This window comes from Haemaphysalis longicornis, unplaced genomic scaffold (assembly GCF_048455015.1).
Source record: "Haemaphysalis longicornis isolate Haplotype H1 unplaced genomic scaffold, Haemaphysalis longicornis Haplotype H1 scaffold_30, whole genome shotgun sequence".
Lineage (NCBI taxonomy): Eukaryota > Metazoa > Arthropoda > Arachnida > Ixodida > Ixodidae > Haemaphysalis > Haemaphysalis longicornis.
Window position 1 is genome coordinate 2,374,591 of NW_027526336.1, and position 144,179 is coordinate 2,518,769.

Below are 144,179 nucleotides of genomic sequence, written 5' to 3' on the forward strand. Positions count from 1 at the left end.
AGCTCCCTGCGGGAGTTATATACAGGAACTCTAAGAGCTATATACAGGAACTCTAAGCTAGACTAGAATTCGCAGGGAGCTAAGAGTTGCGCGACCCTTTTCCACGCACCACCATGATGACGTCACTCCGGTTATCCACGCCGCGCAGAGAAGCCCCCTCTACGGCTGCGCCGCAACCGCCGACGCGAGCGGCACCGTTCCCCGCCCAGGAACAGCAGCAGCAGCAGCGTGAGCGACATCGTAGGAATCCAGCGTAGGGACGCTCTTACCGGCCATCAACAGATCGAGGTCGTGACGCCACAGCCAAAAGTCACGTGATAAAGACATTTTCGTAACTTCCTTGGCCGTGGGCCTTTTTTTGTTGTTTTTACTTTTATCACGAAGGCACTGCGCATCAACGTTACTGCGCTTATATCACCGAGAAGCTATGCACTGCGGTAAGGTGTTTTTTTATCACTATTGCGCAAGTGCGCCCTTCTGTAGCGGTGGGTTCGCTTTGGCGTTTTGTTTGATGCCCGAGTTTCTGTCAACGTAGCCGCTGTGGACAGTGCTTACACCAAGGAGGTTGGGTTCGAACCTCCTCCGAAAGTTTTCCGGGCTGCGCTTAAGCGAGAATTCGTGTTCCCTTGGGCAAAACACCTGCCTTCCGATGGCTCATAACCCCTCCGAAAAGAATTTATGGCTACGGCCCTGGTCTTTGCTGATAATAATATCAATAATACTTCATTAGCATACATATTCTGGGAGACCCAATCCTGCAAGGGCCGCAGAAGGCAGTGTGCCCATACCAATAGGCCTGCGGGCCCAGCCTGGGTCCCAATGTTCATAGCTATTCACCACAGAGTTGTTGACTACACCAGTGCTGCACCACGCAGTCCGTTGGGCAGCCCTCATTATAGTCTTGAGGTCGTCGTCATCGGACGGGAATGTTCCAGTGTGGTCAGATGGGAGCTGGCGCCATAGAGCGCTGCTGCACAGAGCAGCCAAGATGAGCCATGGCGTTGCGTGCGCGTAAGGAGCAGCTGAAGACGGCCTGTTTGTTGGCTCAGGCGCTGACCGTAGGACAATTCTTGGTGGCCTGGGGACATAACGCCACATCAGTCGTACTGTTGAGGCCCGTACTCTTGAGTCAAGGGGTTGCCAGGAGGCATGCCGGAGCAGGTTGGTGGAAGAAATTCCAGCATAGGGGAGTTACTCCCTCTTCGGCGTAGTACGGCGGTAAAAGGTGTACGCCGCGCGACGTTGGACGCTGGCGAGATTTGTTTGAAGTGCCTTGGACTGGGGCAACCATACGGCAGCGCAGTATTCAAGGGTAGGTAGAACGAGCGCTGTGTACAAACTTCAGACGGAAAAGTATGGAAAAGTTCAGCCGACAGTCAAGCTCGACTCTAAGCACAACTGCCGTGTTGGCTCGGCTTATTATATACATGCTGCCCAACCTTTAGAGGAGGTGGTTGCAGAGAAAACGGTGGCCGACTTGAACTAGTGAAGGTAACTGTTGAGCATTTATCTGCATTGATGTCCCAATATCTGAACGTTGGCGACATTAGGGACAGGGTGATTATTTATATATAATTCTGGTTCTGGTATTCTGTGTGCGGTCTTGCGAGTAGTTATCTTGCTGAGCGTAAGTAAACCGGACGTTTCGGGGGCGCACTCCAGTCCTATGGATTGGAGATATCGTTGGGCAGTGTCAATCCGCCTCTTTCACAACCCCACTGCGCATGCGCAATCCCCTAGCGGCCAAGTCCCTAAGCAGTCCAGTAGGGGCAGCAGACGACATTCCCCACAGCTCCCGCACAAGCGGGAAGGGGTCGTGGTTGTATTTACATCGTTTGATTTTTTGTGTGTGCTCGTTGTGCGCGGAACAATGCCCACAACTTGTGCTACGTTCCGCTGTAACTCGAAGTGCCGAAAAGGGAACGGTGTCGGCTTCTATCGCTTCCCGTCGGCCGCACGCGATCGGCTACGGCGGCTTGCGTCGCTCGCGTCGGCTCGGCATCCTGGCGGATATTTGATCGCTGCTATCTGTGCAACTGCGAATGACAATCTGCAACACAACTTTTCACTACACTATCATCCCCTTTCTCGCATGTGGAACTCTATTTAAGTTATAACTGCCGTTTGAGTGATCGGTGACGAAACATCTGCGTAGCCTGTTTCGATGCTTCCGCGCAGGTATCGCCATCTCTCGGCTGCTCGGCGCACCGCGCGCCGCGGCGACCGGTCAGCGTATAGGCTTGCATCGCGGCAGATATATCTGATCGCCGCTTTTAAAATAAGCCCTGACAACAATCCCTAGCACAATTTTTCACCACACTAACACCTACTTTCTCGCATGTAGAACTTTTTAGCGATCAGATTGATTCAGAAGAGCAGCGACAAGCGCGGTTGCTACCGTTGCTACCGTGGTCTGCGCCGGTTCGAGCCGCTGAGTGTGCCGAGCTGGCAGGCGCGGCCGGCGTGTGCGCGGACTGTTTCCGAAGGCAGAAAACGCTTCACGATTGCTTGCTTTATCCATTTCTTGCGAACAAACGCGCAGAATCTACAAATTCAGCTCAGCGATCATCGTAGTTGACCATGGAGCAAAAACAGTGGGCGGAGCGACGCCGACGACGCATCTCATGCGCGCATCGGGCCGTCTCAAAGTCACGCGTACGACTAGTCGTGGCGACAGTCGTAACGATCAGTCGCATGCGAATCGCGTGTACCAATCGTACATGTGTCCAGCGAACTGCCGGCCTTTGTTGAGCTGGCGATCCTACTTCATGCCAGACGACTCCAAGTACTGCTCGCTCTGCTACTCGGACGGCACACGGATCTGTCCGAGATTTCTCTGCCAGCCCTCATTCAGTGATAAGAAGCCGCCTGGTATTATGTGATGACCAGGGGCTGTCGTCTTAAGGCGTTATAACACCAACACAGAAGAAAAACTTCCTCGCCGTAATGTGGGATTGCCGTGCATAGAGAACGCAGCCGGAGGAAACGCCGGCAAACCCTACGGCTTCAACTTCCGCTAGGCACGCTAGGTGGCAGCACACCGCAATGAAAGAGGCGGATTGCCATTTGAAGCGCCTCTTCCTGATCTCCGACTGAGCCAGTGGGTAGGGGCCCGAACGTGGGACAGGTGGCGCTGCTGGCGCCGTTTAACAGCGCCACCAGCGGAAGAAAATCGCAAAACTGAACTGGGTATTTCCTGGCGTGTGAATGTGGAGCACGTGGAGCACCGTGTTTACGTGCAGTTTAAAAGTGCAACCGCTCGTTACCGTGATGATGTTGGTCACGTGACACGCACATTTTTTGCCAGAAACTGGGTCCGGGCGACGCGCGTTCATTTTATTTACGTAAAATTTGGTTAATTAATTAATTAGTGGTCATTGACTGGGTAAAGTCAAATTGATGTCATTAGGGCATGTGAGGTATCAAATTGAAGGTCTTAATGCGTGGAATCACGTGGGACAAGTTAAAAATTGCTTCCTGGTCATAGTCATGAGATAGTCATGTGAGTCATAGATTGGGTTAAAAGTCAAAGTGGTGCCACTAGGGCTTGTGGGGTATCTAATTAAAGGTCTCGATTAGGGGAATCATGGGGCACAAAGTAAAATTCGCTTCCTGGTCATAGTCATGAGACAGTCATGTGAGTCATTGATTGGGTTAACAGTCAATGTGAGGCCACTAGGGCTTGTGAGGTATCAAATTAAAGGTCTTAATGAGTGGAATCGCGTGGGACAAGTTAAAAATTGCTTCCTGGTCATAGTCATGAGACAGTCATGTGAGTCATAGATTGGGTTAAAAGTCACAGTGGTGCCACTAGGGCTTGTGGGGTATCAAATTAAAGGTCTCGATGAGTGGAATCGCGTGGGACAAGTTAAAAATTGCTTCCTGGTCATAGTCACGAGACAGTCATGTGAGTCATGGATAGGTTAAAAGTCAATGTGAGGCCACTAGGGGTTGTGAGGTATCAAATTAAAGGTCTTAATGAGTGGAATCGCGTGGGACAAGTTAAAAATTGCTTCCTGGTCATAGTCATGAGACAGTCATGTGAGCCATAGGTTGGGTTAAAAGTCAAAATGGTGCCACTAGGGCTTGTGAGGTATCAAATTAAAGGACTCGATGAGTGTAATCATGGGGCACAAAGTAAAATTCGCTTCGTGGTCATGGTCATGAGACAGTCATGTGAGTCATTGATTGGGTTAACAGTCAATGTGAGCCTCCACTAGGGCTTGTGAGGTATCAAATTAAAGGTCTTAATGAGTGGAATCACGTGGGACAAGTTAAAAATTGCTTCCTGGTCATAGTCATGAGACAGTCATGTGAGTCATAGATTGGGTTAAAAGTCGAAGTGGTGCCACTAGGGCTTGTGGGGTATCAAATTAAAGGTCTCGATGAGTGGAATCACGTGGGACAAGTTAAAAATTGCTTCCTGGCCATAGTCATGAGACAGTCATGTGAGTCATGGATTAGGTTAAAAGTCAATGTGAGGCCACTAGGGGTTGTGAGGTATCAAATTAAAGGTCTTAATGAGTGGAATCACGTGGGACAAGTTAAAAATTGCTTCCTGGTCATAGTCATGAGACAGTCATATGAGTCATAGATTGGGTTAAAAGTCAAAATGGTGCCACTAGGGCTTGTGAGGTATCAAATTAAAGGTCTTGATGAGTGGAATCATGGGGCACAAACTAAAATTCGCTTCCTGGTCATAGTCATGAGACAGTCATGTGAGTCATGGAATAGGTTAAAAGGCAATGTGAGGTCACTAGGGCTTGTGAGGTATCAAATTAAAGCTCTTAATGAGTGAAATCACGTGGGACAAGTTAAAAATTGTTTCCTGGTCATAGTCATGAGACAGTCATATGAGTCATAGATTGGGTTAAAAGTCAAAGTGGTGCCACTAGGGCTTGGGAGGTATCAAATTAAAGGTCTCGATGAGTGTAGTCGCGTGTGACAAGTTAAAAATTGCTTCCTGGTCATAGTCATGAGACAGTCATGTGAGTCATGGATTAGGTTAAAAGTCAATGTGAGGCCACTAGGGGTTGTGAGGTATCAAATTAAAGGTCTTAATGAGTGGAATCACGTGGGACAAGTTAAAAATTGCTTCCTGGTCATAGTCATGAGACAGTCATATGAGTCATAGATTGGGTTAAAAGTCGAAATGGTGCCACTAGGGCTTGTGGGGTATCAAATTAAAGGTCTCGATGAGTGGAATCATGGGGCACAAGTAAAATTCGCTTCCTGGTCATAGTCATGAGACAGTCGTGTGAGTTAGGAATTAGGTTAAAGGCAATGTGAGGTCACTAGGGCTTGTGAGGTATCAAATTAAAGGTCTTAATGAGTGGAATCACGTGGGACAAGTTAAAAATTGCTTCCTGGTCATAGTCATGAGACAGTCATATGAGTCATAGATTGGGTTAAAAGTCAAAGTGGTGCCACTAGGGCTTGTGAGGTATCAAATTAAAGGTCTCGATGAGGGGAATCACGTGGGGAAAATAAAAATTGCTTTCTTGTTATAGTCATGAGATAGTCACGTGAGTCACAAATTGGGTAAAAGTCAAAGTGGTTCCACTAGGGCTCGTGAGGTATCAAAATAAAGGCCTCGATGAGGGGAATCATGGACAAATTAAAAGTCGCTTACTGGTTATAGTCATGAGATGGTAACGTGAGTCACAAATTGGTTTAAAAGTCAAAGTGGTGCCAGTAGGGCTTGTGAGGTATCAAATTAAAGGTCTCGATGAGGGGAATCACATGTGACAAATTAAAAATTGCTTCCTAGTTATACTCATAAGATAGTCACGTGAGTCATAGGTTGGGTTAAACGTGAGTGTGACGCTACTGGGGCTTGGGGGAGATCAAATGAAAGGTATCCATCTAGAATGTTTTCATACAATCTATTTTTTGAAAAGATAACGAAGGAATATCTTAAATAAAGTTAGAAAGATCACCAGTTTAGGTGACATGAGTTGATATTACAAGCCGACATAAGTCCGCGAAGAATCCGTATTAGGGTACAGCGCACATTGTGGGCGCGATTTTATCTTTACATAGTACTTGTTTGCCTTTCTTTATTTTAAACACAATATGAAGGGGAAATATGTCCCACGTAATTCTCCTAATCGACACCTTTAATTTGATACCTCAGAAGCCCTAGTGGCACCACTTTCACTTTAACCCAATCTATACTCACGTGACTAGCTCGTGACTATAACCAGGATGCAATTTCTAATTCGTCCATGATTCCCCTCATCGAGACCTTTATTTCGATACCTCACGAGCCCTAGTTGCACCACTTTGACTTTTACCCAATTTGTGACTCACGTGACTATCTCATGACTATAACAAGAAAGCAATTTTTAATTTCTCCCACGTGATTCCCCTAATCGAGGCCTTTAATTTGATACCTCACAAGCCCTGGTGGCATCACTTTGACTTTTAACCTAATGCATGACTCACATGACTGTCTCATGACTATGACCAGGAAGCAATTTTTAACTTGTCCCACGCGATTCCTCTCATCGAGACCTTTAATTTGATACCTCACAAGCCCTATTGGCCTCACATTGACTTTTAACCTAATCCATGACTCACATGACTGTCTCATGACTATGACCAGGAAGCAATTTTTAACTTGTCCCCCATTATTCTACTCAGCGAGACCTTTAATTTGATACCTCACAAGCCCTAGTGGCACCACTTTGACTTTTAACCCAATGTATGACTCACATGACTATCTCATGACTATGATCAGGAAGCAATTTTTAACTTGTCCCACGTGATTCCACTCATTAAGACCTTTAATTTGATACCTCACAAGCCCTAGTGACCTCACATTGCCTTTTAACCTAATCCATGACTAACATGACTGTCTCATGACGATGACCAGGAAGCGAATTTTACTTTGTCCCCCATGATTCCACTCATCGAGACCTTTAATTTGATACCTCACAAGCCCTAGTGGCACCATTTTGACTTTTAACCTAATCCATGACTCACATGACTGTCTCATGACTATGACTAGGAAGCAATTTTTAACTTGTCCCCCATTATTCTACTCAGCGAGACCTTTAATTTGATACCTCACAAGGCCTAGTGGCACCACTTTGACTTTTAACCCAATGTATGACTCACATGACTGTCTCATGACTATGATCAGGAAGCAATTTTTAACTTGTCCCGCGTGATTCCACTCATTAAGACCTTTAATTTGATACCTCACAAGCCCTAGTGACCTCACATTGCCTTTTAACCTAATCCATGGCTAACATGACTGTCTCATGACGATGACCAGGAAGCGAATTTTACTTTGTGCCCCATGATTCCACTCATCGAGACCTTTAATTTGATACCTCACAAGCCCTAGTGGCGCCATTTTGACTTTTAACCTAATGCATTACTCTCATACTTCTTATGACTATACCAGGAAGCAATTTTTAACTTGTCCCCCATTATTCTACTCAGCGAGACCTTTCATTTGATACCTCACAAGCCCTAGTGGCACCACTTTGACTTTTAACCTAATGCATGACTCACATGACTGTCTCATGACTATGACCAGGAAGCAATTTTTAACTTGTCCCACGCGATTCCTCTCATCGAGACCTTTAATTTGATACCTCACAAGCCCTATTGGCCTCACATTGACTTTTAACCTAATCCATGACTCACATGACTGTCTCATGACTATCACCAGGAAGCAATTTTTAACTTGTCCCCCATTATTCTACTCAGCGAGACCTTTAATTTGATACCTCACAAGCCCTAGTGGCACCACTTTGACTTTTAACCCAATGTATGACTCACATGACTATCTCATGACTATGATCAGGAAGCAATTTTTAACTTGTCCCGCGTGATTCCACTCATTAAGACCTTTAATTTGATACCTCACAAGCACTAGTGACCTCACATTGCCTTTTAACCTAATCCATGACTCCCATGACTGTCTCATGACGATGACCAGGAAGCGAATTTTACTTTGTGCCCCATGATTCCACTCATCGAGACCTTTAATTTGATACCTCACAAGCCCTAGTGGCACCATTTTGACTTTTAACCTAATGCATTACTCTCATACTTCTTATGACTATACCAGGAAGCAATTTTTAACTTGTCCCCCATTATTCTACTCAGCGAGACCTTTAATTTGATACCTCACAAGCCCTAGTGGCACCACTTTGACTTTTAACCTAATGCATGACTCACATGACTGTCTCATGACTATGACCAGGAAGCAATTTTTAACTTGCCCCACGCGATTCCTCTCATCGAGACCTTTAATTTGATACCTCACAAGCCCTATTGGCCTCACATTGACTTTTAACCTAATCCATGACTCACATGACTGTCTCATGACTATCACCAGGAAGCAATTTTTAACTTGTCCCCCATTATTCTACTCAGCGAGACCTTTAATTTGATACCTCACAAGCCCTAGTGGCACCACTTTGACTTTTAACCTAATGCATGACTCACATGACTGTCTCATGACTATGACCAGGAAGCAATTTTTAACTTGTCCCACGCGATTCCTCTCATGGAGACCTTTAATTTGATACCTCACAAGCCCTATTGGCCTCATATTGACTTTTAACCTAATCCATGACTCACATGACTGTCTCATGACTATCACCATTAAGCAATTTTTAACTTGTCCCCCATTATTCTACTCAGCGAGACCTTTAATTTGATACCTCACAAGCCCTAGTGGCACCACTTTGACTTTTAACCCAATGTATGACTCACATGACTATCTCATGACTATGATCAGGAAGCAATTTTTAACTTGTCCCACGTGATTCCACTCATTAAGACCTTTAATTTGATACCTCACAAGCCCTAGTGACCTCACATTGCCTTTTAACCTAATCCATGACTCACATGACTGTCTCATGACGATGACCAGGAAGCGAATTTTACTTTGTGCCCCATGATTCCACTCATCGAGACCTTTAATTTGATACCTCACAAGCCCTAGTGGCACCATTTTGACTTTTAACCTAATCCATGACTCACATGACTGTCTCATGACTATGACTAGGAAGCAATTTTTAACTTGTCCCCCATTATTCTACTCAGCGAGACCTTTAGTTTGATACCTCACAAGCCCTAGTGGCACCACTTTGACTTTTAACCTAATGGATGACTCACATGACTGTCTCATGACTATGACCAGGAAGCAATTTTTAACTTGTCCCACGCGATTCCTCTCATCGAGACCTTTAATTTGATACCTCACAAGCCCTATTGGCCTCACATTGACTTTTAACCTAATCCATGACTCACATGACTGTCTCATGACTATGACCAGGAAGCAATTTTTAACTTGTCCCCCATTATTCTACTTAGCGAGACCTTTAATTTGATACCTCACAAGCCCTAGTGGCACCACTTTGACTTTTAACCCAATCCATGACTCACATGCCTGTCTCATGACTATGACAAGGAAGCAATTGTTAACTTATCCCACACGATTCCACTCATTAAGACCTTTAATTTGATACCTCAGAAGCCCTAGTGGCCTCACATTGACAGTTAACCCAATCCATGACTCACATGACTGTCTCATGACTATGACCAGGACGCAATTTGTAATTTGTCCCCCGTGATTCCCCTCATCGAGACCTTTAATTTGATACCCCACACGCCCTAGTGACACCACTTTGACTTTTAACCCAATTCGTGACTCACGTGACTATCTCGTGACCATAACCAGTAAGCAGTTTTTAATTTCTCCCTCGTGATTCCCCTAATCGAGACCTTTATTTTGATACCTCACAAGCCCCTATCGCATCACTTATACTTTTAATCCGATCTATGACTTACGTGATTACCTCATGACTATTACCACGTGATGCCACTAATCGAGACCTTTAATTTGATACCTCACAACCCCTATTGACATCACTTTGACTTTTAACCCAATCTGACTAATCAATAGTTAACTAATTAACATAAATGAGGTAATTAACGTTCGAGCCCTTCTGCCTCGGGAAACACTCGCGGCAAGCAAAAAAAGCGCTCACGCTTAAAAAAAATAAATAACGTGCCGCAGCTGTGGGCATCGCGCTCACAGCAGCGGCACGTTCTTTTTTTTTTTAGTCCATAACTTCCGTTTTCCGCCACTACGGGAAAAAAATGGCGCTAGTGTCGCGCGGCAAGAGGTCGTCCGCATAGCAAGCGTGTCGGAGATGCGGAATATCTTGGAGCAGGGGTGGGAGGTCCTTCATGGCAAGGTTAAAGCGCAAGGGTGAGAAAAGCCAAGCCTGGTGCTGTTCCTTCGGGAATTGCTGAAAAAGTGTCAGATCGCAGGTGGCCGATGCGCACAGTGATAGTTCGATTGGTAAGAAATGCCGTGACGTAGTTGTAAAGTCTGGGCCCGCAGTTGGTAGTAGCTAGCCCTTGTAGGATGGCGGGAAAAAACTTCTGCATTAAGCGGGATTTCCTTCTAGAATGAGTTACCTTGAAGTATAGAGTCCTGTCCTTCATTTCCATTGTTCAAAAAGTCTCTCAAATATCATTTTCTAGAATAACTGTACTTGTTATTTGAGAACTGTTTGACTTGTTTGTTCTTCAATTCCTTTATTTAGTTTTTTATTTATTTATTTATTTATTTATCTATCACGATACCCACAGCGGCAATGTTGGCATTACAGTGGGGGGGGGACATACAATCAAAGAAAACACTGAGTACAGGTTTGTACAAAGCAAAATCGAACAGTAACAACCGAAATCACACAAACTGATTGTACAATGGCGAGCAAGGACAGCATACAATTGAAATGAATCACCTCATCTGCAGGCATGCATCGAAAGTTTCAGTCGACGTAAAAGACACCTCATCCTGAGTTAGACTATTCCACTCCGATATAGACCTCGGAAAAAAAGGACATTTTAAAAAGATTTGTTCTGCATGAAATTTCTTTTACTTTGAGTGAATGATCCCTTCTGGACGAGATGTAATCTGGATTTTGTAATTGTCGCGGTTTATTCCAGTTTTTGAGTGAAATATGCTGTGAAAAAGCTTCAATCGGAGCATTGTTCTGCGGCCATGCAAGGATTGCCATCCCAGAGAACTTTTAGCCAGGGACACTCTGAAATTCCTAGAATAGTCATTGCAAACAAAACGAACAGACAAATTTTGAATCCTTTCAATCCGCTCTGTATCTGTGGCCGTCCAAGGGTCCCAGACTGTGCACGCGTATTCGAGAATAGGGCGGATGTAAGTCTTGTATAGCAATGCCTTTGTGTCTAACGGAAAATGTTTGGTGTTCCGCCGCAAAAACCCTAAACCACGTGATGCCCTAGAACAGGCATATCTAATTTGACGACTCCAGGAAAGGTTAGAAGTGAAAAAAATACCGAGATATTTATGCTCATTTACGAAAGTAATACCTTTTCCGTTGAGGACATAGGTATAGGAATGAGCATTTTTCTTCTTTGTGAAACGCATACAAACAGTTTTGTCCGAATTAATGCTCATACCCCATTTCATGCACCTTTCGGAAAACCTATTTAGGTCATGTTGCAAGAATTCACAGTCATCTTGGTTTTTAACAACCCTATAGAGAACACAATCATCATCGAAGAGTCGCATAGACGAAGTAATGCCGGTAGTCACATCATTGATATAAATAAAAAAAAAGCAACGGGCCCAGAACGGAGCCCTGAGCCCAGAACGGAGCCCTGAAGTAACATTCATATCCTGGGATTTTTCGCCATCCAGGACAACTCTTTGCTGTCTGTTCGACAGATACCCCTTAATCCAATGCAATTAATATTATACCAGTAAAGCTTTTCAATTAACACAGAATGAGGAACATCAAAGGCTTTTTTTAAATCAAGGAACACACAATCAACGGAAAAACCTTTGTCCAGAGCGTAAGCAAAATCATGTACCAATTCAGTAAGCTGAGTTACACACGAGAACCCGCGGTGAAAGCCATGCTGCACCGGAGTTAACAAAGAAAAAGCATTCAAATGATTGATGATAGCAGAGAAAAGAACCTGCTCAAAAATTTTGCAAACTACGCTTGTTAGCGACACCGACCGATAATTTGATGGAAGCGATCTAGGGCCAGTCTTGTGAATAGGCACTACATTTGCCATCTTCCAATCGCGTGGCAACGCCCCTTCTTCGAGTGACTTTGTAAAAATATTGCGCAGATATTTTGATACTGATGGGGCGCACATGGAAAGCAAAGCAGTTGGAAGGTTATCGGGCCCTGGGGCACTATTCACGTTTAAGCCCTCGAGCAGAAGTTGAATACCACGCTGGTCAAAGACAACGTCATTCATAAGGCCTGCAGCATAAGGAACTGGACAAACCGCAGGAATACAGTATTTAGAGTTTGAAAACACCGAGGAAAAGTAGAGATTAAAATGTTGGGCTTTTGAAACAGGGTCCTCAGCAATATTTCCGTCAACTTGAAGGGGCGGAATAGAATTAGATACCTGGTCATTTCTGCTTTGGTTGATGAATTTCCACAGCTCTTTTGGTCGGTCCTTGATATCATGTTGAGTGTTTTTGGGTTGATTTTTGATGTAAACGTGTATCCGCATGTCCGTATTTTGTAAAAATGTTGCTGTGTATAAATGTTATCGTCAAACTGTATCTACGAACCGAGGATTCCAGTGAAGTCTTTGGCTCCGGGACCCTCGTCTCTATGCCCTGGATTTTGTAACTACTTCTTTTCGGAAATAATAAAACTTGAAACTTGACGCAATCTTCTGCGTTATTCCTCACGTACTCCCTATGCGCATGCACGACCCTGTCCTCGGAACTTTGTCTTATGCTCAGAACGTTTAATTCCTCCGTCCCCCATAGTGTGCAGGAAATTCGTTTTGTTTACCTGTCTGGCCACTGTACATTACCTTTTATTGAAGCCGCAGATATGTTTGCAAAAAAGCATGGGCTTTACCGCTTATAGAGGTGCTTCCTCTGTTGTTTTGGTGTTGCTAGCCTGTTATTGTCAATACCCGATGGCACAAGATGCCTCTGATCACATACTGCAAACGTCTCCTGGACTTAAACATCTCGTGTACCGCGGGAAAAGAAGTCGCTGCCGGACTCGTTTGTGCGAAGTTTCGCTGACCTCTTCTCGCTGTGGTGTTCCCTCACTTAATGGATACCTATATCAGGCTGATATTAAGACGACTCCCTTGTGCGAATTTTGTCAAGAAATTGAACCAACGGAACATTTCTTCATTTCTTGCCGCCGATTTTCTAATAATCGAGGAAGGCTGCTGCAGACGCCCAGGACTGTTCCTTTGCTTTTGTCTTTTGGGGGCAGAAAGCTGGCCACCGCCACAGGTGCGTCACGCCTTCCACTCCTTCATTTCACAGAAGGCTCTTCCGCCGTGATAGAACTATTCAGATGGGGTTGAATTTTTAATTTGTATTCCCACGCCTCTCCAACACACGGAATAAATCCTTTCTTTTGCTCCCCATTTTGTCTTACCTAATTGTTTTCTATGAACAAAACAAATTCTTCTTGGCCAATCCCCCGAAGTGGGCATCTGTCATATTTAGGGGTCAACACCACCACCGTACGCGCGCTGTTGGCAGCAACGCCCCCTGGTTTATGCCAGCGGCAGGACTGCGCGGGGTCCCGTTTTCCAAACAGTGCCGCCCTTTCGCTCGCCCGATGCCTACCACGCATCCGGGCCGTGGATGACCGCTGCCGCCTGCGTCGTGGAACACCATTCGCACGACTCCGCGGCTCCGGTAGGTGTCCCTTTGTTGGGCGCGGAATCTTCGAGCGGTGCCAAAGCTTGCAAGTAATCGGGGAGCGCACTCCGCAATGGGAAAGCCGGTGTTTTAGAAAGAGCAGCGGGGGTGTCGGTGTGCCGTCCGCCGCTGCAGTAACCAGCGAGAGGCCCGCCACATGCCTCCTACGTGGGGTCCCGTGCACCCAATTAGCCACCAGGGCATGCCCAGGCATTGATTGCTGGTTGCCTTGCAACCTTGCATGTATGTTGTGTGGGCTGGGCACCAACGTGCCCTGGTATGTTTTACGTGAGGAGGCGACGTAGTGGCAGCTTTTAAGCACGGTTGCAATGTGCCGACATGGCGAGTCTGCCACAGCCAACAAAATCGACCCACACTGCGACTTTCCGAGCGAAATGTGAGCGCCAACGAGGGTGGGCTTTGCACCAAAGTGAGATTTTAAGTGCTTTGTTTCAACAGCTTCTCCTGCGCACCTGAAGCGTCCCTTGCCAACGCCCTGGTGCCGTGGAGCTGGTCGTGAGGGCTTCGAGGGATGAACAGGCCCCGCGTGTCGTTTCCTGTTGCTTGTTGCAGCGTTCGTGCTTGGTGAAGGGCTTTCCAGTGCTTTCTATTCCCGTATCTTTGCGAGCTATGATGTGCGAATGATCATTCTGACTGATGCAGAGATCAGTCCTGTCTGAAAGGTGTTCTGTTGTTATATGCAGCAGCAAGTGTGGGAAGGTTTTCCAAGATAATAGTGGTTTTCCCCGTAATATAGGCACTTGGCTTTCCTTCAGGCTCTGTCTCACTGGTCACCGTTTGCTGAGCTTAAACCACCAGTGATGAAGCAGAAGGACGTTGTGCTAATCTGAGTTTGTTGATATAGTATGCACCGTAGAAAAAGCGTTGCCCTCATTTAAGCCTCAGGACTGTAGGTGGCGTCAGCGCAGATAAGCGTACTTCTCCAGGTGCAATCAGCGCGTCGATTGGTTGGTAGAGATCAGCCTGTTTTGGGGGAAGAATGATGGGGATGCTTGCGGGGGGCTTCTCGTGGCCAGCGGTGTCATGACCAGGGGTTAAGAATTAGAAGGCCTTGTTGGTAAGCCTCAAGCTGCAGTGTTGGCCGAAGTCGTGGTTGCCCTTCCTCGATGCGGTGGCCTCCATGGTCACCGGACGGGGTCGCACGGAAGAAGCGGTGGAATTAAATACCCAGTGCTCCTCTTGCTGCCACTGACTACGCTTACAGTTCTAAGCGCAGGGTCACATACTGCGTTTTAAAGACGCAGATGTAACCGAGGATGCACAGAAAACCTGCCCCGCAATGCTTTCGCCATAACAAGGGTCAACTTGGTCGTATGTCAGTCTTATACTCTTGGTCCTGTACTGCCCGTCAACTAGGTTTTGCTGGTGCTCTTTCTATATCGGCGAACAAGGAACACATGCTTATCACCTCTACTAGCGGAGCAGTCTACACGCTGATGTGGTGTTCAACACATGTTTTATGACATAATATCATGCATACCTGATTATAAGAGAAAATTTGCCCTGTGTCACTGCCATGACGCAGCGTCGCCATGACTAGTTCTTCACTATTTTGAGCGCAGCCTTTGCGAACCGAAAGCGGGGAGCGATGAGGAAAATCGCAAGCTGGGCTTTTTGCGCCGTCGCAAACGTGGCGATCGAGTTGGCTGATCCTGTTGATCCGCCATGCCCAGTCGCGCTCCTTGTCCTTCTTTCGGGAGGCGTGAGAGCGAAAAAAACGGTTGTCTCTACGCCCACGCCTCTCTCTCGCTAGGGAGACACGCAGCGACGTGTAACGCGCTCATTGCGAGTGTGTGCGTAGCACCTAACGTACCCTGTTTTGCCCGGCGTGTTGCAGGGATGAGCGGCGAATCGGTCCCCTTCAAGACTCGGGCGGCGCGTGCAGCTCCGGAGGCCGGCGGCCGGTGATCGGTACTGACCTGGCCTTGCCGGCCGCTCAGTAGCACCGCCGATGCCGCCCAAACGGCGCCGCCCAGCGACCACCAGCAGCCCGACCGCCGCGGTGGCCGACCGAGACCAGGCGTCATGCAGCAGCAGCAATGCGACACCCGCGCTGTGTCCGCCGCCGGCCGGGAGGCTTGCGCTTTTAAAGTGCGGCGACGAGGCGGAGCTGGACGTCCCGGCCTCGCCGTCGCCTGACACCAGCGCTTGCGCGGTGGCCGTGGCGGGCGCGGCGGCTTCAGGCCCGCTTGGCATCGGCGGATGTGCCGCGTGCAGCGGGAACGCGACGTCCCTAGAGAACGTCCGCGTGAGCGACCTTTGGGCCGCGTTGGCCAAGAGCCAGACCCTGTGCGTCTTCCTCCTCGCCTACACGCTCTCGTACGCCATGAGGCTGCTCATCACGCAGGTACGCTCGCTGGCGCCTGGGGATCTATCTGCGGCCGCACAAGACGCCGCTAGGGTCACGTGGTAATGAACGTTTATTGGGGAGAAAGGACGTGGGAAGAGGGGGCTAGTGAAGCTTCCTTAGTCTAGGATGCCCTTGATCACGCCGACCCGATAGCCTTCGAGTGCCGGTATACAGCTCCCGCAGAGAGCTGATGGCCCGGGAAACCAGGGCCCCCTGGAGCTGATCAGCTGTCTCCTACTGCTCCAGACTAGGAGAGGTGGTGGTTCAGGGAGTGGGGGCTGGTGTGCGCCAGGTGGAATGTGGTGAGCGGGGTGTCGCTGCAGTGTTAGCATTGGCAATGGTAAGGTATAGGTTCGACCTGCGGGAGGATGACGTGATTGTAGTAGGTACCAGTCCGAAAGGGACAATAGATGATGGGTTGCTAGTTGGTTAGGGTGGGGTGTATACATGCGGCGGGCAAGGGTGAAGTGAGATTGAATGAATGAGTAAATGGCTTTATTGAGAAAGACGCCGTAAGCTCTTGGATGGGGACTGGGTCAGGGAAAAACAACAAAATAATGTTTAAGGTTTTTAGGTCACTGTGCAACGTTGAAATCATACTGCGGTAGAAGGGCGCTGTACGCAATATTCTGCGGACTTCGGAGGTTGGCGGTGTTCATGCGATGTGGTGGGATCGCCTGGTGGGGAATGTCGGGAGTGCAGAGGTCGGGCTGCGTGGGCCGTTTCATTCCCCGGAAGGCCGGAGTGGCCGGGAGTCCAGATGATCGTCATTGGTGGTCTCGTCGGGTAGACGCTGGTGGAGAGGGACGTCCCGGCTGGCAGAGTCGCGATGCTTGATGAGAGACAACGGTGATGCGGGGCAGGTTGGAGTGGGTGGTGGCAACGAATGTGATCGCAACTTCTGCTGTCTGTATTTGATTGGTGGCGGTCGTGGAGATTCTTCCGGCATGAATGAGGGGGACCATATATGTGCCTCGAGTGCAAGAGCCACAGGCCGCGCCGGTGTAGCGGACCTGGCGGTCGTCTCCTAGATTCTTCGTGAGAGTGGAGCCGCGCTTCCCGACGGCCTTGGTTGAAGGCGGGATTGATATGGCGCGGCATGGAGGAAACGTGGATGCGGTGCTTGGAGACCTCGTGGCCGGTCTTGAACTGCCGGCGTAGGGTAGCCGAACACGTGGAGAACGATATGGCCATTTGACGTGAATGCGAGACGTTGTAGTTGGGAGATTCTCTGAGCCTCCATGAGCTTTCCAAGGACTTTGTGTAGTCGTACTTTGAGTGGTTTGTCCGTGGAGGTGTAGATGGGGGGCGGGGGGGGGGGCGAGAGTCGTTTGGTAGGCTTGATGGATGAGGGCTTTCTTTCTGGGGTTTTCTGTTCTAGAAGATGTAAAAACGCCGTAGCGTAGGTTATTTTACTGCTCATGAGAGCTTGGATCAACCGATAGGCTTCCGAATCTGTGAGACCCTGTGGTCGGCTGCGGATTCTGCGGGTAAGATGGGTCAGATGAGTAATGGAGGTCTGGAGTTGCGGAAGGGGCGCTCTGCCCGTGCCGTACTGATGAAAGGGGACGCCGAGGATGCGGTGGTGGGCTTGAGAATCCGGGGCGGGGTCTGGGTTCCAGCCACTCTCTCTGGTGTACGCTAAAAGCTTTTGGCTATTTCCACGAGCGCGGCATCTGTGAACTTAAGCACTAAGTTGGGCCAGTTGGTTACGGACTAAGGAATTCATCGTACAAGCGAACATTAAGACATGGACAAAGCTAAAGAGGAGACGAAACACACGCTAGAACATCAACTCAGTTTATGCCACAGAAACAGGGCTCTTTGGCATAAACTGCGAAAATGAATCTGTGAAAACAGGTTGTTCCTTCTAGGCTTTAGTGCAAAGACTTGCGCGGTTGCTTTCGTGGTTCAGTTCAAAGTTTCGAAGGCTGCGCCTGCGCCTGTGGCAAAATTTGGCAAAGAGCGTCCGTGTATTGGCTACAACTAACTGGAGTGGCTATTGTTAACTATATAGGGAGAAGGGGTCTTGTGCCGCATTTATAAAAAAATCATTAGGTAATTAATTATTAGGTAACTACACTTACTCACCCACTGTTTGATAGCGCATGTATACTGAACTGCGCCCGCGAGCGTACGAGTTCTCAATTGTGCAGCAGTACGCGCAATGCAGCAAAATGAAATCTGCGTCGGTACTCTAGCTTCCAAAAGGGCATTATTGTTATTCCGCTCGGGAATATAGTTCCTAGTGTCCGGTTTTTGCATTGGAGTGCATCTATGCTTGTCTACACGGCGTTCGCAGTTGATTAGAGCAAGGTGCTCTGGCTTCACGTATGTCTGCCCGGGAAACTTACGCATGCTCTCATTGTATACTGAGGGGATTTTCGCGGAGCGGCTTTTGAGCGTCACGGCGTGCTGAAATAGCGGACTCATTTGGAAGCACTTCCCACGCTGAGGGGCCAGACATCGCAGCCGGTGTCCACACATCCCAGGGTAGGCTTGCATGATCGCTCGCTTGTGCAAACTGTACACTCGATAATAGTTGCGCTGATCCGGGAGGATAAACTCCCGCGTATTACCTGTATAGCTACGCGTAGCTTTATAAAAGTGCAGTGACACTAGGGCAAGAATGTTACGGTAAAAAGGTCGTTCACCACAACGATCACATCTGAATTTCGCTGCAGAATCAGAGATGTCTTGGCGCGTTTTCTCAAAAAGCCGAGCAGACAAAATTATCTATCTTGGCGAAAGCTCAATAAATCACTCCGTCTAAGAGCTTAGATTTATATCCATATCTGCACTGCTCCTATATTTATGGTGCGAGCGAATCTGAAGAGAGGAAACGTGTTATCACCACGGAAGGTCATGACGCGACGTCCCTGGGAATAAAATGGGCCGCGCATCTGCTCGCGCCGCTGCAAATGCCTCACCTCTTCCCTCCCTGCGATCCTCCCACGGTTCGCCAAAGTCGTTTCAATTTTCCCGCCTTCCACTGCTCGCGCCGTTTAATAGAACCTTCTGTTACTGCTGAACCTAGAATGATGCCACGAGGTCTGGGCTCGCTCGAGCTCTTTTTGTATTTAAGGGTCAAATATTGTTTCGAACCAGTATTTCTTATTTGCATTGGCGAATATCAAGCACCCGTTTATTTTAAATTAAAATAACACGGCGAGTACAGGTTGTGCATTGATGTTTTGTCTCAAACATGCCTAATGGTTTTTCTTTGCTCAACAATATTGAAAAATACGAATTATGTGTCCAGATTTAAGAAACATTTTGGCTGCACAAACGTCTTGTTCAAAGATTATTTTAGCTTTTGGCCGGATGGCTCAATAGAGGGACACACAGACAGGCAGACACATCAAAATTTTCGGGTTTAAGTAGCCCAACAAAGTCTATCGTCTAAGGTCAGATCATGCGACGTTTACGAGATATTGCCTCGTAATTTATTAATTTTTTTAAGCGATCCTGTATTGGGCGGGCTCGTGTGGCTGTTGGCTTCGTTGGTCAAAACTTTCTCCTCACCCTCCTCCGCTGACTTTTCGCCCGCAGCTGGCGGCCGGATCACGCCCAGCCACTCAGAGGGGCTCCCTGCCTACGGAGAGGAGAGGGGGAGGTTACCCAGAGGGAATAAATGTAAATATTTCGAAGGGGGGATAAACGAAGAGGATAACTACTTAAACAAAACGTAGCTATAATGAATCATAGAGCTCTGTGGCGAGGAAACAAATAAGAATTAGTGAGAGGAATGTGGAAAGGAGTAATGGTTCCGGGCTTCACATTTGCGAATATGCAGTGCGCTGTTTAAAATAAGACGTTCTATCAAGCCTTGATGTGAACCAGAGAAAGGTAGGCCGTTTGGCCTTAGGCGCGCATGGAAAAACAACTAACGAAGCAGTGCAGGGAGATATGGGCTGGGCGTCGTTTGAAGTTAGAGAAGCGCAGAGCAAAATATGTTTTGAGGGGAGTTTCAGAGCAATGGATCGACGTAGGTGGACAGCTAAGGTTTTTACGTACCCATACATGGAAAGCGTAGACACGCCGTGGTTAAGGAAGACAAGGCTAACGGTGAAATACGGAAAGAACAGTGGAGAATCCAAAACAGCCAAGGTAACAAAAAAATTGGGCGCATCTCCCCGCGAGGGGGACTCGAGTAAATGCGTCGCATAGGGGGTTGGTGTATTGCGTTAACGTTTAGTGTTTGGGGAGTTGGTGGTAGTGAATGCGTTGTATCAGGAGCTTCTTGACGTAGTTTGAATGAGTCAAGGATATAAGGCGCGTTCGTAGCCTCCCAATCTGTGTCGGCTTTGTGGCGCAGTGGGTAGAGCACCATGTACATTACGTTCCGCGCGCAGGGTCGAGGGATCGAAACCAGGCGCCGGATAGTATTTTTTTTTATATAGTGTAGGGGTAGGGGTGCGGACTACGACTACGGACGTCAACGCGGGTGACATCGTGAGTTACTGAAATGCTCTGCATTTAAAAAGAGACAAGGCAGATAGAAACGGATAAATGGAGAGAAAAATGGAAGCTAAAACGTCGTTAGAGATGTACAGGGCGGAGAAATTGGATACCAGAAAGAAAAATTTTTTGCGAGAATTCCCCGGGCAGTGCTTTGCTTTTTGAGGCTAGAGAAGGTTTCTTGCTAACTAAGAGCTTTGTGGGGAAGTATTCACAAAATGATGGGATATACGTGGTCTGCGGAAAACAAACAGAAACTATGAGGCACATTGTGTTAGAATGCGAGGGTATCCATCCAATTGTACATTAGGAACATTTTCGACTTCCGGAAGCCCTAGAAATTAAGGGTAGCATAGAGGAAGTCAACTTCAAGGCTGTCTAGGCGACGAAAGGAAGATTAGAATGGTGGTGGACGAAATGCAGAGAGGGGAATAGTGCCTAGGAGAGTTACCACCTGTAACAGGAAAAAAAGTATTTTGTGCCTGATAAGGTTTTTGTGCCTGCCGTGAGCAGAGCTAGTATAAAACAAGGTATATTAGTACTTTTTGGTAATATGACACGTCACCACCCCGCTACAAAGGGGAAACAAATAGCAATTGTAATCATCATCAGCTCGCTCTTCGCGCGCCGTTTCTCGCCTGCTCAAGGCCCGCGGCGCCTTGTATGACAGAAAAATGGAAAAAATAGAAATGTCGAAAATGAGATTAAAGTAAACAAAAACCGGCTGGCAGAGTCCTTCATGCACATGTTGGAAGCCAATTAACAGCTAAAAAAAGATATAATGCGTAAAAATGGGCCTAATTAACAAAAAAAAAACGCCATTGGAAATGTGAAACATCTGCCGTGAAGGCACTGCCGCATGCCTCGTGACCGATACCGCAGATGGCGCCACGGGAACGAGCACGTAGACTGTGGAGGAAGAAGAAGCATTTCTTTCCGCCATCACATCGACAAACACATGTGGTTGTATATGTCATGGACGAGTGCGTTGACGCCCGTGCCCTGCGCCCGCACAAAAAAGGTTCGGTTCGGATTGGTCGAGAATTGGGTTGTCGTTGGTCAAGGGTTGGCATTAGGTTTGACAGAGATTTCACAAGGGATTAGTTTACGGTTTCACGGGGTTGCACATGCTTAGCCTGAACCCTTGTTCCCGGGGTGGGTTGTTTTGAAGACTATTTTTAGCGAAGGGATGACGGTATAACATGCGCAGTCAGCAGAAGTCGGCCTCTCCGCGCCAAGGCCATGGACTTACGATGAGCGCGTTCGGTGCGTTTGTTTTCGGTTCAAGGCACCCAGTAGGGCTGACGCTGTATTATGCGTCGGGAGGAAGTTATGAAAAGCTTCATACTCTCGTGGAATTCGCTGGTGCGACGCATGCCCGTAAAAGGCGGCCGCCAGGCACAGACTTGACAGGGGAAGGGAAGCCCCGTGCTCGAGGAGGCCACTTGCGCAGGACCTTCTTCTGACCAAGACGTGCCTCTACCACCTGGACCTGGACCCCGTGCTGTGCGCGAACTTCAGCAACTTCTCGGACACCAAGAACGCCATCGAGCGGGTGGCGAACAACTACTCGCTCTTCATACTGCTCGTGCAGCTCACGCCGGCCGCCCTCCTGTCCATCTTCCTAGGACCCTGGTGCGACAAGTGAGTGCCTCTTCTTACGCAGCCGCGCCTTTGAAAGGCCTGATTGGAATCTATAAAGCACGTGTTAGCGCGGTTTCGTGAAGGTCTTCTTAGACTCTTTTAAAGCACTTGATCTTGAATCCTACCGATTACTTTTCCATAACTGAATGCACTCAACATTGACCGCAATAGTATCTCGTGGATTTTATACTTTTTTCACTAATCGAGCCCAATTTTCTGTTCTAAAAAATTGGTCGCTTCGCTGTGTCGTGTCAATTATGGTGTTCCGCAATGTTTCGGTCTCGGACATTCGCTTATTCTCATTTACATAATGACTTCACATTCTCCATAAGGTTATTTCCAGACGATTGTGTCCTTTACCGCATATTATCGTCAAATTCTAACTATCATGGCAGTCTAATCTAGACAAACTTTGAACCTGATGCTACACCTGGAGGATGCGTCTTCACAGCCAAACGTGCAAACTAATGAGAACTTTTTTTCCAGTCTTGGCCAATCTCTCTAAGTGGGTATGCTTGGCTTGGCAAACATGCGCCGGGCGTCCTGTGCGGTCGCCGCGAGGCACGTGCTCACGTGCGCGCGCTCGGCATTTTCTTGGTATTTGTAACTGCGGACACGAGAAATTACGATTTGCGAAGCAGCTTCGCTGTTAAAGGCCAATTTTTCTTTGAAGCTTTGTATATATTGAGAGAGTGAGGGACGAGGTCTCGGAGACGACGTTTATTGTCCTCCTCGGAGCGAACGTACCGGGAAGCGCGAGACCGATGATGATGCTGATGATTATTTACAGATTGTAATGGCGATGGGGCGTCAGTTCAAGAGATTGGGAAGCGTATCCCTCAGTGCTCAGACTGGCCATGATAGTGGCGGTATCGCTTGCACTGCGTATCCCATTAATGTAACGCCGCGAATGCTCACACATTTCCCCCCCCCCTCGGCTGAAGGCGGCCGCCTGGCCGCCGGCGGTTATGGTTGGCGACGGTTGAAACGCTTCAAGCGGGAGACATGCACGATTTCTGTTCCAAGGCAGCGACGGTCCGTTGGGATATCCACTGGAGAAACGCGATAATTGACGGGAGAAGCTTGTTCGACGACGACGTAGGGACCTAGGTACCTGTGAAGAAACTTTTCACAGAGGCCTGATGTGCGAATCGGAGTCCAAATTAGCACCTCATCCCCTTTGCAGAACTCAACAAAACGATGTGATGCGTCGTATCTTGCCTTCCGTTCTTGCTGACTCGAATCCGTGTGAAGTCGTGCCATCCGTCGACAGTGAGCGATTCGCGTGGTGAACTGTTCATGAAATGCTGAAGTGGCAGAGACCGGAGCAGAGAAAAAGGCGGTGTCCAGTCCAAAAGAGGGTTGGCGGCCATAAACAAGGAAGAAGGGGGAGTAACCCGTCGTGCGTTGAGCCGCTGAATTGTAAGCAAACGTAACAAAGGGTAGAATGATATCCGTTTCTGTGGTCGGGGCTGATGTACATAGACAGCATATCGGATAAAGTGCGGTGAAAACGTTCGGTAAGGTCATTTGTTTGGGGATGATAACTAGAGCAAATTTTGTGAATGGTGTTGGCAGCACCAAGGACTTCGGCAAGGACCTGAGAAAGAAATGTCTTGCCGCGGTCACTCAGCAGGACCCGAGGGGCTCCATGTCGCAAGATGATATTGCGTAAGGTGAAGTCGGCAACTTCATGAGCACAGGCAGACGGGAGGGGAGCAGTCTCCGCGTATCGAGTCAAGTGGTCCACCGCAGTTACGATCCAGCGGCAGCCATTAGAAGTAGGAGGTAAAGGCCCATACAGGTCTATTCCCACGGTTTCAAAATGAACAGATGGGCAGGGAACGGGGTGCAACAATGCAGCGGGAGGGGACGTATAATCGCTTGCGGTGTTGGCACGGGGCGCACGATGCGACATACTTTGCAATACTTGTGGATAAGCCTGACCAAAAAAACCGACTCCGGACGCGGTCGTATGTCTTTTCAAAGCCAAGATGTCCAGCCGTCGCATATTCATGAAGTGCTTTAAGCACGCCAAGACGAAGCTCACGAGGTATTGTAGCCTGTAGCGTGGCGATTCATGTGGCAAAGTACTCCATCAATCAGCCGGAAGCTGTTAAGTTGGCGTCGCAGCCGGCTATTCGGTGGTCGGGCAGATCCATTCAGGCGGTCGATGAGAGTCCGACAATACGTATCTGCCCGCTGAATCGATGGCAGGTCAGTTCACGCATCCACCGAAGTATGGTTGATAGGCGCCAGAGGTAAACGTGGTTGGCGTGGCGCAGTGAAGGTAGCAGACGACGAAGTAGATAGTGGGCATCGCGACAGGGCGTCAGCATCTAAATGCTTTTTACCGGACTTGAACACGACCGTAAAGTCGAACTGCTGTAAACGTAAGACCCAACGGCCTAGGCGCCCAGATAAATTTTTCATAGTTGAGAGCCAACACTCTAAACTTTTTTTCCACCCATATACCCCCTAGAGGTTCTTTTTCGCCTTTCCTCTAGTGATCCTCCTTGTAGGAGTTTTTTTACTACATGGAACAGGGAGGTTTTGTTTACCTCCTCAAAACAGGGTGTTTTTAGGTGATAGAAAGGAGGTAGTTAGGGAGTGTTAAGAAATGTTAGGGAGAATTTAAGGAGATCAAAATGGAGTATTCTTTACTTCCTCAAGGCGTTTTTAAGTGATGTTTATGGACTTTTTAGGCGGTTAAATAGGAGCCTATTATGGCTCCCTTGGGAAGTACTTATGTTATTTTAGGGGCGTTTTGAGGAGGTTCAAGGGAAGCATTTACTTCTTTTGCATGGAGTTTTACGTTTTGTAGGCCTCGCGAGGGGAGTTTTTAGGAGGTTCAAGGGAAGCATATATTTCTTTTGAATGGAGTTTTGCAAAGTTGGGGTGGTTTTGTAGGCCTTCCGAAAGGCGTTTTTTCAAGGCCACAAGGGAGAGTTTCTAGTTCCCTGCGGGAGTACTGATTTCACACGGTTTTTCTCGGTTTCAGGTTTATTTCAAACGAACTTTCGCATACAAGTTTACATGGTACATGGTGTACACAAGGAGGCTCGAAATAAAAACTTACGGCGACCTCCTATAAGAAAGCAAAAAGGGTAAATTGCTAAAAACACGCCAGTTAGGAATGGAAGACAGCAATAGAATGCTAGTTGAACAAACCGTAGAATTAATATTACTACAAGAACTGGAAATACGCGAAAAACAAAGATAGGCGCAAACACAACCACATGGTAAGTGAAATCATTATATAATAATAGCGCATCGAGAACGCGTCAGTACTTATCAGAACTTATCAGAACGCATCAGCACTCAGTACACAAAGTGAAAAAAATGGTTGCAGTGGTTTACAACAACAAAAAATTTTCGGTTGGTGGTGAAATGAGCTGTGTGCTAGTTGAACAAACTGTAGAAACAATATTACTACAAGAACTGGAAATACGCGAAAAACATATAGGCACAAACACAACGACATGGTAAGTGACATCATTATATAATACTAGAGGATTGAGAACGCGTGAGTACTTATCAGTACGCATCAGTACTCAGTACACAAAGTGAAAAAAATGGTTGCAGTGGTATAAAACAACAAAAAAATTTTTCAATTGGTGGTGGAATGAGCGAGAGCTGTGTAACGATTTGATATTGAAAGGTAACGAGCATTTTGTAGATGGTAAAGGCACAAGAGATAAATGATGTAGGAGACAGACAGCAATGAGATGGCTATGGATAAATGAGTAATATAAAGAACGAGAAATATGCTGCGGAAAATACCAGTGCGTTTTGATAAAGACACAGATGCGCCAAGAAAAGTGACCCAGTCTGAGGGGTTAATTGCAAGGATATAGAACAGAATGGGTGGTATCGCGACAGCTTCTTCAGAGTGAGAAGAAAAAGCCATGTAATTCGTGTTTTTCCGATAATTTTGAGTTGATTCATTTGGCACCAGTTGCCAACATTATTTAGATATTTGTTTCAAGTTATATTGGTTGGTTAATATTATTGCTTCACTAAAATATAGCTGTATTATCAGCATACAGAAGGGCCCATCAAATATCCCCTGTTCAGTAAAAAAAAAGAAAACGTCAGAAACATAATACGAAATTCTTTAAACTACTATCCAATGATTACAGGATTGAAAACAAATAAAATATTGCTGAGGGATATTGATGCGATAAAAGTTAATTAGTTCTAAATCCTTCACACGTGGTTTGGTGCTGGCAAGGTCCAAAAACGCATGTTCCACAAACGTTAGAGCTCTGTGTGCCTTCTTGGGATATTGAATGTTGAAAACCCAGAACGATGCAAACAGACTACACAGTCCTCCCAGTAAAGATGATGCAGTCAAGACACTCTGGCCATCGATGCGGAGGCTAATTTCCCCGTTCGCGGAATGCAGGCAGGGAGTCAAAGGAACATCTACCTGAAAAAGCAAAAAAGAAAAAAAAAAATGCCCCACATGTAAAATTCAAAACAGGCACTATGGTTAAATGAACTTAATAATTCGGTACAGTAATAAAATTGTTATGCCAGGTTCCCTGCGAAGATTCAGTACTTAAATTAGGAATGCAAAGGCTTCATTAAACAAAGTGCCAGTACATTAACCATCGTGGCTTTTGCAGCAATAAAAAAGATATTACTTCCGCACAATATACTCGAGCACAACTTTAAATGACAGTGAAGTTAAAATGCAAGTCTCTCTAGGTTGATAGATTAGCTCACGGAGAACACTATTATACCCCTCTTACACCTGGCATTTTTTTAAAATAAGGCTGAAACTAGCAAAAACACGTTTTCACCGGAAGGGCTTAAGTGGCCTGACGCGCACAACTTCTTTCTTGGCTGCCGCTGGATGGTGCTACTCGTCCATACTTGGGGTGGCAGTACCGCTTTCCAAGGGAGCATGCGAGCTACGCATGAGAAAATCGTTCGACGCCAAAACTTGCGGGGCCTCAAAAGGCCAATGTTTTTCTTCAGTGAAGCGTAAATACTGATCACAGGTCCAATGGAGAAACATTTTGCTTAGTGGTCTCGAACGGCAAATGACAGGGGAGTTTGGGGAAGCATGAGCGATTTGACCGGAACTGACCAAACTGCTTGGTACGTGGTAATGTTGTATTCAGTTGCTTGTATACTGCTATTAATCACCGCTGCTTCACTTGCTTCCGGTTTATCCTGATGCAAACAGCGACTGCAGTCGTGTTTGCTTCACGTTTGATGAGCAGTTGAACAGCGATTTCTCAGCACTTAAGGCATCTTGGCACTAAATCAATGCTGAAATGGCTATGCGGAGGTCCGACTTCCGTTTGAAATCAACTTGCTGGTTGTCTTCAATGACCCTTTAACAACAAGTTACCCTTATGCCTCATCACTGCAACCGATTTTTCCTCCGTGTGGTGCAAAGTGTGTTACTGTGATTATTTTCAACGTGAAACGAACCGTTTCTGTGATTTGTAGGACTGATTCTGCTATTAATTACTGCAGTGACAACAAGCTATGAAAGAAAATCCCGCCATCTCCACGAAGTGAATGATGATGAGAGGGGCGAATCTAAAATGCTTATCAGCAGACAATGTGACGCATTAAGTGCAAGCTGCTTTCATAGTGTGTGCATTGACATTAGGATATGGCCCCCTGGCAGAATGATGCGCTGCGCGAGATTTTGCCGTAACTTAAAGGACAGGCAACTCATTTTTACGGAGTATAGGATCTGTAAAAGGGTTGCGAGTTGGGCGAGTTGGTAATTATGCATTGCGAAAAATAAACTGCGCGCAAATTAACGGGGACAAGAACACATGAAGACGGCACAAGCGCACACTCGCAACTAGTTTATTATTGCACAATTCAAAGCTTTATACGCCCAAGCGCCCAATTGCCGCGCCCCCAATGCGTCACAGTTCTCGGCGCACTCAGCCGAAAATACTAAAAAACCGTAACAACAAAACCACAAAACGAACTTTGAGGCGCACGAAAGGCGAAAAATCAGCAAAGATAACCGCATCATACATGGATTAAGACCCCCCTCCCACCCCCAACACGCATTCCCAGAATAAGCACCGAAATAGCCCTCAATGTGCGTCTAAATATGCGACTTCTCGATTAAGCAGGGCGATAGAGGGATGACTGATACATTCGGAACCAGCTTTTCTGATGTGGCTGGCTTCTACAATTTCTCGCGTTTGCTGGTTCTTATGTCGCAAAAGGATGGCTGTGCGCTCAAACACAGGGACACAATCAGGTCTGCATGCGCGGTAATGAGAAGATAAGTGGCTCAGGTCACGTTGAAAAATGAAAAAAAAATATACGGTACTTTTAGACGTCGTACGCTCGAGTTTGTGACAACGTACCCGTGTGCGGATCTGTCCTGAAGTTCGGAGAAATGCAGGCGGGTTGTGTTATATTTCTCGTCTTGCATTACGCTTTCTTTTATATATTAGCGCCCTCTTTCCCGATCAATCTACCTTCCTTCCCGCTTCCGTCTGACTGCGCTGATTTTCGCCAGCACGAAGTAACCGTCACGTTGCTTTGAAACGACGCCGCGCGCGACAAACGATTTTATCTCGAATGCCCTGTTACAAACCGGCCAGAAAAGAATGCGAATGCATACCCCAAAACCCACAAACAAGTAAAATAATACGAGTGTGCGCTTTTTTCTTTGCCCGTGCGTGTACGAGCTGTGAGCGGCACGGGTACCCGTGTACTTCGCTGTTAACCCTATCGAAACGTTTGACAAACGCATCGACTGATGAAAGACCACTTACCAGCGAGCTGTCCACACCTGTCGCCGTATCCAAATGCTGTTTGCGGCCGTTCCTCGTGTGACAGGGGCACATGGAAATCTTTCCACCAAATGGCACTACTAGTCCTTCACAAATAAGAAAAAAAGACGGCCCAAGGTGAGGCTTGAAGCTCCGGCCGCGCCGAGTCACCGGCCGCGCTGCGTTGATAGCACAGAGGTTGTTTACATCCGGGCAGCCAGTCGTGCCGCCAGGGCAAGTTGAGTCGCTGCAGTCGGGTGCGTTGGCGCGCTGGCACGAGAATTTAAATCGTATATGTATGCGCAAGCAAGCGAAGCAGATGAACATTGTAATTGTTTGCAACGGCGAGAACTGCCTCTTCGTTAGCAGCAGAGTTTGACAACACCTATCGCCAAAATAAACAGATTGAGACAACACGGCCGCGCTCTCTGCCTGTGATCGCGCTGGTTGAAGCATCTATACGAGTATACGTACGGTATTGGTTTTGTAGCTGCGTGCAACCGTCGCGTCCTGCTCACTCGTTCTAATTAGCATTAGGCCACGGTTGAAGTGCTGGTGCACGGAGACAACAGAAGACTAACATGGCGACCGCCCGCTTGAGATGATTACCTCAGATAGGGCGTTTATTGTGGACGTGGTAGGATACAAGGAACGGAACGCCATCTCACAAATGGTGTTAAGTAGTTCTAAATCCCCCCTTTTGCTACCCGGATGGGCAACGGTACTACCATGGAGGTTCGTCCACTTCTTTAGATCATGCCTAGGGAGTACATTTTTTGCTATAGGTACTTTTCAGGGCACATTACTTGATTAAAACTCCATTTCCGGCTAGTTTGCGTTTACAGTGAACAGAGGGCCTGATGATCTGTGACGATGGTGAAACGACGGCCGTATAAGTATGGGCGAAACTTCTGAATGGACCAGGCAACAGCTAGGCATTCTTCTTCAGTGATAGTGTAGTTTTGCTCAGCGGGTGTCACTGAGCGACTAGCATATGCTACCACCCTTTCTCTAGATTGAGTGTCACGCTGAAGAAGAACGGAGCCAATGCCGCACCCGCTGGCATCAGTATGCAGGATGGTAGGCGCTGTATCGTAAAAATGACACAGGAGGGGATCATCTGTAAAGGCGTCCTTAAGGGCTTGAAAAGCTTTCTGGCAATCGTCTGACCAGATGAAAGGCACGTTGGCACGTAACAGCTGGTTCAAAGGGGAAGCGGGGATCGCAAAGTTGCGAATAAAACGGCGAAAGTATGACGCCAGGCCAAGGAAGCTCCGCAGATCTTTCAGTTGGAGGGCCGAGGAAAGTTTACAACCGCGGCTGTCTTGTCTGAGTCTGGACGTATTCCCTCTTTGGAAACGACATGCCCCAAAACTTTAACGATCTTGCTTGCAAAACGGCACTTCTTCGTATTCAGTTGCAGTCCGGCGTTAGACAGGCAGGTCAAGACTTCGTCAAGGCGCTGCAGATGCTGCGAAAATGTGGTCGGAAATATCACAACATCGTCCAATAACACAGACACGTCTGCCATTTGAGGCCACGAAGGACCGTGTCCATGAGTCGTTCGAAGGTAGCCGGAGCGTTGCACAGGCCAAACGGCATGACGTTAAATTCATACAAGCCGTCTGGGGTGGCAAATGCCGTCTTCTCTTTGTGGGCTTCGTCCATGGGTATCTGCCACTACCCGGAGCGAAGGTCGAGGCTTGAGAATTAGTCGGCCCCTTGCAAGCAGGCTAAGGCATCGTATATGCGGGGCATAGGATAGACGTCCTTTCGAGTGATTTTATTGAGCGCCCGGTAATCTACGCAGAACCGTACAGAGCCATCCTTTTTCTCAACCAAAACAACGGGAGAAGACCATGAGCTCGTGGATGGCCGAATAACGTTCCGTTTGAGCATACCGGCAACATTATCTTGAATTATCTTGCGCTAAGACGAGGTGACGCGGTATGGTCTGCGTCGAATCACGGCTGACCCGTCCATTTCAATTCGGTGCTCTGTTGCAGTAGTCTGTATGAGACCAGGTGAATGAACGTCAAATGAATCGCTGTACATGGCCAAAACATCGAGTAGTAGCTTGGCCTGAGTAGGTCGGGTCTGAGCGTGGCACTAAGAGCTGACATATCCACTGGCACAGCCATCAGTGTGCTAATTGAAGGGGACGTGCCACTGGAAACCACTGAAGCAGGACTGCTATCAGCCACCGAAGCTATTGTAGTTACTTCAGACAACAGAATGGGTTCATTTGTGGTGTTGAAAGCAGCCAGGACTGCAGACCCACTCACAAACCGAAGGAGGCATGGTGCGATGGGAATTCCTTGTGGCAGAAATCGAGTGGACGGTACCGCCAAAACATCACCGTCGGCAAATGCGTCCGAAGAAACGGATAGAATGCCTTCACAACCTGCTTCCAAAACGTGATCGGAATTCAACTTCAGGGTGGGGTATGGCACGTCTGGACAACTGAGACATTGTGTGTCAGCAATACGGATGGCCGGGTGACGACAGGAGATAACGGCAGCGGCAGAGGCAAGAAAGTCCCATCCGAGAATGAGGTCATGGGCACACGGGGAAATAACTGCACACTGGATAGAATGGCGAATTCCTCCTATCGAGACACGCACGGTACAATAAGCAGTGGCTGGATGTCATTGTCATTGGTACCACGGAAACAAGGACCGGAATAAGGAGTCTTGACTTTTCTGAGACGCGAACACAGATTAGCACAAATCACGGAAATTGTAGCCCCAGTGTCAAATAATGCTTCCACTTGAATACCTTCGACAACAACAGACAGCGTATTAGCCGGTAGTTCAGGAGGAATTGTGGTCGGTCCAAGTGATGCAGTTCTCCCTCCAAAAACTGCAGCACCTAGTTTTCCTGTTGTCGGTTGGGGACATTGGTAACAGGTCGAAGTGGTGACAAGGCCCGACGGAATGGCGAAGGGGAACGACGTCGAACGGGGCGAGAATCGCGGGGATAGTCCATGGCGTCAGGAGAGGGAGACGAGCGGGCTGGAGGGGGCCCACGCTGACGGGGGGCGTAGCTGAAGCGGTTGTCTCGTTCGAAGGGGGCATAGCCTCGTCGCTCATCTAGCTGGCGTCTGCGGCAAAGACAGGAAATGTGTCCTCTGATGCCGCAGTAGAAGCACACAGGCCGGTCGCCTGGAGCACGCATCGGTCGCCACGTTGACGAGTAAGGTGCCGGCATCGATGGCGCAGAGAGGGCGGTCAAGTGGGCGGACGCAGTCGGGTGCACGATGTGCTCCACGGGAATGGGTGGTCGGGACGCAGCTTCTGAGTACGTGGGAATGTGTGGTGGAGCAGTCTGACATGGTTGGGGAATGTTGGTCATACACGCCAGCTCTTCCTTGATCACGTCCCGCAGTCCATGTACGCAGACAGGAGCATTCTGGGGGCTGCTGCAGCTCCTCGCGTATGATAGCGCGTATTAAAGCACGGAGCTCCACATTCCCAGAGGGGCTGGTAGGCCAGGAATCCTGCTGGAGGCGAATAGCTTGCAGATTGTCAAGGCGCTGGCATATCGCCCGCACTTCAGCAATGGTGGTGGGATTTTGTATCGCCAGGGCATTGAAAGCGAAAGAGGGGATTCCTTTCATGATATGTCGTACCTTATCCGCCTGTGGCATGTCTTTGTCAACTCGACGACACAGTCCGACGACGTCTTCTATGTACGAAGCGTAGGTTTCCTCCGGGTGCTGTATGCGGGCGTCCAGTTTCTTTTTGACTCCAGCCACGCTAGCTGAGGACGTGCCGAAAATCTGACGCAGTTACTGAGTAAAGCTACTCCAATCAGAGAATCCTCCCGCATTATTGTGGTACCAGGTCTCGGCCACCTTCTTCAAGGAGAAACCAACGTTGTGTAGCTTGAACGTGTCGTCCCAGCGGTTGAAGGAGCTTACCCTGTTGTACTGATCGAGCCATTCGTCCACGTCTTCACCACGGAGGCCATAGAAAAACGGAGGATCGTGCTGGTGAGTGGTGATAGTAATGGCGGGCTGGACAGGAGCTGCTGCGCTGGTAGCACTACGGCTGCTCTCGTGCTGCATGGTGCTGGTTGCTAGCGCCAAACGCCGACCCGATCGTAGCTCCAGCGGTGCGACCAAGAGAGGTAGACGTCGGGATCAAGCGCACACTCCACCACTTGAGAGAGTGAGGGACGAGGTCTCGGAGACGATGTTTATTGTCCTCCTCGGAGCGAACGTACCGGGAAGCGTGAGACCGACGATGATGCTGATGAATATTTACAGATGGTAATGGCGATGGGGCGTCAGTTCAAGAGATTGGGAAGCGTATCCCTCAGTGCTCACACTGGCCATGATAGTGGCGGTATTGCTTGCACTGCGTATCCCATTAATGTAACGCCGCAAATCGTCGCCATAAATTGTTCGTTCGACACGGCCGCATGATTTATTTTTGCTCATTCATTACTGAAACTACCGATGAATGGAACCACCTGCCTGCCTCAATTGGTAGCGCAACCGACCCGTGTGCATTTAGAATTGTAGTCGAAAAATACTCTCGATAATCCGCAGTTTATTTTCATGTTTTTGGTAACCTTTTCTGTGCATACGTTCTGTATTAGTTCCACTCCCTCTCGTAACGCCTTCGGGCCTTGAAGGTGCAATAAATGGAATGAAATGAGACAGACAGCGCATGCATAGGAAGCGGCAGGTCAACGCCGCTGGCTCAAAAGCGGAGCTCTCTGTGAGCAAAGAAGCTGATTCCCGTGCATCCACCCATCTACAACATCGCAAGCGTCCCAAAATAAGACACGACCCTACCTCGACCTCGTTGCTTTGGTTGGGAATAGCCGAAGCGTGAGCGATAATATGGATAAACTTGCGGCCTTGATAGAGTCTGGAAATGCACGGAATCTTTGCGTAATCGCCAAATCAGCGACAGCGAAGTTTTCCCGGGGAACATCATTGCGGATCGCAAAGACAGGCAGAGCCTCGGTGGTGGCGTTTTCGTGCTTGTCCGGGCCGATTCACGCCCATCTGCTCTTGACAATGATATCAGTCATGATTCGGTTGAAGTAGAGTGGTGTAAGTGTGGTGGGGTTACTTTACATGATAATTTTTTTGTTTGCCGCTCCGGCGGTTTATCGACCACCAAGCTCGGATATAGCGACATTGCAAGCATTAAGTGAAGTTACCTCTGGACTTTCAGATCAATTTGCTTCTTGCTGGTGACTTCAATTTTCCAGACCTCTCTGGAGCGATGAACGCTTGCGTAGCGCAAACATGCACCCACGCTAACATGAATATGAAGAGCATTGTAAATACTTGGCTACTACAGTATATTGAGGAGCCAACCTGTAAAAACAGTATTGTAGACTTGTTGGTTTGCAGCTCGCCGTACTTATTAAGTTGGGTCACTATTATTTCTGGTATAAGTGACCGTCAGGCCGTTGTCGCAACTGCAAAAATAGCAAAAAATCAGGGAAGCTTTTACTCAGGCGCAAGACTTAAATGGCCAAGCTGTTGTAGGTGAACATTGACGGACACAAAGTTGAGTTTAATATCGCTGCGGTTTCGTCGTTGACGTCGGCGGCATGGCATTTCAGTGTTCCTTATTTTCGGCAAGGGCAGAGCCGGCTCGTTGTTTGGTTGACGTTTTCGTACGTCACTCTGCAAGCGCGACTTACCGTCTACAGCGCACGCTTTGCACGCTGAGCCTCTCAAAGCGTGCGCCTCTCAAAATCCGCGGCCGGGTCATGTGGAGTCAATTATCACGTACAGCAGCTTAGACATTCGAGTCGGGGCAGAGCGCATGCGCATGACGACACGAGGTCAAACGAACGAGGGGCGTACGCTATGACTTCCGAATTAGTGTTGCTACGGTACGGTGAACGCTCAAGTTATCTGTGGCCGATGTTGGCCAATCTCCATAAGTGAATGTGATCGGCTTAGCGGACGTGCGCTCGAGGTACGCGGCGAGCGCTGGAGCTTTTTTTGGGCCAATATTGACCGCTCTCCCTGAGGGGGTGTGCTGAGCTTGACGAACGTGCGCTTGAGGCACACGTGCACGTGCGCTAGGCATTTTATTTGCATTTTGATGTGCAGAAACCATGCAGAAATGATTAGCTTCGCTGTTAAAATCCGTCGCGTGCAGTGCCGCGGGAGATGGAAGAGTGCTCTTTTTCAAGCGAAGCTTTAGTGTTCTTACTGATGCGTGTGTAACGCGGGAACGCCCCGCGGGAAACTTCATCATCACCGACTTTTTCTGTCGGTGATGATGAACGATCGTGGGTGAAGTGAAAGCAAAAATGCTTGCGCTGGCTGGACTCCAACCTGGCTCTCTTGCGTTATGAAGCCGGCGTCTGTCCGGTTGCTCCATTTCGATCTTTTTAAACCAGAGCTTTGTACCTCTACCAGCCAACGGTTCTTTCGTAGCGTGCGGGATAACAAACTCCCAACGCGGCGAAGGCGCCAGCAGAGGGGGGGTGCGGAGGGTTTCACTCACGGAGCACACTGTAGATGGTGCGGCGAATTTACCCAGCGTTCCGCGCGTGGAAGTGCCTGCTCGCCGGCGACGGCGGCGTAGGCGGTACGGCTAAGTCGTCTGCTTTAGCGACGGTTGTTTTTGGGCCTGCTTTGGTGCAGCTTCGCGTCCACTGCGAGCTGCCTTCGTACGGCTTGATTAACTTGTTCGACAGCACCTACAGGGTAGCCCACACCCGACGGAACTAAGTGGTCGTACTTCAAACATACGTTAAAGAGTGGTTTGCAGGGCGGGAAAACAAAATGTACACACCACATAGAAACATCTGGCCGCTAGAGAAACACTGCCTTTTGCGCTTGCTTGCCACGAATGGGACTCCGTTTTCTAAATTGGGGATTACCAATTCGGTTGTTTTAAGATGTCTTACAAAAGGCGAAAGTAGCAACTGGGTCTGATAAATAGTGATTATAAGAGTTCCCTCAGTTTTCTCGCAATTCTCAAACTTACTAAACTAACTAGTTTAAATCGGTATAAATGGGAATCACTAAGCTCACATGCCGAATTGTTTCGGTATCTGCGTTTGTGTCTCGCGGTGGTGTAGCCCCAAGCTAGCACCTCAGGATGGCTAGGTTCCGCTGTCTCACCCTTCGAAAGTCGCTCCTCTCCGTTTTTCTCCCGACTCACGGCCGGGCTACAGCGGCGGCGCCCGGCTGGCAGAATCTCTGGTTTCAGACTTTGCAGAGCCACGTGTGTGAATTGAAGTGGCGTCGCATGGGCAACTGTTGTGGGTGTCATTTGGAGCTTTGCTTTCCAACCACCTTCACAGCGTCGATTGGAGGCAATCTTTTTGTTGGTTTGGGTTCAGGACGTGCTTGAGGCGGCATATTGTTACGTGGCGCCAGAAGTGATGAGGCCAGCAGTGGTGGGATGATCTATTTACACACGATCCATGCACAAGGTGGCCATGGGTGAGACGAAGCCAGGCAACCCAGCTTCGTCTTCGTCGCAGATGCTGGCGCGTGTCCTCCTTCTCGTCTTTGATGACGTAACAATGTCATTGTCACGTCCCAGGCACAGGCAGTGCTCGTAAAGTTAGCTCCCTTGGTCCCGGGAAAGCTAGAATGTGTACTCTTAAACTTTATTGTCTAGTTCTGCGAGCTTACGGCGTAGTTTGTGGAAGAGTTGAGCTTTCTCCGTCGAGTGGGGCTGGGTTCATCCCGCTCGTCGCAGAGCGCGCGCGCAGCGCGCTACTGCGTGAAGCACAGCTCAAGGCGGCAGCGGCGAGGAGGGGCGCCGTCAACGCGGGAGGGCAGACGCCGGTCGGAAGTGACTTGAAAGGCGGTGTGGGCCATGCGTCGCACACACTGTCGAGAAGCCGTATCGTGTACACCACTCCCACATTACAGCTTCGCCGGTTAACAGTGAGTGCGGAGTACATGGGCGTGTTTTGTTTTTCTTTTTAACAAGGAAGTGTTTCCTGCCGGGATCCGAGCAAGATCTGACTGACGTCATATCCTTCACGAAAATGACATTGCCAGAAAAAAGTTCTATTGACGCGGCTGCGCCACGATTCGAGCCGGGAACTCCGTCGCCACAAGGTGAGGTGGATGGCAGTTTACCGCCAGCGCTAGGAGCTTTTTTTTATTTATTTCCAAACATGTCCCTATAGTAAAAACAGAAGCAGTAATACAAACAAAATAAAATAGAACTAAATTATAAAATCACGATACCCACGTTAAGGTATAGCGCTAGTGGCTGAAGTATTTTCATCTTTGTTAGCTATCCCACCTTTGACGGCCAGTCTGGTACAGTACATCAACTTGTGCCTTTACAACTTCAATGAAGGAAACCACTGCCTCTTGGAAATAGTACCGGACAGGACGCGCATCAATGTCGGAGTACCGGACTGCCATCTGACACCACATATACTGTTCAGGCCCAGTAGCACGATTAAATCTAATGGAATAACATCTTCATTTTGGACGGACAAATACCGAATACTGCGCGTGTCGATTGGAAGCACATCCCAGGAGAAAACCCAGTCCTAACAATCAATGAAACATGTTCAATCGTTTCCGTTTTTTTGCACAACCAACGTTCCCCCCCACGGCATAAAGAGAACCCTTTGGTGCATCCATGTCTTAACAAGGAGAGTGCTTGTATGTAGTTTAAAGAAAAAAAAGTTTTAACCCCCGGTGCAACTGGCATTCTTTTAACCTGTTTTAATAAACCTTGACCTGGCCCTGCAGAGTAAATGATCCCATACAAGGGAACTGGAAACACAGTGTCACAAAGATCACCATACAGTTTTTCCTAGGTACTGCATTCAAATATTGCGACGACAAACGCGCAATTAGAAAACGAAAAGAATCAACAACGCATTGAAATACCCGCGGATACCTCCTGGAAAATGCAGTGTCGTAACTGTAAATTCAGGCAACACTCTGCCTAATCTAACTTTGCAAACGGTGCACAGAAATGGGTCTTTTACATATCGCAAGAAAAGTAAACCGTTCACCAACTGTCGCATAATAGATGCGCTATCCCTAACTCCCCATACCGCACCCGTCGGAAGAGGCTTGTACGGCTCGTTCGCTCCCAGGATGGACTCCACATAAATACTGCGAAAATCCTATTTTTGAACATTTGCCCTCGAACAGTGGAGTGCTTGTAACACGTACCACATTTTGCTCACCAGGAAGATGTTGCACACCGTCGAACGAGCAAAAATGATTACATCGGTACCCTTCCACTTTTCTGTCTTCTCTCGTAACTCCGCTGCTTGTCTCCGCGAGTAAGGATCACTGTCGGAATAATACTCAAGGGGCACGCCTAAGTACTTAAAGGAGCCATGAAGAGAAAACAAACGTTTGTTTTATTCGAAAGATTAGGTGTTTCATAGTACCCCAAGCGCTTTCCCGGAAGCAAATGATGCTTTATTCACTGAGAAATAAGGCAATTTAAGCCAAATTTTAAATCTCCCGCTAAAATTGCACATTTGGTGACGTGAGCAACGGCGTCACACGGGCCGGTCCATGAAACAGATACTTAGTATGTCGACTCCGTATAGCACCCACACGCGGGAGTGGACCGAGATGGCGGCCATTTTAAAAATACTTGTAAAACCTAGTGCACCCGCAGCCCTAGTCATGGAATCGCCTGAACCGGAGAACAAAACTCTCGCCGAGGAGCTAGGGCTTGCATTTAACAACCTCACACCACTTGAACGCTCAATGCTTCTATGTGCACGAGCGGCAAGAGTTGTGGGATACGCGGTGGACGGGAAAGCGACCATTCCGCGATAGCTACAACAGACGAACGCCCTGCCGTCGGCACCGCTGCCTCGTCAGCCCCGTCGCGACGGACGAATACAGACTGGTACGTATGTGCCGTATTTTTATTACGGTTAATAATAGTTCAACTTCAGTAGCAGTATCGCTTATGCCAGTTGGACGGTGTCGTGTATGGAAAGCCGTTCGCGCGAGCTCTCTGCTTCGACCAGAAAGATACGAGCGTCAATACGCGGTGTTTACGGCATTTTTTTCCCCAAGGTCAGAGCGCCTGGAACCCTAAAATTCGTCTGCGCGACGGCGAGATATCGAGCTCGGCCAGGCGGTAGTTTCGTACGCATTGGCGCACACCATGGAGGAAAAAAAAGCTTAGGAGAGGCCCCCAGCACCCCAGCTATCCACGTGCATTGGCAAAAGTGTGGAGGAAGTCACGTGTTTTCGGCGGCCATTGGAAGTCGCGTTAGCAACGGCGTCCTAGCAACGGCCCGCCCGCCGTCCGCCAGTCATGGAGAAAAGGCAGCGCCTGCCTTGTCGTCCGATTGCGAAGATTGCTGCTTCGCCACCAGACTCGAAAAGGATGCTGCGAGTTGCGACAGCTGCGCCGATGTGAATGTCATTTAATTTCTACTTGCAAGTGCACCTTGTACCGCGTCAAGCTTTTGCTCCGGTCGCGATCACGACGCGCCTATTGAAGTGCAGATATCGTGAACGCGCCGTCCCGTCGTACGCGCGGACACCCGTCAGGTAGACTTTCGGGAAGTGATACACGGTGTGCAGTACGTAGGCGACTTGCAACCGTACGATTGCAACTCAACTCAACTCAACCAACTCAATTTTTTGGTTATCGCCGCTGCATGTAGTTTGCTAGGCCGGCAATGCGCGGCAGTACATCCCAGTTGATATTATTCCATCGTCCTATTACCTTAGTAGGTGTCCGTCTGTTGACTGGAAGAGTGCTGGATATGGAATCTGGATCTTTTTGTGGTCTCGCTCTGGATTTCGCTTTTCAACGCTTCAGACTGCGAGATTAGTGTATGAACGTTTTCAACTGATATCACCTTGAATTTATTGACACTGAGACAAGTTGAAACTTGGCGAAAAAAAGTTTATTGACGCCACCCACCCTCTCCTTTTTTTTGCTCAATAAAACGTTTTGCCTCCTCCTCTTCCTCATCCTCCTCCTTCGCAAAAAATTCTATCGAAGGCACGCGAACAACGATAAAAACATTCCACAATTTTTTGCTTGAGATCTGCATGAAGTGCTGCTTACCTATAAATATAGAAGGGCCGCTTTATTGACTAGTCATCTCTGGGATTGCCAGTGAAACTGCAACGCAAACTTGGGCACTTTCCAGTCCGGTAGCCGCACGGCGTTCGCCCACTGTTTGCGGCGTTCTCCATCGCTTGGGAACCTATAAACGGCGGCGATTGCAAACAAAGGATGAATGCACACCAATGTACAGCAATACTAGTCAGCGGAATGATGCACTAACCGGCGGAAAGTGACTCTCGATTCCTTGGGTACCGATCGCGACTTGCAGCCTGGCACCGAGCATTGCGGCATTGTTAGAGCGAGCCGCTTCGCAAAACTGCTCCGGCCACACGGAAGGCCGTGTAACGGTGTAACCGCGCGTTTAGGTTCACGGTCACGCGCTGCAAAACGGCCTTCTACCTGCCTATCAGCTGATTTCCGCCGGCTCGGCGCTGGCAGATGCAGACAAGAGAGGCGATACAGGACGGAGGAGGCGGAGAAGGTGCACCGAGAGAGAGGGAAAAAAATTGGCCGCGTATCTGCTCCTTTCGTTGCAAATGTCGTCAAAAGACGATAGTCTTTATCGACTTTTGCCGAGTAAATGCCTCCCTTCGCTTTACCGCTCACCTCTCATGTTGTTCCTCTTGCGTCGCGCTCCTTCCAAGGTAAAGACACCAAAGGTTTGCTTAAATCGTTTTAAATTTCCCGCGTTCCACTGCTCCAAACCGGGTGTCTCGATGCGAACGCTGCCGTACGGCGAAGACGCGCGCTAATCGAGGCACCCTACTTCAACGTTTATAGAACCGCGTTTCCCTACTCCACGTGCGTTGCAAGCAGAACGTGGAAACTGTCTAGTGGAACCTTGCGTAACTGTTGCCGGTTGATTTCTTAAAATGGCGCCAGAAGCTATAGTGGCGCTGGCGACAGCAGGCGACGGCGGAGTAAATTCTTTTTCTGCAGTTGATGAAGTATTTAAGTTCGCAAAAGTCAAGCATGTTTGAATTTTTATAAAGGAACACTGCAAATATCAGTTCTGTATTGATTTGTTGTCTCATATTTACATAATGTCTTGTTGTTCTTCAACAATATTGACAAGTATGAACATTACACCGGGCTTTGACGGGCGCATTTAGCTATGACTATATAAGACTATTGCGCAGGCATTGAATTACTTTGGCCGGGTGGCTGAATCGAGTCACAGACAGACAGACATACAGACACACAGACATACAGACAGACCAAAATTTCTGGGTTTAAGTAGCCCAAGAAAGACTATCGTCTTTAAAAGAATCCGCCATTCGACTTACAGAAATGGCGTTTCCGGCTGTGCTGGGTGTGACGTCAGGGCCTCTCCTAAGCTTTTTTTTTCCTCCATGGCGCACACGCTTGCGTGTTCGTTCGGAACTTCAACCGTTTACTCCACCGTTCTTTGTCATAAAAAGAATGTGCAGTATGTTTCGCGGGCATTTAGCTCGCTATGCAAACTGTAAGCCCTGCCTAACATGCGTTTGCTTTTGTCGGCCTCCGCCAATCGCAGAGCATTCCCAAGTGACATCATAGGTTCTGTTGCGGAAAATGAGCTGGTGGGTCGCATGGTCATTTCCTTTTTCCTAATTATGTAGCTTATTTGAGCGAAGTTTGCGTTATAAGTGGTGTCGTTATGGTTCTAACGAGGCAATCTTTCGAATAAACCAAACTTGTGTTTTCTCTTCATGGCTCCTTTAACCGGCGTCGTTACCCACTTGATATTCTGAAATACCGCAGGTGCTGTGTTCCACTCTCCGTGCCAGATACCCACGCACTTATCCCAGTTTACCACACACCCGCTTACGTAACAAAACCATTTCACTTTGTTTACGACGTCAGTTACGCTCTGTTTGTCTGCGCAGAATATGGCAGTATCATCCCCGTATGCCAAAACCCTAACTTCCGTGGTATGAAGTTCAAATCCCCTGAAAGTTTCGCTTCTTATTATGCTTAGGCACAGGGATTCAGTGTATATGCAAAAGAGGAGCGGAGACAGAGGACAACCCTGCCTCACGGACCTCTGCACTTCTATACGTTTTCCAAACAGCTTGTTTACAATTATTCTAGTTGTACATTTGTTGTAAACCATGCGCACACCTTTTAGAATTACAGATCCAGCGTTAATATGCTCCAGTACCATCATAAGCCCGTCATGCGGCACACAATCGAATGCTTTATCCAGATAGACTTGTAATATTGCTACGCCAGACCTCATCGCATCGGAACACTCGACCACACTACGAGCTTTATGAACGTTCGTAACAATTGATCTCCCTTTGATCTCACATGTTTGATGAGGTCCCACTATAATGGTTATAACAGTCCGTAACCGCTTAGCCAGAATTTTCATTAATATTTTGTAGTTGACACGAGTTAAGCTTATGGGTCGGTATGATGTGACCTGACGGAGTTTGACCATGTCTTTACTCTTGGGGATTCAAATCGTATGGGAAGACGGAAACGACGGGGGCAGCTCGCCTAACTCAAAAGCTTCTCGATATACTATAGTTAAAACAGGGGATAACTCTGGTTTAAAATTATTATAAAATGCAGCACTTATTTATTTATTCATTTATTTACAGGTACCTTACAGGACCTTGGTTCGGGCATTGAGTAAGGGGGGCTAACAAAGACATGTACAACAAGTAAATGGGTGAAAGGTGCCAAAAAGTAAGCGCGAAAGATGAGTAACAAAGAAAGAAGAACTAAGTATGAATAAATTGGCATCATACATCATCACCGAACAACTAAAAAGATGCAGTTTATGGCACACAGCAGTTAGGAAAGTGTACAATATGTGTAACTTAAATTGGCACAGATTGTGGTATAATATACAAGGAAAGTCATGACAGCGCTTGCAGGAAGTGTGAACAGTTCGTTCAGTTAGGTGTAAACAAAAAGAAATAAAGCACAAAAAATAAAGCATAAAAAAGCCCAAAAACTTATTCTTATAAAATGGCCCAGGTGACTTTCCCATGTTTAAGTGAATAGATTTTTCAACTTAGTAATGGGGGATTCCAACAATATCTTTCTTTCCTCATCTAATCTTGGAAGCAGAGACACAAATTTGCTTTTACACTTTGTAAGTTCTACCACGCTTCGAGTAAACCTTGTGTTGTTGTGCTAAAAAAAAAGAACGTTCTATATCTATATTTTTGCTACTAACTGTGCCTTGATGCTCAATTTCTGTTATTTTAACGCGATAGCGTTATTAGGCTCATTTTTCGATTCCCCCATGGCTGCTAGCCGTCCGCTATCAGCCGTGCTCATCAGGCGTCCAAGGAAATACGTCACCGTTGCAACTCCGAAGCTACGACTCAGGGAATTCGAGGGCTCCGCTGAACCTGTAATGTGGCGCTATGGCAACAGAAGCTTGAAAAGGAGGACAATGATACAGCGTCGGATACGAAAGAAAGGACACGCGTTTTTAGCAGGTGCCGCGTCTGCACGGTGAAGTTCGTTATGCTTAGTCGGTGGTAGCATGACCGGCAGACACGGTCTCCAGCCGTGTCCACAACTTACGCCATCACACCAAAGCGTGTTTCCACCAGAAGATCAAAAATATAAATTTCCCGGAATTCATGCCCCCAAGCTATACTTGTGCGCTACGAGGGATTTCGCAGTGAAAGCCTCCGGAACAATTTTGACCACTTTAGGATCTTTAACGTGCTCTGAAATCTCCACACTGTTTTTGTGTACCGCTTCCATCAGAAAAACGGCCACCGCGGATGGGAATTGAACCAGCATCCTTGGGCTCAGCAGCGTAACGCCTTACCCGCTGAGCCTCAACTGGTCCTCAACTGGTGCCTTCCTAGCACATTTCAAGAAATCGGAGGTACCACTCTCCTAGCACCAAGAAAGCGGATTTAAAAACAAATCGGCTGGGGCCGCCGTACCCCCCGACCGTCACCGCCCCCCCCCCCTTTCGATAGAAACCACTGCACGCCATGATATAGATGGCGCCGATCCAGCGACTCCGCATAAATACTCTCCTCTGCCATTAATGTGGATCCAATCCAGGTGATATGCCAGGATCAAGTTCATTCGGGGAAAGCTCCAATAGCATGAGACCATATTATACACAGACCCTGGAGAGTACGAAAGCACGAGGTCGCAGTTGTTGTTGTAGTTGACTACTCTGTCAATCTTTGTGACTGCATGACCCTCCTACCCACAGGAGCAAACAAGTGGAGGTTGGAGCCATCCTCTTGGCAATCCAAATAGCGGAAGCGCAACATCATACAGACTCTCATACAATAGAATACTCTCATACATCATACAATAGAAGCGCAACATCATTACAGACTCTCAAAGGCCATTATACTGTTTTCTGCAGGCAGAATACCTAAGCGATTGGGTGCATCATCCCCATCCACAATAGAAAAAGTTAGAAAAGTCACCTGGGCAGCCGGATCGAGTGGCCTGGAAGAGAACGACGCACTATGCAAGAGGCCCATGAACTCACATGCCGTGCTCGTTTTGAGCACGACTACGACAGTGCCCTCTTCAAAAAACATTAAAAAACAAATCCTCATCCTATGCCTATATAGGAACCCGATATTTCGCCTTGCTATAACGAGGTCACAATACCGAAGAATCACGAACGCTGTGGGCGAAAAACCAACACAAGTATTTGAAAATCTATGCGCGTTAAAGGTGTTCTGCGGGGACATCAGACACTAACTTCACACTGCGCTAATATAGGAGACACATCCACACTCTTGCGCGCAGCCTGCCATGTCCTGAGGTACGGCCAGGGGAGAACAACTCAAACATTCCACTTCTTCGAGGCATGGGAGGCAGATTTGACCGGGTCGTTGCCTCAAGGTCACCGCGAGCTGATTGAGAGGGCAAGGGAAGGAGCGGCTGCATCTGGTGCCGTAGACTCAGGTTGCACCTTTCAGCTCGCTGCCGTCTCTTCATTTTCCTAAAACAGGACTATTTCTTCCTGAACAAGGATCTCTCTCTCTCTCTCTCTCTCTGTCTTTGAAAAAAGCAACATTGTTCATCCCGGCCGAGACATCACAGAATAAGCATTTTCCTGGTTGCTAGTCTTTCACTTTTCAAAAATATTTCATGCTCTTGAAGCATAGATTGGAAATGCAGCAGGTGCGTACGAACACGCTCCATGGGAGTCGAAGTGTCGCTATCGCGCCTTACATCTTAAAATATAAACGCAGATGTCTCTGCAACTTTTTTCATTACGGCAAGCGTACCTTTTTTCTGTTCCCAGAGCTCTCTTGGTGGGCTGCTCGCCCGCTATCATCCTTTACACTCTTGCTCTGACGAGCGCTCCGCGATAACGTTCCGCGAATATCAATTCAAGCTTTGCCTTGTTCCCTCTGGACCCAAAATTTTTTTACTGCTAGAGTTACCCATGCTTACATGGCTTCTCCTACTTGCTGCATGAAAAGTCATCTAACAGTTTGTCTTTTCTTTTCCATAATTGCCATGTAATTTATTTTTGCTTTGTTTCTTACTTCCAAGGCAAAATGAAACTAGGCAGTGATCAGTGAAAGAGGCAGATAACACGTTGTAGTCGCAGCAATAAGGCAGTAATTCCGCAGAAATATATGCCCTAACTAAGCGGGCGTAGCTTGTCCCTTGGAAACGCGTATACTGCAAATCTCTTCCGCGGCGGACACACTCTCCTACGTCCTCTAACCCAAAATCATTAACCACTTCACACAACAGTGCTCTACTAGCATCTCGATAGGGTGTATAGATGGTTTGGTCTCGCGCGGAACATATACAAAGTTTTCTATTAGTACAATATACCGTTCACAACTGCAGTAAGTTCTGATTAGCTGCAAGAAATCCCGCCTTTCTTGAAGTCTGGTTGGTGCATAGACACAAATATCTCGCCACTGGGCTGTTGACAGAGTAAAGTCGCAAAATACGAAACGTCCATTTTGGTATGCTGTCAAATTTTCTATTCTGCACCTAATGACTTGCGGGTAAGCAGAACACAGCCGGCCGACGTACCAACCGCGTGGATTACACATGCGTCACACAACATTGTAAAAGGCCGCACCATACCGGCCTGGTCCTCACTTTCGACTTTCGTGTCCTGTATAGCGGCGACGTCTAGGTCCGTTTCCGTAACCGTGTGGTGCAGTTGATTTTGCCTCTTCTTATCTGATAAGGATAGAACGTTGAAGGTTGCTAGTCGAAAGGGCTTTTTATGGGACACTGCTTAGAGGGAGCAGACCAAAAGTAAGGCGCTTACCCTTCACGTGGTACGTTGTGCCCTGGCCTGCACGTGTTCACGTGATCTTCCCACCGCACGTTTTAGTCGGCGGCACCCCTGGCTTGGTTACGGCCCGCTGATTATTCTTTCTCCGTCCAGCTTGCCACGGTGGCTCAGGCTTTCGCTGGTTTTGCTCGTCCGCAGCCTCCGGGTATTCTTCGTGGGGGCGCTTGTTCGGCTGTACTTGTAGATCCATCTTCTCGCCTCCGTCCTTGTTGCTGGCAGTTGCCGTGCTGTCCTTGTCTGTAGTGGTGGCGTCCGCGCCCCGAGGCGAGTCGGCTGCTGGCGTGATGTCTTCCTCCACTGTAAGTGGCTTGTCCTCGACCGTGGTGACCACGCCCGCTGCTGCCTCGGCACTGGAGGGCTCGGGTTCAGGTGCTGCGGGCGCCGCTGCTCCTTCGGCCCTTTTCTCGTCCACAACAAGTTCGCTGTTGTCTCCTTCCAAGCCCGGGCATTCGAGCGGGTGCAGTTAGCCTGCTCGTGCCCAAAGGCGTGGCATTCAGCGCGCCTGGGGACCTGGCATTTTCGGCGAATATGCCCGGCCGTGTGACACCTTGGGGCTCGTCCAGGCACCGCGACGAGCGCAGTGCCGTGACCCAACTGCAGCTCATAAGGCAGCCGGTTTGGAGTGACACCCTCTTGCAAGACGAGGCGCACAATCCGTGATGTCGACACGGAGTTCTCAAAGCCTGGCACTTGCCACCTCCTTCACGTCGCCGTGCTCGGAGAATACCTTGCCTATGGTCGCGTTGAAGGCGACCCAATGCAACTTCTCCCGGAGTTCGTGGGTCAACGACAAGGCAGGGGCGTCCTTTCGCTTTGCGCGGCCCGCGTTCCAGCAGCTTTTTATTCGCGTCGTGCGTCCGGAAATTAACGAGCTAAACGTGGGACATCTGGTACGCCCCTATGCCACAAACTTCCTTTATTACTTCGGCCTCTTTCAACGGTTGTCTGAAGTCGTCAATTCTAAAGGAGGTATTCATTAGTCTGGAATGCATGCAGGCATCCATGCCTGTGCGCCGCCATGTCCGTGGCCAAGTGTCTGTTGCTAAGGCGTCGCTGTGCGCACGGTCCGTAGATCAAGCACCCCTCTTCTCCTCCATGCCTTCATGGCGGCCAGGCAGGCCGGAAGCCGCAACGGAAGTTGTGTTTTCGTGCAAGGCGTGTGCGAGTGATCCAATAGTCAGTTGTACCACGGCTAGGTCAGCTGGTATACCCCCTAGGTAACCGATAATTGCGCCAGTAGCGCCAGTTTACCCCCTGGTGCTTGGTAGGACAAACTGTTAACCAAAAAACAAAAAAAATGAATGATGCTGCTATGACAACGCTTTCGTTCACGCGCGAGGAGGAAACGCCGTGTCGCTTAACCTCTGCTATGGGCTGAATGAGCGCGGCTGTCTTTGTGTGCCGCAAGCGTGAACAAACAGGGCTTGCATTTAGCTTTTCAGATTGTGTTGCTGATGAACATATTGCCGCGAACCATACATTGGGTTTGTTTATTTGTGTTTTGCTTTTACCGCCCGGCTGCGCCGGTCTGTGTTATCTCTGCGCCAAGGGAAGCGCGTGTTCCATTCTTTCTTTCTGTGCCGCATGTGTTATCTGTCGTGATAGGGAGAGCATTCCGATCTAACGTGAACAGCCCAGAATAATCTTCTTGGATCTACTATGTTCTCGATGTGAATCGACGTTTCGAGAACCACGCGCGCCGAAAGATAAAAAGCCTGCAGTGCGGACGCCGGGGCATTCGATTCGACGACACTCGCCTGTGCAAGTCACTTTGTTGACCGCTGCTTCGCCGCCTCTGTATTCTTTTGAGTTGTTAGGGGAGCACAAGTTCGTTCCAATAAACGTGTTTCTCATTCAAGACAAGTGCATCGTTCTTGTCTTCGCGACATCTGGTGGAGGTGCGGGGTACTAAGTCTTTATGCCCTCTACGACATCTCGAAGCCGCCAAGCCAGTCCAACCAGAGAAAGCCCCCGACTGCAAGGATTGCTACCCGAGTTCGGTCTTCTGCCAGAAGGGCCCAAGAGAAGGAACGCTGCAACCAACACCATGGTGCAAGAAACAACGTCGCCAATCGTCCTGCAGCAGCGCCGAGAACCGCCCTCGTTCCGGAGTTCCCCCGCTGAAGACCCAAAGAATGGTTGGAGAAGCTGGAGCGCGTCCGCATCTTCAACAGGTGGGACGACGAAGAAACTTTCCAGCATGTCTTCTTTTACTTAGAAGATGCTGCTCGAACTTGGTTCGAGAACCATGAGAGCTCTTTGTCCGACTGGACTCAATTCAAAAGGGAGTTCCTTAAGACCTTGACTACGGCGGTGAGAACAGAGCGAGCTGCGCTTTTGCTTGAAACTCGAACGCAGCACCCCAACGAAGGAGTCGTGATTTTCGTTGAGGACATGAAGCGACTTTTTCGTCGTGCGGACCCTGAAATGACCGAGGAAAAGAAGCTCAGGTTTCTAATGCGAGGAGTGAAGCAAGAGCTTTTTGCTTGTCTAGTCCGTAACCCTCCGAAGACAGTGGCGGAATTCGCGTCTGAGGCGGCCGCGATGGAGAAGACGCTAGAAATTCGAACGAGGCAGTACGACCGCCCTGTCAACGCGCTGTTCTCGGAGACCATCGGTGCCGCAAATGGAAGCTCCGATACATTGCGAGAGACCATCCGAGCAGTGGTCAGGGAGGAGCTTCGGAAGCTTTTTCCAACGACGCCGCAACCTCAAGTGGCTTCCCTGACCGACCTAATCCGAGAAGAAGTCCAAAACGCACTGGGAACTTCTACGCCATCGGAAGCACCCCGCGAACCACAAGCCATGACCTACTCCTCGGCTGTTCGTCAACCCCGCCCTGCTCCAACCCGTCGTCAAGAGGCCGAGCCATACCGCCGTCCAATGCCGCCCGCCCGACGCCTTGTAGACCAATACCAGACGCCAAGGAAGACCGACGTGTGGCGAACGCCCGATAATCGCCCGCTGTGCTACCACTGCGGAGAGGCCGACCACATCTACCGTCGCTGTCCCTACAAGAGGCTTGGTTTGCGAGGGTTCTCCGTCGACGCCCCACGCCCCCGATACGGCCAGCGCCCTGCTGAGATCGAAGAATACCTCTCCAACACCAACCGAGGACCAGCCCGCTTCAACCGTTCACCATCGCCCTACCCGTATCAGTCACCGAACCGCCGCAGCACTGCTGACTTCTCACGTGGAAGGTCCCCCAGCCCACGCGGGGGAAACTAAAAGCACCAACTTCGGGAGGTAAAGTTGCCCAACGGCGGAAAAATGAAAACCCTCCAACGACGCAGCGACTCGCTGAAGACCATCATTCACGACATGCCCTCAACCCGACGACCCGACCTAGCCCTAACGAGACTCCTGAACACGACGACAGCTACACGGCGCTACGCGTACGCGACCTGACCGAGAGGTCCGTTGAGAAGACGACGACAACGACGATGCACAGTGCCCGACCGTCAACACGTACAAGCAGAGATACGACGCCCCGACGAACCCGGAACTCGAGGAAGACTGCACCTGACGTCAAGGTGTCCATCGACGGCTTTGACGTAGTCGCCCTCGTAGACACGGGAGCTGACTATTCGGTAATGAGCGGACCATTTGCGTCTAAACTGAAGAAAGTTATGACCAGATGGGACGGTCCGCACATACGCACAGCAGGAGGCCACCTCGTGACGCCAAGTGGAACGTGCACATCGCGCGTCACCATAGACGGCACAACGTACCCTGCGGCGTTCGTCATTCTGCCTAACTGCTCCCGCGACGTAATTCTTGGAATGGACTTTTTGATGGACAACGGTGCAATAATCGATCTGCAGACCAAGTCAATAACTTTTTACCCCAATCACTCCATGACGCCGGAACCGAACCCCGAACGACGTGCAGCTGTAAGGATTGCCGATGATCATGTCACCCTGCCACCCCGCGCAAGCTTGATGGTCGCAGTCTACTGTGAAGATGCTGCTCCTGACGTCGACGCTATCGTAGACACCGATCAAAGGGTGCTTCTCAACCGTGGTGTGTCGGTCGCAAGAGGCATTGCGCACTTCAAGGAACACCAATCCCACATTTTGGTTACGAATTTCACCGAGGAGTACCAGCATTTAAACAAGGGCGCGGCAATTGCATTCCTTGAAGAAGCGCAAGAAGCAAGTGACGTGATCGCGGCCGCCGACTTTGAACGCACACCCGTAGAAACCTTCAAGCTCCCGCAGCCTTTCGACGTGAATCCGGCGCTACCGCAAGAACAACGCAACAAGTTATTGGCTTTGCTGCGTCGCTATAGCGAATGTTTTTCGTCGAGCGCAAAACTACGTCAGACCCCTCTAGCGAAGCACCGAATAATAACCGAAGATGGAGCCCGACCCACCCGACAGTCACCGTACCGCGTCTCTTCACACGAACGGGAAGCCATCCGGACTCAAGTCGACGACATGCTCAGCGACGACATTATACAGCCCTCGAAAAGCCCCTGGGCTGCGCCCGTCGTACTCGTAAAGAAAAAAGACGGCACATTAAGGTTTTGTGTTGACTACCGGCGACTGAACAAAATCACGAAAAAGGACGTGTACCCCCTCCCCCGAATCGACGACGCCCTCGACCACCTCTGCCACGCGAAGTACTTCTCATCGATGGACCTGAAGACCGGCTACTGGCAAATTGAAGTGGACGAGAGAGACCGAGAGAAGACTGCATTTATAACCCCAGACGGCCTATACGAGTTCAAGGTGATGCCGTTTGGGCTGTGCACAGCACCAGCGACGTTTCAAACAGTCATGGACACTGTGCTAGCTGGCCTTAAGTGGCACACCTGCCTCGTATACCTCGACGACGTAGTGGTATTCGCCCGGACTTTCGACGAACACCTTGCAAGGTTGGAGTCTGTACTCGAGGCCATTCGTACGTCGGGGTTGACGCTGAAGCCTGAAAAGTGCCGTTTCGCATACGGGGAACTCAAGTTCTTGGGCCACGTCGTCAACGCCGCGGGAGTCCTACCTGACCCGGCAAAAACTTCAGCCATTGCGAACTTCCCAAGGCCGAAAGACAAGAAGGGCGTGCGAAGATTTCTCGGGCTGTGCGCATACTACCGGCGCTTCGTCGCAAACTTCGCACGCATTGCAGAGCCACTCACGCGCTTGACGAAAGATAGCACCCCTTTCAGCTGGAAAAACGACCAAGAAAAAGCATTCTGCGAGCTGCAAAAACGCCTGCAAAGAGCGCCCGTGCTCGCTCATTTCGACGAAAATGCCGAAACGGAAATGCACACGGACGCCAGTGATATAGGCTTGGGTGCCGTCCTTGTCCAAAAGCAAAGCGGCTGCGAAAGGGTAATCGCCTATGCCAGCCGTGGTCTGTCGAAGGAGGAGAAAAACTATTCTGCCTCTGAGAAAGAGTGCCTGGCTATTATATGGGCGATTTCAAAATTTCGCCCATACGTGTATGGAAGGCCATTCAAGGTTGTAACAGACCACCATGCGCTGTGTTGGCTCGCCAATTTGAAGGACCCCTCTGGCCGTCTTGGGCGGTGGAGCTTGCGCCTGCAGGAGTTCGACGTTACAGTCGTTTATAAATCCAGCAGGAAACACTCCGACGCCGACTGCCTGTCCCGCGCCCCCGTCGACCCACCACCACAAGACGCTGACGAAGACAGCGCGTTCGTCGGGATCGTGACGGAGAGCGACCTAGCCGCCCAGCAGCGTGCCGACCCCGACTTACGCGTCATAATCGAGTACCTCGAGGGATCCAACGTTGCCGTTCCTAGGACCTTCAAACGCAGCTTACCAGCATTCAGCCTGAGAAACTCCGTCCTCGTGAAGAAGAATTTCAGCCCCGGAACAAGAGCGAATTACCTTCTCGTCATCCCCGTGGACCTTCGTGACGAAATTTTGGAAGCGTGCCACGACGACCCGTCTTCCGGACATCTCGGCACACCGCGCACTATTGGAAAAATCAAGGCGAGGTACTACTGGCCCGGCCTTACCTCTGACGTCACCCACTACGTCCGGAGCTGCCGTGACTGCCAGCGACGAAAAACGCCGCCGACAAGACCCGCCGGACTTCTGCAACCGATCGCCGACCCATCGAGACCATTTCAACAGATTGGAATGGACCTTTTAGGCCCGTTCCCTACGTCACGATCACAGAACAAGTGGATTGTCGTAGCGACAGACTACATGACGCGCTATGCAGAGACCGCCCCTCTTCCGAGGGGGACTGCACAAGAAGTGGCAAAGTTCTTTATAAGCCAAGTTGTGCTGCGACATGGAGCCCCGGAAGTCCTAATCACCGACCGCGGAACGGCATTTACTGCGGAGCTGATGCAAGGAGTATTACGCTACAGCAACACGGATCACCGAAGAACGACGGCGTACCACCCCCAAACGAACGGACTAACAGAACGTCTGAACAAGACAATCGCAGATATGCTGTCAATGTACGTTGACGTCGAACATAAGACTTGGGGCAAAGTGCTCCCGTATGTCACGTTTGCGTACAACACGGCTATCCAGGAGACGACGCAGCTGACGCCGTTCGAGCTTGTCTACGGTAGAAGGCCAACTACGATGCTCGACGCCATGCTTCCGCACGTAGAAGACGACGACCTCAACGCCGACGTCCACGGATATCTTCAACGTGCGGAGGAGGCCCGCCAGCTCGCTCGAGTTCGTATAACGAACCAGCAGCTGGTGGATGCGGGCCGCTACAACCTCCGACGCCGAGACGCCGAGTACCAACCAGGGGATCGTGTGTGGGTTTGGACTCCCATCCGACGACGCGGATTCAGTGAGAAGCTCCTGCGACGGTATTTCGGACCCTACCAGATTCTACGACGTGTCGGCCAACTTACCTACGAGGTGATCCCCGATGGTGATTCCGGAACATCACGACGACGCACGCGGCCCGAAGTCGTTCACGTGGTTCGCTTAAAACCTTTCTACGGACGATAACGAATTTTGTTTTTATTTTCGGACTGTCGCTTATGTTAGCATCGGGTCGATGCACTCTTAGAGGGGGGGTAATGCCGCGAACCATACATTGGGTTTGTTTATTTGTGTTTTGCTTTTACCGCCCGGCTGCGGCGGTCTGTGTTATCTCTGCGTCAAGGGAAGCGCGTGTTCCATTCTTTCTTTCTGTGCCGCATGTGTTATCTGTCGTGATAGGGAGAGCATTCCGATCTAACGTGAACAGCCCAGAATAATCTTCTTGGATCTACTATGTTCTCGATGTGAATCGACGTTTCGAGAACCACGCGCGCCGAAAGATAAAAAGCCTGCAGTGCGGACGCCGGGGCATTCGATTCGACGACACTCGCCTGTGCAAGTCACTTTGTTGACCGCTGCTTCGCCGCCTCTGTATTCTTTTGAGTTGTTAGGGGAGCACAAGTTCGCTCCAATAAACGTGTTTCTCATTCAAGACAACTGCATCGTTCTTGTCTTCGCGACAATATTGTTTTCGAGTGCTTTCAGTTGCTAATTTGCTTGGACTCTCACCACGTGCACAAAACATTTTTTCGGATATCTTTCTTAGTTGAATACGCTCGAGCCAGCACGCCCTGAAGCGCGACAATTTTTTGGTGGGAAGAAAATGTAGTAGGCCGGAAATGTGGTTTATTCACTGATTTTATTAGCAAACGTATTTCAAGCGAAGTTCAATACATGCCACAATAGCACAGAGCTGTGTATCTCGTAGAGTAAGCACTAAAGTCCGCATTCTGTGTCGGTTACACAAACGTAAGAGACATCTTTGTACAATTCCTGGTATACAGAAAATTGCTGCAGAGGTCACCACGTTCGTTTGCTGTACACAATACCATCCTACAGAAGCGATGTTTCATAAAAACACGTGTTTGTGAGTAATAAAAGGATTGTGAAGAGAGATGACCAGCTCATTTCACCACCATTACAACCGCTCCATATTCTTATTCTCGTAAACTTGCTAGCCCAAAAAACCTTTTATAGCTAGCAAATTTTCTGCGCAATTTCGCCATACGCCACACCAGTAAATGGAAGAAATACAAGCATGGATACCAATAAACAACACGTAAAAGCGAAACAAATATTGAGTGCAAACAATGTATGTTGTCATAGAAGTAGAGGATGATGAAGTGTGCGCGGCGCAGTAGCACTGAAATAAAGAAAGAGGAAGGACTCTTCTTACCAGTTCTGGTACGCCGTGGGCGTCTTGGCTCTTCTTGGTCCCTTCTTCAACCCATCTTGGTGCCGAAACCCGTTGCTCGACGTTCTCTGAGCTTGCGACGAACCGCCGGGAGAAGAGGGAACGAACATGGACCGATTGAAGCCCAAACGAACGACCCGGCGGGTCCAGCAAACGAAACTGGTCAACGAAGTGAAAGCAGCGCTACAATGTTCAACTCCTGACTTGGTGAGCCTTGAGAACTTGCTTGAACGTTTGACAGCGTGCGACGCTGAACTGCGAGCAATTAACGCCGAGCTTGACCCGTTAATTCCCGTCGAGATACTTGAGACCGAGCTTCAGTGTATCGTGGAGTACGAACACGAAGCCATCGGTGCATTATCAAGTTTAAGGACTGTGACAGAGGCTCTCAAGAATCAACGTCCCGCAGCGATTACGCACAATGTTGGCGTCGAGAATTCAGCTTCTCGAGATGACCTTCAGTCTGCCGTTCGGTCAGGTGGACCACGATTACCGAAACTTGACATTACGACCTTTCGAGGAGAAATAAGTAAATGGCTTCCTTTTTGGGCACAGTTCGAAGCGACTATCCTTCATAACAACAACGGACAAGTTTCATTATTTAAGAAAGTATTTATCGGGAGAGGCTGCGTCAGCCATTGCTTACCTTCAGACGACAGAAGCATGCTACAAAGATGCCATAGACATGCTTCGCTCAAGGTTCGGCGAACCTTTCCGCATCGAGTAAGAACATCTCTACCGCCTGCGATGCCTGCCAGCTCTAAAGTCGTCTTCTGATGTTGCCGGACTGCGAAGGCTTTACGACACCCTGCAAAGTCATGTCCGGGGATTAAAAGCCTTGAAGGTGCCTACTACATTGTACGCATCGATGATTACCGATGTTTTGCTCCGGAGCCTTCTACCGGACATCGTGATCGAGTACCATTGGCGTCGAGCGAACACCGAGCTCCCTTCCGACACAACACAAGACGAATACGCGACGGCAGCTGACAAAAGCTTACAAGACCTGATATCTTTCATTCAAGTGGAAGTGGAAAGTAGAGAGAAATGCCAGACGATGTTTGATGTAAAAGAAAAGAGATTTGACGGAAACGTGGAACAAAATAGAGGTGCATTTCGCCGACCACATCCTCCAACAGTGGCGGTATTTCAAAACGCTGAAAATTCGCCGACAATACGAACCTACTGCTGTTTTTGCCGCAGTACCATTCATGAAACGGAGCAGTGTAGGTCAAAGATGCCGAAAAGAGGGTTTCTTACAAGAGAAGCCCACTGCTTCAGATGCACGGCTAAGGGACACCGCTAAAAGGACTGCCAACGACGGATTTCATGCTCCAAATGTCAACGGAGGCATGCTTCATCGCTATGCTTGCAGTCGACAACCGGGAGTCAACCACCGAAAGCTGACTCGGATAAAGCGTACTGTGCGGCTGCGGACTCGGGCACAAACGTCAAGCATAGCAAGACCGTACTCCTTCAGACTTTTCTGGCATGGGCTGTCTCCCAGGAGCGACGATGCTTCCTTCGCGTGGTCATCGACGGTGGCAGCCAAAGGAGTTTTTTACGTGAGGACATCTCCCGAAAACTGAAGCTTCCTGTTGTAGGGGAAGTCTCTCTCGCCATCAACACGTTTGGAAACACTCGCCGAAAAAAAACTCGCCAATATCGTATTGTCCGGCTAAAACTACAAAGCCAGTTTGATCATTCAGAAAGCACTCTGGACGTTGTTGAAATTCCCGAAATATGCCAGGATATTCAATCATACTTGGCTGATGTTCCTTTCGTGAAGAAATTCGAAGAAATCGGAAAAAATATCGGTCATTCAGACAAATTTGGTTGGAGCACTGGAGACGACAGTATTGGACTTCTAATCGGAGCAGATCAAATGTGGCTGCTTTTGACAGCTGAAGTTACGCGCCATACTAACTCTAGCCTTGTGGCCGTGAACACAATTTTCGGCTGGACGCTTCAAGGTGCTACAGACACCGCAAACCAATCCGCACCGTCTAACTGCATGGTATGCGTCTTGCACAGTAACATCAGCTGTCCGGAGCAAGATTGTCGCGAATACGACATTGCCCGACAGTTTTGGGACTTGGAGACTATGGGAACAAGCACAAACGACGACGGTGAGATCAAACACCCAGCGTTAGGGAAAATCGAATCGAGAGTTACCAAGATTGAAGGACGTTATGAAGTGGCTCTTCCGTGGAGGCCTATCGAGAAGACAGCTCTCGGAGACAACCGTTGCGTGGCCATGAGAAGATTAACTTCTTTGGTGCAACGCCTGCATAAGAACAAAGACCTTCTCGAAAGGTATGACGAAGCCATACGACAATACCTCATTGACGGTCACGCAGAGATTGTTCCTGAGACACCTTGATGATGATGATAGTTGGGTTTTATTGGCGCAAGACCGACTATGGGCAAAGAGCGCCAAAAAAGAAGTTACTGAATTATGATGAGACCGTACATACTAAAACATGTGACTAAAAGTAAAAGTGATGCAAAACAAAAGACAATGCAGATGGCTGGTGTATAGGGCCAGGATGATTACACGTGATATGACAAGAGCTGCAGAAAGTTCACCTCAGCTAAAAACTTAAAAACACGCTGACTAGAAAACATGGGTTCGTCGGCTAAAAAATATGATGGGTGCAAAGGAATGTGTCGTCTGTATAAATCAGGGAAATGTTTGTGTCGTGTTGTGTCAAGTGCCTTGCATGTGATTAGTATGTGGACTACGGATAGGCCCTTTCCACACCTGCTACACGTGGGTCCCGAAGTACCAGTGAGCAGGTGGGAGTGCGTCGCATGTGTGTGGCCTATCCGCAGCCTAGCCACGGCGACTTCAGTGTATCTGTTGTGTGAGTCAGTTATGTAGCGTCCCAGTTGTGGTTTTATTACGTGTAGTTTGTTGTCTGTTTGTTGACTCCAGTGTAATTGCCATGTGTTACGAAGCTGTCGTCTGATGTGTGTCTTTAGGTCGGTGTAAGGTACTGTTGTAATGTCAACTGTAGTCATGAGAGCAGCATCACCAGCCATTTGGTCGGCGGCCTCATTACCAGGGATTCCACAATGCCCTGGTACCCAGCATATAGTTATTTCAAGATTTGAGCCATATGCAGACATTAGTACCTTGAAAAGAGCATTTATCACATAGTTTTTAGATGACCTTCCTAATGACAGTGCCTGTACAACGCTTTGAGAGTCTGTGTACACAATGGACTTGGGAATTTTATGTTTGATGATGTGGTTTGAAACTAGTAAAATGCCATATGCTTCTGCCGTGTAAATACTGTTATGAAATTTCATTGTTTTGCTTACTCTAAAATTTGGTCCGTGCGCTGCACAAGATACTGTAGAACCAGTTTTCGACGCGTCGCTATAGAATTCTGCGCACCTGTACTTGTCCTGCAGGAACAGGAAGTGCTGCAGAATTGCATTCCTGGGTACCCTATTTTTTTCTACAAGAGTGAATGACAGGTCGCATGATACAGAACGAAGATGCCATGGTGCGATGAAATTATGAATGGGTGTCTTGTGCGTGTTTGGAAGGGGGACATTGAGTGCAGAAGCCTCCTCCCTCACTCTGAGAGAGAACGGTAAGGGAAGAGATGGCCTGTTTAAAAAGAGTTGTAAATTTGATGTATCGTTCATGGTAGGATTAAAAGGATGGTTGGTCAGAGACATGATCTTGGATGCATACAACAGGTCAACATACTCCCGCTGATGCCCTAGGCACCATTTGTCGCACTCGACATAAAGACTTTCAACAGGGCTAGTGCGGAATGCGCCACATGAGAGGCGAAGGCCAAGATGCAGCACTGGGTCGAGCATTTTCAGTGCTGTTTTTGTAGCAGACCCATACACGACACTGCCATAGTCGAGCCGAGACCCCACCAAGGCCAGCAGGAGTTGTTTGTCGGCCCTATAAGATTGATGTGAGAGGACCTTAAGAATATTCATTGTTTTTAAGCATTTGCATTTGAGCTGTCTGATATGTGGGATGAATGTAAGCTTTTCGTCGAATAAAATGCCTAAAAACTTGTGTTCCTTGTTCACAGGAATCGACACGCTGTTAAGAGTAATGTCTTCCTAATGTCCCCGCGCTTCCTAGAGAACACAACGCAGGAGCTTTTTACAGGATTCAATTTAAAACCATTCTTGTCTGCCCAGCCGGCAAGCTTCTTGACGCCGAGCTGGACTTGACGTTCGCAGATGGACATATTACATGATTTAAAAGATATCTGCACGTCATCTACATACATGGAGTAAGAAATTGAAGGCGGCAGTGCCTTCCCAAGGGAGTTCATTTTTACTATGAAGGGAGTGCAGCTTAGAACTCCGCCTTGCGGCACGCCATTTTCTTGCACGTGTACCTTTGACAGTGCAGAACCAACTCTGACGCGAAAGGTTCTCTCCGACAAATAGCTAGCAAGGGTGTTAAACATATTACCAGAAACACCGAATGACCGAAAGTTGGGTAGCTTCTTCAACGTGTAGGTGTCCTATGGATGTGTGGTGTAGTTTGGATGTCTCTGTAAATGTATTCCAGTTAGCTCTTGATTCATTAAACCTTTTATGGGAAGATGGACTGCTCGGGCCTGTACCTATATGCGTTAATGAAGTGGGAAAATGGTCACTACCATATGGGTCTGTGCCCACGCCCCATTCAAGACATGGAAAGAGAATTGCAGAACCAATAGCCAAGTCAAGATGTGAGTATGTGTTGTGACCTGTGTTATGGTATGTAGGCTGTTTCTTGTTGAAAAGGCATCCTCCAGAGGATGTTAAAAACTTCTCTATCAGGCGACCTCGGGCATCCGTGCGAGAAGAGCCCCAAAGAGAGTTATGAGCATTAAGGTCGCCTGTAAGGATGTACGGTTCGGGCAGCTGGTCAACCAGCGCCTCGAAGTCAGAGCTCGAAAGTGAGACATCAGGAGGAATGTATAGGGAGCCATCCCTGTCTTTCCTGTATACCAGGTAACTATTCAAGAAATTTGTGTGTTTGGAATTAAGATGTGTTTCCTGGACACACATTAAACTTGGCTGATTGGCATGCAGAATCTCATGCACGTCGTCAAGATTATTCAGAAGGCCTCTGCAGTTCCATTGAACAATGTTTTCTATTCCCATTATGATGTGTTAGAGCTACTGGAGTGTGATTATTTATGTAGGGTCTTTCGGGGCTTGCACTCTTGGAAGGGGTTTTCTGACCTGGACGTCGCAGCCCGTTCCTTCCGATGCGATGAAAGCCGGAAGGGCTCGACGTCCATGTCGTCATCTGAAGGCAAGGGGGTGCCCAGCGGACTGGGCCCCCTTGACGTGGTACCCTTTCGGGTGTTCTTTGCCTGCGCAGCCAGTGCCGAAGGCGTGGGGAGCACGAGAGACGGCACAGGCAGTGAGGCGGTGGAGGGGGTCGCTGCGACTGCTTCCGTCTCCATCTCCGTGCCCTTGCATGTGCTTTGGGCCGGTGGAGAGGAAGCAGCGGATGCAGCGGCATCCCCAACAGATCTTCTTGCCACCACAGCCGCTGCTGGGTGAGCGAGCGGTGCAGAGGCTGGTTGGGCTGCCTGGGGCAACCCTGGGGGGGGGGGGGGGGGCGGGACCAAGTCAGACTCGCGGTACTGGGTCCCCGCCGAAACCAGACGCCGCTCCGCCCCCCGGCGAGCCGCGTCGGCGTACCTCCCCAGGGGGAAAGAGGAGAACCTCTTTCGCGCCTCTGGGAAGGTGATGTTCTCAGTTACCTTCACATTAATAATCGCCTTCTCCTGCTTAAACTTCTCGCACGTTCGAGAGTTGGCGGCATGGGGTCCCTGGCAGTTGGCGCAGGTGAGGGTTGACGATGGACAATTATCGGATGGATGATCATGCTGAGCGCACTTTGCGCAGGTCAGACGACCACGGCAGGAGTTGGTTCCGTGCCCGAACCGCTGGCACTTAAAGCAGCGGAGCGGGTTTGGAATGTAGGGCCTGACATTACAATGTACAAAACCTGCATTGACGTACTCTGGGAGTGTGGACCGGTCAAAAGTAAGGATAATGTGCTTGGTCGAAACTACTTTGTCATCCCTCCTCATAGTTATGCGCCTCACAGCTGTCACGCCCTGATTTCTCAGGCCCTCCAGCAGGTCAGCATCTGTCTCTTTCATCAGGTCTACTTCGGAGATGACACCTTGAGTACTGTTCAGGCTCCGGTGGGGTGTCACCCTGATTTCAAGATTGGCTATGCGAGTTTGTTCAAGGAGGATCTTTGCATGCTGTTGGTTGTGTACTTCAACCAGGATTTCTCCAGTTCTTTGTTTTTTGGCCTTATATTTGTCACCAATGATGCCCTCCAGAAATTTTGATATTAGGAACACGAACTGTGATGCAAGAGGCTTTTCTTGATCACTGGATTCCAACACCAAAAAACGGGGGTAGTTATCGGGCTTTGGAAGACTGAGGGTTGGGAGTGGCGGAAATGAACCTTCGGTGCGGCCCCTTTTCAGGGGCCGATCATGTTTGGGGGGGGATTTACGATTTACCATATGGCATGTAAAAGAAGCAGGGGACGGGGGTACTTTCTTCTCAAACCTTACCCTGATAGCCTGAGAGGTCCCGGAGCTCCCTGCCTGGTAAACAGACAGGGAGCCCATCCGCCGGAGCTTGACCTGGGCTCCGACGGCCACCGTTTGAGGCTTCTACCCTTCACCTTTAAACACATCACCACGGTAGGTTACAGTTTATGTTGGGGGCTCGGGGTCCGCGGTATCGCCAGTACCGTCACCAAGATTGCTCAAGGTGCCCCGTGCGGGGGACTTCATAATGTTACTGGCCCTACACGGTATATGGAAGGCTCGCATGGCCCGTCGGTACAATGATGTCGATGCGAGGCCAGGGAGGGAATACTTTTGTGAAAATGTCCGCTACATAGTAGAGGTGTTGAAAACCGAGCCTAGTCCACCCGAGCGGATGACTGTGCTGGAGAGTGTGGCGAGACTACCGCCTTTTTAAACCTTACACACTAGCAAGGTATGTGCTAGTGTTTTTTCACGTGGTGTAATTTTGTCCATGATTTGCATGTATGTATTGACCCAAACCAGGCAATAAAGAAAAAAAAAAGTAGCCTAGTGATCTGAAGCGCTAGGTATGTAACCCAAATTGTTTTGCCAGTCACAAGTTCGAATCCCCGCGGGTACATGCTTTTTTTTTATAAGTTCACTTTTTCGTTTTTCGCCGATGTTTTCTATACTGGGTTCACCTTTTTTTGGGCCGCAACGTTCATTCCTCCACGAACTAGTCCACAGAACTCGCGCAGGCTGGCATTGGCGTGCTAGCGAGTTCTTGTTAGCGTGCTGTTGCCATATGCACCGACTGCATGCAGGCAGTGGGCCCAGACCAGAATTAACAGACCCTTGGACTGGTGCGAACACGCTTTTTACGATACAGGCATGAGTGAGGCAAGCTCCAAATATGGGGGAAAAGCGCATGCGTTTGAGCGATTGATTGATTGTGGGGTTTAACGCGCCGACGCAACGCAGGCGATGAGGCGCGCCGTAGTGGAGGGCTCCGGATTAATTTTGACCACCTGGGGATCTTTAACGTGCGCCGAAATCTCGAACACACGGGCGTTCGAGATTTCGTTCGAACACACGGGCCGCCGTAGCGTTAGCGGACGGAGCACGCTATGCTAAAACTCTCTTATAGAGAGTTTTAGCATAGCGTGCCACCCCACCGTGACGAATTTGCTCTCCCCAGTCGCGCCCCGCTACCCGCCGCCGTAGCGTTAGCGGACGGAGCACGCGTGCTCCGTCCGCTAACGCTACGGCGGCGGGTAGCGGGGCGCGACTGGGGAGAGCAAATTCGTCACGGTGGGGTGGATTAGTTCCGCGTGGCCTGCCTTCGCCATGCCCGCCCTTTCCCTCCGCTGAGGGGCAACCTCCTCGCACTCCCCGCGCGCGCATGCGCAGTCCGGTCCCGCTACCCGCTAGCGTACGGGAGCCGCTATGCTAAAACTCTCTATTAACCGAAGAGGGAGCCCGACCTACCCGACGATCACCGTACCGCGTCTCTTCAGACGAGCGCGAAGCCATCCGGACTCAAGTCGACGACATGCTCAACGACGACATTATACAGCCATCGAAAAGTCCGTGGGCTGCGCCGTCGTACTCGTGAAGAAAAAAGACGGCACACTGAGGTTCTGCGTTGACTACCGGCGATTGAACAAGATCACCAAAAAGGACGTGTACCCCGGGGTGTACCACGAATCGACGACGCCCTCGACCACCTCTGCCACGTGAAGTACTTCTCATCGATGGATCTAAAGACCGGCTACTGGCAAATTGAAGTGGACGAGAGAGACCGAGAGAAGACTGCATTTATAACCCCAGACGGCCTATATGAGTTCAAGGTGATGCCGTTCGGGTTGTGCACGGCGCCAGCAACGTTTAAAAGAGTCATAGACAGTGTGCTAGCTGTCCTGAAGTGGCACACCTGCCTCGTATACCTCGACGACGTTGTGGTATTCGCCCGGACTTTCGACGAACACCTTGCAAGGTTGGAGTCTGTACTTGAGGCCATTCGCACGTCGGGGTTAACGCTGAAGCCCGAAAAGTGCCGTTTCGCGTTAACGAGCGTGTGGACAGGATGGTGTTTTCATACGTGTCAAGAGGACAGGCGGAACGCTAGCCAACCAAGTGCACTGCAGAAATGACATGGAAGCTGTCGTCTGCCTAACACTAGTTTATGGCGCATGTTCCGACGTCGACGCTATCTTTAGCGGAGTCGTGCCCCCAAATACGGAGGCCGGACGTGGAATCCAAAGTGGCGTGGAAATGAACTGCTGCAATACGGGGAAGGAGTCTCAAATTCACAAGAAGGACTTTCGAGCACTACGTCGGCGTCTTCGCCGGCGTCGCCTCAGTCACCCTCCTGTTCAAGCGGCGCTTTCCAAGGCGGTTCGTCGGAAGTCGCGTTGTTGCCTTCGGTCATTGCAGCGTTCATCTCGCGTCCTCGCTTTCCGCAGGTGCTGCTATCGAGGTCTTTGCTCCATATGGCTGATGCCATCGTCAGGCTCCTCTTACGGCCCCCGTGGTCGCTTTCAGGGGGCCTCCGCCCTGGGCAGCTTAGTTCACTGGCGGCTGTGTTTAGGCCCGGCCAGCCGTTTTCTTTTCCTTCGCCGTCCTTGCCAGCTTGTACGGCGGGTGACTTGCACGTCGGCAGGTGATTGAGCTCCAGTGTCGACGCTGGTTCGTCTCCTGCTCCGGCAGCGACTTCTTCCGCTTGATCCACGGGGCGTGCAGACTTCTCGTCACACCCCACTAGTCCGGCGACGGCGGCGTAAGTTTGCACACACTGCGAGACTTCGTGGCCAAAATGGCGACGACTAGCGCAGCGCGGGACTCGGCGCTGCCGTTGAACGTGGCCAGAACAGTGACAGCGCATGCAAAGCGACAGTCGCCCCGGCACGATCACGTGGGGCGTCGTCCCCGGTGACTCTGATTTGGTGCGGGGCACGTCGTCGGGTGTGACGCCTGCATTTAGTTTGAACGACACAGGGCGAGTCCTCGAGCCCTTGTCGCTTCACCCAGACATACGCCACCGGTCTCTTGCGATAGAGAGAGAGAAATAACTTTTATTTAATTAAAGGGTTAGGGCGCGGTGGGCACGACCCGGAGGATCATGACGACTTCAGTCGCTAGAGTCACGAGCTCCTTCTAGAGCTGGGGGTCCGAGCGGCCCAACGCCTCCATCCACTGGTCAGTAGAATTAATTGGAGGGAATGGGTCCTCTGCACAAGCCCACATTTGGTGTTGGACCGTGGCTTTTTCACCGCAGCGGGGGCAGAGCGAGGATGGGTAGAGGGAGGGGTGGTCATGATGAAGGACAGCTCTGCACGGTAGAGATTCCGTTTGGAGTTGTCGCCAGAGGCGTTCCTCCTGCAGAGTGAGGGATGAGTGAGCGGGGGGAAGCTTGGGGCGGGATAGGCGGTAATGCTGTGTGACCTCTCGGAGTGTGAGGAGGCTGTGCCTGGTCTATCTGGCTCCATGGAAGGAAGAGTCCACATCATACGCCCGGATGACAAGTGCTGGGGCTGCCGTCGGGGCCGTCTCTATCCCTTCAATGCCCGTGTTAGCCGGGAACCATTGGAGTGCGACCGTGTCGGATGGCGAATTTAGACCGAGAATTTTGTGTGCCGGGGCGGAAATGAGCCCTTTGGCAAAGCTTTGAACGGCCGTTTTCGAATCCGAAAATACAATATCAGGGGTGGGCCTTTGGGTTAATGCTAGTACGATTGCCGCCTCTTCAGCGAAACGCGGGTGACGGGTGTGAATGGTGAGGGTTGCAACAGGAGGAGATGACGTGGAGTGGATTACAGCAATGGCGAATGCATCTTTATGCCGATATTCTGCGGCATCGACATAAAGGGTCGACCGGGAAGGGGGAAATTTTTTATCCAGTGTCGTGGCTCGATGAATCCGCCTGTCAATATGAAATTTTTGGTGCATGTTTTTGGGAATCGGTCGAACGATGATATGATTTCTGATTGATGATTTGGTGCAGCGCACAGACGCAGGGCTTTGAGCTGGGCCGATCCCGAGTTTCTGCAAGAGGAGTCTGCCCGCGGAGCAGTGCCCTAGGCGGTTGACTTGGCCAGTGCGGTGGCCTTCGATTAGTTCTGCTGCCGTATTGTATGTCACTGTTGCCTCTAATCTTGCAGTGGATGCGTTCGGTGGTAACTGAAAGGCGGCTCGGTATGCTTTGCGGATGAGACCATCTACTTTACTCATTTCGCTATCTCTTGCGACGTCAGTCCCCACGCCGAACGGCGTAAAAGCGGCTCGCGTCATGTGGTCGGGCGCACCATAAAGCACCCAGTGCACTTTCACACGCCGCTCCTGATTGCTCGGTTCGATGACCACGCAGCGAACGTCCTTTACGTTGACGTCGCGAAAGTCTACCAACTTTTTGGCACCTGGAATGTTACTGCCCCTACTGCCCACACGTGATTCCTTTGAAACGCTCCCAACGCGCGGAGCAGTTCCAAGCGAGCGAGCGTGTCTCGAGAGTGTTGGCTTGCGCGCTCGACATCTTGCGTCCGCTCACTCGGTAGGCTACCGAGGCAGAACAGCGGAGCCCTTTTAGCAGTTGCGCGAAACGCCAGGGAGGCTGTTCTGAGCGAAGCGCAAGTGGCGCACAGGAAGTGCCGGGCTTGTAGCCACAAGGGAACGGAATCTCGCCTACCCCCCCGGAGCTTCAGATCGTAGCGCGCACCAGACAACGTGCTACCGCAAAAACAGAAATTCAGCCGCAAAACTCGAGAAAATTGTCGCGCAAAACGACAAAGCTACTACTCACAGCGCAAAACTGAAAAAAAGTGAGCACTCAGCAGCGTTCAGCTGGACATTAATGCGTTCACACTCAAAACTCACAGGAAGTTCTCGGGCGTCATCGGATCATTTTCTTTCTCTTCATTTGATACGCACAGCGCCTTGCTCAAATAAATGTTGACCGCGTCAAGTTGACCGCGTTAGTGCGCTTTAAACCGCCTCAATGTTGCCGCTCAAGCCAACAGTGCGACACACGATCTCTCTACCTCTTTTTGCCTGTGCCGGCTTTTTTGGCCCTTGCGTTGCAGCCAAGCAAGCAAAGCTATTGACGTACTAGGCCTCTCGTGCTCGGGTCATCAGGGAGAACTACACTGTATTGGGTGGCATGTGGCAAGTAGGAGTTGAAATGGGTGCATGGCGAGCCACCGGGTAGGGCGGGCCAGGGGCGGTGGCTGGTAGCTACAGTTGCTTACGAGCGTGGCAAAAAAGATGAATTAAAGCACCATGGGGTACCGCACTGAAACGCCACCCTTTGCCCAGCGGTCATTGAGCGAAATTCAACAGAGGCGCCGTGGTGTTCCGCATGTCTGAAGTGGTCAGTTGTCGGTTTGTGTATGACTATATGCAGTACCCGTCTTTTCCCTCCACAGGCTACGTGTTGGGCACACTGGAGGCCTCCGCCCCGATCGGCATAAAATCGCACGCTTCCAAGCTCTTGCCCCGAGATGAAACCAGTAAGTCCAGCCGTCCAGAGGCTGAGAAGATCAATCAATCGAGTTTCTTTAAACGCCCAGCGACAAAAGGCTGTCGGCTGCAGCCGCTAGCATTTTGTATTGGCGCACGACTAAAAAAAATTTAGTTGCTTTCCAAAGTAATACGTACTACAACGGCACCATTCTGTCCCACATCTCCCGCAGCCGCTTCACTTAGAGCTGCGGAAGGTGTCGGGCGTCACGTCGGTTTATACGAGGCCCAACATCTCAATCATGGCCAATCAGCACCTGATTCGCCGATCCGAGACCACGCATTTAGGTGGCACCAAGTTCGATATATCCGATGTGAACTTCGTTATAAGAAATATGCTTCGCGTGCATTTTCGTAACAGATTTGCTTTTGTTCGATATATAGCGTGTTTCGCTCCATCCGGGTTCGTTATGATCGGTTTTTACTGTATTAGGAATAACGGGGAGCCGAAAGGCATGCATTTAGGCTTTTTGCCGCGTCGTTAATCCCCTGTGATGCCATTTCGCGCATGCGTCTGCGGACAGTTTTAGATTTTCAAAATACCAAGTCATGGCCGTCAGTGGGGTCTTTACATAGTGCCACTGCAGAAGATACCGATGGTAATTATAAGAAACGCATCTAGAGTTAATCGAGCGGTGGGTAACGGCAAGGAGCGGCGAAGCGCGATGTACAAACGCTTCTTGGTGAAGTTATGTTAATACTCTGAATTGCATGCGATTCACGTGATGTGATAATGGTCAATGAAAGATTTCAAGCACGCCAACAATTAGTGACAATAGCAAACGTTGATCCCCAAGCGTAATGAGCATGGATATGTTTAACATACGAGAAAATGGCATTAGTTGCTAATCACAACAACTGCAAATTGAAAATGCTGGCTACAGCTAAGCGTCTTCTTTTACACTTAATACATAATTGCCTTGTGCACGAATGCTATGACAATGCTGCAAGTGCTGTAAAACGCGGCCGCATTTCCAGGTAGCACCAAATTTGGTTTAGCCTATGCAGAAAAATATGGTCCGTTTCCCTATTCTGACACTCACATATACGACCGCTTTCCCATGCGATACCTAGAGCACCTAACATATGTAGCGAACACTAAGAATAAACTTAGTTTGCGCTAATTTGTGCGGAAACAAATGAGTCGTCCGATCACCCAGCCACCTGTCTCAACTAGGCGACGAGTTTATAGCGGTCCTGCGCTAAAGGTTGGCGACATGCAGCGCCCCCTCTTGTCCGACGCGTCTTGGCGGCACAAAAGCAGACGACCCTCGCTGCCCTACATGTGTTCTCAGTTGCAAGCCAGAGCGAAGGTTGGTTGTGCTTAATTTAATCGCGTTGTGGTGCGTTTAAATGACTTCATACCGAATAAAATAGTCCTTAAAGTAGTTGCATGGGCTAACCAAAATAATATATGTTACAAAAAGCCGATCTATCGGCTTTCTATAGAGCGAGCTGTCGCGATTGTCGCGACGCAGGTCAGTATCGCCAGGTCGGGTGGTCTAACTTCCTGACGATAATTGTGGGTCTTTGCTTTTGCGTACAGTCGACGAAGGAACAGTTCGAAAGTAGCATAAACACAGCACGCTGCTCATTCTACACCCTGAGGTAACTGTGAGTGGTTGATTGGGACCACGCAAGCGGACGCGAGAAGCGCAGCCGACTCGGTTGACACTGCAGGCCTGCACCGCATTGAAAATGACTGGAAATTTTGTTTTGTATTTTTGCGAACTAAACGGATCTTGCGAAGGAAAGTTTGACATCCACCTGAATGCAGCCATACGGCTACAAAGGAAAGTTATACAGCTTTCTCAGAAACTTCGCAGTTGAAGAAAAATTCGCCTTGGTCCAGAATTTGAGCCCTGGACCACCGCTTAACAGGAGCAGTCGCTCTATCAACTGAGCCAACCAGGGGCCTAGTCGTTTGTAGCGCGAGAACGAATTGACAAACAACTCGAAGTAATGAACAGATGTTAATCTTACTTAACATTGTACGCCTCACGATTTAGGAACGGCAAGGCACATGCATACTAGCGGGTACAAGGTGAGGCAATAGGTTCAAACAAGCCAATTTAGCGCAAAAAAGGACGCGATACAAGCACCATAACGCACGTCCGTTGTCTGCTTAGTTGTTTACTTCGATATTTACATAACGCAACACAACCGCATACATGGTGCGCGGCCCAAATGTTGACATGCGATCGACACTGACTGCATTCATTGTGGCTTGCGGGGCGGTATTATGCGGCCCCAGCATGTCGTCAGAACACCCACCCTTCCCCCAGGAACAATCTGAACGCCGACGCGCCAGCTTTGTCCTCAAATGGGGTTAGACGGCGAGACAAGAACAGAGAATTGGTCGCTTGTGTTTGCATTGTCCCCCATGTTCAAACTTCGCCAGATTATTGTCAAATTTTATTGGCTATTCACTTTTGTTCTCTTTGTCTTGAAAGGCCCCTCCACCGCCTCGCACCCGATTTGCCGTGCAGCCCTCCGCCGTGTCGGCTTCATGCAGTCCGGCCCTGCACCTCAAACGTTGCCGAGCTCTATTCTAGTCTATTAAGTGCGAGCTGGTAATAGATGGTACAAGAGCGTGATTAAATAAAGTGAGAGCAAACAAGGAAACAGAATTGCCAGTCAGTTCGCCTGACCACTTTGTTTTACGGCCACTATTTTCGGAATAACAAAACAGATTTCACGCTTCTGACGCTCGCTGCATTTTGCCACTGAGCCACGCAATATGAAGACAAGCTAGCGCTGCACCACGTACTCCTAACGGCCACGCAAACCGGCAGTGTTTAATGAAAGTGCACGCGTAAGGACGCAGGTGCGCAAAAGCGCGCGCACCGCAGCAGACGAGCCATGCGGTCCGCTGGACTGGCTAATTTTTGCGCACGAAAGCGATACTCTTTTTTAAAGACGATAGCCTTTCTTGGGATACTTAAACCCAGAAATTTTGGTCTATCTGTATGTCTGTCTGTCCGTCTGTACGTCTGTACGTCTGTGACTCGATTCATCCACCCGGCCCAAGTAAAACAATGCCTGCGCAATAGTCTTATATAGTCACAGCTAGATCTACCTGCCTAAGTCCGGTGTAATGTTGGTGCTTGTCAACATTGTTGAAGAAGAACAAGACATTACGCAAATACAAGACAACAAATTAATACAGAAGTGATATTTGCAGTGTTTCTTTATAAAAAATCGTACATACTTGACTCTGGCGAAACTAAATGCTTTATCAACTGCAGAAAAAAAATTCACTTCGCCGTCGCCTGCTGTCGCCCGCGCCACTATAGCTTCTGGCGCCATTTTAAGAAATCAACCGGCAACAGTTACGCAAGGTTCCACTAGATAGATTCCACGTTCTGCTTTTAACGCACGTGGAGTAGGGAAACACGGTTCTATAAACGTTGAAGTAGGGCGCCTCGATTAACGCGCGTCTTCGCCGTACGGCAGCGTTGGCATCGAGACACCGGGTTTGGAGCAGTGGAACGCGGGAAATGTAAAATGATTTAAGCAAACATTTGGAGTCTTTACCTTGGGAGGAGCGTGACGCAAGATGAACAACATGATAGGTGAGCGGAAAAGCGAAGGGAGGTATTTACTTTGCAAAAGTCGATTAATACTATCGTCTTGTGACGACATTTGCAACGAAAGGAGCAGATACGCGGACAATTTTTTGACCGACTGTGTTGGAAAGCCTTGTCACCAAGTGTATTAGTATAAACAATAAGCTATCCCTTCAAATTATACTTCATATGACCATCGATCGGTGAACCTGCGAGCGGCAGAGCGCTGTCACCGTCCTAGCACTTTCATCGATGCTGTACACGTATTTAGCACTGCAGAGCATTTTTCCCTAATACCAAGTTGATCGCCGGAATATATTGGACGCGTCGAGGATGAGCTGGAGACCAGGTCGCTAGACAATCGGGAGTATCGAGCTCGTTTTGCTTATGTCAACACGGGATTGATTGATTGATTGATTGATTGATTGTAGGGTTTAACGCGCCGACGCAACGCTGGCGATGAGGCGCGCCGTAGTGGAGGGCTCCGGATTAATTTTGACCACCTGGGGATCTTTAACGTGCGCCGAAATCTCGTTCACACGGGCGTTTTTGCTTTTCGCCTCCATCAGAAAAGCGGCCGCCGCGGCCGGGAATCGAACCCGCGACCTCGTGCTCAGCAATGTCAACACGGGATCCTTTGGGCATAGAGTTTCATACAGTAATAACCAGATGGGAAACTGGAGCGAGTGTCAGCGCGAACACGGCGGCGGCGCTAACGCTTCGATGGGAATGATGGATAGCTCTGGAATCGGGATCTAAACGGGCGTACGGCTGCGCAATTTGTGTTTTTTGACAAAACAAAACTCTTATTGGCCGGTTCTCCGTTTACAAATTACATGGCAAACAATAAAGTGACCAAAAACTAGTTTTGTGCGCAATAAAACGGCGCGTTTAAAGAAAACGCGGACGCGGAGTCGAGGAGGTTTGTGGAGCAGGTTTGCCATTTGCCGTCAACTACAGCAGAACGCGGACTTCTTTAAAAACTATTTCTAAAAGTTTCGGCGCTGGTAGTTTGTAATACTAAGAAAAGTTTTGTAATAAAAACAGAGAAACCGATTACCTTGGAGAAGTTACTCTGGCCTGAATTAGTGACATTCAACAAGCTGCGTGCCTATCAGCCACCGGTACGTACTGCTCGTCTACGCCGTAGGAACCGTCGTTCGCACGAAAGGTGTGGCTCTTCCAAGCGATTCGCAACCGTCGTCAGCTCGACAATACATTTCTCTGCCGAATACGCAGCGCCGCATCTGGCGCATCTCCTAATTCGCAGACTACTTCGCCGCACGGAGTGCCGTCATTTGTGTTTTAGTCCTCGCTGCACCGGCAATGGATTGATAACCCACACAATTGGCAACTCTGGTTATAAAACATTCCACTCAAGGCGGCCTCAGTGCTCGCGCGGCATGCAGTTCAAGGAGAAACGTATTTGTGATCACTTCTTTCAACACCCCGCGTAGGCGTTTATGTAAATCGAAAACGAAAATGATACTGTCTGCCCAATCAAATCCATAGTAACTTCCGCAAGCCATCGAGCGCCAATCCGAATCCAGAACTACCCATCACGTCCATTGAGGCCATAGAGTTTCTTACAGTATACACTAGAGAGGAATCTGGCGCTAGCGTCTATGCGGCTCACATCAAGGCCGTCTGTGTCGTCATGGGCCGCCAATTTACATCGCGCTCGCCTTAGTTTCATCATTGGCTTGGATTGAAACGTTTTAGTGACCGAAAATGTAAACAATGTGCCACAGAAACGCGAAGAATAGTGTGCAATTATGTAAGTTGAAAATAAAAACAGGCTGTTTTAAAACTAATGAAAAAAGAAGTAAAGCGTGTTTTTGCCAGAATGGTTGTGCCTGCTATTCCGCAGGCCAAGGTTGTAGTTACGAACAATGTTAATATTCGGGGGTAACTCATTAGAGACTGCGATTTTATTAATTTTACCATTATTTCAAATAATAAGTTGTTTGAAGAGTTTCGAAAGTTTTTTTGAGCGTGCCTATGAAAACGTTGCCTTCGTGGCGAACCGGTGCACCGCGACCGCCAGCTAGTTTAACAAGGAAAAAGAAAACGTGGTGTTAAACAGTCGTGGACGATGACAAGATAGGACGCATACAAGCGCCCGTATCTGCCGTATCTTGTCTTCGTCGAAGTACGTTTTGTTTCTTCTTTTCGTCGGCTACAAATTTCGCGGCGGCATATTACCCGCTCAGTCATTCGTCCTTCGAATGCGGCATGAGCAACGTCAGGTGCGATCACGCATTGCCTGCTGTTTCACTGAACACTGCTACCCCAGAAACGGGAAGATTTCGGCTGCCTTGTAGCTCGTAAACATGTTAATGCATAGTGAAGAAAGCAAATCCCAAAACCCGCTTAAGAATCCAATTGTTATGCCAAGCCCAAGCCAAAAAGGAGGTCTTTCCATGAACCCCCACGACGACATGGCTTACCAGGCGCAGTTTCCTCTCTAGTATACTTATAAGAAACTCTATGGGTCGGTCTCCATCTTCAGTTATAATGCGGTGCTTATATTTCGGTTATAATTCGGTGCTTAATTATAACATATAATTTCTGTTTACCCGATCGATTGGTCGCAGTCTTCTGTGGAACCTATTCCCAGAATTACAAGCCTAAGTTTTTCGCTCGGTTCGTACATGAACGTACATCCGCAAGTGCAGTTTAGTGTATCCGGCCGCGAAGTCGGTGAAGCAGGAACTTCTCACGTCGCTGCACGTGCACACACGCACAAAAGCATGTGTATATTTTTTTAACCTATTCACAGCAGCCTATAACGACACGAACGTGAAAGAAACATTTCTACAAAAACGGCGAATCACTCTAAACTGCCCGGAATAAACGTAGGATGTAGGTGGTTAGTAAAAGCGGGCGCAGACTGAACGCCGCTAATGATTCACAACCATCGCAAGAAAGGCGAATGCAAGGAAGCCAGGCAGCGCTCGAACGTCGGCATTTGCGAATGAAGCGCTCTGTATACTGCCGCGAACCGTGCGCAAGCCCTCTGTGCAGTGACTGCACGACCACAGTCACGCGAATGCAAGAACGGAACTACCGTAACAGAGCAGTTTGAAATGCCCGCGCTCGATCCTTTCGCATTCACGAGCTATCCTGAGATGTTACAGCATGCCGCACACGTAAACAAAAACCGCGCTGTGCGTAGACGCCAGCGGCATCTACCCCATCCCCTTCTAGACAAAAATATAAAACAAAACTCCCCCACTCAGTGCGTGTTGGTAAAACGGGGCTCTAGAAATCCTATAAATGCTATCAAAGAGCGATTGCGGCGCGAAAACAAGAGCAAACTGCAGCGAGCGGCCCGAAGCGTTGCGGGGGCATAAGCTGTGAAGCAGCCAACAAAAATGGCAGCACCGCCGCGGAGTTAAAGGGACCGCGGCGCCGCGGGTGAGGGGAAAGAAAAAACAGGAGGGCAGCGGAGAAGGAGGGAGCAGTTGGCGCTACCTTAGTAATTTTAAGGACCTTAAGGTTGGCTAGGGTGCCTCGGAGCGGGCGCGCATCGAGGCACCTTAAGGCTGGCGTTCATCGGCTCTACGTAGATCGAGTAGCGGCGCAGCTGAGCTGCTTGAGCAGATGACAGGCACGCGCGTTCGCTATTGGCGGGGAGCGCGACCACGGGCGGCGCTGCGAGGCGCGCCTCCGTGACGTCGGCTTAGGGATTCTCGCATATGTCGTTTGCTTCACTCCAGCTCGCTCGCCCTGCTGTTCCTTTGCGGTCGGTTAAGGTCTGATGCTTGTCCGCACCAGATTTTGCGTGTGCGTAACTTTCTATCGAATAATAGACTTAAAATCGCATACACTACCTCAAGGCGTGAGTTGATGTACAGATGTGGATGCTGCTACGGAAGAAACATTTCCGGCGTCATCACATGCTTTGCGAAGCTGGTTCTGTGCGGAGCGCAAGGAGTTGGAGCTAGGGGTCAGCTTCTGTATTGAGCTGTCTTTCGAACAAATGGAACAGCCAGCTGCTAGTAATCGACAACAGCGAAAATACAAGACCAAAACAAATTCCGGGCCCTCGGGTCTGCGGGCTTTGGCAGAGGGCATTACGATTACCAATAATGATATGCAGGTAAAAGTTTTTGCAACCTTGCCGAACACTGTAACGTATTGTATCACATCAGTTTACGTTGTTATGACATGAAAGTATGCCGACATGCACTATGGGCTGCAAAAGCTGTAGTAGGTTGAGTTCCAAATAACCCACTGTGTATAGGCGCCTGCTGTTTTTATGCCAGGCTTCCGACCAGTATGGAGGTTTGTTGAGCAAAACAAGTCACGTCTAAGGTGAAGATACAGTAACACTATGTTTGTTCAGAACTGGAGAGATATTTTGGTACATTTCCCCAAGCCATATCTTCTTACTATTCAGATATGCTTTATACAAAAACTGCACTGAAGAGGAGGAGGAGGAAGTAGAGGAAGGAGAGAAAACTTTTTAAAAGTGAAATTGAGCTGATTAGTGGCCCGGGTCCTCAGTCCAGGACAAGGGAGTAAGGGTAATTTTCTCCAATTCATAGAAACGCCATCCCGAGTAGACCAGAAATAGTTCTTTGTGCCTGGAAGGATTGGAAAGCAATAAAGAGATACTTGGAATTATTCCTCGGTTTCGATTCTTGTAATATATGCACGTAACTATTTGCTGCGTTCGTTAGTGAGTATATCAGGCCTTCAACACCGTAATCATGCCCTAATTGTTCGGATTCGCAGTCAGTTCGCCATGATAACAATGGTTACGATAGAAATCCGGAGCACAAAAGCAGCCTTCGAGTACTCTGGACAACGTTGTGTGGGACGGGATCGCGGTGGCGTACCACAAACCTTGTTGCGGATATGCTGCGGATATGCACCTTCTTGCACGTACCCATCACGAAATCCAACTTGCGAAGAAGGAAATGTATGCCATACAGCCTGAAGAAAATATCCACCCGATCTTTGTGAGCCTCTAAAACGTCCCCATAACTACTAATAAGACGGTTGTGACTGTGCATAAATAATAATGCGTTGGGTACAAAAAAAAAAACAATTCATCTGATACAAGTCAGCAACGAAAGAAATAGAAGACAGGCGCTTTATTTCCTGCTGTGCGATGTGCGTGTAGGAGCCCGCTGCTTTGTACGTAGCATTAGACTGTTGCGTCTTCATAAGAACATATGCTGTAGGGAAGCCCAGGCATTTCGAATACTGATCGTGGAGCTCTGAGCGCTGAACCTCGCGAATAAGCTAGAAAGGAGTTACACACGATCTTCTGACCGACGCTCTTACGAAAGTTATTCTCTCTCTCTTCGTGTGTTGCAGACTTATGGGGAATACAGCTTGAATTTATTCCCATGCGTAAGAAGCTGGCAAAAATAACTGAATTACTAGAAATACGCTTTTTGATGCATAACAGCATGAAAGCGGACGGTTTCTAGCACAGGCACTCACAGGCACTCATAGCATAGGCACTCACACCCTCATAAGCGGAGCGTAGCAGACGACAGTGGCGCGAGTCCCTAAGCCGATGTCAGAGCCAGGGGGCGCCACTCAAACATCTCACCGCCAATAGACGCTTTGCACAATGGCCCGAACGCTGGCGGCGGAGCGGTTAGCCGTTCTGGCAAGACTGTGCACCTCCGTCATGAAGGAAGCGAAAATAGAGAGAAGGCAGCAAACGCAGAGCAGCTAACCTCCGCCGCGGCGTAATAGCGGTATGCGCTTGTCGTAAAGTTGTTTGTGTAGCACGAGCTACACTGAGCAGTTTGCGTGCCACCTGGGGAGCCGTGCTGCGCTTGCACGGCGAGCAGTGACGTCACACGGCGCACAGAACGTTGCTCGCTGCCCGGCGTCTCTCACACACCGGCCTACGCTCCCAGCGTCTTCGGGGACCCCCGTTCCGCACGTGGCGGCCCGGTCCACTTGATGATCATGTGAGGGGTGGCCGGGTGTGCAACCGATGGCTGGTGCGTCGCAGCAACTCCGGCGTGCGCCTGTGTAACCAGCTTAGCTCTGGGCCGCTTGATAAAAATACATACCGTGGGTGTGTCATTGAAGCAGCAGTAAGCATGATAATCAAGCTAATACCACACAACCAAGAAAGCTAAGAATAACCAGCTGAACCTTAGCTCACGCTACGTATATCCTGGCATAGCCGAGCTAAGCCACTGCTAATTTTTCCCATTATTGGATGGGAGAATACCCTTGCTGCTCTCCCTTTGTTCGAAGAGCAGCATATTCTCGCCTGTTATTCGACGGTATACTGGCCTGACAGACCATACGAAGTCCTACAATATCAGCGTGGAATACCGTCGTCTGGGATGACGACCAGCAGCAAAGGAATGCAGGATTTGTTACTCAGAGCGAATAGCCTTACCGCTGCCTACGCGTTTAGTAGTCGATTTCTAATTGTGTTTGTTCCATGCGCCCTTGCCCCGTCGTTGTGGCGACTGCCAGCTATGTACGAACCAGGAGGGCCCGTTGTTTTCTGAGCGCTGACGTTGCTACTGTTCATACTTTCTAAACCATTTGCGGTAAGGACGAAATGATACATACTAACACTGCTATTGTCTTCACGAAATGTGCCGAACAAACTTTCGCGGCCTTGCAGACAGTAAAATATTGTACCTCATCTCTCGTCATTGCTGCTATCCACCTTTTTTTTTGTTTGTATGTCAGTCGGAAACACTTGATAGGACACTTGCAAACGAGCTACGCAAGCTATGAAACTGGGATGTATCTTCAACCTGTGTAACATAAGCGGTACAATTCATGCACTGCGTCACGGGGAAGCTTGCATAGAGATTAATAGAAAGGAGGTTTTTAATTCAGTTCGAGTGCGTCGTGGTCGCTGCACGGTATACGCGCCGTTAACACCACGCGTTGCAAATATTAGGAGGAAAGAAGAGGGGGCCTCTGGCAGCTGCTGTCTACAATCATCATCATTGTGCAACTCCGTCCGCCATTAAAGAGATCATTCATGTCCCGCGGTCCTTGCTTCGGTTTCTTCACAAAATGGTGCCGTGACCAGGGTCTACACAGTTGAAGAACAAAGTGTGCGGACCACCATCAATGATGACTTGAATGACACGGATGCGATGGGACTGAACTGTGACCGCCGACCACGGCCGCAGACGAATGAAGGATCAATTGAGGGCTCGCCAAGCAAGCGACTAACGATCAGACACCCTTACCAACGCTACCGAATCTCAACGGATGCCCGCCGTGACCAACGGAAGAAACGGCTTAGGCTTCTCGCCTACCCCGCCTCTTCTCGGCGACCTGTAGATATTAGCGACACCAAGCATCGACATGGAGGCCCTTTGTGAACGAAGAAGCCTAATCCGCAACGACGCCACCATACTGATCAGCGACATAAAATCACGGATGAATGCCGAGACACGATCAATCGATAAGCTAAGTTTCCTCAAGAAAAGCCTAATGGAAAAATATGAAATTCTGAAGAAACAGGACAGTGAAATTGAAGAACTCGTTGACCTGAAGCATTTAATGAAAGAATGTGAAGCCGCTAATGAATTCAGAGATTCTATCCTGCTGACAAAATTTAGAATGGACCGATTGTTCCCGGAGTTACAAAAATACTCCAGCAATGACACTGTAGCGATAGCCTCCGAACAACACAACAGCACCATGAAGAGCAAAGACTCAGCACTGAAGAACAGTTGTCGTACTAACAAAAACAGAGATTGGGCGGCACCTTCGAAACACGATGATGAGGAGCCTCTTGTCACCGAGCCAGCTGGTACCTTCAAAGAAGAAAATAATGCCCCCAATTGACAAACTGCAGGCACCCTCTCCTAATTCTCGCTCAGATGAACGGACAAGAGCTTTTTACACAGTAGACGCTGCAAACGATGAACCAGCTCCATTACCTCCAATGAATAAAATGAGTGATCAAAGCGACGACACTATCCTAGCGGTACCTAAAGAGACGTCGTCTTCGCAAAATTTCGAAGGGATTAAAACGTGTTCAGCGCACAACTAACGACTTCAAGGAACACCCAAGGTTAACCAAAAGACACTGCAGACGCATCGACACATTGACCAAGATTCATGTTCTCCCATCAAGCGTTCAAGTATGTGTTGCAATCATGGAAACACGACTTGAGAGGGAATTTTTTCGCCTACGGCAAAATGTGAAGATTTGATAACCCCGACGCCAGAACGACGACGCCGAACATGGCGAAGCCGGACGGCCGGAGAAATTAGGCTCAACCGAAACGCATGATCAAGTACAGAGTGATAGAAAAAACAAGTAAGCAAGGGAAAGGGCCAAGTAAAAGGACCTGTATGCACCTGAAAAGACACATCCGGTACCTCAATTTGTCTAGGACCCAACAGCCAACCCGAAGCCCATGCCGCATGAAGTTTGTGCGGAGTATGCGAGTGTCCGGGGCGGAAGGTGGTCCAAACGAGTCGATTGCCCTGTTCAGATTCCACAAGGCGCGGATATAACAGACGCACCAAGCATCGATGGAAACGAAACTTTGTGCGGCTACCGCGGAAGTGACACCGATTTGTGCCACGGACTGCGTAATGATCTTGGACTTCGACTGCCTGGCGCATCGAAGAGAGCAATGCGTGTTGAGGACCAGGAGGCAGACACGGTGAAAGGAACACCAGTTTATTGGTGACCTTCGAACGGGTTCTACGAGTCTCGTTGCTCGGGACGCAGTTGCTTGCCATTTCTTCAGCCTCGTCGTCTTGTTATCGTTTGAAACAGCTTTTCACAATAATTCGAAATGGCCGCTAAAAACGGTTAACTCTTCCCGTCACGTTCAACATCTTCCTATGCTAATCACGTGGCAGGGAGGATGTTGCAAATATTAGAAAGGAACAAGAGGGGGCCACTGACAGCTGCTGTCTAGTATCATCATCATTGTGCAGTTCCGTCCGCCATTAAAGAGATCATTCATGTCCCGCAGTCCTCGCTTCGGTTCCTTTAACACCACGAGAAAACGTCATTCGCATAATGTAGCGACAAGAAATAAAGTCCTAGACCGCATTTCCCATCAACTGTCGTTGGAAAGCGAAAACAAGCAGAGCTAAACACGCCTTCAGGCTTGCATTTTTGTCTGCACTGACACAACTCCTGCCTGAACGTTCACGTTAAAGCTTCCGCAGTCATGAGCCGCACGTGAAACTGTACCACAAAGCAGTTGTAAAAACAATAACAAAAAAAGAAAGACGAGCGCGTTTGCGCTGATGGGTGTCGAAACGCCCATCAGCGCGGGCGGGCTCGATTTTGCCTGCATCGAAACAACTCTGCTGCCTAAAAGCTCGGTGCTAATAACGGTGGCGGTCACGACCGGCATGTGAGGCACAGCTCTCAAGATAGTGTACAAAAAAGGTGCATTGCCCTCGATATTGCCAAATTAAAACGGGAGACGCTAAAGGTGCGCGTCGTACGTACCTTTCGCCCAGCATCACTGCACATAAACGTGCCGCTTGCGAAAAGGTACGCAGCAATGCGTGGACACCGTTCCTTCTAATCCTACAAGAGCACTAGCTGCATATACACAACAACCAAAAATATCTTTTTTATGAGGCTGCAGAATGGTGAAGCGATGGGCCAGAACACGTAACCGCCACGGTGTTCCGGTACAGTGAAGTAGAATACTTGGGTATTCCAGTTCACTACAGTTCCGGCGCGACGCTTCCTTTATCAAGGCGTCGTCGTGTTGGGCAGTAGTGTTGCCACTGCCGAATGCTCAGTGCGGCCCGCCATTTTGCAAAGGGTCTATTCTCATAGATTTTCACGTTCGCTGTCATCTGTCATCTGCGTGAAATTTTATGTGACCGAATGGCTGCGGTTCGCTAAGATGGCGTATTTTTGTGTGCCTCTGTGGTAATCAGACGAGAAGAAAAAGACGCCAAGGCTATCGTTTCACGATATCCACGCGGCTTTGAGTTGAGGAGCAAATGGCTTGTCGCGATTTGTCGGGATGGCTGGGCACCGAGCGGTTCGTCCTGCTATACTAAAGCGTGTAGTCGCCACTTCAAGAAGGAAGATTTCATCGAAGGCGAAAGGCGACGGCTGAAGAAGGGCACTGCACCCTCCATTTTTGAAGATTACTCTCAGGGTTTGTAGCCAACGTTTGTACGGGACCCGAGCTCATCGGAACTTGGAAGAACAAGAGTGCTTGACACAAAGGGGCTAGTTTTGGGGACGCAGGGTGCACAGGTGCTTCGTCAGCTGTTACATCTGTCTCGATCCCGTGTTTGTGTACTGCCATAGCGGAATTCCTGACTGACAACACCCGTGTAGGCACGCTAGCTGATGAATATTCGAGACAGCCTGGTGCAGTGAATCTCGAAGACAAGCACGATCGAGGTGTTCAGGTCGACAGCAGATCGGCGTCAAGCTTGTTGACTACAGAGAAAGCAAACTGGAAGAGGAAGGAAAAAGACCTCAGGAGTGAAATTCTGCGACTGTTGACAGATGGAAGCAAGAACTGAAAAAGGCCACTGAAAACGAGCCTTCCGCGTTATTCCTGCTTGAGCAAGTTAGGAATTTTAAGAAGTTGATGCCGACATGGTACCAGTAAACAACCCGTCGCTGTGTTGTCCTCAGGAACCTATCTACCAAGGCATATGAACATACACGAGGTGAAGCTTTTTTGAAACCGCCTCGCAGAAGTACTCTGTCCGGTTATTACGGCATTCAAAGTGGCGATACGGGTTTCGCAAAACTGGTTGCAGCTCGCCTTAACACTGAGGCAGAAAGCCTAAGCAAGCCACAATCAAGGGTGTGCTCTCTCATTGTTAATGGCATGCGCATTAGGAAAAGCTTCAGTGCAACAAGCAGCGGGACTGCTTTGTTGGACAAGCGCATGTTCCATTAGAAGGCGCTAGTAGCAGCGGTGTTGTTGTTTTAGCCAACTGCCTCCTCTGCTTTGTTGTAAGCGGATTGTCCTGGTCGTACAGGACCCCAGTAGGCTACTTGTTCACTAAAGTTCTAATGGGTGGTCGGCTTCATGAGCTGGTAACTTTGGGATAAAAAAGTGGAAGCCTGTAATTTCCGCATTGCACGACTTTGGCGTTCAAAGGAGAACAACCGTGCGACCCTAACAGGCCTTTGTTCCCAGGTTTTGACCCTGCCATGTGCTGAAGAATGTACGTTCTCAGTTATTAGCTCATGAAATAGGAATAAGGAGAGCAGTAAAATACTTATAAGGAAGGGCGTCATGCAAGAAGACACAATATCTCCAACGCTATTCACAGCATGTTTACCAGAAGTATTCAGAACGTCGGATTGGGAACAGGTGGCAGTAAGGGTTAATAGAGAATACCTCAGTAACCCCAGATTTACTGATGCGTTGCCTTGTTAAGTAACTCGGGGGAGGAATTGCAAAGCATGCTTACCGCAGTGGACATAGTAGAACCGTGGGCCTGAAAATTAATATCCAGAAAACCAAAGTAATGATCAATAACCTCGGGACATCACATCGGTTTGAGATAGGGGGCGATGCAGTGGAAGTGGTAAGCGAATATATCTACTTTGGCAAAGTTGTGACCCCGGATCCCAACCATGAGGCAGATATAATTAGAAGGATCAGAATGGGGTGGGGTGCATATGGCAGACATTCTCAGATAATGAATAGCAGCCTACCATTGTCGCTGAAGAAGAAAGTGTATGACAGCTGCATCTTACCGGTACTCACCTACGGGGCAGAAACTTGGAGGCTCACTAAGTGGGTTAAACGTAAATTGAGGACGACTCAGCGCAATGGAGCGGAAGATGATAGGTGTAACATTAAGGGAGAAGAAGAAAGCGGAGTGGGTCAGGGAACAAACGCGTGTTACCGACACATTACTAGAAATTAAGAAGAAGAAATGGACGCGGGCAAGGCATGTATTGCAAAGGCAAGACAACTGTTCGTGATTAAGGGTAACAGAGTGAATTCCTACGGAAGGCAAGCGTTGCAGGGGGCGGCAGAAAGTTCGATGGGCAGATGAGATCAAGAAGTTTGCGGTGATAAATTGGTCGCAGTTAGCACAGGACCGGGGTAATTGAAGATTAATGGGAGAGGCCTTTGCCCTGCAGTGGCCGTAGATAGGCTGGTGATGATGATGATGTTACGTTAAAGGACAGCAACCCCAGCACGGCAGCTGAGGAACATTTTGTTTAACAATGGAAGATGGCATTCTTCACCTAAAGAGAGATGAGGCGTACTTTTTCCAGGTGCTGGGACAGATGTCTCTCACTGGGTGCCACTGGGCAGACCTTGTTGTGCTCACAGAGGAATGGGTGGCAGTGGAGCGAATTCGCTTTGACCAAGAGGAATAAACTAGGGTTAAGGAGAGACTGGACACATTTTGTTTGCTGTTGCTTTTCCCTAATTCACAAGTAGGGACATGTAAGCTGTGAGCCATTCACAGGGTGTGAACACCGTGCTTAGCAAAAATTTAGCTTTGGCAGCCTATCAAAATTTCTTAGTGTTTTTTCGTTGTTTCAGTTCTCAGGTTTCCGCTACATTGCAGTTGGCTATGTTGTACTTTCCAATACATTCTTTAAAGTGTGTTATTGCGACAGCATATTCAAGTAAATATGCTCTAGCAAAACATGGGCGTAATCTAAATATTTTTTGCGATGGTTTCTTCCAGCTTGTGCAATTACTTTTTTGTTAATTAAGCAGGGAATGGAGCTGCCAGTGTTGATGCACAGCATGCCAGCTGCATACACTCGTTCAACTTTGAGTTTTGCTCCGCTAGCTCAACAAAACATTCTTTTCAACTAGCATTTTTGGTTCAGTTGCTTCAGTAACGTCACGACATAAAAACACCATTTTGATTTCTTACAATTTGAGAATCCCCAAACATTCGAAAATGTTCTGCAGAAAGAATCCTGTTGTTATCTAGTTAGTTTATATGTTATAGCTATTTTTCTAACAGCTTATGAATGGTTCTGTAACCGAAACTTAAGTGGTGCAGGGAGGGAAGCTCATGACGCAGCGAATCTGAGCAGCGTATAGTGAAAGTTTTCTGCTTTCTTTTAGTTCGATCCGGAAAAGATTATTCAAAGACGATTTGTAAGGCTTCCTTTTCAATGCATGACCCCCCCAAGCATCATTGTTGTTTACTTTGCGCCCTTTATGCTACTCCTGTGAAGGGTACGGGGGTTGACATTTTTATACGTAAAATGCTTAAGTGAAACAGTAATAACGTAGGCTCGACGTTTTATTAAAAAGGCGTAGGCAAGTCCAGGCTGACAAGGCGACAGAAGCAAAAGTTTCGTGGCAACCGATACTCAGTGAATGCTCCATCTGAAGACCATGTGGACGTGAAGTATCGCAGAGTGCTGCAAAGCTTGGGAACTTGAAGAAAAATTCTCCAGTACAGCTTCGAGAACCTTCACTGTAAGGTAATAGAATTGAAGACATTCAGACCCTGTCGTCTGCTTTTGCACACCCCGCACGGGGCACCTTGAGTACTCTCGGTGACGGTAATGGCGACACGGCGGAGCCCGAGCCCCCATGCATAAGTTCAACCTACCATGGCGATGTGTTTAAAGGTGGACGGTTAGAAACCTCAAACGGTGGCCATCACAGCCCAGGTCAAGCTCCAGCGTATGGGCTCCCTCTCTGTCTACCATGCAGGGAGCTCCGGGACGTCTTCAGCTATATGGGTAAGGCTGACGAAGAAAGTACCCCCGTCCCCTGCTTTTTCCCATGGCTAATGAATAATGGAAAACCCCCCCTCAAAACGTGATCAGTCCCTGAAAAGGGGCCACACCGAAGCTTCCTTCCCATCTCTTCCTTCCTTCCTATTCCGGAGATCTGCTGGTTCCACCAGGCTATTAGCTTGGACAGCTTTGTGTTCTTTCTCTGCCGTTTCCACCTTCGCGTCAGGAAGTATCGAGCCACCCCAGGGTGTGCGAGCTGGGCGTCGATGAACGGCGTCTTTGCTGTCGTGGCGACGGTCTGCGTGAACTTAGCGAGCGCGGCCTTCTGTTCTCTTGCCTATTTCGCGTATGGTCTTCGACTACTCTCCTCGGCCAGGGCGGAAGATGCGGTCGCTTCTGCCTCGCACTTTCGCATGCGGTCCCAAGCGCAAGCTAATAGACTTGGCGATATAGCCGAAGACAAATGGATCGGACAATTTCAGCGCCTGGACAGCACCAGTGCTGGAAATACACTATTTTTCAGAGCCGGCTTCGAGCTTCCCGGCAGACATGCGCACGAACTGCCGATTGTGCCTTGGGAGAACGGGCAACCTATTACTAAAATAAGGTCGTTCACGACCACTCTAGACGAAGGAAACGGAAGGTTAAAGATCACATCCTAGTACTAGCGAGTGGAGGCAGACATACTCCAGCGAGTCGGACTCTGCACGTCTACACAGACGCTGGAGTGTAACATGACCGTGTTTTACTCAGCTGGTACAGCCTCCATGATAGAAGCGCAAATGCACATCCGCATTGCTTCAAAATTTACAACCGAGAAGCCGAGCAAGAGCCCACCCAGCTCGCCTTGACTGAACATGCAGGACTACCTCTAAGCACCCTCAATACTGCTCAACGGATAATGATTTGCACTGACTCAATGGAACCAATTAGACTTGGTTCACGCAAAACTACTAGCCAAACTGTCCGCAGAGTCAAGAAATTTATTACTGACTGCGAAACGAGTGGTCTACAATACCAAATCCCATGGGTCCCTTGACACGACATGAAGGGATTGAATGCAGCGAAGGCCCATAGAATGGCCCGGGAGCAACTTTTCACTCACCCCGAGCAAGACTGTTTCGAGTCCACTGATTCAGATGCGGACGCTAACATCGACGCAGAGGACGGTGCCACTTTGGAGAAGACCGAGAGTAATGGCGTTCTTCAAAACGAAGTTCGGAGGACCCCAACTCGTTGCCCCCAGAATTCAGCCGTTGGGCAACAGTGTGGCTAAGACGCATAAGGACGGGACCAGCCCTTGTGCCTGGTAGGGCGTGTACTCTTCCGGCGGGGCTTCCAACTGCCGGAAATGTTGTAGTACGGGGGCCCTGTGCAGTGCGCGACACCTCCTGTGGTGATGTTCGGCGTGCCTGAAAACAGTTGGCTCGCTACGGCAGGCAGACTATGGACTTCGGGCCAATCCACTTGGAGAACCACCTCAGAGCCGCACCTGCTTGACACCCTGCTGATTTCATCGGAGAAGCCGGCATTCAACCTGCTTTTAGCTGCCTTTCCTTTTATGTTATACCTACATATTACTTCTTGTCCCATTTCCGACTCTTGACTCAGATCTCGGGATTTGTCAAGGGGGCTTGGGTTGTTTTTAATAAACATGTGTTCATTAATTTATTCATTTATTTGGCACATGGAACGTAAACTTCACAGTAAGTTGTCTGTTCCTTTAGGAGAAACATCCGAACAAAATACGCGTGGTGCTGCCGCAGTGCATTCGCTTCTGCCTTTTTTACACTGATCAGCCGCTGCTGACGCCGTTAAGCGTTGTACGCATACATTTGCTTTCGCGCGCATGCAGAACAGCGAAATCCGCGTTCCGCCGCTGCTCTTGTGTGATCAATGCTCTTCCGTTGGCCGCAGCCCAGGTGTTCTCGGTGTGGATTGGCGTGGAGGCCCTGACGCCCATCGTCGCCTCCGTGTTTGGCTCGCAGATGTACAACGCCTGCCTCAGTTTCTACCCGGGCCTGCCGTACTTCGTATACATGCTCTTCGAGCTCTACCCTCTCGTCTCCATCGTGTACGTGCCTGCACATCACTGTTACTCGGCCGTTAGTCCTACGCTGTGCAGCACTGCGCTATATAGCACTGCCGTCGACGTAATATATATATCGTAGTCAAGCAAAGTTCAGGCCATTCAATTGGAGCCTCTGGAAAACGGGATTTGCTAGCGAAAGCGAAAAACTGCGCTGTGGTCCTGCATCTTTATCGCTTTAGTTCGGTGTATTCTTGTGCGCTGTTGAGACTATGATGCGGAAACACCAACCAGCCCAACAGCGAACTTTAAGTGTGCAGTGCACGCATGAACCCCTCTAATTTTACGCGTACTGTGCCCAGGTACTGCTGGTTCACCTACCGCGAGCCGCCGTGCGTCTGCGCGCCGTCGGCCAAGGATCCCGAGCTCTTGGCCGCCGTTGGGGAAGACTGGGCCTGCGCGGCCGAGGACCGTGCCTTCTCCCCCTGCGCCCTCGACGCCGACAAGTAGACAATCTCGCGCTGTGTAATTCGGTAGTCTCCAGCGTACAGCCACAGCGCCAACCCGTTCGTTGTCGGTGCACGCACTGTCGGCGTTGGGACATGCATTTCGCCACTTGAACGGTATACCGCAGCTGGGAAGCGAACCTTGCGAGATGCAGCGGCCACGCCGTCATGGACGTGGTGTGGACACTCTTACGCCTTTACGGTCCCTCTGGCAGAGTTTAAGTCAGTCGTTAAAAGAGCCTACTGCTCATATAGCGAGTCAAGTGGAACAAAACGTTCATATTGTTTAAGTGCCTCACGCGCCATTTTGGTTCAAATTTACGTTCTCGATGTGAGCACACCGATGTGCTGCGGTGTATGTCTGACCGCCAAAATAGGTTTCGCTGTCGGCTCTTGCATTTCGGCAAAGTGCACGCATGTGAAACGACAGTACCGTTTCGAGGTGGCGAACGGTTTGGCCCCTATATCAGCATACCACAGGTGTCTTCAAGGAGAGCAGTTAACGAGCGGTTTGCCGGACGGCACACCTTTCGCACTCGACGTCGGCTGACTGGCACAGCAGCGCGTCCCCTTGAGCTGCTGTGGACGCGCGTGAAACACATTCCAGGACATTTTGCAATTCGCGCGTATCGCCACCTGCGGACAGTGAGTAGTACACTGATACAAACTTCAAACGCTGAAACAGGCAAGGCAGTAATGAAAGGCACGCTTACGTCGTAATTTAAACACTCTACCGGTTCAATTGTGGGAAGGAAGCGCGCCAGCGCTATTTGCGACACATTAGTGTCTTACCAACACCTTTTCGTGCCATTTCAGCATGTTTGCGGCAGCTTAGAATATTGCGTGCGGGGAGACGTGGAATGTGCAGGAAGTTAAAAATGAGCATTAACTCTGCTGTTACAACTGTTACTGCTCTCGTACAGCATGGAATACGAATAGCATGCCCACTGCGGGTTCGACCGATCGAAGCCAATGGGAAGGTTCGGCTCTAGCCGCGCGTACTCCTCCACGAAGTAGCTCTTATAGCACACGGTTTGGACAAGCACAATACAAAAACAGCACTGCACTGTGCACCTAGTTCTTTGGGGAAGAAACCGTGTGCCAGCCCGGCATCGTGTGGCCCGCACGGCAAGGAGCCGGCGCGACGCGCGCTCAGGGGTGTGGGCGGCTGCGACGGCGTCGGCATTCGAACCGAGTCGCTTGCATGAGCAGGTACGCACAAATCAGCGGAATGAGCGCTCTCACGCTTCCGGGAAACGACTGTGTAATGAAGGCCAGCATGAGCGACATACCTCGCTGAGCGCACTGTCCAGGAGACCACCACGCGTGCAGCCTCTCGAGTTCCTGTAAAGAGAGGCGATGGAGCACTCCTCGCCCCCACTAGGGAGGCGGCGTTAGCGCCTCTGTTCGCCAAACGAATGGGCTAGGGTTACGTCCACACACGACTGCATAATTTATTCAGGTTTGTGCACGCTTGCAAGAGCTCGCTGTACGACATTTACGAACCACACGTCGTTGCCCACTTCCCAAAGAAGAAAATGACACGTGCCGCATGATTTAGTTTTTACAGCCAATGTTTTAACATCGAGGTTTGTACAGCCTTGCAGAGCAGGAATTGTAGCTGTCCGCACGGAATACCCTCTACCCTAAAAAGTGAGAGCGAAACGGCCATATGAGAGTGGAAGAGCCAACAACAAAAGCAAACGCACATCGCCGCTCGCGACGGAGCTGTGTGTGTGTGTGCCCATGTATAACGTGCGAGCCTCGTAAGGTGACCGAGAAATTTTTTATCCAAATGCTGTGTCCCCTCTATGTCGGTTGCTGAAAAGCTTCGCTGGTTATCACCTCCACACCGTGGAGTGGATCATGATTCTCACCCGTAGGACGGAAAGAGACCGTGGGAGGTACCCATATATAACTCGATCCGCCCGCTCCTTAATGGGTCAGTACGAGCGAAGATACCACGTCTTTAGACAGGTGATTCATACATCAACAATGTTATCAGCTCATTGAAATAGCATATGCTTTGATGTAATTCCCGCGTCAATTATGAATCCACAGATGCAAAAAACAGCGTACCCTTACCAAGTAAAAAACAGAGACGCAGCGATCTATAACCCCCGCTCAGACCCCTGGTCCTCCTACCCTGATAACGTTTTTAAAACAAGGTTATTACTTCTTAAATCTGCGCTGGTATTCGCATCACTCACATCGAAGCAACACGTCCATTCCGCCAACTCGTTATAAAACCGCTATACGTCACAAGTCGTCGATAGAATGCACAACGAGCTAGAGCTCGGCGGTTGCATTCGCATGCCGCGTTTCTTGTGTGCGTGTATGGGGACTTCCCAATGGCATGTTATTAAGCAGTCGGCTTTCGTACACTGCAGCTGCACTGAGACTTGAATGAAACGATCGTGCGTGCATCCTCGTCTCTTCTTAATTCGACCGGCGCCCCCAGTCGGCTCCGCCTGAACTAGTACACTGCATTTACAGTAGCAGCATTAGAATAGAATATACTCTCCCACGGCAACGACCGCGAAGCGTGCCCACTACGGGTTCGAGCGAGCCAAGCCGCAAGGCAGGGACGGCTCTCCCCGCGCGTACGCCGGTAATTCCAAAAGGAACTTTCATATTTCACTTCATTTCATTTATTCCACCTTAAAGGCCCGAAGGCATTACATAAGGGGGGCGGGGTACAAGGTATGATGAACAACGCAACAAAACGCAAAGGGTTCCAAGCGTAAACATTCAGAGACCAATGAAAAAAAAAAGTACAATATGCAAAGCAAGAACTCAATATTACCAAATGCAAATAAAAAGTAAAGGTACAAAGGTAAGCTTCCAGAGAAAAGCGGCAGCAGTTTACACAGTAGTTAAAAAGAATTTAAACATTGGCAGGGAAAACAGCACATTCAGTTAGATTGCGACACGTGACATTTTAGTTTACTGCGGAACATTTGGCGGTTATTGCACGTGACTATGTTATCAGGTAGTTTGTTCCACAGTGTTAACCCATTGGGAAAGAAGGAAGTAATCATTGCAGAGGTGTGTCCGTTTATTGGTGCGATAGGGTGACTGTGGTTTATGCGGGATGAAGTTCTGTGCGATGGTTGAAGGAGGACGTGCCGTGATTGAGGGTGATAATAGAAAGCATGCATTAGACACAATCGAGAAATGATACGACGAGATTCAAGTGACGGCAGTTTCAATGATTCTTTTAGTGCGGTAACGCTGATATCGTTAGTGTATTGGGAGCAAATAAAACGGGCAGCGCGGTTCTCAATCCTTTCTAAATCGTTAGTTAGATATGTTTGTGAGGGGTGCCAAATTGAGCAAGCATATTCTAGTTTCGGTCGGACGTAAGTTTCATAAGCTAACTTTTTAATGTCTGGCGAGGCTAATTTTAGGTTGCGGCGCAGGTATCCGAGAGTGCGTGAAGCTTCTGAACAGATGATTTGAATATGCGTTGGCCATGATAGCGACGATGACAGGTGCACTCCGAGGTATTTGTATGATTGTGTAGGGCTGATGGCAACAGACTTTATGCTATAGGTAAATTTTTCTGGGCTCATTTTGCGGGTGAATGACATAATTTTACATTTAGTCAGGTTTAATGGCATTAGTGATTTATCACACCAAGTTACAATTAAATCTAAATCATGTTGAAGTTTAGCGCTGTCGTCTGGTGTACAGATTGGAGAGTATAAAAAGCAATCATCGGCAAAAAGTCTTAATTTGGTTAGCACATTGGTGGGTAAGTCATTTATGTATATTAGAAAGAGAAGCGGGGAGAGACAGGCACCTTGGGGGACGCCTGACGTTACGTCGGAGAGAGGTGAGTCGTGGTCATTAGCGCTGGTGAACTGCTTACGGTTTTTTAGAAAATTTTCTATCCAGAAAATTATGTTGGGAGGGATTCCCAGGCTGCATAGTTTAGAGAGTAATAGGTTATGAGGAACACGGTCGAATGCTTTAGAGAAATCTAAAAAGATGGCGTCAGTTTGAAGATTGTCATCCGTGAAGTGAAGTATATCATGTGTGAATTCTGCCAGTTGTGTTTCGCATGATAGTAGTTTCTGGAAACCATGTTGATGATCAAAGAAAAATTTGATGGATTCCAGATATGTCATTAGGTTTGAAGCTATGATATGTTCGAGCGTTTTAGATGGTATGCTGGTTAAGGAAATAGGTCGGTAGTTAGCTGGGATTGCGCGGTTGCCTGATTTAAAAATGGGAATAACCTGAGCCTTCTTCCAATCGTCTGGGACGTTTCCTGTTTGTAATGATTGTGTGAAGATTAGGCAAAGTATCTGGCTTGAGACCGAAACGGTACTTTTTAGTAGTTTACTGTTAATACTGTCACAGCCCGCCGAGGATGAAACTTTAAGATTGTTAATGAGTTGGAATATTCCTTCTGGGGTAATTTCAATTTCTGGCATCGCTACAGCTGCAGGTTCGGGCAGTGTTACCGTATCAGTGGTGTTGGTAGAGGAAAACACAGACGTAAAATGGTTATTTAGAGCAGAAGCGCACTGGTCAGCGTATATTGGTTCTCCGTCAGCGTTAGTGAGGTTTATTCGATTAGATTGTGACTCAGGGGACAGCATGCGCCAAAATTTGCTGGGATTTGATTGAAGAATTGATAGTAGGTCATGGGAAAAGAATTTGATTTTTGCAGCTTTTAGTTCAGTTAAGTACTGATCAGCGCATGCGCGGTAGCGCTCCCACGCAGTTGAACTTTGGCTTAGGCGGGCCGTTCTGTATAAGCGTTTCTTTCGGTTGCAAAGTAATTTTAGCTGTTTGTTAAACCATTGGCAGTTGGAATCGGATTTAATGAGGGTAGTAGGAATGTATTTGTTTTTGAGGTTAAGCATTGTAGTCTTAAAAAGTTCCCAGTTAGAGTTGACACTTCGTGTTAGGTACGTATTCCTAAAGTTATCTAAGAATTTTGGCGAGCTCGTGATTAATCGCATCGAAATTTGCTCTCTTGTAATCCGTGATTACCTTCCGTGTGGGTGATTTCTTTTTAAGCGGGGAGGCGATGCAAATATGGATTAGGTTGTGGTCACTAAGACCAGGGAGCGTATTAATGGTTTTTATGTCGTCAGGGCACGAGGTCAGGGCATACGGCGAAGGTCGTATCTTTTAGCTTAATTCCGCAGCTCAGAATCTTTTCTTTTGTTTTAAAGTGAGCGAGCTTTATCATGATTGACCGAATCTTGTCGGGGGCAAATTTTCCGATCTGATGAGCACGTTCTATGGCACTTGGTTCGAGCGTAATATCTAGTTGGGTGGAACAAAAGTTTATGACGTTAAGCTCTGATTCTTCCCATGTTTCTTTAACAGAGTCCTCAATACCTAAAAAGAGAAGATTATTGCGGCGCAATCGATTACTAGCGTCAGTGTTAGCAGCTTTTAGCGTTTCAATTTCATGTTTGATTTTGGCGGCGTCTTCGGGTACGGCGCCCGATGAGGGTTCGATTTGGACTGTTTCTAGCGCTGATATTCGGTTTGTTAGAGCTGAGAGAACTGTTTCATGGTTAGTTTGTACTGCCTTGAGCTGATTAATATCTTCACGAATGGTTAGAACGGTTTGCTCGATACCAAGCACGATACCAACGCTGTTAAAGCCGATCGGGCAAAGAGAAGCAGACAAGTGCCGCCGTTCCGAACGCCCACCACCTCTTTTTCTTTCTCACTCTTTGTCCTCGACATTTTCTGCATTCTGCCCCCGGAAGATGCAGGCTCCATTTCTAGAAAATAGTGTCTGCACCGGTCTCCTCATGGTCTTCCCATTTTACGTCTTCAAAGTAAAGGTCGGATCCTACTGATTTTTCTAAATCAGCACGAAGCCCAATGCAAATTGTATACTCAGCCGGGAACACTTCGGACCGTTTTTCGTGAATGCACCCAGGACCCTAAATTGCCACCTCCAGCCTTTCCTATTCCACCAAGCAGTGGGAGACACTGCTGGTCAGCTCCCCCTTGCGATCAGCTGCTGCTGGCTGAGAGAGCGGTACCGTCCAGGACGGCACATGGCTACCTCCCAAAGGGCTCCGCTGAATAAAGAAGTCCCCCCCCCCCCCCCCGACCCAGCGGAACCCGTCTCGTCCAGGAAAAACTTTAGTAATCCGGCCCAGCAACCAGGTGCTCCTGGGGGTCCCAGCTGTTTCCACCAAGACCTCGTCCCCAAGATGTAATCTTCGGTAGGACGCACGTGGGTAATGATGAAAGGGCCTTCAGCTCAAGTCGAGGATATATTCCATTTCCAGCGATTCCACAAGCGGTCCGAGAGCTTCTGCCGGTACCGAAGCTTGCTAATTGTGTTTCCGCGTGTCTCTTGGTTGATGCAGGAGTCGTCCCCTTTGCCTGGATCTGGTGTGCTCAGCAAGGAAGTTCTAACAAGAAAGTGCGCAGGGCATATGGGCGAAGGTTCCTTCGCACTTGTGTGCGTGTAAGGTAGAGGCCTTCTCTCCCTTCTACCTACTACGCCCCCTGAAGCACGTGACAGTGGGCTTCAGCAACCGCACTTTTTGAAGCTCTTTCTCACTTCTTATGCCGCAGTACAAAAATACCAAGTAAAAAAAGTTGGTGGCCTTGAATTGATGACAGCTGTACTTTTGTGAGGGGCGTGGTAAGCTCCTCGGCGCTCAGACTGGTCTTTCCAATTAGTTTTCGCAAGGCTGAATTTACCCAGCAAGTCAGCCTCTCACACCATCCTCCTCACCAAGGCGCTGCAGGGACTATGAACTTCCACTTAATCCGGTTGGTGGCGAGAAATACGGTTAATGGAGAGGTGTCCATTTCCTCCGGGCCTTTCTTATATCTCGTGGAGCTCTCCTGAAGGCAAGCGCATTGTCGGAGTGCAATGTGCATGACACCCCTGGACGCGCCAAGAACCGACGGAAAGCGAAAAGGAAGGCGTTCTAAGAGTGTCCGCTTGTTGACTGTAGGTGCACGGAACTTGTAGTAGCGCACGTGAAGAGCAAGACAGGTCTTTGGAGAAGTTGTACCCGCCGTGTTTTTCACGTCCTGGATGCCAGTGGCCTGTATTCAGGCACAGGAGCAAGTTGCATGTTGACAAGTCTGGTGCTGAATCACCTACAGAGGAAGGAAGCACAAATCAACTTCTTCGCCTCTTGCCGAGCATGAACAACCCAAAAAGGTTGACGTAACCGGCCCATTTAGTGCTCGCTACGCCCCCGTGAAGCACGTGACAGTGGGCTTCAACGACCGCACTTTTTGAAGCAGGTTCTCACTGTTTCGCGCGTTACGTTCTCCCATGACGTATTTAGACAGTGCATTGCGTCCAGCAGTGACAGTTTTCCCGGGTCGTTCCCTTGGGACACGCGAGTTAAGATACGCCGCACGGTGCATTTTCTGCACATGTGGTTCACATTCTTTAACGCCAGCGTCTAGCGGTTGCAACTGGCTTATCGTGTTCGCTGAAGAAACACGACCCGAAGATGGCGAAGAAACGGTGTGTCCTTCGGGTGCGCCGAGCAATTGTTCACAAACAGCGGGCCCTTGCGCAATTTTCAGCCGAGTTTTTCAACGAGGTATCGCAGGAAGAGTTCGAACAATCTGCACGTGACCCATACCTTTGTGTCGTTTCTGTAGACGCAGGAAAGGCAGCAGATTGTTTGCCGCGCCAATTAACCATGGGCTAATCATGTCGCCCCCGTCCTCGTTGTAGCGGAGCAACAAAGTGATCCTTTCTGTGCTCACTTTTGCTTCATTCTAAGCGACTATGTGGCTGGTCGAATCTTAAAGAAAAGGCCACGTTCGTTGGTGTTATTAACATTAGGCGGGTCGTAAGCGTTAAAAATGTCTGAAATGAGGACGACCCAGTTCTCGATATCAGCTGGATTGACGCTTTCCGCTTCCCTGTTTACTTGCCGGTAGGAGATGCCTTGCATACTTTGTAGCGCCAATCCATCGATTGGAGACAGCGAAGTTCTCGATGCCAAACATTTCGGCAATTTGTGGCCTTTTCTGATTTGTCCCCGCGACGGACGGTACTGCGTGGGCTTCTGCCTCCTTGCACTTGGACAAGGTCTCGTTGAGTGTTAAGGCGGGCAGTCCTAGTTCATTTGCGATTTCAATCGACCTCTTTTCCGTGTCCTTGTCGACGACCGCTAATAGATTCAACTTTTGCTTCCTCGACAAAGCCTTACGTATCCCACAAGCGATGACTGCTGAAGCAACGCCTCCAGTACAACAACAAAAATGGAGAAACAGCTGCTTTCCGTTTGACATAAACAAGCATTACCTTTCCGCCTGGTCTGCGCCTGCAGACCAGCGCAGCGGGCGCCAAAGCGAGGATGAGCGAACGTGCGGCCGAACTAGGCGTCCCTATTGCATCCATTGTAAAGTGGGCCACCTTACGGACTACATTATACAGGTGACGAAGCTGAAGGCTGTGTTACCGTGTTACCATTGGCCGTGTTACCAAGTGAATCCGGCGAGCCCAGCACTATGGCAAAGCCGTCATGGTTACCCAGGCGGCCCGACCACCGCTCAGCGCCTGCTTATTGCGCCGCGCACTGCGGCTCAGTCCTCACACTTAGCAGCACGTTTTGTGTTCTCCATAAAACGTATCATCCGGTTATAGTTGGATGGAATTTCGATTGAAGAATTTAATGCTTTCCTAACCAGTTCAAGTAAATTTACAACACCAGCTTTCCGTTTAAACTGCTGAAACAGCGTCAAAAAATCAGGAAGACAAGACCTGCGGCCTTGTCAAGCTGCCTTTATGACAGCTTTTTCCGCGGGCCTCCAGCGTCATGTATGCGTTGTGTACGTGATGCGAATAAAGGCTTATTATTATTATTATTACGCAAGCCTTGCTAAAAGATGTTCAAACGAAAAACACCATTTACCAAAAAATTCTTTCCCAGCCTGACAACAACTTACTGAGAGTATTTAAAGTATTGCGCAATCGTCGCGATACGAAACAATCTACCACGCCAAAACAATATATTTTAATAGCGTGGAAAAGGCTACATCTGTTAGAGGTGCCCAAAGACTACTAGTCCAACTAAAGAGCTCACAATTAATGGTATTAGATGCAACGCATCTCTTTAACTCGCCTTGTCCCTCGTCGTGGTCGCGGCGTAGTCCGCATCCCTCCCCTATTCTCCTCGCCGCGGCAGCTGGGCGCTCCGCCGCTCTCACCGCAGCGCCATTTGTGCGTCAGCGCGGTCAGCGCGCAGCTTGCGCCGGCTGCGCTCGTTCCCGTCGCCGTGCCAGCTTTGCGTTAGCGCGCAGCTTGCGCTCGGTTAAAACTTTACACCATCTTCCCGCGAGGGGAACCATGGGATAGATGCGACGCATCGGGGGTGAACAAGCTGCGTAAATAGGATACACAACAAGAGCAATCCACACGCTCACATCGCTAACATAACGGAAACGCAACGGCAACCCCAGATGCGTCGCATCTAACCCATGGTTTCCCTCGCGGGAAGATGGTGTAAATTTTTTAATGGTTGGGGGCACTGAATTATATAATGCCTTATTTGAATTCCTCGTAAATTTAACCTTTCCTCTTTCATGGGGAACTATCAATATTATTTGCAAAAAACTTGTCGTGGTACCATATATACACGAAGTGTTATCGACCCTTATGCACTTGAAAAATAATCCTTGCTCTGACGTTCTCGATTTTCAGATTCATGCAGTGAAAGTTTCGCTAACGTTATAACACCGCCACTAACCCACGTATTTAACCTCTGTATAGTGAATGGAAGCTTCTTAATTGAGTTACAAATAGCTAAAGTCACTCTCATACACAAAAAGGGAGACCGCAATGCACTAGCCAATTACAGGCCAATTTCTATACCGCCCATTTATTCTAAAGCACTAAAAATCTCATTCACATGCGTTTTATAGCTTTTACCGACAAACACAATTTATTAACAGAATCTCAATATGGGTTCCAAAAAAGTCGTTCCACTGAAATTGCTCTTTTAGATAAAAAGAAATGGTACTGCAGAATACTAAACAGAAAAAAAAAACTTTGTACTGGGAATCTTCATCGACTTCTCAAAATAGCATGATTTACTTAACCGAACGTTGCTCTTACAGAAATTACACTATTACGCCATTCGTGGGACAGCGCTTGAAATTATGAAAGAAATATTTTTCTCACTGTAACCGATATGTATCAATCAATAACTGTGCATCTTACAATCTCAACTGTGCAACTGTACAATCAATAAATGTGCACTAAACCGGCCCTGCATGGGGTCCCTCAGGGAAGCATACTGGACCCTTATCTATTTAACATATATATTAATGATAGTGCGAATAGATCAGTCAGTATAATTTGTTATCTACGCAGACGACACCAGCTTATTTCTCACTGAAAGTGACTGCCAAAAACTGTTTGAGCGGGGCAACGAAATGCTGGTAAAATTAGCTGCGTGGTCCTCAGCAAATCGCCTTACTACTAATACAGAAAAAGAACGAAAGCGGTAATTTTTAGAGTGAAGGGCAAGGGCATAACACCCGAAGCGCTCTTTATGAACAAAAGTACAATCGAAGTGTTCGACAGAATCAAAATACTAGGTGTTAAATCTTTATAATGATCATCGCGGCACCGATGACATTGTCATCATCGGTGCCCGTCGTCACTGGTGAGCAGCCCTCGCTCCAACTGCTTCGTCTTTCTCCATCCGCCATCTCGTCAATAGAACCACCTTCACATCACCGGGACGAGTCGGCTCATGGTCTTTCCTATTTTTTTATATGGTGCCGAAACCCGGGAAGAAGGCCCTCTGCAATTCGGAGTCATCGGAACTTTGGCCTATTAGAAGGAGGACCCCTTGATACCGACGAAGGACCCTGGTGATGAACAGATGGACGGTGGTGCTACCCAAAGCCGAACAACGCGATCGGCGGACGAGAAGACGATTACTCCTCATCTGCGACGATTTTCCCGGAGGACCTCTGGCCACAAAATTCTAAAGGGTGAGGAGAGCTCCGGTGCTCATCGCAATGGAAGACTCAGCACCTTTGATGCACGGACAACGTATTCCTCTGCCTACGATCCGCCTTGACGATCTCAATATGCAAAGAGAAAAAACGCGGTTAATCGCTCGCGAACTGTGCCGAGACGATAAAGCAACTTTAGAGTTGCCCATACAGATCAGTGATGTTCGCGAAGGGTTGACGAGCTTTCTGCGCCAGCTACGAAAAACTGAAGTTGAATTGATATTTTTGAATGAGGAAAAGGAGCAGTTGATTGACATGGCCACCTAGACCAGGAATGTGCTACCAACATCGAATATGAAGTGGAAATCACGCATATTGTCACGAAGCCAGAGACGACGCAGTTGTCTTGAAGGAAAACACGTTTATTGCAGCGAACTTGTGCTCCCCTAACAACTCAAATAATACATGGGCGGCGAAGCAGCAGTCAGCGAAGTGACGTCCGCAAGCGAGCGTCAGAGATCGAATGCCACGGCGTCTGCTCTGCAGGCTTTTATCTTTCGGCGCAAGTGTTTCTGGAACCGTCGATTCACATCCAGAACATTGTAGATCACAGAAGATTATTCTGGGATAGCGACGTTAGGACGAAACAGTGTGCTTATCTGAATGCGATAGCCCGTACGGCATGAAAGTAAAGAAGGAATACGCGCTCCGTTTGGAACGCAGATAACACAGCCGGGCGTGGCCAGGCAGTAAAAACAAACAATAAATAAACAAACCCATACATGGTTCGCGGCAACATGATGATCCGATTACACTACCGTTTGAAAGACAAGAAGACTAAAACCCTCGAACAGTGCGAGATCATCGAGAAATCGTATTCTTCGAAAAACGTCAAAGAGTTTTTTGCACTTACGAAACTATACTACGGCACACCTGATTTTAAAACCCTTGGTGAACCAGCTTTCGTGCCAGAAAGTACGTCACTGTCAGATTTCTTTCCTCAGCGAGAACGTCAGAATCTGACCCCTTCGTTGGTTCCCTGTCAACTGCAAGCGGAAGGCGCTCTACATTCATGTGAACTTCAAGAGTGTGCCAATGTGACCGCAAGTAAGATAACCGGTTCATCGACTCCAACGACGTTGGCAGAAGCTGGGCATGGCGAATGCCTCGAACATGAAGCTATGAGTGTTCAGCTGCCAATGCTGAAATGGCAAGATAAGACGCACATATTATCAACCTACATACAAGCGATGCGCGAAACTGAAGAGGGGGATGAAGACGTTGTAAGATATGGAAGGAAGATTGCCGTGGCCCGTAGTCGGCAATGCATTCTAAAGAAATCATTACACTACAGACACCATTTGAAGAACAGGGCACCCGACAACGACAATAGAATTATTAGGGTCCAGAGCTTCAGAAAGAAGTGGCAGCCTGGAAAACATTGTTTTGCGATGGCAGCGAAGAAACGTGAAGAACTTGCGTCGGCGTACAAGACTGTCGAAGACGGGCTACGGATTTTCACCTGGCTATGTGCCCTGCATCGACAGACTCGGCGTGTGCTCAGGAGACGACAAAAGTGACAGTTTCGTCGTCTGACTGCCTTACTGTATCTTACAGGAACGAACTTGATGTACCCAATGAACGTGGAGTTACCAAACCTTCCTGGTTGCCGGGGAATATGCTATATCTTTATAATGATCATCGCGGCACCGATGACATTATCATGCTACTTAGAAAAAACAGCGCCAAGAAACTATACGACGAGAGTAAAGACAAACACTGCGCTGAACTGCCAGCTGAGTTTTATTTAGAAGAACAGCGAATATATACTGGAATCAAAAACAAGGAAGAGAGAAGGAAATCCATACAATTAAGGACTTGTACTACTCACTACCGCAGGAAAAAATCCTTGATGTGGTACAGGAAGCCATCGACGAGTTTGGCGCCGTCCGCTTCCAGAACGCTTGCGGGATCAGCAGCAGCTCCTCTTTGGTGGGGCTTTCTGGCGAACGCTACGTTCAGAAGTCAGGTGTGTGTGTTCCTATCGGGTTTTGCCTGGTACCCGTGTTAAGTGACCTCCTGCTAGCTCGGTATGACCGCGCCCTCTTGAACAGCCTTGATGGAAGTAACATTGTACACGTATTTCGACACGTGGATGACTTTATGATCTTATTTAGTCCCAAACCAGGTGAATCACGAGTGCTGTAATGCGCCTTTGAGAGAACCCTTCGCGACTTCAGCTTAACGTATGAGTTACCATCGAAAAACAGCCTTAGGTTTCTTGATCTAGTGTTGTACTTTCGCCATAATCAAGTTTGCTGGAAATATGCGCCTCGTTCAAAGAAGAGCCTGCTGCCGTACACATCAGCCCATTCGAAGTCAGTGAAGCGTGGCATTGCTCTCTCGGCAATGCGGAATGGATTAGAGAGGTCGTGCCCTCATGATGTGCAGGACAGCATTGAAGACCAGATTACAAGGCTGACCGATGCGGGTTTTCCGCGCGAGCTGCTCAGTGCGCTAGCGGAGACTTTGATTTCGCAAACCCACAAGCAACGCACACCATGCACAAGGGAGGAAGGGGCTCCAAGAATTGCGGTTATACCGTATGTCCATAAGCGTGTCCCATCGTATTAAGAAGGCGGGTGGCTGCGCGGGCGTCCCTGTTGTATTTTCGGCTCTTAAACATTTAGCGGTATGTGCGGCCGGGTGAATTCGGGGTCGGTAAAGAGCACAAAATGCAGCAAGAAACATGCCAATCGCTTCAGAGAGTGTATAGAAGGTGTGGTGTATAAGATTGAGCTCTCGTGTGACAAAAGCTATGGGGGGCAAACTGGCCGCTGCATTAACGGCCGGCTCAAGGAGCACGCAAACACTGTACGGACAGGCACTGGCAGCAATCTAGCTGCACACTGTGCAAAGTGCCAGCAATGCCAGCTATCCCCACCAGCATTTGATAGCACCATCATCTTGAAGCGGAATCGTGAGCAGCGCACGAGGGAGATACACGAGGCTTTCCTTATCCACACAATGGGAGATAGGTGCGTGAGCATACCCTCTATCCCTAATACCCTATATACCCTATAAAAAATACCCTATCGACGCTTTACACGTGGTTGCTTTCATTTACACGATCAACTTCTATTTTGTGTGTTTGTGTTATGGATGTTCTTCTCTCTTCCTTGTTTTTAATTCTAGAATGTATTCGCTGTTCCTCTAAATAAAACTCAGTTGGCAGTTCAGCGCAGTGTTCGTCTTTACTCCCTTTCGTATCGCTTTTGGCTCCGTTTTTTCTAAGTAGCATCATGCACCAACTAGCCCGTCTCAGTTCACTTGTTCAGGGCATTGTCATCATCGGTTCCTGTCGTCACGCGTGAGCAGACCTCGCTCCAGCTGCTTCGCCTTTACCCATCCGCTCAACTTGAAAAAGGCGCTTAAAAAATACACAACACGAGCACGAAGAAGGACGGGACGGATGCGCACTAACAACTGATTTATTGGAAAGGAAAAACAGGAGTATAAGTAGGTTGTCAATAAGCCACACACATAAAAAATAAAATCAGCGATAAAAGAACCAACAAGGCCACGGCAGCAGAAAATTCCACACATCATTACTGCGTGTTGTCGAGGAAGCGAAACTCATTCAAAAACAGTGATAGCGAGGGCTCGCTGATACAATCAGCGCGGAATTTTTGGATTAAATAGGCTTCACGCAGTTCTCTCGCCACAGTGTCACGACTTTTTCCTACTATCTGCGTATCTTCTAGACGTGGTGCACATTCCTTGCCACACTCCCGGCAGTGATGGGGCAAGTGCGACCCAGTGCCGTTCTTCATTGAGAGGTCATGCTCACGTAGGCGTTCATTAACGCATCGGCCAGTTTGGCAGATGTAAAATTTTCCGCATGTCAGTGGAATCTCGTAAACGACGCCTACTCGGCAGTGGACGTATTGCACACCGTGCTTCTTTTCGCAACAACTAGTTTTTCTTTTTCCGTTGATGCGTTTGCACAGGCTCGCCAACTTGCATGGCGCTGAGAACACAATCGGCACGTTAAACCTCGAGGCCACTCGCTTCAGATTGTGGGTCACTTTGTGCATATAAGGCACTACCAGGGGTCTCTTTTTCTTTTCACTGTTAACCACAGGATTCGAGTGCCGATGCTTAATCTTCTTGAGTATCGACTCTGATACGACTGACAAAAGTGGGCGAGAAAACCCGCTTCCTCAAGTCGTGACAACTGGGCATCGAAACTTGCTTCCATGCGGTGAACGCATGATTTAACAAGAGCGCCCTCAAGACACAAGATGGCAATCGCTCGCTTCACTGTCTTTGAATGGGCGGACTCAAACGGAAGGAGACCTTTTGTGGCACGAGGGCAGTACATCCAACAAACATGATTTTTTGCTATGCAGAGGTCTAAATCCAAGAATCTAAGCTTCTGCCCTGTCTGAAGTTCATGAGTGAAGCTCAGGCTGCCTCCCACTTCGCGAAAGGACCCCAATACCTGCTCCACGCTTTCGTGGTAGGTTAGCAATTCCTGCTTACTTAAACAAATTAAGTAGTCATCTACGTATCTAAAAATCCTAAGGACCGCGTCTTTGCTCACCTCCTCTTGCAACCTCCGGTCAAAACTAGACAAAAAAATAGTGGATAAAATGGGGGCGACACACGAGCCAATGCAAATTCCCTTTTTTTGCGTGTATAGATCTCCGGAAAACTTCACAACGGTGGCGCTTAAATAGAATTCGAGAAGGGACAAAAAGGCGTCTACGGAGATACCCGTCATATTCTGGAACTTCGTAGCCCCATTCACATCAATGCAATCTTGTACACATAAAAGCAATTCGTCATGTGGAATAGAAAAGAACAAATCCTCAATATCCACTGAAAAAACACTTCCGACCGAGCTGTTAGGCAATGACTTCAGAAGAATTCTTGACAACAAAAGGATCATCCACTCTTAACATTTGCAAGTGCTTTTGAAGAAACCTACTAAGTTCACGTTGCCAGCACCCGTTTTCACTGACAATGCATCGGAAGGGAATGCCATCCTTATGCGTCTTGGCCGCGAAAAATATAGAAAGGCAGGAATCTTTGCAGTCCTTGATAGACTTTGCTAGTTTTTCGAGTTCTAACACATTGTACTTGGACACCGCTGTGTTCTTTACCTTTTGTGGGTTGAGCTTAACAGGGACGAAGTTCTTCTGCACAGCCACCATCGCCTTCTCCGTGAACAAGTCAGTGGGCATAACCACGAAGCCGCCCTCCTTGTCAGAGTTGAGGAGCTGTAGTGCATTGTCTCGGAAGTGTTGGACAACCGTGTTAAGCGAAGACTGGTGACGTGTTATGCTGCCTGTAGTCGCCTGGAGGAGGACATCCACGCCTTCCAGGAGGCACCGTTGCTGGTCTTCCGCTTCAGCCTTCCCTGCTACGCGTCGGTTGAGGGCTAGTAGTTCATGGGCCACAGTTTTCGGCTCGACGCTGAACTTGGGACCTTTGTTGAGCACCTGGACGACTTCTTGTGGCAACTTTGCATCTCCTAGCACATGGAGGGATGAGGCACTGTGGCACTTGTGTTGTTTCTTCGGAAGTTGGGCCAGCATACATCCCCACAAAAACTCAGTGGTCTGGGTGGCTAGTTTCCTATGCGATCTCAGTGTGCTTGCTCCGAGCCATTCCGGATATTGGCTATGGCAGAAAACGCGTAGCCAGTCCTGGTATAGACGCACTTGACGACGAAACTCCGAGCGTAATATTCTGATGATACGCTTGACGTGTCCGAAGGATGGTTGCACCGCGCCAAACAGCGCGGCCACTTCAGCCGGCACAATGGCTTTTCTCAAGCACAGTGAAAGACGTCTTGCCTTGCATTCAGTCCATGCGATGTGGCTTACCAGTAAAGAGGGATTTAGTTGAGGAGAAGAACACGTAAAAGGGCCCACTGTAGAAGAAAGATACTTCAGTAAAGTACGTTGTTGGGCTAGTTGGTGCATGTCTCAACTTGAAAAAGGCGCTTAAAAAATACACAACACGAGCACGAAGAAGGACGGGACGGATGCGCACTAACAACTGATTTATTGGAAAGGAAAAACAGGAGTATAAGTAGGTTGTCAATAAGCCACACACATAAAAAATAAAATCAGCGATAAAAGAACCAACAAGGCCACGGCAGCAGAAAATTCCACACATCATTACTGCGTGTTGTCGAGGAAGCGAAACTCATTCAAAAACAGTGATAGCGAGGGCTCGCTGATACAATCAGCGCGGAATTTTTGGATTAAATAGGCTTCACGCAGTTCTCTCGCCACAGTGTCACGACTTTTTCCTACTATCTGCGTATCTTCTAGACGTGGTGCACATTCCTTGCCACACTCCCGGCAGTGATGGGGCAAGTGCGACCCAGTGCCGTTCTTCATTGAGAGGTCATGCTCACGTAGGCGTTCATTAACGCATCGGCCAGTTTGGCCGATGTAAAATTTTCCGCATGTCAGTGGAATCTTGTAAACGACGCCTACTCGGCAGTGGACGTATTGCACACCGTGCTTCTTTTCGCAACAACTAGTTTTTCTTTTTCCGTTGATGCGTTTGCACAGGCTCGCCAACTTGCATGGCGCTGAGAACACAATCGGCACATTAAACCTCGAGGCCACTCGCTTCAGATTGTGGGTCACTTTGTGCATATAAGGCACTACCAGGGGTCTCTTTTTCTTTTCACTGTTAACCACAGGATTCGAGTGCCGATGCTTAATCTTCTTGAGTATCGACTCTGATACGACTGACAAAAGTGGGCGAGGATAACCCGCTTCCTCAAGTCGTGACAACTGGGCATCGAAACTTGCTTCCATGCGGTGAACGCATGATTTAACAAGAGCGCCCTCAAGACACAAGATGGCAATCGCTCGCTTCACTGTCTTTGAATGGGCGGACTCAAACGGAAGGAGACCTTTTGTGGCACGAGGGCAGTACATCCAACAAACATGATTTTTTGCTATGCAGAGGTCTAAATCCAAGAATCTAAGCTTCTGCCCTGTCTGAAGTTCATGAGTGAAGCTCAGGCTGCCTCCCACTTCGCGAAAGGACCCCAATACCTGCTCCACGCTTTCGTGGTAGGTTAGCAATTCCTGCTTACTTAAACAAATTAAGTAGTCATCTACGTATCTAAAAATCCTAAGGACCGCGTCTTTGCTCACCTCCTCTTGCAACCTCCGGTCAAAACTAGACAAAAAAATAGTGGATAAAATGGGGGCGACACACGAGCCAATGCAAATTCCCTTTTTTTGCGTGTATAGATCTCCGGAAAACTTCACAACGGTGGCGCTTAAATAGAATTCGAGAAGGGACAAAAAGGCGTCTACGGAGATACCCGTCATATTCTGGAACTTCGTAGCCCCATTCACATAAATGCAATCTTGTACACATAAAAGCAATTCGTCATGTGGAATAGAAAAGAACAAATCCTCAATATCCACTGAAAAAACACTTCCGACCGAGCTGTTATTGTCCAAGTAGGCAATGACTTCAGAAGAATTCTTGACAACAAAAGGATCATCCACTCTTAACATTTGCAAGTGCTTTTGAAGAAACCTACTAAGTTCACGTTGCCAGCACCCGTTTTCACTGACAATGCATCGGAAGGGAATGCCATCCTTATGCGTCTTGGCCGCGAAAAATATAGAAAGGCAGGAATCTTTGCAGTCCTTGATAGACTTTGCTAGTTTTTCGAGTTCTAACACATTGCACTTGGACACCGCTGTGTTCTTTACCTTTTGTGGGTTGAGCTTAACAGGGACGAAGTTCTTCTGCACAGCCACCATCGCCTTCTCCGTGAACAAGTCAGTGGGCATAACCACGAAGCCGCCCTCCTTGTCAGAGTTGAGGAGCTGTAGTGCATTGTCTCGGAAGTGTTGGACAACCGTGTTAAGCGAAGACTGGTGACGTGTTATGCTGCCTGTAGTCGCCTGGAGGAGGACATCCACGCCTTCCAGGAGGCACCGTTGCTGGTCTTCCGCTTCAGCCTTCCCTGCTTGAGGGCGATCTTGTGTCCCTGCTTCCCTGCTTGATTGCCATCTTGTGTCTTGAGGGCGCTCTTGTTAAATCATGCGTTCACCGCATGGAAGCAAGTTTCGATGCCCAGTTGTCACGACTTGAGGAAGCGGGTTATCCTCGCCCACTTTTGTCAGTCGTATCAGAGTCGATACTCAAGAAGATTAAGCATCGGCACTCGAATCCTGTGGTTAACAGTGAAAAGAAAAAGAGACCCCTGGTAGTGCCTTATATGCACAAAGTGACCCACAATCTGAAGCGAGTGGCCTCGAGGTTTAACGTGCCGATTGTGTTCTCAGCGCCATGCAAGTTGGCGAGCCTGTGCAAACGCATCAACGGAAAAAGAAAAACTAGTTGTTGCGAAAAGAAGCACGGTGTGCAATACGTCCACTGCCGAGTAGGCGTCGTTTACAAGATTCCACTGACATGCGGAAAATTTTACATCGGCCAAACTGGCCGATGCGTTAATGAACGCCTACGTGAGCATGACCTCTCAATGAAGAACGGCACTGGGTCGCACTTGCCCCATCACTGCCGGGAGTGTGGCAAGGAATGTGCACCACGTCTAGAAGATACGCAGATAGTAGGAAAAAGTCGTGACACTGTGGCGAGAGAACTGCGTGAAGCCTATTTAATCCAAAAATTCCGCGCTGATTGTATCAGCGAGCCCTCGCTATCACTGTTTTTGAATGAGTTTCGCTTCCTCGACAACACGCAGTAATGATGTGTGGAATTTTCTGCTGCCGTGGCCTTGTTGGTTCTTTTATCGCTGATTTTATTTTTTATGTGTGTGGCTTATTGACAACCTACTTATACTCCTGTTTTTCCTTTCCAATAAATCAGTTGTTAGTGCGCATCCGTCCCGTCCTTCTTCGTGCTCGTGTTGTGTATTTTTTAAGCGCCTTTTTCAAGTTGAGACATGCACCAACTAGCCCAACAACGTACTTTACTGAATTACCCATCCGCCATCTTGTCAATAGAACCACCTTCACATCACCGGGACGTCTCGGCCCTTGGTCTTTCCTATTTTTTTATATGTCAACGAGCAAGTCACTACGACCCCAGTCCAACTGATGTCCAGACAAGAGCGCTCTATTATACTGCCGGATCAACAAGAACATTGAACTGCAGAGTTCTTTTAGACGGGGGCAGTAAACACAGTTTCATTATGACGGAAGTCTCCAGGAGACTAGGCTGCGAGTTGGTAGAACAGTAAACCCTTACAGTGGGAGTATTCGGAGGAAAAGAAACAGCACAGACCCGGAATAGAGTACGTGTACAGCTGAATAGCCTGCAACCAGACGATTCTATTCCCAGATGAAACTGTAATTGCTGCTCTGCGAGACAAGCTCATCGACAGAAATAGCGTGATGTGTCAGCACGCAGATCACGATGGTATCGCCATCCTGATTGGATCGGACTTTTACTGGAACGTCGTGACTGGAACTATTCAAAGTTTGGCACCTAATCTCAAAGCCATCGAGACCCAGCTGGGATGGACAGTACAAGGTCCAACAAAGGAACCTGCACGCAAAGCAATTCTGGGAACTGGAAAATATCGGCATCAAAGATCAACCAGATCCTACGAACGACTCCGTAGTGCTTGAGTTTGAGAAGCACATCGCCATCAAAAATGGTCGCTACGAAGTGGCTCTCCCTGGAGAGAGGAGGTAGATATTCCCGACAACGTTCAAGTTACTGAGAACCGGCTGGACTACCTCATGAGAAAACTGAAGCTTAGCAATTCGGGGTTGAACGCGCACACCAAGGCCATCCGTCAGTACGTTCATGATGGTACAGCAGAATGAGTGCCTTGGACCATGCCAAGTGACCGGCGGTATATTTACTGTCTTCCTCACAGAGCCGTCATTCGAGAAGAAAGAATAACCACGAAGATGAGGACTGTGTTTGACGCGTTATCGCACGCCAAAGGCGCGAAGTCGTTAAATGACAACTTGGAAGCCGGTCCGAATCTGAATTCCGACATCGTAGCCTTGCTTCTCCGATTTCGTCAATACAAGATTGGTATGACTTCTGATGTTGAGAAGGCCTTTTTGCAGATACGTCTACAGGAGCCAGACGGCGACTCTTTATGCTTTCTTTGGTTTGAGAGTTGCCCTCAACTTCGTCAACCATTTCCTCCCAAAGAGGGGTGGAGAATGTCCCGAGTTCCCTTCGGAGTAACTTCAAGCCCCTTTCTGCTAATGGCAACACTTCATTCAGCATCACTTCAGGAGCCACATCAATTCTTATCCGCTCACCGCGGGACTTTTTCTCAATCCATGTACATGGATGGCCTGGTAATCGGTGCACATACACAACAAATGCGATTGCTTTATACAATGACACCATCAATATTTTCAAATTTGCTTCTATGAATATCACAAAATGGGTTGCCAACAACAGGACCGTGGCCTCTGTTTTTCTCGACAACCAAACAGACTCACCCTATACCATATGCTTGCCGCATTCACAGAGTTCGAATGTTTTTGGACTGAAATGGGACACATTGCAAGACGTGTTTGTTTTTCGGCCGCAAGTCCCGACGAATGAATGACCGGCTACAAAGAGATTGACACTGCACGCTATTGCCAAAATATTCGACCTCCTCGGATACCACAGAGAAGATGCTCCTTCGAGATTTGTGGAAAAGACGTCTTGATTGAGACGATGAACTACCCGAAGACCTGGCGTACATTTTGCAGTGCTGGTGTGAAGAAGTGGACGCCCTTGAAGGGAATCATATTCCAAGCTTTTTTGGTCAAGGGCGCAATCAAGACATCGCGAAGGCTACGTTGCACGTATTCAGTGACGCCAGCCCGAGAGCCTATGGTGTCGCTGCATATCTCTTTTTGGAAGATTCGACCCAAGCTCATAAGACATGTCTGATTATGGCAAAAAGTCGAGTTGCCCCTGTAAAGACTATCACTCTAGCCAAGCTGAAATTAACGTCTGCTTCTTTAGCTGCACGTATGAGCCAATACATTCGCGAAAACCTGAACCTTGACGTCATACAAACGCATCTATGGTCAGATTCTTTGATTACTCTATGTCGGATCCGTCACGAGACCACTATTTGGAAGCCCTTTGTGCAGAATAGAGTGAACGAATTCAGACGAATTACCTTAATCAGGCAGTGGCACTACTGCCCAGGAAAGGATAATCGAGCGGACCTCCTCACTACAGGAATTTCACCCTGCCAATTGCAAAAGTCCACACCGTGGTGGCAAGGACCTGTCTGGAGTGCTACACCTGAGTTTTGGCCTACAGAACCAACGCCTTCAGATGCATAGGGCATACAAGTTACGGAGGAGACCCGGAACCCGATCTTGGCATCAAATGTCTCTACTTGTGCAGTCGTCGACTTTACCCGATTTAGTTCCCTTTACGCCTCCGTCAAGTGGTAGCTTGGATACACCGGCTTATACATACCGCTCGGAGCAAGAACAAGATTGCGGGACACTTGAAGGCTGAGGAAGTTGGAAAGGCAGAGCTTTACTGCATTCAGAGCCCGCAATCAGCTGGCTTTCCTGAAGAACTGAACCGTGTAACGAAAGGGCTTCCTCTACCGCCTACCTCGTCTCTAGAAGCAGTGAACCTGTTTCTTGATGATCAGCGACTCCTGCGGGTACAAGGAAGACTACATGCCAGCCCTGAAGACTACAGCCAGAAACATCCTATTATTATTCCTCACAAGTGTTTTTTACGCTGAACTGCTCGTACGATCCACCCAAATAAAGTTAGGTCATTCTGGTCTCCGTGACACTCTGGTTCAGCTGCGAGAAAGATACTGCATCATGAAAAGACGACAACTCGTCAGGTAATTGCTTCATGCCTGCGTGACACGCCAACGATTTCATTCAAGAGCATGTATTCAAGATGAAGCACTCTTACCCAAGGACCGAGTCATAGAAACTACTCCATTCGAAACCTGTGGAGTAGACTTTGCTGGTCCACTCTACGTAAAGACAACATCGTCAGACAACCTGTCATACTCTGTCATACGGTATACAGTGACAATGCGCGTACATATAAACACAGCGCCCGAGAACTCGCTGCTATGTGGAAAACACCCAAGCACCCCGATGTGCAAGATTATTTGACGTCCTCGTCAATTGCTTGGAAGTTTATTGTGGAAGCAGCACCCTGGTGGGGTGACTTTTATGAACGACTTGTGCGCTCGGTAAAAACATCTTTGCGAAAGTTCTTAGGACGACGGCTGGTAGACGTGACCGAAATGGCTATCATTATCACAGAAGTAGAAGCCACAATTTATTCCCGGCCACTCACGTTTGTTTACAACGATGTTACAGAACCTTTCCCCCTATCACCAGCATGCTTTCTTGTTGGAAAAAAGTCTGACCTCGTTACCACCTTGGCTGCTGCTTCTTAAGTATCTCCCTAAAAGGGAGTCGACGTCAATGGTGCTCGAAAGGATGTTGCCACGGTGGAAGAGGGAGTACCTCTGCGAACTTTGATCTCAAAGCAAGACACGCCAGAAGGCATCCTATGAGCTAAAAAAAGGATCGGTCGTGCTCGTCAACGCTGACTGTAAACCACGTGCATTATGGAGTCTAGCTCGTATACAGATGCTACATCCAGGTTGGGACAATAAAAGTCGCTCCTGCACCTTGCGGTTTCCTAGTAGATTATTCACAAAGTGACAAGTGCAACGTTTGTACCTACCAGAAGGGGACTGAACAGAGCTTTTTCGTGGTCGGGGAAGATATAGAAACTTTACGTGTCATCATCGCTGATGCCCCGACATCACCATCATCGCTGCAGATTATCACGCGAGGGGTCCTCTCGAGCTGCTTCATCCTTCAAAAAGTCGCCTTAAAAGTAGTTCCTATTCTTGATTGTCTGTCGGTATTCTTGGACGCGTGCCGACACTAACTTTTTCTCGGCTTGTCGAATAATCTTGTGGCCCCACGCTGACGCTACCGGTGCCTTCAAGCGTAGACTTTTCGGCACAAGGCCTTCCACTTTGCACGTTTTGTTGAAGGACAGATGGCACTTGAAGGCAGCCATTCTTGAAGTAAGAGGCATGAACTGGCGAATCTTCGTTACGGCGTCTTGCCCGTAGTTAGTTCTGTATGATATGTAGTCAAGAGTTCGACGAAAGATAATTCCACAAGCCGAGAAAAAGTTAGTGTCGGCACGCGTCCAAGAATGCCGACAGACAATCAAGAATTTCGAAACAAGAACGTTCTTCGCAAGGCGCCAGCTGGAGCACATCATTGTTGAGGACTTCCCGAACGTGCAGCTTCACGCCAACTTCATGGCAACGCTAAAGGAACAGAACAGCAGAAAGTCGCAGGAAAGGAAACTAGACGCACTCAGGCCGCAGGACCCCACCCAAACTAAAGCCGCCGTTCTCAATTTGTCCTCGTACAAACCTACTGCATCTCAAGTTGCCATTCTACGCAAAGGATTAAACTTCAATTCCGGCGACTCCCCGAACCCGACGAGAGCGGTTTGTGCCATGGAGCGAGCCATCACACAGCTTCCTCACGAAGTAAGAGACGAGGCTCGCACCCGCGCAATTGGTGTTTTAACGAAGTGGAGGACGCGCGGCCCTCAATCCAGGTCCTCACCGTCTGAGAAAGAAGCTATCAAGGGCCTCCGGAATATGCCTCCATTGCCATACTTCCTGCGGACAAGGGTAACGCCGTTGTGATACTCAACAGAAGTGAGTACGACCAGAAGATGATGGATTTGCAATCGGACGGGAATACTTACGCAGCGATGAAGAAAGATCCCACGACAAGCCTTCAAGCGAAACTGCAGAAGCTGCCCTCAAAGATTTTTCAGTTCGTACCGCCGCAGCAGAAGCACCTTTACTATCGCCTCCTGTGTACCAATGGGTCTGCACCTGCAATTTGCGGTTTACCGAAGGTACGTAAGCCAGGCGTTCCGCTACGGCCAATCGTCGACTTCACAAGGTCGCTGCTGCACCGACTTTCGGGTTACCTACACCGGAAAGACAGCAGCTCACATTGCCAATTCTTCAGCTTTCGTGGAGAAAGTCCGCGACATTTCCCTGGATGAAGGCGACGTATTGGTGTCCTTCGACGTCAAGTCGCTCTTCACTTCGGTTCCTGTCGACTTGGCCGTAGCAACATGCAAGGAGGTCCTGCTGGCGGACGAAACGCTCGCGGAACGCACACCTTTGGAGGTTGAACACGTGCGTGAGTTGCTGGAATTTTGTTTAAGCTTCACATATTTCACCTACCGCGAGCATTTTTACCAGCAGATCCACGGAACTGCCACGGGAGCTCCCATATCCGTTACTACGGCAAATTTGGTCATGGGAGTCATTGAACAGAAGGCCCTCGCTGGTTTTGATCCCAAGCCCAAGATATTCGTCCGCTACGTGGACGACTGCTTCTGCATCATCAATAGGAACGATGCCCCACGGCTCCTGCCTCTTCTTAACTCGATAGAAGCCTCCATACAGTTCACTGGAGAATATGAGTGTGACGACAGCAGCCTTCCTTTCCTCGATGTCCACCTGAGGCGTACCGGAACTAGTCTTTCGTTTGCTGTGCACAGGAAGGCGACGCATACCGGACATTACCTGAATTTTAATTCGTGCCACCCAGCTTGTCACAAGCAATCCGTCGTTTCTTCTCTTGTGACGCGGGCAACACGTATTTGCTCAAGTGACGACGAAAGGAGGAAAGAACTTGAATCCATATATCAAGAATTACTGACGAACGGCTACCCTGAGAAATTTATTAAATGGAAGCTGAAGCGCTTTCCAAAAAAATTGCGTTAGATTAACAGTTATATAGTTTCTTGCACGCTGATTCCGAATATCACATTGAAATTTATCGTACGTAAGTCCAAGTGGCATCTATTTTGCAAAAAGCGCGGCCCCGTTTGAAAGACGCGCGCTTTTCGTCTTTTGACGCCCCTGATTGGTTGCGCCCGTCATGACGTCAAAGGAGGACACCCTTCGGCCGCGCGGGTTGTCGGAAGTATTGCGAACGATCGCACGGTTGCCTTTGCGGCAATTTAGCTTGCAGTTTAATTTTCGCACATGACTGGAAGTTTGTTTTATATACTTCCCGTGCTGTTGGTTCAATTATCTTTGAGCTTAAATTTGCTTTACACGACAGAGAACCCCAAAGCAGTGACTGTGACGTCGACTAGTGGGTTCCATCAAGATATTTTTGAATTAGGCAACCAGCATAGGGGGATTTTATACCTTATGTTAATATTAGGTACTGCCTTAACTGTTTCTTATTATACACAAAACCATTTATGCCGAAGATTAAAGGGCGTTTTATAAACAATCTACCAGCGAAATGCACGTACCTGCACTGCGCGAAAAAATAGCGTTCATGCGCTGAAAACGTATATGCGAGACACATCTTGCCGTTACACGCATAAACCAACAAGCAGACTCTGCTTCCGCATTTCCTTTGTTCGTTGTCGCCCACCCCAGCCCCGTTACTCATCCCCGTACACATACTCACACGCGCGCGCCATTTCGGTAGCAACGCTACGGCGCCTCCGCGATTGCTAGCTGCACTTCGATGAGTGGCGTCTTACTGCTTCACATGCATTTATTCTGAAAACACTGCAGCATACTAGTGCCTGCTCAGCATTATTGGCTGTAGTAGGGCTTGATTTTCGCTTGTGCGTTGCGCATTCTGCTACAATATTACGGCCACCTCGTTATAATTAACAGACCAGTCGGACAAGGCAGTTGCGTTGTAGTTGCGTTACCTTAGGTTACAATCACCAAACGTTTGTGATAATGAATCGTTGGCCTGTTTCAGCATTTCTAGATTTAAGCATTTACCGCGCTAGTCGGACAGAGGCCGTATATTTACTCTTCGCTCCTAATTTTTTTTAGTATCATCATTATATATATCACCGACTATCACTGGAGCACACTTGAGGTTCAGTGACAAAAAGTGCTTGCCAGGTTATAATATGCAGCCACGCGGAATCTTGGGCAAAAAATTAGGCCCCGAAGTCAACACAAATTATGGCACGGTGGTGGTTCGGAGTGGTGTTTTTTTTTTTAATTCCAGACAAACATCACCTTATCGTGACATGTATAGTTGCAAAATAAGTAATGTGGTTGTCTTGGTTCTTTTACTTCGTAGGAATACTGTTTACCTCTTAGCCGGGAGAGAACTTCTATCAGGATTGGCCCCTTGTTTTAGTTTCGCCAAAAAATTGTTTTTTTGAACACTGTCCTGAGCCCATAGGGAAAGAAAACCGACGCGTTTAACGAAACAAGTATTTCCTGAACAAATGTGACTTGGTTTCTGGAATGGAACGAAACCAACGTACAGCAGTATTCCCCATCCTTCCTAAATCTAGAATCTAATGTGAACATTCACGTCCGTCGCATCAAAAAAAAAAAAAAACGCATTGGGGTGGTTTACAAAGTATTTAACGTAGTGTAGTATATTCTCTGTCATCAAGCATAGCCACCTCGGCTGTCGCTTCCGTATGTTATCAAGCATCCCGGCGTGGCATTATTCTGCTTAGGAATACGGCATGATAACGTATGCCTCGTTTGGCGTTCGTGCATACTTTTTGAACATGAAAATTGTACAAATGAGTGCTATCAACCTCAACAACGACAACTATCATTCACAAGGAAACACGGCGAAAAGAGCATTACCGAGGCGGCCGATCCGGCCGGAAGTCCAGGTATGACGTTTTTCAGCCGGTTTTCGCCCGCGCTCTTCGGTCTTCCGGCATCGCGCGGCGAGATGGGGGCGGGGCATCGGGCCATTTTTGTTTGCTCATTGCGCCGCTTCTATTGCATGTATTGCGAAACTATTTCGTACTCGGGAACTATTCAATGTGTACTTGCTGCTAGTCAACTTTTCTTTTAATTCTAAAACCGCTTCACCTTCCCTTTAAGAATGCCGAAGACCGTGTTCTCAATCCCAGGCCATCCCAGGGCAAGTCATATCGAAGACGCGCGCTCATCCCATACGTTCCTGGGGTGAGCGAAGCTTTAAGCCGTATCTTTTCAACGTATGACCTTCGCGTTGCCCACATGCCGTCCAACAAGCTGAGGAATCAGCTCGTGAACGTGAAAGATCGCTTGGACAACAAGAGATACCCTGGTGTTGTCTACAAGATACCATGCGCAGACTGTAGCTGCAGTGACATCGGCGAAACTGGCAACTTCAGAAGGAGATTAAAAAAACACCAAAGGGACGTGGGCAGCAACAAGAAAGCGTCGAACGCCCTGGCCGAGCATGCCGATGATCACGGTCATTCCATCGACTGGGATAACGCCGCTATAATAGCGAAGGAAAAGAACTCAGGCACGAGATTACTTTTGGAATCCGTGTTCATTCAAAAGACCAAGGACACTATCAATAGGACAGATGGCAATCTGCCGGCAAGCTACATCCGTTCATTACGTCATATTTTGGAATAAGAAGCGACTTACGGCTCTTGCCTGCTTAGTGTGATCAAGGAACCCGTACGGGTTCCGAAACGTCTGTGTTTTCACCTTGACTTGGTCAGTGACCGCATTTCGTCCTCATCGTGATACCTGGCCAGACGAACTTTCGTCAAACTCTTGACTACATAAACACCGTAACGCTGAGCGCATTTGTAGTGTTCACAATTCAGATAGTAGTAACCGGGAAATCGTACCAACCGGGAACGTATCAACGAGGTTCTACTGTATCAACAGGCTTTTGACCTGGTTGTAAGAAAAATGCGCAGCCCTTTGGCGGCCGTCGCCGGGCTCAGCCTCGTCGGTGTCGTGACCGGACGAACGATGGGAAGACGGACGAGTGAAAGAAAGCGAAAGAGGAGAATGTTGCGAAATTGGGAGGTGAGGGCGGTTCGCCGTGGCATAACAAAGAACGTTGTGAAGCCGTGGGTATGATAAATATGTAGTAGTGAGAGGAAGGTGGAAAGGAGTAATGGTTCCGGGTCTCACATTCGCGAATGTTGTACTCTGCCTAAAATCAGACGTTCTATAAGCCTTGAAGTGAACCAGAGAACGGTAGGCCGTTCGGCCTTAGGCGCGCATGGAAAAACAACTATCGAAGCAGTGCAGGTAGGTATGGGCTGGGCGTCGTTTAAAGTTCGAGAAGCGTAGTGTAAAATATGTTTTGAAATGAGGTTGAGAGCAATTGATCAACGTACACTCTAAACTTTTTTCCTCCCATATACTCCCTAGAGGTTCTTTTTCGCCTGTCCTCTAGTGGTCCTCCTTGTAGGAGTTTTTTTACTACATGGAACAGGGAGGTTTTGTTTACCTCCTCAAAACAGGGCGTTTTTAGGTTATAGAAAGGAGGTATTTAGGGAGTGTTAAGAAATGTTCAGGAGAATTTAAGGAGGTCAAAATGGAGTATTATTTACTTCCTGAAGGGCGTTTTTAAGTGATGTTTATGGAATTTTAGGCGGTTGAATAGGAGCCTATTATGGCTCCCTTTGGAAGTACTTATGTTAGTTTAGGGGCGTTTTTAGGAGGATCAAGGGAAGCATTTACTTCTTCTGAATGGAGTTTGACGAAAGCTTGGGGAGTTTTGTAGGCCTTCCGAAAGGAGGTTTTCAAGGCCACAAGGGAGAATTTCTAGTTCCCTGCGGGAGTACTGATTTCACACGGTTTTTCTCGATTTCAGGTTTATTTCAAACGAACTTTCCCAGACAAGTTTACATGGTACATGGTGTACACAAGGAGGTTCTGAAATAAATACTTATGGCGACCTCATATTGGAAATCACAAATGGTACATTGCTAAATAACACGCCAGTTAGGAATTGAAGACAGCAATACGATGCTAGTTGAACAGACCGTAGAAACAATATTACTACAAGAACTGGAAATACGCGAAAAACAAAGATAGGCACAAACACAACCGCATGGTAAGTGAAATCATTATATAATACTATCGGATCGAGAACGCGTCAGTACTTATCAGAACTTATCAGTACGCATCAGCCCTCAGTACACAGTGAAAAAAATGGTTGCAGTGGTTTACAATAACAAAAAAATTCAGTAGGTGGTGAAATGAGCGAGAGCTGTGTGCTAGTTGAACAAATTTTAAAAACAATAATAATACAAGAACTGGAAATACTTGAAAAACAGATAGGCACAAACACAACCGCATGGTAAGTGAAATTATTATATAATACTAGAGGATAATATAATACTAGAGGACTGATATAACTTATCAGTACGCATTAGTACTAAGTACACAAAGTGAATAAAAAATGGTTGCAGTGGTTTACAACAACAAAACAATTTTTCAATTTGTGGTGAAATGAGCGAGAGCTGTGCAACGATTTGATATTGAAAGGTAACAAGCATTTTGTAGGTGGTAAAGGCACAAGAGATAAATGATGTAGGAGACATACTGCAGTGAGATGGCTATGGATAAATGAGTAATATAAAGAACGAAAAATATTCTGCGGAAAATACCAGTGCGTTTTGATAAAGACACAAATGCGCCAAGAAAAGTGACCAAGTCTGGCGGGTTAATTGCAATGATACAGAACAGAATGGGTGGTATCGCGACAGCTTCTTTAGAGTGAGAACAAAAAGCCATGAAATTCTTGTTTTTCGGATAATTTTTAGTTGATTCATTTCGCACCAGTTGCCAATATTATTTAGATAATTGTTTCAAGTTAAATTAGTTTGTTAATATTATTGCTTCACTGAAAGATAGCTGTATTATCAGCATACAGAACGGCCCATCAAATATCCCCTTTCAGTAAAAAAATAAAAAAGAAAAAGTCAGAAATATAATACGGAATTCTTTTTGACTACTATCCAATGATTACAGGATTGAAAACAAATATTAGTGAGCGATATTGATGCGATAAAAGTTAATTAGTTCTAAATCCTTCACACGTGGTTTGGTGCTGGCAAGGTCCAAAAAGGCATGTTCCACAAACGTTAGAGCTCTGTGTGCCTTCTTGGGATATTGAATGTTGAAAACCGAGAACGACGCAAACAGACTACACAGTCCTCCCAGTAAAGATGATGCAGTCAAGACACGCTGGCCATAGATGTGGAGGCTAACTTCCCCGTTCACGGAATGCAGGCAGGGAGTCAGAGGAACATCTGCCTGAAAAAGCAAAAAAGAAAAAAAAAATGCCCCACACGTAAAATTCAAAACAGACACTATGGTTAAATGAACTTAATAATTCGGTACAGTAATAAAATTGTAAGGCCAGGTTCCCTGCGAATTCTAGTACCTAAATTAGGAATGCAAAGGCTTCATAAAACCAAGTGCCAGTGCATTAACCGTCGTGGCTTTGGCAGCAATAAAAAAGATATTACTTCCGCACAATATACTCGAGCACAACTTTAAATGACAGTGAAGATAAAATGCATGTCTCTGTAGGTTGATAGATTAGTTTTTGTTTTTGACTGAAAAACACTTTGGTATTGCATGATTTTGTTAACTGCTGTCTCTTGCTTTAAGATGCCAGCTTGCATCTATTCAAGTGAATGGGCACACAGTTAAAGATGCAAACCCTTACACTGCCTCTCCCCTACCATGGTGGCTCACTTTCATAGAAAAAGTGCAGCTTTTTCGAGCTGGACGGCTGTTGCAAGCCGTGGCAATTCTCACTTCTGCTGGAGGGGCCAACTTCGTTTCCGAATGCAGCCTTGCCTTGTACAGCACAGCCTATCCTGCCTTAAGATCTATGAAGTCATTCAACTCGATCATGCATCAGGATCTGCAGAAGAAAATCGTGTCAGCAAATAATGAATTTATGCCGGACAGGCACCTACTGTTTCAGTTATACTTGCAGATACCTCCACCTATTTCCCTCCTGGTGTTACATCCAATGCTAATTTGTTACGGCTTGTCTCATCAAGTATGGTCATCTGTCATAACACAGCTAGTCATACAGGAAAGTCCGTCACTGGGTCAGAAAACACTTTCTTTTTTTACAGTAGTGATAAACAGGCGACTCAGTCATCCGTATTCTGACAACTTAATATTCTGTGTCACCGAGCTGACAAGCATGATTGGTGCATAAGGTCATTTGTAGCCGCAACCGTTACTACAGCCTTGTTAGCTAACGTAAACCTCGTTCATGGCACCAAATCACTTGTGATTGCATGGCAACAAAAAAAAACAGCTGAAATGGAAACGCTATTCTCGCAAACTTACCAACGCTGCATGCCACACACACCTGCCTTAGTTAATTTACCGTGATTGTAGAAGTTTCCGTCACGCAAAACCACAGTGCACTTTTTGGAGCTGCAAGCTCCGTGTCAAAATCGAGTGTCATAAAATCGAGTAATTTTTGTGTATGGTCTTACTATTGATTATGACAAAGTTATTACCAACAAAAGAAGAGTGTGTGCATTGTTCTTCTAAAAAATGATATCCTTTTTTATGCCCGGCAGACTTGTCATGCTACGGCAAACTCGGTTCTCTTCCATAAGGGCATGAATTTGTGTTTTTAATTATGTGGCCTTAGCTGGAGATTGACGGGCCCCGATTGTATACAGACCCCTCATTATCATCCGAAAGGGAATAAAAACATTTCGGTTTCGAACCACGTCGCCGTCGTGGTCCACACTATATGCATTTAATCGTTCGATAGGCTCATAGCATCTTTTACTTATGTCACCGTTTCCTTAATAGGGTACGCTGTTAGATGTGAAGAGTCGACTCAAGCGAGCGAACAACCCCACCGAATCTACGGGGCACAGTTTTCGAAGGGGGTGGCCGTCTGATCTGCGGCTTTCGCCGACCAGAGCGCTAAGAATGAGTCAGAGCCTTGAACGAAAACAACACGAAGACTTATATTTGGACAGGCAAGCCATCAGGAGCGTTACCCAATAGATATTACAAAGTAGAGCAGTTAACTAAAAAGAACACGAGCAGTTCGATGCATATGAGAGACAGAGTCCCACAATATTCACCGACCGTGCCCGACGATGCACCGCTGTCGGAGGCGATTCGGCTAGCTGAGTAACCGTCACGTTGCTTTGAAACGACTCCGCGCGCGACAAACGATTTCATCTCGAATGCCCTGTTACAAACCGGCCTACAAAAGAATGCGAATGCATACCCCAAAAGCCACAAACAAGTACAATAAAACGAGTGTGCGCTTTTTTCTTTGCCCGTGCTGCCCGTGCGTGTACGTGATGTGTGCGGCACGGGTACTTCGCAGTTAACCCTATCCAAACGTTTGACAAACGCATCGACTGATAACAGTCCACTTACCAGCGAGCTGTCCACAGCTGTCGCCGTATCCAAATGCTGTTAGCGGCCGTTCCTCGTGTGACAGGGGCACATAAAAATTTTTCCACCAAATGGCACTACTAGTCCTTCTCAAATAAGAAAAAACGATGGCCCAAGGCGAGGCTTGAAGCTCCGGCCGCACCGAGTCACCGGCCGCGCCAGGCCGCGCTGCGTTGATAGCACTACAATAGCACGGAGGTTGTTTACATCCGGGCAGCAAGTCGTGCCGCCAGGGCAAGTTGAGTCGCTGCAGTCGGGTGCGTTGGCGCGCTGGCACGAGAATTTCAATAGTCTATATATGCGCAAGCAATCGAAGCAGATGAGCATTGCAATTGTTTGCAATGGCGAGAACTGTCTCTTTGTTATCAGCAGAGTTTGACAACACCTATCGCCAATATAAACAGATTGAAACAACACGGCCGCGCTGTCTGCCTGTGATTGCGCTGGCTGAAGCATCTATACGGGTATACGTACGGTATGGGGTTTGTAGCTGCATGCAACCGTCGCGTCCTGCTTACTCGTCCTAATTAGCATTAGGCCACGGTTGAAGTGCTGATACACGGAAACAACAGAAGACTAACATGGCGACCGCCCGCTTGAGATGATTATCCCAGATGGGGAGTTTATTTTGGACGTGGTACTATACAAAGAACCGAACGCCATCTCACAAATGGTGTTAAGTGGTTCTAAATCCTCCCTTTTGCTACACGGATGGGCAACGGTACTACCATCGAGGTTCGTCCACATTTTTACACCATGCCTAGGGAGTACATTTTTTGCTATATATACTTTTCAGGGCACATTACTTGATTAAAACTCCATTTCCGGCTAGTTTGCGTTTACAGTGTAGGTGGGCAGCTAAGGTGTTTAGATACATATACTTGAAAAGCGTGAACACGCAGTGGTTAAGGAAGACTAGAACGCTAACGATGAAGTATGGAAAGAACAGTGGAGAATCCAAAACAGCCAAGGTAACCAAAAAGAGGCGTGGCAGACTGAAACGAATAAATGGAGAGTGAAAATGGAAGAGTAAAATGGAAGAGTAAAAATGGAATGGAATACATGTACAGAGCTGAGAAATTGAACATCAGAAAGGAAAAGTTCTGCGATAATTCCCAGGGCAGTGTTTTGCTTTTTGAGGCTAGAGCAGGTTTCTTGCGAACTAAGAGCTTTGTGGGGAAGTATTCACAAAATGATGGGGTATGCGTGGTCTGCGGAAAAAGAAACAGACTATGCGGCACATAGTGCTACAATGCGCGGGTATCCATCCAAATCTACATGACGTAAATATACGGCTTCCAGAATCTCTAGGATTTAAGGGTAGCACAGAGGAAGTTAACTTCGAGGCTGTCGAGCCGACGAAAAAAACATTAAAATGCTGGTGGACGAAAAGCAGAGAGGGGAATATTGCCTAGGACAGTTACCACAGGTACAAGGGAAAAAAGTATTATGTGCGTAATAATTTTTTGTGCCTGCCCTAAGCAAAGCTAGTATTAAAGCAAGAGTATAAAACATACGTTTATTAGTCCTGTTGGTAAGATTACACGTCATCACCCCGGAATAAACGGGAAGCCAATAGCGATCATCAATCATCATCATCATGGCGGCGGCGCGAGCCAGCGCTCTCCGAAAGTGAGCGTGGCGGCAAGGAAAAGGGCAGTGAAACCTCGATATATCGAACAGTGTGGTGCCCGCGAAATAGTTCGATATAACCACAATTCGGTATATAAAATCACGTAAAAAATGAGTCATAAACTGGTACAAATCAATAAATGAACGAATCGTGCAGTAAATACTTCCTGGGTGCTTCAAAGTATTTATTCTGTTGGCGTAAAGTACTGCAGCAGTGTAGCCTGGCGTGTTATACACGACTTCTTCAACGTAGTCCAAACGTTCCACAAGCGACAGGCCGGTGCCTTCTACAGCGCCGCAGTAGCGGTGCGGTAGGGCCAAAACCGCTGAAGCATCGGTCGAAGTCGGGAGCGGGGCACTACCAGCGCTTGCGGGTACAACCTCGGCAGCGTCTTCGTTCGTGCGCTCAGCATCCGCTAGGATCTCCACATCCGTCAACTCCACCGTCGTTCCGGTGCTGTCGTCACCGCCAAACAAAGTCACCAATGCACATGCTTCGGGGCTCAGCACCAACAAAGCGCTCCATCTGGCCCCAGGTTTCTTCAAGCTCGCATTCTTTTGTACCGTCGAATTCTGCTTCGGTGCAACCGATGCGCAGCAGTCGGAAACGCCCATCGCGCCACCGCTATCCTCGAGGGTACTGCGGGATAGCTCGCCGCCTGTCAACAGAGCGCGAGCGGTCTGGGCAGTCTGGGGTGGCGGAGTTCGATATACCCATTTCATGTCCGTCCCAGTTCGAAATAAAAAATTAAAAATGCATGTGATTTTTCGCGAGATATAGAAAGTGTTCGATATAGTCAATAATTCGATATATCCGTGTTCGATATATCGAGGTTTGACTGTATGCTGTGCCCATAAGACGTGCTCGAGGCTTGGCTTAAACGTGAGGGGGGCGTTCACGTAACAATGATGTGCTTTCTTTTAATGCTATGTTCAGACTACTGGCGTAACAGCCGTACGGTGCGCTATGGATGCAACAAACGGCGTTTCACGCAGTTCGGTTGGCTGAGACGTCAAATGACGTCGTTATTCAAAGATATTACCACAGTTCGACAACAGTCTGAACTCGGCCTAAGACGCAGTTCGCGGTCCCTTCCTGAGACGCACTTTGTGCCGCCGCCATGCGGGGTCACCATCGATAAAACCAACGAATGCGTGCTGCAACAGCGCACTGCTGCCATCAGGAGTGAGTGCTGAACTGCGAGTGACGCAACCGATCATGCGAATCAGCAGCGGCTGATGTGGAACGCGCACATGCGCTCTCAGCCAGTTCTTACTGAGCAATGAGCGACGCAACTGGTGGAGGAGGAGCAGGAGGAGAAACACTTCATTGGCAAACTGGGTCTAGGGGTGAGGGGTGGCGGGTGATGCGATGTTCTCCGCGACCTGGGCGGCCCGGTGGTTAGTGCCAACTGCACTTTCGGGTCGGAGCTCTCCAGGGCCTTCTCGCAGTGTAAGGGGGAAGGAAAAGGGGGAAATGGGTCGTGGGGACACTCGCAAAGGGAATGGTAGCGCGTATCCAGTTTGAGACGTTGAGGGCAAAGAGGCGAAGGGTAGAGATTGGGGTTGATGCGGTGGCGGATAGCTTCGCAGGGGGTTGTGTGGGTTTGAAGTAGCCGCCAATAGGGAGGCGAAGCTAAAGTTTGCCAGGCGAGGGAGGCGCTGCCCTCTCCCCTCCGGGGGAGTACGCCGGAGCGGCGGCCTATTCGGCACGTGCTTTTTTCGCTGCGCGCGTGCTGCATTTCTCACGCTAGGAAGAGGGCTGGGTAAAATTTTCTTTCGAATTATGAAAGCATACACATTAGCACGTGTCCAGCAAGTTCGGTTTAAACGTAGAGTAGTTACTGAGTTCATTTTTGTCGACGTTTGTCTTGTCGTCTGCTACAGACGCGCCGCCTGCTTCCCGCAGCTCGACCGGCCCTGCCGACTGCCCCGACGATTTTAAAGGAGCCATGAAGACAAAATATAAGTTGGGTTTATTAGAATGACTGCTTAGTCCCGATAACAATGATACCAATATCATCACAATCTTCGAACAAATAACGGAGATATTAACGAAAACGTGTGAAGCAGTCGCGACCCCCTAGCCCTATGACCTAGCCCTAGCACTATAACTTTTCCATGACGTCACTGAACCTTGCTTGTGCGATTGGCGGCCGCCTAACTGACCTGTCGCGACGACACATGACTGGACGTCTGTAATGGGGCCTCTACTTCCATTTGACCGCATCACTTGAATGCTAACGGGCAGTTAACGCACTGAAAATTATGTTTTATTGTTGGCCCGTGTGACGTCATTCTTGCTCATAACACGTAACTGTGGCGCAAAATTTGAAAGTTTTTAAATACTTCTTGCTTTTTTTTGTTAAAAAACATCTTTTGTGGCTGTAATGGAGCTGAGTGAGATACTGAATCCCAGTTCTTTCAAATTAAATGAAGTTGTATTTTCTCTTCATGGCTCCTTTAAGGGGGGAAACGCGTTGTTCGGCGGTCGTCGGTTGCTGTTTTCTTCTGCAAGGCGACAGCTGGTCACAGCGTACTTTTCTCTTGTTTGTTACTCCCTTCGCGTGCTCGCGCTTCTGACATCCGGACTTTCTGGACTGCAGAAACACTGACGCTTGCAAGAAATGTAAGATAAACGTGATTGATTATGGTTAATAGGTTATTTCTTACTCTTGAAACAATCAGCTGCATCTTATAAAAACGCATTAGAAAGGCACACGCTAATTAAGGGGTGCGCTGACAGCGCCGCATTTCCATTTTACTTGTACTTGAAGAAATTTTTGTTCGCAATGTTCGTCACCCGCTTGGAGTACAAGTATGGGTTAGCGTGACAGTTCGCGGAAACAACAGAACAGCTTGTGGCGTATAACTTTTAATTACTATAATATACAGAACTTGGTGTATACCTCTTTTAATTACCAGTATTTCTAAATGTGAGAAAAAAGCGAACAACGCAGCAATCCCGTCCAGAACACAAGTCACAATGACAAGACGGACCAGAGTTACTACAGCCAGGTAAATCGCTAGAAACTATTTTTTTTTCACCCATGCAAAATGTCAACCTATTGTGTTATATATGGACGATATCGAACGGCACCAGCTAAACAACTCCGAAGTTCATTTATTATAGCGGAAAACAATCATTGGCAGCATGCATTAAAAAAAGTGTAGAGGGAGGACTCGTTAGAACACTAGTTCGCATTTTCAAAGCTTGGTAATGTAAACTGAAAGCACACAGATACAAACCAAAATGTGTCAACTTATTTCACCTTTCGAACTGCAGTGATCCATGCTTACCGTCTATCCTTTTGGTGCGCTTTCGCGGGGAATATGCAGAATTTAACGAATGGATCCTCTTCTTTCGCCTTGTTACTGTCGTGGCAGCTGACCATGCAACAATGTTTTTTTTATTTCGCTTTCAGTTTCATCTTTTCGTTCCGGGCTAGTGAGGAGTGTTCCCGGCGCTCTTTGTACGTGCTGGCTTAAGTGGCTCGCGCAGCCGGCGGTCGCTTTTTGTTCGCATTTGTGAGTACGAGGCTGGATGCCTCAGGCGGTGCGGGAGACAGCGCGAGCTGCGCGTGCACTTGCCAGACGCGGAGGAGCGGGCCGGGGGGCGTCTGCTTAGGGCGCTGAAAAGCCGTTCACCAGACGCAGTCGTTTCGCGATGACTGAGGTGGTTAGACCAGCCAAGGGTCGCCCACAAGAGCACTCTTCATCCCGTGAAACCGCCGGGGCGCTCGGCCGTTCGACTGGCGCGTAGCAGACGACGCGTCTCTAGCAGACGACAAGACAAGCACCGGCGAAAATGGACCCAGTAGCTACTCTACGTGCAAACCGAACTTGCTGGACACGTGCTATTGTGTATGCTTTCATAAGTCGAAAGAAAATTTTACCCAGCCCTCTTCCTAGCGCGAGAAATGCAGCACGCGCGCAGCGAAAACAAAAAATGCCCCCGCATTTCCCCGAGGGGGAGAATGTGAAAGTGCGAATGCACGGTTGTCGGCCCGCTTGCGGCGCTTGCGCTCGGCCCCCGCAGCCCACCGCCTCGCCGCCTTCTCTTCCATCTCTTCCATCGGGTTTGAAGTATCACGTGTACACCACGCAGTTATCAAGCCGCTATAACGCCGCTGAGTCGCCAACGCACGCCGCTGACGACGTAGTTTGAATGCGTTAAAGATATAAGGCGCGTTACTGACAATATCAGCGTCGCGTCCGTGGCTTATTCGGTAGAGCGTCGGGCTGCGGCCCGCAAAGTCCTCGGATCGAAACCTGGCGCCGGATGCTGTTTCTTCTTTAAATATACAGGAGCACTGCGGACGCCGCCGCCGACGCCGGCGGTGGATGGTTTGGGGTCGCTTAAAAGCACGTGCCTAATAGGCCGCCGCTCCGGCGTACTCCCCCTCCGGGCAGACTGCCTCCGGGGAGAGTGCAGCGCCACCCGGCGATCGTTCCGGAGCCTATGGCGAGCGGCATGTGGAACTGCGTCGTCTGGCGCAGGTGCTAAATGAGCTGCCCGAGCAGCTGCGCCCAAATATCGCATTAGGAAGTATCACAATCGCCAGCCAATTTTTTAAAGGAAATTTAAGCCGTCTTTTACTAAAATATGAAGGCCCTAGGACCTTTTTAAAGGGACACTGATTTGTAAACAATGCGGGGTTACGAGCGCAAATTGTAGTCCGGAGTCCCTAGTCCCTGTTTCAACCACTCTGAGCGCGTTTACGCGAATTTATTTAGTAGAAAAATCAATTCGAAAATGCTGTTCTCCTCTCCGCACTCTCGCCCATTTTCTTTGGCGTTTTCGTGTGACGTCAGCAGGAGGGGAGCTGGCAGTTATCCAGCCGGCTGGATAACTGGCTGGATAACTGCACGGCTCGCCGACCCTCCGAGACCGAGTCAGTCGGCCCAACGTTTAGTCCGCCGGCCGTCGACGGGTCATGGCAATTCGCTCGATCAGTTGAAACTAAGCCACAACACGTTTGTGAATGGAAGAATGTGCCTTTCTTTACTTCGTTAGTTTGTACTCTGTATCTAGCTCCAAGTCAAGGTCGCTTCACACAAGCGCTGCACAAGCGCACATGCGACGCTTCGCTGACTGGTACGTCAGTAGGAAAATATAAGGCCTCTTGAAGGGGTAGAAGAGTCAGCGAAGTCAATATAGGTACTAAGGAAATAAAATCAACTGATATTTTTACCGTACAGCGTAAACTAGGGTGCGGGAAGCACTTTTTTGCGCTGAGCGAACAAGCACAGCGGTCAGCAGCACGACTACGCATCTGCGAACGCTTTTTTATGAAATGCAATTGCTAGACGTGAGCTATTGTGGAAGTTCGGGGGACGCTTACTGCACGAGCGCAGTACAACAAATAGTCACTTAAGCTGCTTGAAATACTAAAACTAAATAAAAGTGTAAACTGGTTATACATTATATACCAGATATTTTTATTAACGGCAGCGGTCTCCTCCATGGCCGTGTCGTCTGGTGCGCTAGGTATATTATCGCTAGTGTTTTGCCCGTAACAAGTTCGAATCCCCGCGTGTACGAGCTTTTTTTTTTAAGGTAACTTTTTTTGCTTTTCGCCGATGTTTTCTATGCTGAGTTCACCTTTTTTTGGGCCGCAACGTTCACTGCTCCACGAACTAGTCCGCAGAACTCGCGCAGCCTGGCACTGGCGCGCTAGCGAGTTCTCGTTGGCGTGCTGTTGCCATAAGCACCGACTGCTTGCGGGCAGTGGGCACAGGCCAGAATCAACAGACCCTTGGGTGGTGCGAACACGCTTTTTACGATACAGGCATGAGTGAGGCAAGCTCCAAATATGGGGGAAAAGCGCATGCATTTGTGCGTCTTCGGGGACGCGGAGGGCGTTCATGCACTGAGTAGGCCTCGGCTAGTGAATGCTACGATTCCAAGCCGTCCTGGGAGGCTTATCTTATGCATTTTACAGCCGACAACATGGCAGAAGCGCGGTACTACGATTACTGGGATATTGAGAATGCCCATCCAACGACGCCATCGGATGTCAAACATGTTGTTTTACAGAACCGAAACCGAAACCGAAACTTGTTTGATTGCTAACCTTGGGCATCGTCCAATCACGGTGTCCCCTCCTCCCAACGTCACAGCTTAGTTGGTGCGGCCACCGCAAACCGCGCATGGTAGTTTTTCTTCTTTCGCGCTTTGTAAAATAATTACCGATTTGTCAACCGGATAAACGATGAAAAGTGTGCTAATTTGAGCCAGTCTACGCAGTGCAAGCAAAAACGGGAGCTTGACAAATTCACTTCAGTGTCCCGTTAATTTTACATGATTTTTTCCATGCGTCAGGGGTGTGGCGCACAGTTTTACGATCTCGGGGACCTGAGTGGTTCCGAAACGTGGCGCTACGCTCGGTAGCGATTCTCGTCTGCATCGCTCTGATACCGGAGGCAATAAGATGATGATAGTTTGAGTTTATTGGCGCAAGGCCGGCAAGGACAAAGAGCGACAAAGACAAAGTTATTTGATGAGGACACTAAATTAACACTAAATTGTCTCAGTAAAAACAAAAGTGAAGCGAATACATGAAGATGGGTGGGGTTTAGGGTAAGGATGATTATGCATGATATTAAAGAAGCCGTAAAAACTTTACGTCTGATAAAAACTGAAAAACATGCTTCTAAGATAAAATTGGGTTGTCGGCCCAGAAGTGTGATGGGTGTAGCGAGATATGTTGTCTGTACAGTTTGGGAAAATGTTTGCGTCGTGTGGTGTCGAGCGCCTTGCATTGAATGAGGATGTGAACTACGGATAGGGCCTCTCCGCACCTACTGCAGTCTTGAAGATCCCGTGAGCATATACGAGTGCGTTGCATGGGCATCCCCTGCCCGTAGCCTAGCCAAGGCAACTTCCGTGTGTCTGTTGTGGGAGTCAGCTGTGTACCGTCCCAAGTGTGGCTTTATTAAATGTAGTTTGTTGTCTGTCTGTTCATTCCAGTGTGTTTGCCATGTTCTGCGCCAGTGTTGTCTTATGTGTGGCTTAAGGTGTGTATAGGGTACCGTTGTAATGTCTACAGTGTTCCCGAGCGCAGCAGCAGCGGCGCTCTCGTCTGACAACTCGTTGCCAGCGATCCCAGAGTGTCCTGGCACCCTGCAGAGGAGCAGCTCATGCTTTTGCGCATAGACCGATATAATGGCGTCGAACACAAGATTAATTATGTGGTTTTTGGGGGGCTTATGCGATGACAGTGCACGAACAACACTCAACGAATCTGTATGATGGAATTGGGAATTTGATTTTCAAGAATGTGTTGTACAATGAGTAGAATTCCATACGCTTCTGCTGCAAAAATGGTTGTGTGTAGGCTCATGGTTCTGGCTTCATTGAACTTCGAACCATGAGCTGCGCAGGACACCATAGTGGAGTTTTAGAGGCGTCACTGTAAAATACGGCACGTGGGTATTTAAACTGCACAGACAGAAAGGGCTGCAGTATTGGAGCTCGTGGTACCCGATTTTTGTCAAGTTTCATAAAAGAAAGGTTAGAGGACACAAGGCGAACTTTCCAAGGCGGTAAAATGTTTCAAAAAGATGACGTGTACACATTTAAAAAGGAATCGTTGAGATCGAGGCACGCTATCTCACTCTAAGCGAAAAGAGCAGAGGAACAGATGGGCGATTTACAAAGAGCAGAGATGTGGATGTATTGTTAAGGACAGGATAAAAAGGATGGTTATTCAGCGATGAAATTTAAAAAGCATAAAGCAAGTCCACGTACGTCCGTTGGTTCTCAAAGCACCACTTGTTACACTCGACATACAAGCCTTGGACCGGGCTAGTGCGAAAAGCACCCGACGCAAGACGTAGCCCCAAGTGTAGCACTGGGTCATGCATTCGCAACGCCGTTTTAATCGCCGACCCGTACACCACACTGCCATAGTCCAAACGAGACCCAACCAAAGCAGTATACAGGCGTAGCAGGAGTTCTTTGTCGGATACATACGATTGGTGTGAGAGGACATTAAGGATATTCATTGTTTTGAGACATCTATGCTTAAAGGAGCCATGAATAGAAAATACAACTTTGTTTAATTTGAAAGAACTAGGATTCAGTATCTCACTCAGCTCCATTACAACCACAAAATACGTTTACGAAAAAAAAGCAATAAGTATTTAAAACTTTCATATTTTGCGCCACAGTGACGTGTTATGAGCAAGAATGACGTCATACGGGCCAACAATAAAACATAATTTTCAGTGCGCTAACTGCACGTTAGCATTCAAGTGACGCGGTCAAATGGAACTAGAGGCCCCATTACAGACGTCCAGTCATGTGTCGTCGCGACAGGTCAGTTAGCCGGCCGCCAATCGCACAAACAAGGTTCCGTGACGTCATTGAAAAGTTTCGGGAAATTGGCTAGGGGGTCGCGACTGCTTCACACGTTTTCTTTAATATCTCCGTTATTTGTTCGAAGATTGCGATGATATTGGTATTATTGTTATGGGGACTACGCAGCCTTTCTAATAAACCCGACTTGTATTTTGTCTTCATGGCTCCTTTAAGTTCCTTGATGTGGGCAATGAATGTGAGTTTTTGGCCAAAAAGAACACCTCAAAACTTGTGCTCCTTGTTCACAGGAATGGACACAGCATTAAAGGAACCATGAAGACATAATACAAGTTTGTTTTATACGAAAGATTTCGTGTTTTACAGCGTCCCCGGCGCATGCGTGGCAGCAAATGATGCGTATTCACTGAGAAATTATTCAGTTTAGGTTAAAATATTGATTCTACCACCCAATTATGTGTTTTGGTGACGTCTGCAATGCAGTCATAACGGCGCATATACAAAAGAACTTCCACTGTGCCATTCGGCTCTGCAGCCTTGCTTCCGTCAAGCCTCCCAGACGGCGCTAGCATACGCAGCCCTCTACCGTTGCTTTGTTTTTGACCGTATTTACACCTGGCTTGTTTTTGTTACGGTACAAAGTAATCGCTTCGTGAAACCTGGGGTAGGCTTGACAAACAGTGTCACGTAAGGCAGCGTCACTTACGCCAGTCGGCCAGCGTCGTGTACGACAACTCCGAAGCGCCGGTCTGCTGTGCAGCTAAAACAAGCATAGTGCGCCCAGTACCAACGCACTGTTCATCGGTACTTCTATTTTTACGTGTATTTTCGTAACTTTTGCTGTTTCCCGCATAATTCTTACTGCTGTAAAATGGATACGCATTACAGTTAGGCGCAAATAGCCTTTCGGCAAGCTTATAAACTGTGCCTAATTTGCGTTTGCTTTTGCTGGCCTCCTCAAATCGCAGAGCAGGCTGGTATGACATCATAGGTTCTGTTGCGGGAAATGAGCTGGTGGGTCGCATGGCCTAATTACATAGCGTATTTGAGAGCAACTTGCAATAAAAGTGGTGTCAGTATTATTCTAACGAGGCAGTCTTTTGAATGAACCAAACTTGTGTTTTGTCTTCATGGCTTCTTTAAGATTAATGTCTGGGTCTGCATGAACCCCACGCTTCTTGGAGAACACAATGCAAGAAGTTTTTCAAGGGTTAAGTTTAAAACCATTCTTGTCTGCCCAGCCGGCAAGTTTCTTGACACCCAGCTGGAGTTGACGTTCGCAGATTGACATATTACATGATTTAAAGAAAATCTGGACGACATCTACATACATAGAATAAAAAAATTGTAGGTAGCAATGCCTTCCCAAGAGAGTTCATCTTTACTATGAAGAGAGTGCAGCTCAACACTCTACCTTCAGGGACGCCGTTTTCTTGCACGTGAACCCTTGCACTACCGACTCTCACACGAAACGTTCTCTCCGACAAGTAACTAATAAGGGTGTTTCGCATGTTACCAGAAACACCGAATAACTTGAGGTCACTAAGTGTGCCGTAACGCCAAGCGGTATCATAGGCCTCCTCAATGTAGAAAAACACCGTAACACAGAGCTGTTTGTGAAAAAAAGCATCCTTGTGTGAAGAAAGGCATGACAATCACTGGAAGTCTATGTGGACGTATAATGGAAAAAGTTTTCGCAAAGCAGACTGAAGATTCTGATGCCGTGCGCATTTTTTGTGAAGCAGACCTTGCAAAGATAAGCTCGGCTCCGCCTGCTATTACGCCGCCAGCAGAGTAACTGGCTCTAGAGTAGTGCTGATGATGTTACACTCAATTCCCTGTGATGAATTATTTTGACTTTGTCTTGCCTCATTCTGTTCATTTTCCATGCAGACCAGAAAACTCTGTTTTGCACATTAACGCTCGTTCTGCGTGTAATAAAAATGACCACATAGTATATTTTCTTAGCGAGTTTACCGCCCGGTTTGACCTAATCATGCTAACAGAAACATGGTATAATAATGATAGTACGTCTTAGTGACTATAATAATTATTTTATAAACCGACCGAACAAACGTGGAGGCGGCGTCGCTGTATATGTGAAAGGATGCTAAGATAGAGTTCCAGAATTCTCTGTTATAACCACTGATTTTGAAATTTTGACTTTGAAATACAATTTAGACGTCCTATCTGTCGTATATAAGCCCCCGAATGGAAACTCGTCCCAATTTATCCAATCCTTGGAGAGGTTTTTGGAATGTCAACAAAAACAATTTCCGTCTAATTTGTGGAGGTGATTTCAATATAAACATTTTAGAAGATTGCCATGTAACCAACGACTTTATGAGTAATATTCACTCTAACGGCTTCAAGAATTTTATTACCACACCAACACGTGTTACCACTTGTACTTCCTCTTGTCTTGACCTGTTAATAACCCATATCAACACCTGTGTCTCGCAAGCTGGTACAATAGTGTCTGATGTAAGTGACCACTGTCCTGTGTTCATGTCATATAATCTAGAAACACATAATTACAATGATCTTGATGAACCATTTACTATGCAGTATGTATCTAACGAAGCTTTGGAATCATTTATACATGACATTAGTGCACATGATTGATCTCCGTTTTTAATATATCAGATGCAAATATCGCTTACGGTGAATTCATCGAAGCCTTTCAACAAATATAGGCTACACACGTTCCTCACACAACCATTAAGCTGTCCAAAAAAATAAGAAAACCGTGGATCACGGCCTTGCTTGCCAAGATGATAAAAAACAAAAACAAGCTTTATCATACATTCCTACGCACGCGATTGCCAGAAGTGCTGAAAATGTTTAAAAAAACGAGAAGCAAATTGCATGCCGAGCTTAAGCGTGCCAGGATAGCATAATATCAGCGAATTTTCGACGATGTCGGTGGCAAGCAACCCGGAGCGGTTTGGAAGGTTATAAATGATGTATTAGGCCGTGAAAAGAAAAATGTGGCGCCTGAAAAGATAATTCACAATGGCTGCGAACTCTCCGGTAGGGAACTTGCCGATCATTTCAACAATCATTTAATGAATGCTAACATCTCCGTCAGCGGATCATTGAGTGGGCTAACTTATGCTAACGCTTTTGTCGATACCATATTTCTAAATCCAGTTGATGAACAGGAAATATTAAGCAAATTTATTAATTTAAAGAACAGCAAATCTCTAGATATTAATAACATGCAAATAAAACCGGTTAAGTATGTTTTGCCAGTAATTGTTCCTCCACTTACTCACATATTCAATTTGGTTTTTGAATCTGGCATATTTCCTAACCAGATGAACAAAAGACGAGTAAATCTAATATTTAAAGGTGGCGATAAAAATAATGTTAACAATTATAGACCGATAGCAGTATTGCCTCTCTTCTCAAAGGGATTAGAAAAAGTAATTTGTTTTCGGTTATCGCTATTCTTTGATGCCAAAATATTCTATTTGACTCTCAATTCGGTTTTCGGAGGGCAGGTCAACAGAAACAGCCTTACTAACAATTAACGAATGCATATTACAAAATATTGAAAAGAATATGTTTAATCTAGGTCTTTTTATTGATTTCAGTAAGGCCTGTGATTGTATTAACCACGATGTTCTAGCACCTAAATTGCACTGGTGTGGCATTCGTGGTAAGCCTGTGTATCTTCAATCATATTTACAGAACAGGAGTCAGTCGGTATATATTAAAAACCTTCTGCCCATATCGAATGGCATGCCCCAAGGAAGCGTGTTGGGTCCTTTGCTTTTTAAGTTATATATAAATGGCCTAGTGCGTATTGATTCAGTTGCAAAATTCGTGATATATGCAGACGACAGCACAATAGTTATTCCTGGTTCCGATTCAATTAGTACAACAAGAAAATACAACGAAATTCTTAGTAAGCTACAAACTTGGTCAAGGTCCCACTTTCTTAGAATAAATTCATTAAAAACAAAAGTAATTATATTTAGGGCAAAAAATAGAGTTGTCGGACTTCACAAAAGTATTAAATATGCTGAACAGGATATTGCAATAGTCAACGAACATAAAATCCTTGGTGTCACATTCTCTTCTCGCCTTAATTGGGACACGCACGTAAAAAATATATGTAGTAAGCTCTCTCTTGTAGTCCGAGTGTTGTCGCGCTGTCGACAGTTACTCCCTGTGAAAGCGAAACTGCAAGTCTACTAGACGCTTTTTCATTCTGTGTCAATTACTGTAGTTTAGTTTGGTTAACAACTAGTAAAAGAAACTTGGAAAAAGTATTTAAGTTGCAAAAAACGTTTTCCGTTATATTGCAAACCTGCATTAACTGTCTCCAACGCATGCTACTTTTTTACAACATAACATTATAAGAGTGGAATATATATACATGCATTTCCGTATTCTTCACTCCTTTTATTTCTCGCATTGTGCCTTTCGGTATTTTTTGATGAATAACGCATTAAACACAAGATGCAGTGAGCCCTGGGTTCTTCCGAAATTTCGCAATAATTACAAACTCCAGTCATTGCAACAAAACCTCCCATTTCTACTAAATAAATATCAAGGCTCTTCTGACTTCTCAAAACAGGAGCTAAGAACGTTTTTTGTTTGTAAACAAGAAATATTTGTTGGTACTGCATTTTTTTCTTCAAGTGGCTGTATTTTGTATTCTCCTCCAAACTGATTTTGTATTTCATTGTATTTGTGAATGGTGATCTTCAAAATTGATGATGATGATGATGATGATGATTTCTATTGGTTTCCCCTTTGTATCGGGGTGATGACATGTCATCTTACCAAAAAAGACTAATATACCTATGTTTTACACTTTTGGTTCAATACTAGCGCTGCTTAGGGCAGGCACAAAAAGCTTATTAGGCACAAAATACTTTTTTTTTTCTGTTACAAGTGGTAACTGTCCTAGGCAATATTCCCCTCTCTGCTTTTCGTCCACCAGCATTCTAATCTTCTTTTCGTCCCCTCGACAGCCTTGAAGTTAACTTCCTCTGTGATACCCGTAAATCCTAGGGCTTCTGACAGCCCAATATTCCCTTCATGTAGATTTGGATGGATACCCTAACATTCTAGCACGATGTGCCGCATAGTTTCTGTTTCTTTTCCGCAGACCACGCATACCCCATCATTTTGTGAATACTTCCCCACAAAACTCTTAGTTCGCAGGCAACCTGCTCTAGCCTCAAAAAGCAAAGCACTGCCCTGGGAATTATCGTAGAAATTTTCCTTTCTGATGTTCATATTCTCAACCCTGTACATCTCTAACGACGTTTTGGCTTCCATTTTTTCCCTCCATTTATTCGTTTCAATCTGCTTTGCCTCTTTTTTGGTTGCCTTGGCTGTTTTGGATTCCCCACTGTTCTTTCCGTATTTCTTCGTTAGTCTTCTAGTCTTTCTTAACCACTGCGTGTCCACGCTTTTCAAGTATAGGTACCTAAAAACCTTAGCTGCCCACCTTCGTTGATCCATTGCCCTCAACCTCATCTCAAAGCATATTTTACTCTGAGCTTCTCTAACTTCAAACGACGCCCAGCCCATATCTCCCTGAACTGCTTCGTTAGTTGTTTTTCCATGCGCGCCTAAGGCCAGACGTCCTACCGTTCTCTGGTTTACTTCAAGGCGTGATAGAACGTCTGATTTTAAGCAGAGTACAGCATTCGCAAACGTGAGACCCGGAACCATTACTCCTTTCCACATTCCTCTTACTACTTCATATTTGTTATACCCCCACAGAGCTCTATGCTTCATTATAGCTGCGTTTCGCTTTCCCTTAACCTTAAGTTGCTCCTCGTGAGTACTTAAGTAGCTATCCCCTTCGTTTATCCACACTCCCAAATATTTATATTCCTTGACTCTAGGTAATTCGCCTTGCTGGATAGACACTACGTCGGCGGTAGCGTCATTGAAAACCATTATTCCTGATTTTTCTGCACCGAAATTTAACCCGAGGTCAGTGGCTTCCTGGCCGCAAATATTTATTAGCCGCTGCATATCGGTTTGGTTATCAGCTAAAAGAACAATGTCGTCTGCGTATAACATTCCCGGAATATGCTGTTGTACCACTTCGCCTTGCAGCATATGGGTTAGGCTAAACTCTACTTGACTTTCTTCCAGTTTCTTTTCTAACCCTGCCATGTAAAGCATGAACAGTATTGGGCTCAAAGGGCATCCCTGTTTCAGTCCCCGATGGATGTTGACCTGCCGGGCGCATTTCTGTCCTTCCCAAGTAAGGTGCACTCTATTGTCTTTATAGATTGCTATAAGGAACTGTACTAACTCGTCATCTAATCCCTGGAGTTTCAACATTCTCCACAGCCGTTCTCTGTTTACGTTGTCATATGCCCCTTTAATGTCCAAGAACGTAATCCATAGTGGTCTATTCTGTGCTTTCGCAATTTCAATGCATTGCGTTATCACGAACAGATTGTCATCCAGTCGCCTGTCTTGTCTAAATCCATTCTGCAGTTCCCCAAGTATTTCATTTTCTTCCATCCATGCTTGAATTTCTGATTTTATCGCCTGCATTACGAATCTATACACCACTGACGTTACTGTGAGTGGTCTGTATGACTCAATACTGGCTTTGTCTCCTCTGCCTTTATATATTAAATTCATCCTACTTTCTAACCAGTCCTCTGGTACTTGTTTGGTTTCTATTACCTTATCTATTGCCCTCATAAACGATTCCTTACTTTTAGGTCCAAGTAGGTTTATCAGTTGCATTGATATTCCGTCTGGGCCCACTGCTGTCTCAGGGGAAACCTTTTGCTCTGCTTTTTTCCAATCAAGGTTGCTCAAACTTATTTCCCTTTCCGCAGTCTTTTGTGGCGCTGATGTTATCGGTGCAGGTTTCCCTACCACTATTATCCTAAACTTCTCACTAATCACTCGATGAATATGCGCCAACGCGTGCTCTCCTTCTAAATGTTCCCCCTCCTCATCAATCAGGAATTTTTGATGGTTATCGTTTTTTGAGCTTAGTGATTTTACATGGTTCCAAAACTTTTGGATGCGCTTTTGTCCTTCTTCCGTATTTCTGCCATCCATTGTTCGCTTTTCTGCTTGATCTTCGCTTGCACCATTTTCTGCACTTCTAGTTTTTTTCCTACGGTAGACATCCCACTTTTCCTTCACTACCTCCGGTTCCATACTAGTTCTTTTTGCTTCTCTATGTTCTCTCGACGCCTTTCTTCGCTGGTCGATAGCCTCTTTTATTTCCTTATTCCACCAGCTTCTCGGCTTTCTCTTCCCTTTCCATCGGTTTCGTTCCTTTTCTTCATTAATCTTACCCTTTATGAACGCAATTATTTCATCGTAATCCCAATTTTTGCCTGGGTATGTATTGATTTCATCTTCCAATCTATCAGCGATGATCTTTGACTGCTCATTATTCAAATTATTTCCTCCTATTGTACCTATTTCTGCATTTGTCCGGGTTGCGCCTCCAAAGTGCAAGCTAAGCCGCTTGTGGTCGCTTCCTAAGCTCTCTGTTCCATTTTCATCTATCCTCATTTCCCGCAGCCTTCCGTATACTGTCTCGGATACTAAACCGTAGTCTATGCTGGACTGCCTGTTACCGCTTTCCCACGTTATTTGTCCGTCACACTTGCTTTCCGTGTTTACTATTACAAGCCGGTTTTCCTGACATAGATCTATCACTAGAGAACCGTTATGGTCTGTGTATCCATCCAAACCTTCTATATGGGCATTCATATCTCCAACTATGATTATTTCGCCCGAATCTTTTAACTCGTTTATATCTCTTCTCAAACAGTTTACCATTTCCTCATTTTCTTCCTTAGCACTACTTCCGGTCCACAGATACACCACTCCTAACCATGTATTTTTCCCCTCTATGGTGCCTCTAACCCATAGATGCTCTTTACAACTTTCATGCACTCTCTGCCAGTCGGTCCCTTGTTTAATGAGCATGCCAACACCTCCCCCTTTCTTCATTCCTGTGGTCCTGTTGCAACCTTCCCAGACATAATTGTCTATGATAGGTGGGGCTTCTAGGTCCCGGAGGTGAGTCTCGGCTAAAGCGTACACGTCTATTCCTTCCCGTTCAAGTTGCTTTTGAATTTCCACCCACTTATCTGGCTTTCTGCCTCCCTGCATATTTATGTAGCTGATTAAATATTTATTGCATTTGTTTTTCCCTCTCCGCTTACGGGGTCTGTTTTTGTCGTTTACAGAGTTGTTTGCTCCATTGTTTCCACTTAAATGGCTTCTGTCAACGCTCTCAGTTACGTCCGTAGGTTCTCCGTTTAGCTCTAGGCCTGGCTGCCTCCCCGCGTTGAGTGTGCATGTGTCTCTTGCTTCCCCTTTGTCTCCTCGTTTGCCTTCCTTAGCTGCGCGGGGCCCCCTAAAAAAGCTACCGCTCTCCCACCTAAGCGCCACCCCACCTCGTTTCCTAGCCTGGGGCTGAAGTGAATCCCGTCCCACTGAAAAGCTTGCCTATGTCCGATGCTGCCCACTACCCTGTTCACGTCTATCACTTCAAGCCCATGTTCCCTGCCGCACCTCACGATCTCGCTGTTAGCAGCGAGTACTACCCGTTCGGTGTGCACGCCCTGCTTCATCACCTCCGGCACGGTGCAGACAGCCATGCTCACATTTGGGGCCGTCGCCCCAGGTCCTTTACCCCCTTCGCTATCTCCTGGCCAAGTTTACCCTCCTCTCCCTTTAGAACATCGTTAAGCCCCGCGGCAATCACCACAAGGTTTCTAGCTTTACTAGACAAGGCCAGCTGCCCCTTCGCTGCAGTCATCACCGTCTGCATCGTTTGACCTGGGAAACACCCCACCTTCACACGCTTATCCCCCTTTACCCTTTCCACTATGGCAGCGCCACTCCTCTTCATGTTAGAGTCACCCGCAATGATTACCACGCTATGATCTGCCACGTGCCGCTCTTTACTGGTACCCGGGTTATCGACTGGTTTTGCTGTCCTATTTCGCAGCACGTGGGAGTAGCTGTTGCCTATTGTTGCTTCCACCCCCGGTGTCACCTCGGCGCATGCCTCCGCTTCGCTGCATGGGCCGAGGTGGTCGTCATTTGTTGGCGATATGACGCTCCTTTCTAGCTTCCTCTCAGCTGCTTCTAACTTTCCCTCAACGGCCCTCCGTTCATCGCGTTCGTTACTTAGCGCTGCCTCCAGTTCTGCAACCCGCTTAGCTAACCCCGAGTTATCCGCTTCTACGCGTTCTAGCCGCGACACCACTACGCATAACCGACACGTACCTGCCCCTTCGTCTGCCTCGCCGCCATCCCGCTGAAACTCCTCTGCGTCTACGTGCCGCGGACAGCTACTACACTGTACCAGCTTTCTACGCGTCATCTCGGCTGAAACCCCGACACAACGAGAAAGAAACCGTGCAGGTAAGTACTCAGCTTGGGCTGTCCTCCGCTGTCTCTGCCATTTCGCTCTCCTTCACTGCGGAAACACGCTGTTGTCGGAGCACCAGAAAAGCACGTCCGAACAGGTCGACTGCGCACTGCGCACTGCCCTATCTGTGACACGACCTATCATATTGTTTTTTTTCTTCAATGTACAAGTGTAAAAATTATCCCTTGGTGCTCTTTTTAAAATTATATGGTTGCATTATATTTGTATAACGCTTTTGTTGTACTTCCAAAGTATTGTGACGATGTTTTGTTTTTTTAGTGTGGAATCGTGAAGCCTTGGTTAGGGTTCTCGGGCCCAGTCAAGCTGTTCATACTCAGCTTTTAGCCCTTGAACCCTTCCAGAATGTTGTTGTTTTTTTCTGGAAAAATAAAAAATGAATTGAAATTGAATTGAAATTGAAATTTATATATGATTACAACGCAACCAGTTGACAGTTAGTGGACATCCCCTCCCTGAAGCCAGCCTGGCAGTTCTCGAGAAGACCATTGTACTAAAAGAAGTACATGAGTCTCCTGTTGATCATCTTCTCGAGAAGCTTGCACAGGCAGCTGGTCAGGGCAACGGGTCGATAGCTAGCGAGAGAGGAAGGGTCCTTCCCTTCCTGCAGGAAAGCCTCCCTCCAAGACATTGGAAGCTGCCCCGAAAGCCATATTTTGTTGTATAGGTGTAGGAGTGTAAAGAGTGTCTGGGTGAAGGTGTTGTATCATGGTATCTATAATCTTATCTGCGCCTGGAGCTTGCGGTTTGCACGTTCTCAGGGCAGCCCTCAACTCATAGAGTGTGAATTGAGGGTTGTAAGAAGTTTTTCATTTGTCTTTGTTATGTAAGGGCTTGTTTTCTGCAGATGGTTTGTGCTGCATGAAAGTGTTAGTGTAATGTGCTGAGCTGGACACGTGTTGGAAGTTGGTGCGAGTGTGTTAGCATGGTCTACGAGTGTGTCCTCTGTAGTATTTATAAGGAGCAGGCTGTGTGTCTGTTGTCCTTTTAGTTTTCGTATTCGTGTCCTGACTTTGTGTGTATCAGTGTATGAGTTGATGGAAGTGAGGAAGGTGCACCAACTCTCCCTTTTCGCCTCACGACGCACTCGCTTCCCAAAAGACTTTGCCCGGTTAAAAGAAATGAGGTTATCTGACGTTGGGTACCGGCGAAGGACACCCCACGCCTTGTTCTGGGCCTCTCGCGCCTGCCTAGGGTCCTCATTCTACAACGGCCTCCTCTGGTTGCGCGAGGAGCCGGAGGCGTGGGGAATAGACCTTTCGCAAACGTCGAGAACGTGCCCCGTGATGAATTGGGGTGCTTCCACCGCGTGTAAGTGTTTTATGAATGTGTGATGTAGTTTACATGTTTCTTTAAATGTACTCCATCTTGATTTTGATTCATTAAACCTCTTATGGGAAGATGAATTGCTTGGGCCTTTACATATATACGATAGTGAATTGGGGAACTGGTCACTACCATAGGGGTCCGTGCCAACACCCCACTCAAGACATGAAAAGAGAACTGCAGAACCAATAGCCAAGACAAGATGTGAGTATGGTGTCCTAAGTTATGGTATGTAGGTGGTTTTTTGTTGAAAAGGCATGGTCCAGAGGATGTTAGAAGCTTCTCTATCAGGCGACCTCGGGAGTTCGTTCGGGACGAGCCCCAATGAGAGTTTTGCGCATTAAGGTCGCCTGTCAGGATGTATGGTTCGGGTAGCTGGTTAACCAGTGCCTCGAAATCAAAGCTCAGAAGTGCAAAATCGGGAGGGATGTAAATAGAGCGTACCGTTATCAACCTTTTTAAATATTATCATACGGATTGCTACAGCCTCAAGAACAGTGTTTAAAGAGAAAGGATGGCATGCTAATTATTTCCGGGCGACAATGGCAACACCACCTGAAGAGTGTGTGCAGCCAACCCTGTCTTTTCGGAATACCATGTACCTTTTTAAGAAATTTCTTTGTTTAGAATTGATGTGTGTTTCTTGGAGACACGTGCAACTTGCTGATTTGCATGTAGCATCTCAGAGACATCAAGATTTTTAAGAAGGCCTCTGAAGTTCCACTGAAGTTTTCCGCTCCAATTATTTACATTTTAGGACGACTGGAGTGTGTGTGTGTGTGTGTGTGTGTGTGTGTGCGTGTGTGCGTGCGTGCGTGTGCGTGTGCGTGTGCGTGCGTGTGTGTGTGTGTGTGTGTGTGTGTGTGTGTGTGTGTGTGTGTGTGTGTGTGTGTGTGTGTGTGTGTGTGTGTGTGTGTGTGTGTGTGTTCGTGTGTCGTCTTTCGGAGCTTGTACTCTGGGAAGGGGCTTCTTGGGCCTCTCTGTTGGCGTGGACGTCGGGGTCCGTTCTTTGCGCTGCGTTGCATGCAGGAACGGTCCGACATCATCTCCTCCTCAGATGTCCGAGGGGTGCCCGATGGACCAGGCCTCCTGGATTTGGCCCCCCTTCGGGGGCCCTTCGTTTGACCCGCCACTACCGAGGGCGTCGGGGTCGCCAGAGGTGGCACGGGCGGTGCGGTGGCGGTGGGAGCCCAAGCGGGGCCGCCGGTATCCACCACCACGGCACTCTCCAACGCAGTGGAGGACGGGGAGGCAGCCGCGGGAGGGCACCGGTCCCGACGGAAGCGGTTGGCACCACAACCGCTGCTGCCCCAGCAAGTGGTGTGGTGATGGGTTGGGCTGCCTGAGACACGCAGGGTTGGCGGCGGGGGCGGGACCAAGTCCGACTCGCGGTACTGGGTTCCTGCCGAAACCAGACGCTGCTCCGCCCCCCCCCCGGCGAGCTGCGTTGGCGTACCCTCCCCCCAGGGGAAAAGGCGAACCTCTTTCGTGCCTCTGGGAAGGAGATGTTCTCTGTCACTTTTATGTTAATCGCTTTCTTTTCGAGTTGAAATTTCTCGCATTTTCTGGAGTAAGCCGTGTGTGGGCCTCCGCAGTTAGCACAAGTAAGGGCAGCAGAGTTAAAATTGTCAGTGGGGTGGTCCTGTGTGGCGCATTTGGCACAAGTTGTTTTGCCGCGGCAGGACTTTAAACCATTCCCGAAGCGCTGGCACTTAAAGCAACGCCGCTTGTTCAGGATGTTGGGATGTATGTAGCAACGAATAAAGCCGGCATTTATATGTTGCGGAATTGCACAGCGGTTAAAGGTCAAGATTATGTTCTTGGTGGGAATCTCCTTGTCGTCTCTGCGGATGGTCATGCGCCTCACGGCTGTGACGCCCTGATCCTTCAAGCCAGCAAGATCTGCATCCGTTTAGTTCAATATATATGACTCAGAGATCACACCCTGGGAGCTGTTGAGGCTCCGATGGGGTGTGTCCCTGATGTCCAGATCAGCCAGTCGAGTTTGAGCTAGAAGCTTTGTGGCCGGCTGTTTGTCGTTTACCTCAACAAGGACCTCACCAGTCCCCTGGTTAGATGTTCCTAATAGGGCATCAAGATATTTTGCAAAAAAATGTTAAACTGGAGACTTTTTTACTTTCTATAGTTTTATGGTGTTCTAGACAAAAATCAGGCAGGGTTTAGGTCTGGGAGATCAACTGCAAATAATCTGGTTGCTTTGAATCACATGTTAAAGATGCTCTGGTCCATAAACGGCACTGCTTCTCTGTGTTCTTTGATATGGAGAGAGCCTACGATAGAACGTGGTAATATGGTATTTTATTGGACTTGCAGTCCTTTGGCCTTAGTGGCAACATCCTCAATCTTATTAAATACTATTTGTCTCATCGCACATTTCGCGTCTGTGTGGCGACTGCCCTGCCGAAAACATTTGTTCAAGAAAATGGCACACCCCAGGGAGGAGTGCTGAGCTGTGCACTATTCATTGTTAAAATAAGTTCTCTTAAAACTGTGCTGCCTCGAACTGTTTCATACTCTGCCTACGTTGACGATATGCAAGTTAGCTTTAAAACCTGTCAAATCCAATTAAGTGTCAACAGCTGGTTACATGGGCTCAACAAAATGGGTTTCAGTTTAACGCTGATGAAAGTGCTGCTGTTGTCTTCTCTAGGATACGCGGTGTTCAACCTCTTCCTGGTATCACATTAGAAGGTCAGCCCAACCAGTGAACAAGGTTTCTAGGTATTTTGCTCGACCCCAAGCTCACATTCATACCCCATATTAAATTACTAAAAGTAAAATCCCTGAAAATAATGAACATCTTAAAGGTACTATCTCATCAGTCCTGGGGAACGAATACAAAATGTCTGCTGGCATTTCTTAATAGTGTTGTTTGGTCAACAATAGACTACGTCTGCATTTTATACTACTCTGCAACTAAAACAGCACACAAAATGTTGGACCCAGTATACAACTTGGGGCCTCGCTTGGCCACAGGTGCATATCGAATAAGTCCTATTCTATCCCTTCATGTCGAATCAAATCAGTTGTCTGTAGGGTGCCAGCGCGCCTACACTGCTCTGATGTATGCCGCAAAGATCACTTCTCTGAAGGAACACCCTCTGAATACCTTAATGAAAAATAAAACAACTGATCATCTCTGAAAACCGACCATACCTAGCTCCACCTTTTCCGCTGGCAGGGCCACACATAGGTCGGCGTACTCATTCGTGTAAATACACTTATTTGTACACATTTGTACTCAAACTCAAGAGTGAGTATGATAATGAGTAAGCACACACCCAGATTAAAAAGTCCCCCGCATTTCCCCGAGGGGGAGAATGTGAAAGTGCGAATGCACGGTTGTCGGCCCGCTTGCGGCGCTTGCGCTCGGCACCCGCAGCCCACCGCCTCGCCGCCTTCTCTTCCATCTCTTCCATCGGGTTTGTAGTATCACGTGTACACCACGCAGTTATCAAGCCGCTATAACGCCGCTGAGTCGCCAACGCAACGCCGCTGACGACGTAGTTTGAATGCGTTAAAGATATAAGGAGCGTTCCTAACTCTGAAATCAGCGTGGCTTCCGTGGCTTAGTCGGTAGAGCGTCGCGCTGCGGCTGCAACGTCCTCGGATTGAAACCGGGCGCCGGATGCTGTTATTTTTTTATATAGTGTAGTGGCCTGGCTGGCGCGCCGAGAGAGGGCTGGTTGCGAGCTGGAGAGTAGGCGAGGGGGGAGAGGAGGCGCTACGCGAGCGCCCTCACGCGTCGGAAATCCGGCGCCGTTGCTAGGCACGCTAGCTAGCTTCGTTGCTAGGCTACGGACGGCGGTGGACGCGTGATTCAGGGTCGTTTAAGAAGTGCATTCGCACTTAAAAAGTGAGTATGATAAGTGAGTACAGGTGTAAGTCCACCACTCGTGAGTACAGTACTCATGAGTACAGTATTCCTGAGTATGAGTACCCATGAGTACGATTACTCATGAGTATGATTACTCATGAGTACACAGTACTCATGAGTACTACTCGTT